This window comes from Gymnoscopelus microlampas (genome assembly GCF_963454915.1).
Source record: "Gymnoscopelus microlampas genome assembly, chromosome: 21".
In the NCBI taxonomy this organism is placed as follows: Eukaryota; Metazoa; Chordata; class Actinopteri; order Myctophiformes; family Myctophidae; genus Gymnoscopelus; species Gymnoscopelus microlampas.
Genome location: NC_139958.1, coordinates 37462791 through 37566946, shown reverse-complemented (window position 1 = coordinate 37566946; position 104156 = coordinate 37462791). Strand labels below are relative to the sequence as shown.

General features: G+C 42.2%; 8 protein-coding genes across 13 annotated transcripts in view; 1 reads left to right on the top strand and 7 right to left on the bottom strand.

Annotated features, from left to right (window-relative positions):
* Positions 1–5888: 5888 nt before the first annotated feature.
* On the bottom strand, positions 5889–16998 carry rilpl1 (Rab interacting lysosomal protein-like 1). 4 transcript variants are annotated; one of them, XM_084047486.1, is made up of 9 exons: positions 16289–16998; positions 14447–14594; positions 13238–13356; positions 12632–12880; positions 11777–11929; positions 10810–10860; positions 10569–10726; positions 10062–10160; positions 5889–7033 (listed from the first exon to the last, which is right to left on the bottom strand). In XM_084047486.1, exons 1-9 carry the CDS (start codon positions 16580–16582, stop codon positions 6901–6903), a joined length of 1404 nt encoding a protein of 467 aa, XP_083903612.1. In that variant the 5' UTR covers positions 16583–16998; the 3' UTR covers positions 5889–6900. The 4 variants fall into 4 exon arrangements, with proteins under 4 accessions (XP_083903612.1, XP_083903613.1, XP_083903614.1 ...); XM_084047487.1 differs by lacking the exon at positions 10810–10860 and having other exon boundaries at positions 16289–16997; XM_084047488.1 differs by lacking the exons at positions 10810–10860; positions 11777–11929 and having other exon boundaries at positions 5890–7033; positions 16289–16995.
* A 1067-nt stretch (positions 16999–18065) lies between these two features.
* Positions 18066–38600, bottom strand: hip1r (huntingtin interacting protein 1 related). 2 transcript variants are annotated; one of them, XM_084047418.1, is made up of 33 exons: positions 38465–38600; positions 37893–37956; positions 37086–37228; positions 36450–36506; positions 36219–36299; positions 36028–36104; positions 35761–35822; positions 35175–35315; positions 35018–35075; positions 34397–34472; positions 33853–33978; positions 33280–33402; positions 32525–32708; positions 32353–32441; positions 31997–32113; positions 31783–31884; positions 31088–31282; positions 30675–30785; positions 30194–30388; positions 29361–29508; positions 28597–28683; positions 28349–28456; positions 27240–27376; positions 26365–26475; positions 25220–25278; positions 25089–25119; positions 24603–24665; positions 24198–24298; positions 23453–23558; positions 22434–22557; positions 20292–20353; positions 19241–20173; positions 18066–18472 (listed from the first exon to the last, which is right to left on the bottom strand). In XM_084047418.1, exons 1-33 carry the CDS (start codon positions 38543–38545, stop codon positions 18437–18439), a joined length of 4188 nt encoding a protein of 1395 aa, XP_083903544.1. In that variant the 5' UTR covers positions 38546–38600; the 3' UTR covers positions 18066–18436. The 2 variants fall into 2 exon arrangements, with proteins under 2 accessions (XP_083903544.1, XP_083903545.1); XM_084047419.1 differs by having other exon boundaries at positions 22458–22557.
* Positions 38601–40165: 1565 nt separating this feature from the next.
* Positions 40166–49125, bottom strand: ccdc62 (coiled-coil domain containing 62). The gene is made up of 11 exons (XM_084046690.1): positions 48837–49125; positions 46962–47154; positions 46258–46424; positions 45465–45566; positions 44646–44817; positions 43953–44054; positions 43338–43426; positions 42653–42753; positions 41834–41990; positions 41273–41493; positions 40166–40981 (listed from the first exon to the last, which is right to left on the bottom strand). Exons 2-11 carry the CDS (start codon positions 47137–47139, stop codon positions 40942–40944), a joined length of 1329 nt encoding a protein of 442 aa, XP_083902816.1. The 5' UTR covers positions 47140–47154; positions 48837–49125; the 3' UTR covers positions 40166–40941.
* A 15097-nt stretch (positions 49126–64222) lies between these two features.
* LOC311037103 (threonine--tRNA ligase 1, cytoplasmic-like) lies at positions 64223–66673 on the bottom strand. Its single transcript, XM_084046187.1, has one exon. It carries the CDS (start codon positions 66632–66634, stop codon positions 64463–64465), a length of 2172 nt encoding a protein of 723 aa, XP_083902313.1. The 5' UTR covers positions 66635–66673; the 3' UTR covers positions 64223–64462.
* Positions 66674–67166: 493 nt separating this feature from the next.
* Positions 67167–68078, top strand: LOC311037280 (uncharacterized protein; the record flags this gene model as incomplete). The annotated part of the gene is made up of 1 exon (XM_084046402.1): positions 67167–68078. The coding sequence occupies one exon, from the start codon at positions 67167–67169 to the stop codon at positions 68076–68078; it is 912 nt and encodes a 303-aa protein (XP_083902528.1).
* A 4576-nt stretch (positions 68079–72654) lies between these two features.
* Positions 72655–74735, bottom strand: LOC311037279 (proteinase-activated receptor 2-like; the record flags this gene model as incomplete). The annotated part of the gene is made up of 3 exons (XM_084046401.1): positions 72655–73763; positions 74157–74159; positions 74726–74735. 3 exons carry the CDS (start codon positions 74733–74735, stop codon positions 72655–72657), a joined length of 1122 nt encoding a protein of 373 aa, XP_083902527.1.
* A 5594-nt stretch (positions 74736–80329) lies between these two features.
* On the bottom strand, positions 80330–86094 carry LOC311037278 (proteinase-activated receptor 2-like; the record flags this gene model as incomplete). Its single annotated transcript, XM_084046400.1, has 2 exons — positions 80330–81579; positions 86067–86094. 2 exons carry the CDS (start codon positions 86092–86094, stop codon positions 80408–80410), a joined length of 1200 nt encoding a protein of 399 aa, XP_083902526.1. The 3' UTR covers positions 80330–80407.
* A 12240-nt stretch (positions 86095–98334) lies between these two features.
* The window catches only part of LOC311038435 (proteinase-activated receptor 2-like), a 7092-nt gene continuing 1270 nt past the window's right edge, over positions 98335–104156 (bottom strand). Inside the window, exons 2-3 of one of the 2 annotated variants that reach the window (XM_084047961.1) lie at positions 100214–100329; positions 98335–100120 (exon numbers count right to left, since the gene is read on the bottom strand). In XM_084047961.1, coding sequence (XP_083904087.1) covers positions 99065–100120; positions 100214–100329 — 1172 coding nt within the window. In that variant the 3' untranslated portion in view covers positions 98335–99064. Of the gene's footprint in view, positions 100330–104156 lie in introns of both variants that reach the window. The other variant, XM_084047960.1, reaches the window with a different exon arrangement.

The window sequence follows — 104156 nt, the reverse complement described above, 5'->3', positions numbered from 1 at the left end:
TAATATAATTATTTATGCAGGTGAAAATCCCATTGAGATCAAGATCTCTTTTAACAGGCAGCCCTGTTCAAAGGGGTGCGAGTGGTTCAGGGGCAGTAGCTAGGCAACTTCAGGCTGCCTTCAAGCTGTTAAAATCAGCTCAACCTTTCAGAGCAGCACTGTACTTATCGATGTCACTTTAAATGAACGAGTGATTGAGTTTTTAACTTGCTCAGTGTCAAAAACCAATCTGTCTTTGTGACATATGTTCCACAGACATTACCACAAAAAGCCTACTTTATCAGAATACATAAATAACTCACTCAACTCACATGGAGTTGGCATGGATAGAGAAGCATTTTATCCAGCACCACCGAGTAGTTTTTGTTTTGTTTGATTTTATTTTTAAAGGGGGGAGGGGTTTGCTCGAACACCACTCCCTAACAAAGCTATATTTTGTTTTTTTAATTTCAGATAGGTCAGTGTAGAAAGAGATGAGACAAGGCCTAGTAAGGTCCTAGCACTCATAAGGAGCATGTGGTCTGTGCACTAACTGGCTGAGCAACCAGGCACCCTTGTGATTCTTCAAGCTCTTATTCATTAACCTCCCCTGTTGGTGCTTTTTAGTGACTGTTGTAGCATTGATTGTATGGGTGGAGGAAATGTGGATTAAACATGTATTATGCAAATAACAAATCTGTCAATCTACTTCACTTTGGTTGTATGTCTACCCAACAGAGGTAACAATGCCTGTAGCCCAGAAGCATAATATCGCCCTTAACCAGGGAGGATTCCCCAGGTCGGTCAGTAGATCTACAAGCTCTCTACATGAGCTTGTAGATCTGTAATTTTTTTTAAATAGTGAACATTTGTGCAAATCTTTGAATATAGGCTATGTATTTTTAAGCAAATTTGTAACTCAAATCTTTGCTTCTAAATCCTAATTGTTTTTCTCAAAAAACCTATGTTTCTATGTATAAGTGGTTCTCAAACCTTTTCATGTCAAGGACCCCCCAAATGATATGTATTTGGCCACGGACCCCCATTTCAAAATATTTAGTTCCAGGGACCCCCATGAAGCAAAGATTGGAGTTAAAAATGTTCGCTTTTAAAAATATATATATTCAAAGATTTGCACAAATGTTCACGATTTCTCAAAAATAGCAAATCATCAAGCTTGTAGATCTGCTATTTTTGAATAGCCCAAAGAAATCTAAGAAATCTGGAAAACAGATGCTTTCCCGGTCTCAATGGGTTAAAACAAACGTTAAAAACGTTAAGGCTCTGCTCTAGTCTATATTCTGACAGTAATCATTGTGTGTGTTTAGTAACGGGTCTGTTTCTCCAGCTCTTGATAAACAGTAAATGCATTGTCAGGTGGATTGCCAGTGTCATCCAATCATGCAGGAGAGAGAACACAGTTATTATCAGCATCAGTTTGTGTTCCAGTTCCAATTCTGTCTGCCAATAGTTTTGTTTCACTTGTTTATCCTGTGTCCAGTATGACACATAGGCTCTATTCACAGCAGCCATATTATGAAGAAATTCACAGGTGTTACCAATGATACTAATGAAGGCTCTGGTCCATTCTGGTCAAACAGAGTCAGGGTGCTGATGTTGTGCATGTTGGCTCAATGGAAACACTCTGTTACACCAGTTGTTCTAAAGTTGGGGTCCAGGGACCCTCATGGGCTTCCAAATGGCCCCTTACGGGTGTGTAACTCTGAGAGTGTACAAATGGAACCAAATGGACCGGGTCCATTTGGTTCCATTTGTACACTCAGAGTTATGGGGGTCGTGGAAACCACTGTGCTACACTAAATGGAACAGAGCCTTCATTAGTAGCATTGGTAACACCTGTGAAGGAAGTGATAATAATAAGGCTGCTGTGCATAGAGCCTATCCTGATTGGATTGAAATTGGTATCTTAACCTGAAAATATATTTTCTGATTACTAAAGAGACAGGGAGAGCCTTATTAGTACATGTGGTTAAGAGTGTCTGCCCTGAGACTGGGAGGTCGGGCGTTCGGTTCCCCTACAGGGTCATACCAAAGACTGTAGAAATGGGGCCCAATGCCTCCGTGCTTGGCACTCAGGATCAAGGGTTGGATTAGTCCCAGCAACATACAGTGCTAGCATCATGTCCAGGGCTGTACTTGTACATCAAGATGGGCTCCTGCCCTATGGGCCATATGACTCAGCAAGGCTTACTTTGTGGTTGGAGGTGGTCTCCCTACTATTGAGCAGTGGTGGAAAAAGTATGTGGTAATGTATAAATACTGTTACAACTAACTACAAGTCCCAAATGGCCAGGGCTGTATGCATATACAATGTATATAGGGCTGAAGAGGCTGTATGTTTTGTAATAATAATCTAAATCTATAAAGTAATTAGTAACTAAAGTTTTCAAATAATCGTAGTACAATATTTGCCTCTGAGACATCTCGGAGTCTGAGATGTAGTGGAGTAGAAGTAAAAGTACTGAAAATTGGAGTAAAGGAAAAAAAAAACTAAAATTGTACTTAAGTACAGTACTTTCCACCACTGCTATTGAGACATTGGGACCTATGTTCCCCGGGTCCTATGTTCCCCGCTTTCCTAGGGAGAGCGGGGAACATAGGACCTAACCTAAACCTAACCCTAACCCTAACCTTAGAGGGGAACATAGAACCCGGGGAAGATAGGGATGACCCCGAGACATTTAGACCTTGGTTGACAAGTAATGGCTGCCCGAAGCTTATATGCTCTCCTAGACAAGCGGGGATCCAGTCTTGGAAGAGCAGCAGTAGAAGCTTATTCTTTGAATCATTATAAATGAGTTCAAGAGAATGTCATGAAGATATTTAGAGAATCAATCTGATGAATTGTCTACAAAAACTGACAAACACCTGGAAAAATTGTTGATATTTTATTATTGAGCAGACATGTTTTAATAAAAGGCAACAAGCTGTCTTAATTAAAAACAATCAATTGCATTCCTTATACCTTTTCAACAGTAATTTAATTTAGGCTCATGAAAGATTCTTATGGACCTATAAGCCAGGTGGTGGGGGGGTATCACTGAATATGGGAATTGAGGGAATGGGTTTTGTTATTCTGATCGATCTAGTCCCACAGTGCCTATCCTGAAATAGAACTTAAAAGCTGCAATCCGGAATTTGAATGAATATACGGTTATTTGAACCAATTGAGAGAATGTTAGTACAATAACTAGCACCTGTGCAGTGTTTGGACGTGGTCTCCCTCCTCTTCCATTGAGACATTTAGACCCCCCGGTGTAAGGTAGGACACCTACTGGTGGTCGACGTGTAGTACTGCCTGAAGCTAAGAAGCACAATACTGTATCTCCCCCCGGTCAAGCAGGGATTGCATCTTGGCACAGCGGTAGAAACGTGGTCTCTCATGCATGAGACCAGGGTTGTACTGTGTAGGTCATGAAAGTAGCAGATTGCAGCTATGAAGTTCTACATTACATTTCCCTTTATTATGCTTAATACACTGTAGGCTGCCATTAGATTTTCATCACATTATTCATCCCTCACCCACAAATGGCACCATCTTTTAAATAAGATGTAATTTTGTGAATGAAATTGTGTAACTGCTCTCTTGATAGCCTTGGATGATGCAGTATCTACAGTATGTGGTTATTTATCATCCATCATTATACAGGTGGCAACCTCCTTTAGCGTTGCCATTTCATTGACACTGAAATAATGGGACCGTCTTTCTTGGCAATTCCTATGTCTGTTGGCGTTTTACATTCATCTATGTCACCTCATCAGCTCAGCATAAACAACACTAAGGTGCAGCTACTAATAAAATGCACCCCAATATGCCACGGCTATACTGCAGTGGTTTTCAAACGTTTTGTGCCCGAGCCACACCAATAGGCAACGGCAAGTCAAAATGTCAAGGCACACCTGCATTCATAGAATAAAAGAAGAACAATAAAAGAACAGCAACATTTTAATGTGCAAACACGTACAACGTTTTCGACCAGCATGTGATCTTCCTGAGGACTAGTTTGCACATTAAAATGTATTTGGAGCAGCAGCTGTTGTCCGGACATCTTTTATTCTTTGATGTTTTTTTTTGTGCTGCACCAGCGACCAACGTGGATGTGCATAACAATTCCTTTTGAAACACCTGTATTCACTTCAGTGCAGAAAAGCCTCTCTAAGGTCTTGTCACTCTCATCACTCTGTAAACGGTTATTTTAATTTTACTAAAGCCAAATAAAATGTTCAACCACTACTTAAGCCCTATTTCACACATTAATGTTTTTTTCTTCTCCAAAATAGCAAACATACCGCAAGCAGGTCAGCTATTTTCACTATTTTTGAAAATGTGTAAAACAAATTGAATGTAAAAATAATAATAATAATTAAAATTTAAACCTTTCAGCTATAATGACATGCCCAGTTTGAAATTGGCCTCTGTATTGGGAAATGAGTGTGCACAAAGTACTGATATAGTAAATTAATGAAAATAATTCATTACTTTAGTTGCATATATTGCAATAATAATGTGTGCTTGTCACAAAACCTCAAGGCACACCTGTGTGCCTCGGCACACCATTTGGGAACCACTACCTTACTGGCCAGGCCATTATGTCTCACACAAGTCTTTCTTGTGAACAGCCAATAGTAAGTGAGAAGGCACACGATGCCCAGAAAGCACAAACAGCATCAATATGTAAGCATTTAAATAAACTCATAACACCAATACACCCTTGATCTTCAGTTTGACAAACTGTGTTTCTACAGTCATTCCTGAAGTCAGCCTATATCTTATGACACTGTCATAATATCCAGTAGGCTTCTCAACAGGTGCCATTACACAATCTGACAACTGTCATGTAACCACATTGCACAATCTTCTATACCGGGCTGTTTTCATCTGATAAGATACAGCCTTGTGTTAAAAACACATGGTAAATGTGTAATCTGTAATTTGTAGAGCTGCATGATTTGAATCATTTGTAAATTGCTGGTGACTTGGGGAAACAGTTGAAAGATCAATAGGACAAAATGTTGTCATTTTGAAAATAAAAAGATTATAACAAGGTTCATGTATAACCATGTAAAAAGAATAAAGCATTATATTATTTAATCATTTATTATAAAACATTTTATATGCTGTTTGCTTTGTAACAGCTTTGCTTTGTTGTCTTTAATGGCATCATAACACAAAACTGCCAAAGGACAATTTATTTAGCAATGCATTGACCAAAAAGTCACTGAATGCCTTGAAGCTTTGGATCTGAACTTTTTGTGCGGTTATGAAGGGGTTGGGGATGACAACATATTTTTGTGTCCTATGCTTTCGACGTTACAAGTTGGTGTCAAATTTATTTAAAAAAAAAAGTAAACCCAATATATTTCTTTAAAAACTTAGTAGTTATTGCTGGACATACATTCTCATGAACTTTTTCTTCTTTCTATTATCTCTGACTGCAACTTTCCTTTTCCATCCAACATCCAAACTATACCCTCTGCGGAGTATCTCACTCAAACGCGATCCTTTTAAACATACATGTGCATGCAATTTGCCTGCCTTTCCTAAGTCGTATAGAGTTTGCATGTGCCATTACGTCTGACTAGGTAAACTTTTGGGACCTTTTGTTAATTTCCTATTAAGTTTTTTCGTTTCATCCTTTTCCCCCAATTTAGATGTTCTGTCAATAGGCTCTATGCACAGCAGCCATATTGGAAAGAAATTGGGCCTCTTTTTACTTCCTTCACAGGTGTTACCAATGATACTAATGAAGGCTCTGTTCCATTCTGGTCAGGGTGCTGATATTGTGCATGTTGGCTCACTAGAAACACTCCATTTTGGTTCCCAAATGGCCCCTTATGGTGAGTATGTAACTCTGAGAGTGTACAAATGGAACCAAATGGACCATTTAGTTCCATTTGTACACTCTCAGAGTTATGGGGGTCCTTGAAAATAACCACCACTGTGCTAAACTAAATGGAACAGAGCCTTAATTAGTATTATTGGTAACACCCGTGAAGGAAGTAAGGAAGAGGCCCAATGTCTTTCCAATATGGTGTCTGTGCATAGAGCCTAATACTGCTTCTTGTATTGTAGTCCGTTGTCGCTGCTGACCCCTACTGGTTGGTCTTAGGGATGGTGTGGGCGAGCAACGCGTCACCCCTGCCGGTCCAGTGCAGAGGAACATGCTATTCTTCCCAGTTCCAAACCCCATCGAACAGCCACCCTGACCAACCTGTAGGAGTCGCTGGTGCAGCAACAGAGATGGCCCTGCCGGCCCGGCTATCCCTCACAAACACAGCCAATTGTGTTCGTATGGATGCTTGGCCAAGCCAGATGCGCTGGAGCTGTGATCCTCAACCTTTTGAATTCCAAGAACCCCCAGTTTGGTGTACATTAGCGCCACAGAACCCCAGAACTCTGAGTGTGTACGAATGGAACCAAATGTGGTTCCATTTGTACCCTCTTGGAGTTACAGACCGCTTGGTTCCTATTACTATCAATAATTTAGCTGGGGACCTCCCTGGTACCCCCTCAGGGACCCCTGCGGGTCCCCGGACCCCACTTTGAGAACCACTGCACTGGCGGATTCGAACCCCTAGCCTCCGCTATGGTGGGCAGGAACTTTAACCCCTGTTCCCCCACCCGAGTGCCCCGTAATTTCCTTTCCTAAACTGGAGTGTCAACTCAACGTGCTACAGTGTGCTCAGGCTGTACTTGTCGTGCTGTCAGTCCGTTCCTTTTTTGAAGCAGGTAATGTTTCAGTTGCACTATGAGTCCCTATAGGTGGATTTGATGTGCAGTTTGGGGGGGGGCGGTGGCTGCTCACAGGTCTGACCACAAGAACGCCATTTAAGTGACAGACGTGAAGTGTTAAACGTTTGGCATGTTTTCGAGAAACCTTGTCAAGTGCTGTCCAGCGACTACATGTGCTGCAAGGCCTCCTGGGCCTGTTCCGTGTACACGTCCTCTTTTCCCGCCCACAGGCCAAAGCTGTCGTCAAACGGCGACCCCCGCTGGGCGTTCCTCTGCTTGTCCCGCGAGAAGAAACTAAACCTGAGTGGAGAGAAGAGAGAGGACACGTACTGTATCGTTGCTGGCTCCATATTTGAACTGTTTTGCGCAAATCAAGGCCCTACTTGATCATACTACAGCGTCACACAAAGTAGCAGATCCACAAGCTCGAAGCTCGAAGTGCGAATCGGCACGTTTAGAGGTTGTCGATCTGCTACTTTTGCTATTTTTGAATTTGAATCCTGCAAAGTAACAGTTTTCCACCCGACAGAGACCATATGCTTAATTTGTAAGCCGTGTCATGCGGTGGTGTCCCGCACCGGAAATACCCGATCTTGAAGAACGGCTATTTTTGGTGAGCGACACAGTCTACGTATAAATTGGGCTTTAGTGCTTTAGTATCTGGCAATCAATCATAAGCACATGAGATTAAATGATTATGCAAAACTTATGTAATTAAGTCATAGTCAAAAAAATACAATTTCAGCGCATATTAGCATGTAATTTATCCTATGTTAACAGATCAATGCAATAGGAAAAAAACAGCATGAGTATAATCCATCTACTCTACCCTTGCATCTACTTTCATCTCTAAAAAACTTCTCTGATCTTGCAGCACAGACGCGGGGATGAAAATGAGTTAATTCTGGTCAGTGAAGGAACAGAAGAAACGTGACAGGAAGGAGCTACATGTCTCTATTCTGACTGGCTGATTCTACTGATCTTCCCATTGGACAGCGATTCAGAGAGCCCCACAAATCAGCCAATCAGAATACTACATAAGACTCAAACGGTCAACACATGCAGGGGAGTGACAGGTGTTAGCTAACGAGCCAAACGGATGGGGATCATACAAAAGAGAGGCGACTGATTGGCTGTAATGTGGGGTCATCTCGAATCAAACCAGCCGCCACCATCGGCATGATGGTTGTGAAGATCCTGTTACACACACATGTATAGACACAAACATACGTACACACACACACACAGGGACAGACATGTAGAAAGGGACCACAATCAACCACAATTGAACAAAGAAGTTCACATACAACTGTAACATAAAAGGAATCAAAGTCGTGCCATAAGCCTGGTTTATATGTCGTGATGGCGTCGCGTGCCGAAGGTAGTCGAGCTTGAAGATTGGCCATTTCCGACACACGACCCCGGTGCACAACGCATACTATAAATTAAGCATTAGTTGCTTTCCGACAAAACAAAGTTGTGGTTAAGCGCAACACAGGCCCTGATTCATAAGGGTTCGTGCTGCATAGTAATGTGACGTATCTATAAATTAGGTTCCCATGCTGTGCACTGATCACATGCAGAAAGAGGAGCATACCCAAAAAAATAAACTAAAAGAGAAAAACACAGTCACAGGGTTCCCATTCTAGTCAGACAGAAGCAATTGAAATTAGCTCTCTGTTCATTAGTCATATTAGTGGTCCTCATTATTGACCTGAAAATTGGCAAGTCAGAAGACTTGAATTTCGCTATTGAGAATGGCTGCTAAACTTGGTACTGACAAATACCCTCCCTGGCGTCCCTATTCTGGCCATGTCATTACGGGCGGAAATTGTAAGAAAAACGAAGGCCTATATGCTTCATTTATAGTCTGTCGTACACCTGCGTCGTGCGGTGAAAACAGACGATCTTCAGTATATCAGCTATCTTCACTGTGCAAGACTGTCATATGACGAAATATAACTCAGGCTTAAGCGGTTTAAGCAATTAAGGGAGAGGGCCTTACATCTGTTTCTATTCTCTACTTCTCTCTGACAGTAAAACCAGGTTATCGTGAATCAAACCGGCTCTATTCCAAACTTTTAGAATTGATTGCTCTTGTGCCATATTATGTTGTTACCAGTGGCGCCGGAGCCTGTTTAATTAAAGGACACTGTGTCCCCCCACTATTCAGTCCAGCCAAAAAAATAAATAAATAATAATAATAATATTATTTTTTTAATAAATAATAAAATCAGTCCAGTCCCCCGCACCTCGCGACCACCGCGAGCACGTGGCGAACCGAATTAACCGAAATAACCGCATTATCCCCCCCAAAAATCAACAAACCCATCCGAAATAACCGCAAAATTTAACCGAAATAACCGCATTATCCCCCCCAAAAATCAACAAACCCACCCGAAATAACCGCAAAATTTTCGCGCGTGCGGGTCCCCCCACGTCATATTCCGTTCCGGCGCCCCTGGTTGTTACATCGCGTGGCATGCAATGTCTTTGTTTACCAGAATCAATAAGGCCATCATTATATTTTTCTCATTTTTTACTTTGTCTATTTTAATATAATAAATGTGTCCACCTTAATGACCAACATAATGGCAATACATTTTCTAATGGAATCAAATGTTGAGTTGAGTGGCGACTTAAATTGAGTCCATAAAATGCTGCTATAATGTTTATCCCATAATTTTTACTCATTGGTAAAACAAATCATTGTTTTGTTATGTAAACACAGGGTAAAGTTACATACTATGCCTTTAACATTCTCAGTGTTATTACACATGAATTATTACTCTTCATAAGAAAGACATCTTGTGAACCATTTGTGCATAAATTAGTCAATTTTGAATGCCTGCGTGCTGCGTACCATTGTTGGATGACTCGGTATTAGTCTAGTCCACCTGTACCAGCACTGGAACAGGTGCGTGTGTGTGTGTGCGCGTGTGCGTGTGCGTGTGTGTGTGTTTATCCATTTGTAACTCTGTGAGCGTACAAATGGAACCAAATTGTACACTCTCAGAGTCAGATGAACACTGAGGATTTGACAGTATATAGAGGATTGAGTGGCTGTAATCCCTCTGATCCTCGGAGATATTTAGCTCATCGCTTACACTGTTAAATGATGCAACAGGGTGGGCACGTTGAGCCCCCCAAGGTCAAACCTTTCAAGACAGCCTGTGTGTGTGTGTGTGTGTGTGTGTGTGTGTGTGTGTGTGTGTGTGTGTGTGTGTGTGTGTGTGTGTGTGTGTGTGTGTGTGTGTGTGTGTGTGTGTGTGTGTGTGTGTGTGTGTGTGTGTGTGTGCGTGACTGTGTGTGCATTGTGTTAACCTACAGGCGTTTTATTCCAGACTCAGGCTGGGTAGTGGTACGGGAGCGAGCCCTCAGCTCAGGGGAAGGACTCGGGCTGACGATCTCATCTTCTGCCTCCTCGCTGCAAAGAAACATCATCCTCATCATGTTGTCATGAACCACTTTCAACCTGGAAACCACTTTTTTGGCTATGTCATTATAGGTGAAAATTTGAAAACATAAAAAAAAGGAAGATTGGGTGATCTACAAGCCTCTCAACGTGTAAAATCACAACACAGTGTGAGCTTGTAGATTGGCGTGGAGTGTACAACAAAGTATATAGGGCTACACAATCATTTTCCCAGACAGACCTTTATAATTAATCCCACGGGGGAAATTTTGTTTCAGCTTCAGCCAGCTGACAGCTGCTCAGATGGTCCTGTTTCGTGCTTGTCGATCTGCTACTTTTGAATGTGAATCCTAAAAAGTAACAGTTTTGGACATATGAGGTTTCCACCCGACATAGACGATATAATACTATTATGTATACCTTTTGTAGTAGGCAATCTCCTCCTGCAGCAAGAAGACCTTCGCTTTGAGCTCGTTCCTCTCATGCAGAACATCTCTTAGCTCCTGTAAAGTGAACCGGGGCCGGTTGGGGTCCTTCGGGTCCAAAGAACCTACCATCTCCTCCTCACACAGCGCCTCCTGGTGGGTAAACAACACATATCACCCCAAAGGAAGCAGGAACAGAAGAGACGGAAGGCAAGGAGGGAAGGAAATAAGGATACCTTTGTAAAATATTGGAACACAGCAGGCATGTCCTCATCGCACATCGCCTCCTGGTGGCAAATAAAGGCGGACTCTGAGTCAAGATTGTTAACGGCCTTGTTCCAATACCTCTGAAATGCGTTGCCCTTGCCTCCTCCCTTCCAAGCCAAGCACCTTTTTCTATTAGCACAAACCTAAGTTGATCAAATGCTTGAACAAAGAACTCACAGCATGCAACCCCAAAAAGTCACCACAATGCACCAAGCAGCAAAAGTCAAGGCTCTTCAAAAACAGACCAGGCAATAAACTTGAATTCCTGCAATTATGAATTGCTATTACTCATTACACCACACACAGCGACAAATTTATTAGTCTGTTTTTTTCACAGTCAGTATAAAGTTAGGGACTTTTCCGTGTGCTATTATAGGTTGAGTTATCAAAGTGATATCTATATTTAGTCGTGACAGTGATGATTCAAAATTGTGTCACCCACTTGGCAGAACGGTACACAGGCTCACAGACAGGCGCTGTCTGTGAGCTCTTGACACACCCATGCCAAGCACACCACTTTAAATCTCTCCATGGCCAGTACACAAGCACAAACAAACAAGAGTTCTCTGTGAGTCACTTTTGTCTTCAACATCCCGGGTTTAGTAGAACACAATTTCAAACATACACATTAGTTTAGCCATATTTCACCTTTGTGCTCTAGGCATGCCACCAACTGTGAAATTATTCTTCTCTAGGAGCGTTGCATGTCCAGAGTTAAGTCAGATTTATACTCAGTTGTACGCCGGTGACGTGTGCCAACGATAGCGATCTGCAAGCTCATAAGCTTGTAGATCTGCTATCGTCGGTGCACAACTAAATATAAATTAAGCGTTAGAGGCAGGTCAAACACACACCACCCTGTGTTGCTAACTATCTGGCTCCTACAGCATCACCCATTACAGCAACACTGCATTGCCCATAGCAACACTGCATTACCCATAGCAACACTGCTTCCTCATCACCATCCTCATCCTCACATCCCTCAGGGCTGAGGGAGAGGGACGAGGGGACAAGGTCATCCCCTCCCAAGCTGTGTCTCTCTGACCATCCTGAACCCTGAGCCACCTCCATCACTGCAGTTTTACCACGCTGGGGGAGGAAGTGACATTGTTTTTTATCCACTGAACAATGTAGGTTATTCAAAACGTACCCATGTGAGGATCTAACTGTAACACAAAGCTGCTCGAGACGTCTTTCTCTTATTAAGAAGACTCTAAGGTCATACTGTGTAACTTTCATTTTTGTAGTCTTCCTGGCGACACCTCTGGTAGCATCGGGGTCCGTAAGTCATCCGTTCAAACTGCAATACTAAGATGTCTCTTCAAAACCGAAGTAATCTCGCCTGGACGCAAAGCCCCAAATCCAATAAATCATGGTCTGGGAGCTGAGAATAATTTTGGAAAGCAGCAACAATGAAACGGTATGGATTTATTTGCGCAACACTGATTTAAATACATTTCAGGCTCCAAAGCACTTCCTCCGAGTGCCTGACCCGCATCACTCTGACACAAGTTTCGGGGACAGACACTCGCGACGAAAAAATGTATTTAGATAAGTGGTCACATACAACACATTTATTTATTTTACTAAAATATATGCCAGTGAAAAACCATGTAAAAAATAACTTGTTTCATTAAAGATGTTAAACCGTATGACTTTAATGCTAATCTTCCCTTATCATAACTGAATGAAGCGGTAGTTACCGTTATACTTGACTATAATGACCGTAACAGTCACGTTTGTCTGTGTCCTGTCCTGTCCTGTCCTGTCCTGTCCTGTGTCCTGCGTTACCTGTGCGGGTGAGGGGGGGTGGGGTGGCCGCTCCTCGCTGTCCTGGGTTGGCAGTAGATCTCCCTTCAAGCGCTCCCTTAAGCGTGCCACTTCCTGGCGGAGGGCGCCGACCTCCTGCCCCTGTGCCTGTGCGCTCGCTTCCAGCTCCACCTTCTGCTCGATGAGGGCTTTCCCCTGGGCGTCCACCACCGAGATCTTATGGCGCAGGTCGTGGTTTATCTTCATGAGACGGCTCTGCTGCTGCTGGAGCTACGAGGGAAAAGAATCCTCAGCGGTCATTTCATTCCGAGGAAGCACAAGCGGAACCAAATGGGCCTGCAACTCTGAGAGCGTACAAAATGGAACCAAATGGACCCGCAACTCTGTATGCTGCACCTTAACCAGAATGTCAAAGATTGCTTCCAGGAGGAAAATGGAATGCAAAAATAACTAACATGACGTGAGTTAAATGTATATAAGGTACTGTGTGGTGTGTACTGTATTTTGTCGGAGTGCTGCTTGTATTCCCACAGGCCGGCCTGACAATAAACTGAGCACAGAGGAGGACTTCTGAGTCCTGTCTATGTGTTTTATCATGGCTAACCATCAAAACGTAGTAACACTTACTGCTTCTATGTCGTCGTTCTTCAGTGCAAGCTCGCGGTCTTTGGCCCGGATCTCGTCTCTCTGCTTGTCCACCACTTCCTTCAGCTTCTTCATCACCTGTCGCTCCCTCTCCGACATTCCTGGAAAGGCCAGACAGGAAACGACTAAACAATTGGACAGGAACAGGCTTATAACTATATCATGACGAAGGAAGCTGTTTGACAGCCTTAATTCAGTTGCAAGTTTTCTTAATGTGAATAGTCTGTTTGCGTCTCTATGTCACCTGGTCATAATGAAGACAGGCAGATTATTTTTAATATGTTAGGAAATATTTTTTTTGCGCCATAGTCATCAGAGACATAACATAGTAATAGATGGAATTTAAGGAACTATATACATCTAACACGTTCACCATACACGGACATATACAACAGAAACGACATTTACACAACTCGTATGCACTTGGTCTTACAGTTTGTGTGTGTGCATGCGCGCGCGCGTGTGTGTGTGTGTGTGTGTGTGTGTGTGTGTGTGTGTGTGTGTGCGTGTGCGTGTGTGTGTGTGCGTGTGTGTGCACGCCCAGCAGGTGTGTTTGAGGACTGACGGTGGTCTATCCTTGTTCTGCTGTGCCTCAGTGAAACAGTGTTAAGGGGAACTGTAGCGCCTCTGTGACATCATGACACATCCACTGATGCAGGGACACGTTTGGCTTCTCCTCACAAGACAGAGAATGCTTCCTTTGTGTGCATGTCCGTCTGTGTCCGTGTGTGTGTGTGTGTGTGTGTGTGTGTGTGTGTGTGTGTGTGTGTGTGTGTGTGTGTTTGAGACACACACACACACACACACACACACACACACACACACACACACACACACACACACACATTGACCGATAGGGTTCTCATTTAATTCCCCTCATTCGTGAGCATCGACGGGGATGGCTAAACAATAAAGCACCAATCTCGACTCATTTATCTCAAAAGAAACTAGCCTGGTTCCAGACAAATCTGCCATTGCAAAAGAAATTGCCCTCAGCAGATTAGGTCTGGCCCCTCTCATTAGAAATTGGATTTCTTTCCCTCCGAAGCTGTGAGGGACCAATCAGGACCCAGTATGCAAATATAGAGCGGGTTTTTACGAGGGGATTTTTTTTTATTTACCCCTCGGAAATGCAGGTTCCACACAGAGAGAGAGTGTGTTTTGTGTGTATGTGTGTGCACACACTCTCACCCTCATGCCTCTGTAGGTCCTCCTCGCTCATGGGGTCTTTGATGGACATGTTGGTGAGGAGAGTCTTGTTCTCTTCCTGTAGCTGTGCAATCTGAGAGAGCAGGTCCTGGGCCTCACCTCTCCACACGTCTTCTACTAGCTCCAGCTCCTACACACACACACACACACACACACATGTACGCACACAAACACACAAGTACGCACAGGACACACACACACAAGTACGTACGCACACACACACACACACACACAAACAGGACATCGATTTCATGAATGCCCTTTCTTTTTTTTTGGGTTGTTTTTATCCATGAGCCTAAAGCCGAAAAATACTGATGTATTATCTTGTGTCCTTGCTTACTGTAAATCGCTCTGGATTAAGAGCGTCTGCTAAATGCCTAAAATGTAAACTGTAAACTGTACAACTGTACAACTATATTCTGACAAGTCACAAGTGCCGGAAAAGACTGTGATTGGGCCAGTAGTCACTTTGATTGGCAGTTGGGGCAAATGCTCACCCCAAAACATGATTTACGATTCTGTGCCTATCGGTACATAACTCGGGCAGCACTGAGTCGTCTCAAGCGAACTTCGCAACGTTCGGCACGGTGACTCGTTCGCTTTAGCTCGCTCAGCGGTGCCTCTCGTGGCTCAAGTTTGCTTGAGACCCAAAACTATACTTTATCGGCAAAAAGTCTGCGGTTGTCGGAAAAAGAGTTCAGGCAGCGGGATTCGGTCACGGGAGGTTGGGGTCGGCAGTCCAATGCTCAGCAAGGCTCGCCACCAGACAGGTGAAATTTTTGGGTGTTGGGCGGAGTCCCCCCTCTGGGGGCGGAGTCCTTGTTTTTTCGTTTTTGCATTCAGCCAATCGCAAGGCAGGCAGGGCTTGGTAGAATCTAGTTACCATTAAATAATACATGCTTACACCCCTGTTTATGGGTACATGGAATCCATTGTTAGAGAGACCATAAGTCAATCCCACCACGGACGTGGGTCAAATTGCAATTTCCCCCCCACTATAACCATTTATTTGACCCTACCCCTCCCGAACACAAGGTCGCACAGACTTAGCGAGCTGCAGGCACACTTAAAATTTCAAATAAATTGTGTCTCTAGTGAATGGCATTTGTCTGCCACTGTACAAAATCACAACAACTCCATATATCCAGCCAGTGTCACGGGACAGACTAATCAGTCAACCAATGACAGCCGGTGCATTCTAGCCTCGTCACTGTCACGAGAACCTGGGCCACCATGCACACACACTTCCATGTCAACAGTGTCACTCGCTGAACGTTAAAGCACCTCACATCACCATAGTGTCAAGTGCGGAAAGGTCCGCAATCTCGCCACTTGAATTAACCAGGGTAGAGGTCTTTATACGTTACATTTTCAGGTATCTTTGATTATGTTAGGGTTATAGCCAAAGAAATAAGAATATATAGTCCTATAGGTACAGTAGGCTATCTGGTGCATTATTTTGGGGGACAGACTATGCCAGCACAATAAACTTAATAAAATAACTTCAGAATAGGCCTGTTAATATTCTAAAAGGCCCAAATATAGGCTACATTATAATTCTTCCATAAAACAAAACTATTTTTATTTATTTTTTTAATTGTTTTTAACAACACAATGTTTAATTAAGACCTGGAACGCATCTGTGTCACTTCATATTTCTTTGGCTGTTCAAAAATAGCAGATATACAAGCTCTATGAGCTTGTAGATCTGCTATTTTTGAAAAATCTTTAAAAAATATATTTATAGATTTTTTTCCAAAAAATGTTTTGGGATTTGGAAAACATTTTTAAGAATCGCCTCAGGTCTTAATGGGTTTTAAAGACCTTCTTGTGTTTCTTCTCCTTCTCCATGCGGTCCATCCTCTCCAGGCGCAGCTTGTCCAGCTCCAGCCGCAGCTCCTCGGTCTCGGGGCTGATGCTGTTGCGGCTCACCATCACCTCCAGGATCTCCAGCACGCGCACCACCCGGGGCATCAGCCTGGACAGCGCCTCGCAGCCATGCTGGTCGATGATCCGCTCGAACTCCTGGCCCACCACCGCCGCGATGTCGTACACGTCCATGACCGTGAGGTCCGCGACGTTCTTCTCCAGCGCCGAGCCGTACTGGTCTTGATCCATGTTGTCTGCGTTTATTTGCCTGTGTTTTTGTGATAGAGAGATCCCTCTCTGGGGTTTGTTAGAGATCCCCTCTCTCTCGCTCACTTTGTCCGCTTTCCAAAAACAGTCCCCTCCCGGCCGTTCCCTTCCCTTGCCTGGTTTCCTATTATAACCTCAACAAACTTCCTTCCTTCGGAAAAAAAAGACAGACCGTTAAATCCAGAGACTTGATCACATATTCAAGTACATTTTAAGGCAGCTCAAATAGTTCCAGCGTAATCCATATCGCTGTAACGCATCCCCGTTTCGCCGGCTATTACGTAGTATGTGTATATTTGTGTGTAATAAATAAATGTCGGCTGCGTCCCATTGCGGCCCTAGTACAGCAGGCAGCGCACTCACTGACTGCTTTCTGTACTTCTTCATACGACGGTGTCCCGCGTCGAAAGTCGCCGATCTGCAAGCTCACGCCGCGTCGCGGGCCGCCGCGTTGTGAGCTTGTAGATCGGCTACATTCGTACGACGAAGCATAAATCCGGGCTTTTCCTGTCTGCTGTGGTCACTTTATAAGTTGTATTGCGCATGACAGGGATATCGGACACAGGAGGTCGCTGAAAGTCCATTCATGCGATCCAAAGCACAGTGCTGAAATAACACAACAGGTTGTCAAGTGATGACATCTTCGCAGGGTTGTGCAGTTGGCTTAAATCCAAAGCATAACTCACCCTGATCTTCCTTTTAATGAAGGACTTAAGACAACCACACCTTCTTCTAGAGTAAACAATAATAGGCCTGTCAGCTGACAAGTTTCAGCAAGCTGTTGAAATAATTATCTGACAGGCTAGTGAACTATTTTTTAGGAGTTAACTATCCTGCTCCCTCTCTCTGCTGCTGCTTCTGATTATCAATGTTTTTTTTTAAAAACACTTTTCATATCAAGGTCCATTATTAATTCTGTATTTGAGCCACCCACCATTTGATGAGATAGACTCTCAAGTCTTAGAATATTTTGTAATATTTTGTTGTCGTTGGAGAAGATATTGTCCACAATTCCATGCTGTATTGATGTTGGTACCATAGGAGAGACAACAGGCAAATGTTGATCAAAATAACAATTCTTTAATTAAGTAATGCAGATGTTTAACAATAATTTAACTCTTGACAGTGTAAAATGAAATTACGGGTCCATTTGGTCTAATTTTACACTCTCAAGAGTTAAAGATCTATAAGGGTCTATCTGGTTACCCGCTCTGGACCCTTATGGAACCCTCTCAAGGACCACTGGTGGTCCCCAGACCACTGGTTGAGAACCAATGGTGTAAATGAATTGAACATCCAATGCCAGCAGACAGACAGATTGTGGTTTGAGCAGCTGTGAGACATTTGGCACATAATAGTACATGTGGAAAAACAGGTAAAACTATTCCAGGTCTAGACAGAGCAGGAATCAAATCAGTTGGTGTAAACATTAAACTGACATCTGACTGCAACAGGTAATTTAAACGATTTTAAAATCATATTTAATGTATCAATTCTTTGAAGACAACAGTACATACGTATATTCAGCAAAATAATAACGTTATTAACTTTAAAATGTTATTAAAGTTATTATTAAAGTTAGTTAAAGTCTTATAATCTGAAGTCAAAACAATAATAGTCTAATATGATTACAAAACATTTCTGACATAATCCAAGTTACAAATCACAAATATATTGAATGATTTTTACCTTACACAGTGTGCCTTTAAACTCCCATAACTACTGAATAAAACTGATTAAGGCTTCAGGCTCTGATTAGTTTCATTTCATATATATTTAGATGAATTGATTGCAATCATAAAATCAAAGGCAATGTTCTTCTCAACCAGCCTCGACTCAGGATTCTCCTGTTCCAGTCTCACCTCGTCTGAACTGCAAGTGAAAGAGAATAATCAGAATATACACCATCACATGCACTTTTTTTATGTCTGCATGTTATTATACACTACAGCATTTCCATTGCACATCACACTATGTGAATAATGTCATATATATACACGCATATTGTAATTTAGCAGACTAGACTGGTGCCCTACTCGGGAACCATGCAAGTCGGAAACGATGCAAATAGGGAATGCAACGCGTTATACGCGTTATACCCGTTGTCAGAGTACCAGTTGTAACCGTCTGTCTGTGTCCCTATTGTGCACTTATACAGAGATCTCTATATCTGTCTGTCCTTGTCCCTTTTATGCCCATATATGGAGATCCCTGAAGTTATCAGTATATGGCCATATATGGGTATGCCCATACATGGGCACTCCGTTGGGGGGGGGGGGGGGGGTCATGCAGAGGTAAATGCACAGTTTGCACTGACTGGAAAGTGGACTGACTAAGTAATCAAATGGCAGGTGTGGGGAATTCGACAGGTGTGGGGAATTTGCCAAGTCAAGCTTAGGCTGGGGTTGCCATGGCAATCAATTGGTTCAGTCGGGCCAATTTCTGGCGATTCTGGACAACCGCCCATCCTACCGAGTCGACGACAGGCACGGCACTCCCTCGGGTCGGCGGCGACTCGTGTGCCGAGTTTGAAGTCGGACGGTTCTTGAGATACGTCGATTACAGCTGTACATACATACATACGTGTGTACAGAGATTCTTTGCATTTATTGTAAGACGAAGATGAGTGGCAGCACTTACAGCATTCTTGAATAGATTTCCAGATTTCGCAAAGATACTGGGCTTCCTCGTAGAAGGCTGTGGCGATCTGGGTGGCTGAGAAGGGGGCTGAGATGGCGAAAGGTTATTGGTATGTGAAGAGGACTGCAAGTAATCTTGGTGTTGGATGTAAGGCTGAGTTTGTGAGTGAGGTTGAGACTGAAGGTGGGACTGAGATGGTGTGTAGGATTGAGACGATGTGAAGGGTTGAGACGATGTGTAGGATTGAGACGGTGTGTAGGACTGAGACGTGTAGGCTTGAGACAATGTGTTGGATTGAGAGGGTGTGTAGGATTGAGACGATGTGTAGGATTGAGACGGTGTGTAGACCTGAGACGATGACGTGTAGGATTGAGGTGGTGTGGTGGACTGAGCCATTGTGTAGGATTGAGTCGGCGCGTAGGATTGAGAAGGTGTGTAGGTTTGAGGGGATGTGTAGGATGGAGAAGTTGTGGTGGATTGAGCAATCGTGTAGGATTGAGGTGGTGTGGTGGATTGAGAAGGTGTGTAGGCTTGAGACGATGTGTAGGCTTGAGAATGTGTGGTGGTTTGAGCCATCGTGTAGGATTGAGAAGGTGTGTGGGACTGGGCCTGCGAGTAGGCTTGTGCTGGTGTATAAGGCTGAGATTGTGAGAAAGACTGAGTCTGAGGTTGTAAGAATGGGTTGCTTGAATTGCTTGGTTTGAGGCTGTCAGTGTTTAGGTAGGGCTGCGTTTGCGAGTAGGACTGGGGTATTAGGGTGGATGCAAGCACAGAGGGTGGCGGTGGCGGTGGAAAGCTCTCAGATCCGTCCTTCTCCGTCACATCGGTCTCAGGGCCAGTTTCAGAGCTTCCAAGCTCATAGTGTCTCTTCCTTATCTCCCCCAGATGAACCCGTGCCTGCTCCAATTGGTTTTCTAGCTCCAGGACCTTCACCTGAGTAAGTAAGTCAAAACGTCTGTTGGCAGTAATATTTATACACTGTGTATGACTACCATGTCTCCATCATGCCTCCATCTCACAGAGATTCAAGAAGCATTATTGAATGACATACCTGAGTCTCCATCTCCTCCTTTTTCAGCTTGATTGGTGACAGTCCTAAGAAGTCTGTTGGGGCTGTGGAGACAGCAGAAGATAAATCAATTATAACACACGCCAATCTACATTGATGGCGTTGAAGAGAGGAAACCTCAACTTCCTCACACTGGCCATGAGGTGAAGAAGAACAAGACACAGCAACGCCTCTGTCACCCCAGGCAACTGAAGGGGTTTGGCACATGGCCCAAGGTCAAACAAACAGGAGACGGGTGCACACCATTATTGATGAGGTGCTGCTGACCTTGGTAAAGAAGTCTAAAAGTGAAGAAAAGGTAGCACACTCATAGCCACGATGCAGGATAATGTATTGAATACCAACGTTTTGACCTGGAAAGGTCTTCTTCAAGGATTGAAACAGCAACAAATGTACCTCACATTTATAGGGGAGCCTTTTCTTCACTTTTAGACATGGCCCACGGTCACAACGGGTCACCATTTAGAGCATCATGACCGGTTCAGGGGCAGCGTAGTCTCGCATAGCCAGACTCTCCACAGCTCTGTCTACTTTCCTCAAGTGGAGTGGGCGGAGCTATGAAAGGTCTGGCTATGCGAGACTAGGGGCGACGGAACAATGTTTGAAATGTGCACCTTAACGTCAATAAGTATATCATGCACAGTATACATACATTGCTGCTATGCTCAGGCACCTTAGTCTGTCTCTTATCTCAGGTACTTTGTAAATATGTAGATAACTTGTTTTTGGCTTCTATTGTTCTCTTGTTTGATCTCCTTCCCACTTGCCCCCCTACCCCTCTTCTTCTCTCTCTCCCCACTCTTCTTTCTACGGAATTTAACGTTGCGATGGGAATGATGTACAAAAACAAATTTCACCCACTTTTTTACCTTGTAAACCTGTGATGTGACAATAAACCTGATTCTGATTCTGATGTGTGTGTAATGTTTACCATTATATTAGTTTTTAAAGAAAGAGTCTGCAAAGATCAACACATCTGTGCTCTGTCCAACTCTTTCCCTCTTTCTTTATATCACACACACACACACAAAAAAATGTGCTTGCAATGATATAACTACATTATCTTAACATGCTGCTTCAGACTTGTAGCCTATAGCCTGTTATGGCTACTCAAAGCATGTGTCAGAAAGAGCAGTGCTATCAAAGCATAACTACTGGATGGAACAAAAATGACTCTCAGAGACGTGAATTCACCCAGACATGGGAGTGCGGCAGTGCGCAGCCTATTTGATAGGCTTACTGATTGGACGCAGACTTGGCTCTGCTGCTGCAAGGCCACTACAATACCTCCTTCCCCCAGACCATCATGTTTTTCAACGAGACCAGGAGGAAGGAAAATAAGCTCCAGAAAAATGCGAGCCACTCACAGCCCCTCACAACACTTTGACCACCAGCACCTGACCATTTGCATATTAGGACTGTACACACAACATATGCACACAGACTATCACTGTACACACACAAGCTGACACGATCTCATGAAGAACATGGTCCAGGTGCAGGACAAATAGCAGTATTACAAGAAGAAATAAAGTCAGCATCAGGACTTAAAGGGATATTTCACTTTCAAAAAAACTATTGGTCATTTTATCATCTACTTAGGCCTATGTGAACCCCACAGACAGTTTTTAAGTTGCTCGATTCATTATTTAGATATTTGATATTCATTTTATTCATTTTTTTTATTGTATTTTATTTTTTTCATTTTCCAAAATATTAAAAATAAATTAAAAAAGTAATTGAAAAACCACGGCCCCCTCACGCATTAGGAGGGCAGGGTGAGTCACCAGAACCAAGGACGGGTGTTTTTGATGAATCTAACATGGTTAAAATGAAGTTTGAAGTTACAATGGGTTTGTATAGGAAGGGGGGCGTGTCTGATAAAATTAATATTAAATATCTAAATAATGAATCAAGCAACTTAAAAACGGTCTGGGGGGCTCACAAAGGCCTGAGTAGATGATAAAATGACCAAAAGTTTTTTTGAAAGTGAAATATCCCTTTAACATAAGTCTTGATGAAGATCACTGATCGAAACGTTGCCAGCAATAAAAAATACAGCGAAGCTTTGGCAGCATTACCAGTGTGCAGACTTTATTTCTTCTTGTGATCTCCCCCTCTCACCTTTGTTAGTAATTTGCTGCTGACCATGCTTGGTGGAGGAGACTACTATAGCAGCCATTTCATTGACATGACGTGATGCCTGCTGCAATGTGTGGAGCTTCCGGTTACTTCGGTCAGACTTCACCTGAAAACACAATAAAACACTGTCATTTTCTTATTACAAACTTGTAGAATGTTTAACCACGCAATCATTTTCAAAGAGAGCAAAATTAGCCCATCTACAAGCTCACAACGGGTCACATGATGCATTGTGATGCGCTGTGACGCGCTGCAAGCTTGTAGAGCTGATATTTTGCTATTGCTGAAAAATCGAAAGATGTTTAACATTTTTGAAAAATGGAGAATAAAACCGTTGGTAACCTTAAAAGGTTGGGTCTATAATGAATTATAGTCACATTTATAATGAATTATAATGCACTTAAAAGGCTTTATAACACTCGTTATAAATGTTTATAATCATGCATTACAACTTATAATAAAGTTTATAGCGTACAGTATTAGTGCTGGTGCATTATCAGCTCAGTGGAACAGTACATTACAGCTACCTTAACTTAGTTATAAAGTGTCTTTGTTATACGTTGTTATGCATAATTATAAACATTTATAACAAAGCATTATAAGTGCAATATAAATGTATAAAGCATTATAGACCTGACCTTTAAGTATAGTGTTACCTGGTAGTAATGTGCTGTTCCACTGAGTTAATAATACATTATGACCAGCACTTATAACAAGGTTTATTTAGTATTACAACTTATAATAATTACATTTATAAGTTATTATGCATAATTATAAACATTTATAACAAGTGTCATAATGCCTTATAAGTACATTATAATAAAAAATAAATTATAACGCATTATAGACCCGACATCAGTATAAAGTCTTACCAAAACGTTCACCTTAATGACATGCCCAAAAGTGACACCAGGTAAAAAGTGGTTATTGAGACAACTCATGAATAAGGAACACGTAAAATGAATGCATGGAATGAAATCAATGAATGAATAAGTTTGTACCTTTGAGGAAGCAACTAGCTGGGCAGTGCTAGCAGCAATCTCATGTGAACAGGCAATGAGCTCCTCATATTTACCGTTGTCAGTCACAACACGATCAGCTGAATCTCTGACAACACAGATATAGACAATAATCACATCATCATCCTCATGACTCTCGTTAGTCAGCACAAAACATCTTGTGCACACTGCCAGTATGCAACGGAAGTACAGCACCTCCCCTCCTTCGTTTTAACATAAAATATTTAACTACTATAATAGCAGTGACTTTCTATAATGGATGGAAGTTAAACTACAAATCCCGAACCTCTATCCATCTATATCTTATTTTTCTCTGACTGGAACAGCTAGAGTCGAGGTGATGCAGAAAGCCATGTGTGTTTTTTTTTTAAATGCATGATTTCAGAGAACTTGAATACAGGAACCATGTGTGTCAAATGCATTTAAGCAGCAATAATACGCACTAATGATGATGACTTTACGGTCTGATATAGCACCATTATTGACATCTAAACCAGGCAATAAATTATGCCTATGCTTGAGGTTAACCTTAGTGACATGGTCGGCTACAGTTAAGACTCTGAAAGAGATGAATAAACTCCATAAAGGTTCCGAGTCAGTTTGGTAATTGGCTGGGTCCTACATCTGTGAATGTCTGTAATCACGGTTGACCTGATTAATTTGTCATACAGAACGCATCTCAAAAATGTGGAAGAACAATACAATGATATCCGGATAGCATACTTACACCATCTGTGTGGCACCCCAGCCCACAGCCTTAGAGGCAGAGATAAGTCCCTCTGTCCAACATGAATTCTTGGCATAGAATTCTTGTACAGACGCAATCCCCTATAAAAAGGAAAGACAAGTTCTTTTTAAAGCATCCTGGTATTAACTCTGATCATTATGACCATCTGAACTGTCTGAACTGTACAACTATGGGAGGTATGGTGACAGTAATGCTGATATGCTTTGAAGGGAAATTCTACATACAGTATCTGAACTAATAAGAATAGTGAAAAGGAAATGTTGTGGGGCAAGACCTCAGCAGCAGAGTGCAGAGGTCTGGCCCCTTGATAAAAAAAACAATAACTCAAGGTGGAACGTGACAGATTTCCCCATCACGTGGTAAAATTAAGTAACACAGTCTCACCCTGCCTCCTTCGACAATATCTTTTTGCAGGTCGGTAGAAGCAGTCACCAGCATGTGAACAGCCTGCAGAGGAGACAAAGGATGTGTTTTTTGGGCCAGAAGTGCATTAGTTCACATAGAATAAAAATAGAGGGCCACCGGTTACATTTCAGATATGCTGGAGCTGCATGAGCCGGTGCGCAGCCTTAGATCCTCGGGCAGGGCTCTCTTGATTGTTCCCATTACTCGCCTTGTCACCATAGGTGACCAGGCTTTCTCGGTCCGGGCACCTAGGCTCTGGAATGCCCTGCCCGAGGCTCTAAGACTAGCTAGCACAGTGTCTTTTAAATCACAGCTGAAAACTCACCTTTATACCTTTATATATTCTCTTAGACTCATTTATGTATTATTTTTTACCTGTTGTTTTAATTAACCGTTTTACCTTGCTGCACTGTATTTTATTGTTTTGAAAAGAGATTTATAAATAAAGTTTATTATTAATCTTACCTTCATCAAGTCAGAGCAGGTTCCAAGAATACTGTTTAGAGAAACCAAAAACCCCAAGACAGCAGGTCAGAGATTGAAAGAGCAGACCCAAGACAGTATAATGTAAGATATACTGTATATATGCGACTCACCCCTGGTTGACCTCCAACTTTACACCAGAAGTCTCTCTTCTGGCCTGGTTCATTATCGCCTGGGAAAGACAAGAAAACAATACAGGGTTGAGGATGTAGTTCCCGTGTGGATCTCAGACGTCACATGGCCAGTCTGTGATGTCAGTCATCTATGATGTATGACTCCATGAGTGAGTGAGCGCCAAGTACGTCCCGATCCATAAAGCCATGGTCACACATCTGCGTCAGACACGTCGTAGCCAACGCATCTGAAGTGTAGTACGTTTGACGTGCGTTGGGAGTGTTGGCTCACTGAGAGAACTACAAACAAAATGGCCACCAAGTGGGGTCAACGCACGGTGCTAGTGTTGCATTGGTTGGCACCAGGTTAAGGTTTACCAATGTTGAACCCGGTTCAGCACCTACAACGTGCCTACACGTACACTCCACCTCCGTTCTGCCATATAATGGAAGTAAATGGGGAAGCTGACACGTGTGACGCAATAAGGCCATAACCCCAAACCTTCGCCGACTTAATTGATCAAATGCTTCAGTGTGGGAGGGACAGTCTGCAGAAATGCTGACTTATGGAAAGGGTGCAATTTGACAGGGGAACAGCCTAACCCATAGATATTCAACTGGCGGCCCGCGGGCCACGTGCGGCCCGCGAGGAGCTTCCTTGTGGCCCCTGGCCATATTCCAAAACATTTTTTTTTGTTTTTTTTTTGTTTTTTTTAATTTTCATAATTATTATTTATTTTAACTTTGATTTATGTTATCAAAGTTAAAACAGTACAAATTATGTATCCTTCATTAGTTCTTGAAAGGCCATCTTTCATTGGAACTTAACTTAGAACCTTAAATAGAACCGAATTAGACCGAATTAGACCCGAAAAAAGGTTGATTTATATTGGTCAAATAGAACCGAATTAGACCCGAATTAGACCGAATTAGACCCGAAAAATTTTGCGCGCGTGCGCGAATTGTGTGCGCACGCGTGCGTGCATTTGCGCGCACTGTGTGGCCCCCAACTCCAAATTATTTTACAGTTGTGGCCCCCTGCCTAATCTAGTTGAATACCCCTGGCCTAACCCCTCATGGACAAGGTAACACATGAGTCTGTAAGGGTGGACATTGGGATTGGTTGTGTGTACTTGTGTCCTTACATCCATGCGCAGCACTGCCTCCTCAATTGCAGTAGCCGTAGCAATCATCTCTTTATCCACCATGTCTCCCAGCTCTTCTTTACGGACATCCTGTCCTTTTGGACGCAATTCCTAAACATGAAACCAAATTAATACATTTATAAAACTTTAAATATCACAATTTTCCTGGAATAAGTGTCCCATTTTGCAAAGCCTCACGATGACCTAATGATGAGGGTTATACTGTATCCTCTAATCAGTGATGTGGTGTTAACTCCACTTGTACACTCTCAAGAGTTACCAGTCATTTAGCTGGGGACCCCCTGGAACTCCCTCAAGGAGCCCACCCCACCTTGAGACACACTGCTCTGGCTTATGACAGATACCAGGAAATTGACCATATTATTCGCAAGGCAGCTATTTTGTTATTATTACTTGCAACACCATCTGTCCAGGCTGGCTTGGAATAGGCGTTTACATCACCTCACAGTTGTTTTATTGACATCATTAACCTATCTTCCGGTCATACATTTCCAGCCCTGGATATATGTAAATTAAAAGAGCCAACTTTAAACCCTACAGTATATAATTCAGGGTCCCCCAGGGGTCTATACCTGGCCTCTTTTATTTCTCTACACCAATTGTCTTCACTGAAAATAGACTATCTACAGTACCAGCTCACATTCTGCAACACGTTGTGAGCTTGTAGATTATTTTTGCCAAATGTTCACCCCAGAATAGGGATGCTAGGGTTCATGTGAATTCCACATGCATCCATATTGTATTTATATACATATATATATATAGATGTAATCGTCTATGCAGCAACAGATTTTTATTTATTTATTCACATAATTCATTTCTGGCCATAGCATTTAAATGTTTCTTTCCCTAACCTGTGCCAAGGTGAACAGACGCTGAACAGTGTAGCGTGTGGCAGAGGGATCTGCTCTCTGTAAGGTGGCTTGAAGTTTCAAGTCCTTCAGGAATTGCAGACAGTTGCTGGCACAGTCTCTACAACCATCCGTCAAACCTAGAAAAGTGAAAAATAAAAAACAAAAATGATGGGTGTGTGTGATTATTCTAAACAGGTCATCGAATTGAGCTCGACCCACTTTCAACCTAGCGTCCATAATTTTGGCCATGCTATTATTGGTGAACATTTTCAAATCAATAAAACAAAAATAGGGACAATAGCAGATCTACTGTACAAGCTCGTCACAACACATTGCATTATGTGAATTTGTAGATGGGTCATACAACAAAGTATAAAATAGGGCTTAAGTGGTTTATCTCTGTGTATTATGCCAGTGGTTCCCAAACGTTTTAGCTCAAGGCCCAAAAGAGAAATTAGTTTACCTCAAAAAGAAAAAGAAAATAGACCATTTCTGCATCAAAAGTAATCAACAAACTATACTATAAAACTGGTCAAACAGTAGCCAAATTGTCAAATAATATAAGCCGATCTACAAGCTCACAACACGGCGCAAAGCGACACGTTGTGCGCTTGTAGATCTGCTATTTTCACTACTGCTTAAACACTTTATCAACGGAAATTATTTTGTTATTTTATTTTAGTTATGAACTACTTTTGAAAAATGTTGTTTAAACTCTTTTGAAATAATATGTATAGACCAATTATTTGTTTACTAACATTGAGACTGGACGCACAGGTGATTGTTTCACGCAATCAATTCCCAACCTGTTGTTTTGGGGTGCGCTGGTTTCAGCACACCCCAACCCCCTCTTGTGTGTTGGCTAGTGAGGCGCGTCCTAGCGAGACCTGATAGAATGGGTTTCTTGCACGCATACTGGTTGCACGCATACTGGTTCTTATCAGTGTGACGTTGTCTGTTAAGGGGTCTATATATATATTTTAGGAAAAAAAGGGGATGTTTACTCACAACCCATAAAAATTGGTCCACGACCCAGACATGGGTCCCGAGTCACTGTTTGGGAAACAGTGTATTAAGCATCTGAAGATGTATGCGTGTGTGTGTCTTACGGTCAGCCTGGTCAGTAGGGGCAGAGTGTGAGGTTGCTGCTCCATTAACAATAGTGTCAGCAGCGAGGTGGGAGAACTGAGTCACGGCTCTCAGCAAACCACTGGCATCTGGAGAGAATGACAAAACCTCTGAAAACACCTCACATACAAACACAAATCATACACACACACACACACACACACACACCAAACTACTGTATCTACACAGACACAGAACAGCGTGTAAAAACACATGACATTTTACGCACCATTCCTGTTTCCCAGGTAGACCATTTGACTCTGTTGCATTTTATCAATGGAGCTCAGAGTGATCTCAGCTCGGTTGATGAGGTAGTCTGGAGGACAGAGTTGAGAATAGGGTTACAACAGTTAAATGAATCAATTCAATAGATTTTAAAATGTTTTTAACTTTTTAATAATGTATTTTCAAATATGGTTAAATAGCAGATCTAAAAGCTCACAACACATAGAAATGCAACGTATTGAGAGTTTGTAGACCAGCAGTTTTCTATGTTTTTGCACGGTACGTTGTATGACAAAGTATTAGATAGGGCATAAGCGGTTAATCAGACATTGATTTAGTCCAGTGGTTCTGAAAGTGGGGTCCGGGAACCCCCAGCGGTTCCTTGAGGGGGTTCCAGGTGGCCCCCAGCTAAATGACTTAGTTATGATCCAAATGGACCCTTACTCTGAAAGTTATGGGGGTCTGTGGCATAATACATACCAAACTGGGGGTCCTTCAAAAAGTCTGAGAACCACTGATTTAGTCGATCATAAAAATATATAAGTAATTCAAATTTTCTATCGTTGATACATATTTAAAAAAAAAAAAAGCATGCTTCAAGATTAATCAAAAAAGTTATCGATAGAATAATCACTAAGAAAACAATACAGTAGCTGCATCTCCTATGGTTTACACTGTACAAATCTCTTCAATTACAATAAATGTAGATAGCTTTGTTGTGGCGACACCGGTTGGAAAACTGAATGAATGAGTGATAGCATGATTTACCAGGGGAGCTGGTGCAGCGGACATGTATGGGGTCATCAATTTTGGCCACAGCGTCCAGTATGATGCCCTCGGCCTCGACCACGGCACACTGGAGCAGACAGAACTGTTCTTCCTGCAGCTTCTGCGTCAGCTCGCCTTCGCGACACACCTGTGATGATAAACTTATGCTTACAGCTGCAATCTGAAAACATTTATACTGCCGCTGTCGGACAGAAACCTATCCATATTTTAACTTTGTATGTTTTTTTGTAAATTAATACCCTACTTCGTCATACTACAGTCACACATAAGTAGCAAAAATAGCAGATATTCAAGCTCAAAACGCGATGTGATGCGTTTTGAGCTGCTTTTTGGGGATTTTAACTCTGAAAAGTAACAGTTTTGGACATATGAAGTTTCCACCCAACAGCAACAATATCCTCCCTGGGATTCGAACCTGGACCTGCTGCATGAGAGACCACATTTTTACCACTCTTCCGAGACAGAATCCCTTCTTGTCCAGGGGAGATATTGTGCTTATGAACTTCAAGCAGTACTACTCGTCAACCAGTAGGTGTCCTACCCAACACCACGGTCCAAATATCTCAATGGAAGAGTAGGGACCTCTAACCACTGCAAAAGTACTAGTTAAATTGAATTCTCCACCATACAGATAGTTAAAATAATGTAATAAGTTCCGGATTGCAGCTTCAATTTCTACCATTTTTGGCACACAACACGTTGATATATAAATCGGGCTACAAGTACAGGGTAAGGCATCCGAAGACTGTCTGAATATTGTGAAATGTAGTTTCAGACACGCATACTACACAGTATAGACAGTTAGACAGTACCTGTTGCTGAAGTTGGGCCTGTAGGCTTCCCAGCTCTCTGTTGCTTCTCTGCCTCTCCTGGTCCAAGGTGCTCATCTGGAGCTGTGTTTGCTGCCTCAGGGAGGAGAGCTCTGCCTCCTGCTCCCTCGCAGAGCGCACAAGAACATCCTTCTCTGCCTGCAGTCCTGCTACGGTACTGCTCAGCTGAGAGCCACTCTGAAGAACAGAGATATCAAACGTAATCATCAGGCGGCTCTCTAGCCCATTGAGTCTCAAACCTTTTCATTTCAAGGACCCCCAGTTTACTATATGTCCATTTGGTTCCACATGTACACTCTCAAGAGTTAGCAGTTATTTAGCTGGGGACCCCACGGAAATCCCTCAAGGACCCCACCCCATTTTGAGAACCCCTGCTCTAGCCTATGACAGAGAACAGGAAATGGACCATAATTCACAAAGCGGCTATTATGTTATTATTACTCATACTTGAGATGGGAATTACCATTTCTCTGCTTTGCAGGGCACCGTTTGCATGATTTAACTCCATTCGAGTCTGATCCAATTCTCTTCTCAATCGTTCAATCTCCAGTTTCTGCTCTGCATTGATGGCAAGCTGTAAAGCACACATAATACAAATGAGAGTCCATTGAATCGACTGTCCGTAGACTGATCCAAAAACTGAAATATCTGGCCACTTCATGCGCATTTAAGCCTTGTTCACACTGTCTGGCACTTTCCAGACTGGAATCGTTTTTTTTTTTACCTGAACAGCAAAAAAACAAAAGGAAACTAAGATCAGCAAATCAGGTTTGAATCACATTCTGGATAGGTAATCAGATTTGGGCTGCCAGTCTGAACAAGACCTTAATTTGTGCACCAGTGTTTGGATCCTCTTTGGACCATCAGTCCATATACCTGCTGCTGAAGCTGAGCCCTCAAGGCCTCCAGCTCTCTATTATTCCGGTCTCTCTCCATGTCCAGGGAGCCCTGCTGGTGTTGTGCTTGCTGTCTGAGGGAACAAAGCTCTGCGTCCCTTTCCCTGGCTGAGCGCAGCAGCACATCCCTCTCTGCCTGCAGTCCTGCAAGAGTATTACTTAACTGAGATCCCTCCTGAATGACAAATGAGGAAGAGAAATAAGTTCACAACCTTTTCGCTTGACAAATTATTTTCAAGAGAATGCAACTGCAGATTTAACACTTAGATTTTTCACTTGAAAATACATAATTATGTCAATTTATTATCATGTCAATTCATAATGGTCAAAGGGCTCTTTAATTTACACCTAAATCAAGCCTACGCAACAGAAGAAACATGATTAACTAGAAAAAGTGCTCCTCGGAGCACAGGTCTCCGCCAGGTCAGAAATCGGCCTCATGGTGGCGCTATGTGAAGAATTTGGGGCAGAGGTTCGGAATTTGCATCCAGGGAGTGTGTGTGCAAAGTTTCATTGCGATCAGGCCAACGGTGCCGGAGATTAGCTGTTCACAGACAGAAAGACGGACGGACAGCGGGTAAAACATACTCTCTCGCCAAGCCTTCGGCCTGGCGGGGACAATTATTGGATAAAATACGTTTGTATGTGTTCCACTCATCTCTGCATGAGTCTTACCATATCTTTATTTCCTAGAGCATTGTGCATGTGAGCCAACTCCGCTCTCTGTTCCATCAACTCTTTGTTCAGTCGATCGATCTCTTGATGCTGCTGATCCGTCTGATGAGGGGAAATTCATGGGAGAATATTTAACTCACAGCAAGGAAACATTTCTAGTAGTATAATTTGGGAATATTCTGTATTAAGGGATAATGACTTAATGAGTCCCCACCTTCATTCTGGTCCCCTGTCGGAGGAGGTCCAACTCACTGGCCAGCTGCTCTTTGGCCCTGAGGAGGTCGTCTTGGCTTTGTTTTGTAGTATTCAGAAACTTCACCGTTTCTGTATTCTGCGCACACACATGCACGCACACACAATCAAGTCACCACAAATTAGAAACAGGTTGGAACGATGGTCCCATAACACAAAGATCACAAGTTCAACGTAGCAGCTCTTTGTCCTGTGAATGTGTCCCCGGCAAGTCGCTAAATGCAAATTCATTGTTAGCCGTTCAGGGGAGGAACAAACAAAGAAACAAACAAAAACACATCAGTTAAATCACTAAATGGAAAAAAAGAGCAACTGTACCTTTTTCATTAGATCAGCATGACCAGTAACCAGCTCTGCGTGTCTCTCTTTGAGTTTAGAAAAACGAAGTTCTGCTGCCTGAGCTCTAACTGAGATGAGAAGACAAGATTGTCAGCGAATGCAGTGATTCATCCATGTTTGTACCGTTGCAGCCATCTCCGTCTGTACTCACCATCAGCCTCCTTGTATCCAATCTGAGCCCCTGCATTAGCAACAGTGGCAGAGCGCAAAGCGCCCACTTCCATCCGCAGGTGCTCATTGTCCACCAAGGCCATCTGTTTATGGGTGCGCTGGTCCTCCAACTCAGCTTCTAAACGGTTCACTTGAGACTTCAACTCAGTCACACACCTCTGGGCCTGAAAAAAAAGAGGCAAGATGGAGAGAGCATTTACTTATGGCTCTTTTCAACTACGATGGGTAAACCAGAACCTTCCACAACTTTGAACTTTTCAGAACCCATGAAGTTCTGTGATTTTTTGTTTGTTTTAAGTTTCCAATATACAGTAACCAGAACTACCCCTGAAGGGGAGGTACATCATTAAAATAAACTGCCCATTATCAGTTTTTCAGAGTTTGGTATTTGCCACGTTGGAGCCTTGCATGTGGAGCCCAAGATTTTAAGATCTAATGACATTTCTTCTGGGACATAGCAGTGGGTCATTGTTGTGGAAATTAAATGTTGCATGATTGACTTTTGGAGCACTTTTTCCTACAAAGAAATTGTGAACACACACTTGCACACAAACAGACTTGCATGACAAGGTGGTGCACGCACATCCACTAAGTGCCCAGGTGCAGGACAAACAACAGTTCATCTTAAAGAAAGTCTGCACACTGTGTTGAATAAGCTCCGCTGTTTTTATTGTGCTCAACGGTCAACAGGATCTGTGGATCGAAACGCTGAGTGCAAACAGCGGGTAGACATACCTCACTCCTGAGGAGGTGCATTTCAGGTTTGAGGGCCTCCAACTCCCTCCTTAGACTTTCATTCTCTGTCTCCTTCTGCTCCATCCCAGCATCTTGATCTCCCATTTGGCTGAGCATGTAGTACTGTGAAAACACCACAATGTTTTTTTAAAACGCCACACAAAGAAATTGAACCATTGACAGCCGTTTTATCTATTGACTTAAGGGGCAACATGTGAAAATCTGACAAAAATACTACAGCAGAACCCATCGCATTTTTTGTCTCAAGAGCTCGCTCTTAAAGACACCTGGATGACACGTTTTACATAGGCTAGCAGAGTTTTCGAGTGTTCTCACAATAGAATGATAGGATTCAGGAGAAATGTGACAAAGTTGCCCCTAATGCTTAATGATTAATATAGCTGGTATACGATACAACCTATATCGTACCTATTTTGGGGACCATTTTGGGGTAAAAATGCTTTTTATGATAAAAAGTATCCAACGAACTGATACTTTTATTCCATATCTTTCTAAAAGACCTGATGTATTATTTACAGCATATAGGGTGTAAGTGGTTAAGTGTCACTGTACCTGTGGCGTTTCTCTCTCAGGTTGCTGTTCCAACTCCTCGTCATCATGATGCTCCTCATTGGGCACAACGATCACTGGCTTTTTGTATTCTGCCAGAGCCGCCGCACGGAGGAAGTTTGGAGGAGACTTCAGACATTTGACAGAAACAATACAGGCATGATTAATATGCAATTATGCACCAATACAAGGGAGGATGCAAAGTGTTTATCTATTAATCGTTTTAATTATAAGGACCCCCAGTTTTATATGCATGATTGATAATACGATATTATTTTTATCTCTGGGACCATTCCAAGCTAAAACTCCTCAGTGTTAATGTAACTGTGAGAGTGAAAGATGGTTCCATTTGTATACTCTCTTAATTACAGACCCATAAGGGTCCATTTGGTTCCCAACTATCAATCATTTAGCTATGGGGGATCGCCTGGAACCCCCCTGAAGGATCCTTGGGGGTACCCGGACGCCACGTTGAGAGCCAGAGGTCTATCAGATGCACTATTACAAGAATACAAAAATGCACAGTGATAGAAAGAATATGACTTACATCTGGTAGATCAGGGATCTGGATGCGACTTTTGAAGTACTCTAGTTCTCTGGCTCTATCGAAGAACTGTGTGAGACTGAGAAAGAACAGGTAATGGTGACCAACAGTTCTGTGGAAGATTATCCCCATCCGTTACCTCAACCATTGCTAGGGCTGGGCGATTGACTTCAAATCAATATCACGGTATTTCAAACGTTTGCCTCGATGACATTGACGATTAATGAACGATAATGAAAATAGCATATCTACAAGCATTGTGACACGTTGTGAACTTGTAGATCGGCTATTTTTGCACGTCACCGTTGTACAAGTAATAATTCAGGGCTTAAGACGTTAATCAGACTGATCGGTAAAATGATATTCCGCTGTGAAAATGTTTTTTATAGACAGCCTGTGCTGAATTTTACTTGAAAGTATGTTCCCGTCCCGATCAGCAGCACTGTCCAGGCAGTGTACAGGCAGCTTCCGTGTTTTTGAAGTAGACATTCTGCACAAGCTGTCAGACAAATCTAATAAAGTTGTTTGCGCTACGTGACCAAGTCCCGAGCTACTGCTAGGGGTGTGATCACAGATGGGGCTATAGTGGAAGACATGAAAGTCTGCTTTTGACAAATGGTGTACCTGTTAAAAAGATCACGGAACCGCTCTCGATGTCCAAGCAGGGCATCGGGTGCAACACCTACAGAGCACAGTACATAGCAGGGTTTGATTATGGAGTATGTGTGTGACTGTGTGTATGTGAGTGTGTGCATACGTGTGTGTTTTTCCGAGTACTTACGGCTGTGAAGTTTGAACAACAATCTGACAGAAAAGTGATAGAGAAAGCTGCAGTCCAGTATGAGTGGTATTAGTGGTGCTAGTCGACACTGCCCAGCTGGAGTTGTAGACTTTGCTCCGTTTGCATCCATCTGACGCAGAACTGTCAGCAAGAACCAACACACAACCAAGACAAAACCAGGGGAATTTTGAGCAATTGGCATAATAAACAGAGATAGAACAGAGTAAACAAACAGACTGATCATAATGAACAGAAATAGACACACTTTAGTGCTCCCAAAGGAAACAAGTATCAATTAACAGATCAACATTATTGATCTTGGTCACAAGCAATTATCCAAAAACAATCATATCGAAGCTGTGGGGTGGAAACCTTGTATGTCCAAATTCCCAAACTGTTCCTGTACAAAATACATTTTGAAAATAGCCAATATACAAGCTCGAAACACGTCGCAATCTGCCAATTTTCACTACTTTGTGTGACACGCTTGTAGGGAATTCATTTATGAAAAATTGAAATATGGAGATGCAAGGTTTCTGCCCGACAGCAACAATATCCTAACCTAATATATCCTAATATGGCAAACCTGTTTCAGACATCTTCAGTCCAGCATCCAGGTAATCCATCAGTTCCTGTGTCATGTCTAACCTGCAGTATGACACAATCTCAGTATATGAATGATACATCAGTGGCAGTGCAGTAATATCAATGTATAATCTTAAAGAGTTTTCAGCGAGAAGTAATAATGAGTGATTTATACTTGGTTGCATGCCGTGGCCACAACACGTTAGCTTGTACATGAGCGGGACACGGCACGCAAATAATAATAAATCAGGCCTAAGGCTTAACTTACACTTTGTTTCCATCACTTCCTGATTCCTTCTCAAGCGTCTCATCACTGGCTTCTAAGTTACCTGGGATTGTCTTGTACTGTGTGAGAGTGAGGTGATCAAGTCATCAAATATATATTTGGCTAGTTGTTGTTTTAATGTCAATTCTTTTTGGGAAACTAGTCTACTAGAGAGTAGATAATAAAAATGTTACCTTTGCATGAAACCCCATTTTAAGGCAGAGGAATTTTGCAGACAAGGCAACAATATGTCCATATCGATCATGCAGGTTTCCCTAGGAGAAGAACGCAAACAGTCTAGTTATAATTCATTCACATAAATAAAAAATAGAATTACGATTCAAGACTAGATATCTGTATTTACTAAAGGTCTTGAGTGCATTTTCCATGTTTACAATGTAGCAGCAATTCATGATAATACTCACCCAGAGAATGCCCATATCTTTGACATTGCGGCAATATCTATGGGAGTCTCTCACGGCCTGTAGATTAAATAATTGATACAGGTTTTTATTTACATTTTGGACATGTTGATAGGAGTGCCAGGACAAGGAAACACAGGAACGGTTAACAACATAGTGGTGATACCCAGAATAATTTGGCAGGAGTTTTGAGCAGTGGTTCTTTACAAAATGGACCCTTACAGGTCTGTAACTTTGAGAGCGCAGAAGTGGAACCAACTGCTCTCTCAGAGTTAGCTCTCAGAGTTACGGGGGCCCTTAAATAAAAAAGTTTCAGAACAATTGGTCTAGAACAGTCACAGTGGTTCTCAAACTTTTTCATGTCAACGACCCCCCAATTAATATGTATTTGGCAGCGGACCCCCATCGGAAAATATTTTGTGCCAGGGAGTGGGACCCCCAGAAGGGAAGATTTGTGCTAAAACATTCTAGCCTATTCAAGATTTCTCAAACATAGCAGATACAAGCTCACTCTGTTTGAATAGTCAACGTATAAAATATGGATAAACTCGTTAAAATGACTGTGATGCTAGATTATGAAATCCCCCCCAAAGACCCCTTTTGAGAATCACTGGTCTAGAACTTGATGTTTGCACTCACATTTGGGTGTCCATCCCTCAGCAGTTTGTGCACCATGTAGCAGAACTTCCAACTGATCAAGGCATTACTGGACAGAGGCAGGTTCAGCGTGTACGTCCAGAAGGTGGCAGCACCCTTCTCCTTATGTGTCCCCATGAGGATGTCGTCACAGTTGTCAAGGAAACTCAGTCAAAAATATTGAGAAAATGCTTGCATGGCTTGCACACACCAAACAAAACAGCATGCATGATATGTTTATCAGTGGTGGAAAGTAACTAAGTACATTTACTTACTAAGTACTGTACTTTTACTATTTTTTTTAATTTACTAAAGTAAATATTGTACTTTTAATCCACTACAATTATTTGAAAACTTGAGTTACTTTGTAGATTTAGATTATTATTACAAAACATACATTAACCACTTCAGCCCTACCGGCCATTCGAAAATAGCCAATCTACAAGCTCACAATGAGTCACGAGGAATTGTGAGCTTGTAGATCTTCTATTTTTATACATTTGAAAACGTGAAATGGGACATTCTGTATAATGAGTACTTTTACTTTTGGTACTTTAAGTACATTTTGATGCAAATACTTCTGTAATTTTACACAAGTACATTTTGAATTCCACTTATTCCAGACTTCTACTTTTCTACATTGCAGTATTGACACTTTTACTTAAGTAAAACATTTGAGTACTTTTTCCCACCACTGCCTGTATGTAGGCCCTATGAGGTAAATGTTACAAAATCACATTTCAATTGCCACCAACTCACATTCCAGGTCAAGCCCTACCATTTGAAAACAAACACAATGCAAAAGGATACGGCGTACATATCTTTCTTTGGCTGGCTTTTCATTTGATGTGAGGGTTTTGGTGATGCTGTTAAGCTATTAGGGGGAAAAGAGATAAGTTGTGGTTTACTTATAACTGCAACAACAGACACTTCAGTTGAAAATATTAAACAGGGATAAGAAAAATGAAGACATTGCTCACAGTTTGTGTTACATCACAACAGTTGCAATATCATTCAACTCCAGCTAACAGGGCTGTCCAATTGCCCCACTTTTTAAATAATAAAATAAGGCAGTGCGAGTCTGTTAATATCTAGTTAATATCCACACACAAAAGGCATAGCTGTATATTAAAAGGAGTAGTTCACCCAACAAATGACAATTACACACCACATGAAGCCTTGAATTCATGGCGATTTATTTGTTTTTGTCGCATTCCTTAGCCAATAATTTGATGAATTTGACCAAATTATTGGTTAAGGAATGCAACAAACAAAACAAAAAGTCTCCATGAATTCAAGGCTTCCTGGGGTCTGTAATTGATAGAAAATAAGTCATTTTTTGGGTGAACTACTCCTTCAAGGGATAAGGATGAATGGCTTACCTGTTGTTTGCCAAACTGTTCTTTCTCGGCAGCCAAAGCCTTTTCAGTCTTATTTTCACTTTTATTCTTCGTTTTACTCATGTTCACAGCAATAGTGGGCCTGTGACTGTCCCCAAGCTTTACTGTCACCTGTCTGTCTGGTTCAGGTTCTCTCTCTTCCTGGCCACTCCCACAGTCCATTCAGTTACATCCACACCTGTTTCCACTCCCTCATCAGTCCTGCCAATCCAGGCTGGGCACTATATATATTCATTCATATCCATATTGTGATAGGAGACATCATCTGTGCAGTGGTGGAAAAAGTACTCACATTTACTTAAGTAGGTACTGTAATCAGTGCAATATAGAAACACTCTGTTACAAGTAAGTCTGGGGTTCAAAATGTACTTGACTAAAAGTAAAGAAGTATTGGCATCAAAATGTGCTTAAAGTAGTATTATGTAGTAGTAGTAGTATTATGCAGAATGTCCCATTTCAGTGTTTCAAAAGTTCTCAAATGTATAAAAATGGTCTCAATATAGGGCTGAAGTGGTAATGTATATTTTGTAATAATAATCCAAATCTACTTATCTACTAAATCAAATAATTGTAGTGAAGTAAAAGTACAATATTTGCCTCTGAGATGTAGTGGAGAAGTAAAAGTACAGAAAATTGGAAGTACTCCAGTAAAGTAAAAATATCTGTGATATGGCATAGCCTAACTAAGTGCTGTATTTGCCTGGTTTTAATCACCTAAGCCTTATTTTATACTTTCAAACACTTTCAGAAATATATATTAAGAAAAAGCCAGATTTTGCTTCTACAAGCTCACAATACATCACAGCACGTTGTGAGCGTACATCTGGTGTTTTTGAAAATAATTGGGACAACAAAAAAGCCCTATCTCACCTCATTCCCCCTCAGATCCGGCCAACCTTGCATTGCGACACACGCAATATTTGTTTCCTCATTAATTAACTCCTGTATAATGTATAGTAGACTTACTTAATCCATTTTCTCCCTGATAGTTCCTAGAATTTGTTACTATGTGTCTCAGATTTCTGTTTGTTTTTACCCTGTTTTGTCTTCCCATGTTTGGACTGCCTACCTTACCTAAGTGTTACCCATTCCTTGTTGTTAAATAATTACTGGACTTGATCTGCCTTGCTTTCTGGATCATCACCCCTGACTGACCCACACCATGACGGTAGGATCTGACCAACAATGGATCCAGCAGAGAAAGTGACAATTTTTTGAAAAGTAGGTAAATGAGTTTGACCAGGCAGTGGCTTGTTTCATTGCCTCCAGCCTGCTAGACACCAGGAGATCTTGGTCCAGCAGAACTGGTTTAATGAGAGGCCTTGGGTCCCAGCCCTCGTTTTCAGTCCTGGCCCCAGTCTCCCTTCTCCAGAACCCTTCTCTCTGGTCCCTTGTTGTCTACTTGAATTCAAATAGCAGATCTACATGCTCCATCATGACAAGTGGGTAGATCAGTGGAATGCATATAAATAAAGTGAAATGTGCATTAATTAAGCCTCTTTAATGTGCCTTTATTCTGCGGTGCTAGCGTTTTACCTAAAAGTAGGGTAAGTGACTACAGGATTCAAAACAAAATCATGTGCCATAGTGGACATCACCAACCTTTAGCAAACTCTAAATGAACATGATGGCAGAATTATAATGAAATAACTTGGTGAAGTAGAAAACATTTTATTAGTCTCATACAAAACTTGCCATGTGGTTTTGCACATGAATATTGTACAAAGTAGAAAATTACAGATACAAAACTCAACATTCATCAAAAAATATATGTTTAGCACACCATTTCAAGTACATTTCAAGAGCTTGTCTTTGAGCAATCCAGGTTTGTAGGCAGTGAAACTGGAATAACAATAAAAAGGTCAGCCTATTCATACCACCCACTCCTGACAGAATGTTCATAAAAATGCTGGAGAAGATAATTTCCTTCTCTGATATATTTATGTAAAAAATAATAATACAATGCATAATTATAACATACATAAAGTAGCTAATCCATGAAAATAAAACCTTTAAGAAGAGTCCTTCTGATTTATTGGTGGCATAATTCATTCAACATTATGTTTTCTCATTAATTTTGGTGTTGCACTGTAATCCCAGTCATGGATTGTTTTGAACACAGGTTAATACATACATTCTTAGAGTATGATTGCAGATGGAAAACATGAAATGTTCTTAGACCTATAATCATAGACCTAAATATACCGTAAGTCTGTTTTACGCTTGTTTATCAACATTAGGAGGCAAACAAACCTATTGCAGCACCAGTCATGATCTTTTTCTACAGTGTTACTCCTATCAAGAGCTTAGTCACCTAGAGAATACACAGAATGTGTCCAGTTAGTTTTGATGGAGGGGCTAACCATTACATTCTTATCACTAATAGGGCAATTAGGCGCTGTAGAATTCTGTGTATTCTAAAATTGTGTGAACCTTGGGCTGTCTCTGTGGATCTTTGGCTATGTGCTAGGGTCAGGCTTTGGGTGGAGTTTTGCTGACCTGTTGGAAAAATAAAGCAGTGTTATGTAACGGTAACAAACAACATTAGATCAACAAGGCCAAACTATGTTTTGTCATTGAATGAAGCCTCCTTGGCAAACTGTCTTAGATCCCAAGTTGTTAATAAACTGGGAGGAGGTGTTACTTTAATTTCTGACACCAAAATGATCCTAAACTCAAGCATCGAAACATCTAACTTCTCACACACTTGTTGCCATACCCCACAAAAGGAGGTGGAAAGTGGAGCGATGACGAAAGCGGTTGGTGATGAAACATGTCCAAGTAATTTACCTTGCGTATGGACCTGGTGTAGTTGTGGGGGAACTGTTGGACATGTAGAGGTGAGAGGGCTCACTTTTCCTTCCCTCGTGGTTATCGCCGAGTCCGACAGCGATGACATTGTCCTGTGAAGAGCTTAGGCAACCCCGGGTGCTCAGATCCAAACTGGCTACCATCTCCCTCGACTCACCCAGCATTCGCTGCAGACAATACGTGGAGAAGGAATAATCACCCTGACAAAAGAAATAAGAATCCCGTTAACATGCCAATCAAAATGTGTGGTACATTATTCACTCACTTGGGTGATACTTTTGGAAAGAGATTTTCCAGTTATCTATTTAATCACACGAAGCTAGTATCCGTATTCAGCTTGTAGATCAGCTATTTTCGGCGAAGGAATTTGGTGTAGAGGGAAAAAAGGACCAGACCAAGTAGTATAGGTCTGCTCCGGTCAACTAATATCAGGTTTAAATGATTAATATAAAGAATACAATAATTTTGTACAACTGTTTCAAGTGATCCATTCCGAACACAAAGGGCTATATAACATAAGCTGCTCTATGAGTTTCTTACATCGTTTGAGGCTGCTGAGAAAACTCCGAGGTCACCACTGACTGTGTCTTGCTGATTGACTGTTGATAGAGAACCATTATCATTTACAGGCCCAGACGTCTTCATCCTCGGGGAAGGAAATGACTGGTCCAGATATCCACACATTGAATCACCTTGGCTGAGAGAGAAAAACACTTATTTAGGACCATCTCCACCCTCTCTCTTCCTCTCTCCATCACCACTTCCTCTTCATCTTCACCTATCTTTCCTCCTTGCTCTCTACTCCCTCCTCCCCTCTCTTTCCCTCGCCATCTAAGTTTGTGTCCCATCAGTGCATGTTACTAACATTGTATGCATCCATGTCCCATCAATCCATGTTACCAACCCAACGTTCGGGGACCTCTTCCCCGGAGCTTTAGTGCTTTCTCATTTCACAGGTTCCTGTGGATCATCATGACTGCAGACCCCCTGGCAGCGGATCGATGGTTTACACGGAATAGAACTGCAGTCTATTATTATAGCTGCTATTATTGTTATTGTTGTCACTATTGTCGTTGCTGTTAGTATTATTGCTGTCCATCTTTGTGTCTCCCTCACCCCTCCCAGCCTCTGTCTGTATATCTCTCTCTCTGTCTCCCTCCCTCTCTCTTCCACCCGACATCGTCAAGGCAGATGGCCGCCCACCCTAGAGACTGGTTTCTTCCCGTTAAACGGGGGGTTCCTTTCCAAATGCTTGCTCAGGGGGAAAAACATTGTGTCTCTATGTCAAGTGTCTTGAGACAACTTGTTGTGATTTGGCATCATAATAGCATTTTCAACTAATATCTTCCACATATCGACCTGCCATGCGATCCTCTTCTGTTCCTCTCCCTCAGGGCTTCACGGGTGCTGTCCAGGTTCAACTGCAACAGCTGCACGTCATTCTGCTGATTCTCACACACCTCAAACATGGAAAACACATAATTTCTAAGCCTGATTCATACTTCGTTGCACGGCGGTGTCTCACGCCAAGAATAGCCAGCCTACAAGCTCACAACACATTGCGGGTACGACGCGTTGTGAGCTTGTAGGTCGACTATTTTCGGCACGGGACAGAGCATAAATTAGGCATTACACATCAGTGTTTTGTGAGAAACAAACTGTTACATTCTAATACCTAAAACTTCTAAGTCTTGTCCAAAACGCTGTGCTGTGCTTTTGTAATTATTGAACAGCTCAGGCCACAGAGCCAAAGCTGAGGAATTCATTTCACTGCACACCTTAGGTATGCAGTGAAACCAGATTGGTACCTCTGACATCAGACAACACTGTGAAGTGAAGGGGAAGAACAAGGAAACAAGTATCTCATACACTGTGATATAGAGGCTGGAGAGCTGTTTAACTAAATACTTACAGTAAGTGCATTTGTTAGTGGGTGATTGTTTTGTTTTCTAGCCTCTTTTCAAAGTTATAAAGCTGAAGACTGCATGTTGGAGATGAGGTTTGTTTAATTTAGTAACATATTATGATGATGAGGACTGAGTACCTGTCTCAAGCAGTTCAGCTCAGACTCTGTGCGTTCCTGTTTAGAGCGAGCAAGTAGTAGCAGCTCATCCTTCCAGCTATCGCCCTCTCCTGGTAGAAAATAAACCATCATTAAGCATTGACATGACTAATCAATCACTGCTCCACAAGCAAGGAGAACTAGCTCATCTTGTTTACGGTAACAATGGCCTGACATTCTGACAGGTTACATGAACCACCCAATGATCACAATCAAGAAAAACAAAGATAGTAAAGACACAATGAACCATTATGTCATTCATGATGATGGCTTGGATTCAAGGTTATGTATGGAACGCTCAGATCAGTCACATTTTAAGCATTCTTAACCCCACTGGGAGGCAAACTGCAGATGAAAGGAAATAACGTGTGATACAGTATGTCTTATTTTCCTGAACTGCGTTCATTCAATGCATTCCATCAAACTTTTGGCTACAGTTTGCTTCTCACTGCAGTTTACAATGCTTAGAATGTGTTCTGTTACCTCTCCTTTAAAATAGCCCTTGCTATCTAGATCTGGATCTAGATAGATAGATAGATGTACTCACTGGGGGCACCTAAAATAAAATGTGTATGCTTGGCACAGTGTGATGGTTACCTGACAAGGCCAGCTCCCTACGCAGGAGTTGTGCCTCCTGTTTGAGACGAATCATCTCCTCTCTCTGGGCACTGCTTTGTGTTACATGCTGCTGTAGCTCTTCTAAAACCAAAAACAACAGTTTTTGGTTTTAGACAAAAACAATATCATCTAGCCTCATTTGTTAATGGTAAGAGCAATAAGTCATCAAATAATATACCCTGGCACATCCCTCCCTCACTCTTTAAAATGTACTCACACCCTCCCATAACCTTGCTTCCCACTATCATGTCCAACTGCATTTAAGCTGAAAGGCCATTACAGTTCGCTATATCCATGCATAAAGTAATAACCTAATAAATTGACAGATACATTTAAACTACCTTTCTCTTTACTTGGCATAATGAAACAAAATAAAACTGCTTCTTTACACATTTGACACTGTTGCTAAAGAAAAAACATATAATGCCGTCTGCTCTTGCACATTTTGCTGCTAAAAGATATTGAACCAGTCTTTAGAGGCTTATCATAGCTTAGGTAGATGGGTAGAGAAACTTCTATGTGTCGAAGCAAGACACTTAACCCCTAACTGCTCTCCGTAGCGCCTACTGCTCCTGGTTAAATGCAGATAACACATTTCACTGAGTATGCAGTGAAATGTGACAAATACCGCAAAGGAGTGCAGACTATATTATGGCATGTAATGTATTGTACCTTTCAGATGCGTGTTCTCACCCCTGGCCTCTCTGTGGCAGCGTGTCTTCTCCTCCAGGTCTTTCAGAAGCCTGCTGTCCTGTGTCTGCCTCTCCTTCAGTGCCATCTCCACATCACGCAGGCGCTTTGTGAGGTCAACAATGTGAACGGTGGCCTCTATTACATCTTTGTCCTGTTGGGAAAAAACAATTTCCTAATCTAATCATACCTCACACAAATGATGTCGAGTGCCTGAATGACTAGCACCTTGTTGCACCCATTAAGACCTGGAACTTTGTCATTTTTAGATTTGAGCTAAAAAGCATTATTTTACACTTTGGGCTATTCAAAAATAGCAGATATACAAGCTCATAGCGCGGCACCGAGTGCCGCGCTACGAGCTTGTAGATCTGCTATTTTTGAAAAATCGTGAAAATGTGTGCAAATCTTTGAATATATATATTTTTAAAGCGAACATTTTTAACTCAAATCTTTGCTTCTGGGGGTCCCTGGAACAAAATATTTTGATGAGGGTCCGCGGCCAAATACATATAATTTTGAGGGTCCTTGACATGAAAAAGATTGAGCACCACTGATATAGAAACATACGTTTTTCATAAAACTGTTGGGATTTAGGAGACATATATTGAGGAGGATCTAAGTACCAGAGCGATGTTTGCAACACCGTGACCAGCTGTAACCTTGAATAGTGCTCAATCCTATTTCTCTTATTACCTGTATCTTTTGCATAGATACCAGGTATCAGACCAAAATATTATACAAAAAAAGAAAAAAGAAGAAAAGCGTTCTTAGAAATCAATAAGTAGTCAAATGATGTACCTTGAGTTTGAGCATTGCGCTGAGTTCCTCCTCCCTGACCTGCAGGGAGCCAACTTGAGAGGATAAAGCCATTACCGTAGTGCTGAGGCTTTGGTTTCTTTGCTGGCACGGAGAAGAGACAAAGTAGCATTATTTCAGTTAGCCACTTCAGCTCAGGATTAACCATTTACCATTTATTGCAATGATATTGCATTCAGTTTGGCGGTGTGACTCTGCTCCTGTGATATTACAAATTACCTGAGCAAGACACAGAATCTGAGATCACAAACCCCCCCGGAGCAGTGCATAAGATACAGTTATTACACGAACATAACAGTGAACCTTCAATTGCATGATTAAAGACACAACATATCATAGTACAATCCACAGAATCATCCTCAACAGGGAGGAGGCCGGGGAGGTGGAGGGAATTTGAACGCTGACAGCTGTACAACCAGCTGTGACAGCTAAGCACGTAGAATGAACAGTGAACAGAGGACTGCTTAAAAGGACCGCCTGAGTTGCACCGTGGGTATGAGGGTGTGTGTGAGATAGCTTGTAGCGAATGAGAGTGAGGTTGAACGTGGAGAGACAGACTGACTTGTTGAGACAGACTGGTGGGTGTATTTATGAATTAACTTGCTAGCGAATGAATGGGGGGTTCCGGGGAGAGTGAGCTAACGATGTACACCTCCTGCCTTTCGAGCCTACCTGAACTATCCCCCTGAGTTAATAATAATACGCTGGATTATTGTCATTGCATTTGTGATGAAGAGAGACACAAAAGATGTCGGTGTTAATGTTTTCGTAGCACCTCAAGGTCTTGATATTTTTGGCTGGTGTCCTGCTGTTTGTTTCCAAGCTTCTGGAGCTGCTGCTGGGTCACTCTGAGTTCCTGTTGGATCTCCCTCTCCCTGGTTTCCACAATCTTGACACGTTTGGTGAGTACCCGGATCACCTCAGTACGCTTCTGCAGCTCATCTATAGCCCGGTTTAAAACATGAGATTAATTACTCTCCCCTCAGCGGGTTTTTCGATGCCTGAGTGGTTGGGATTTTTTCGTCATAAAAGTGTCCATCTAAGACTTATTCTAAGACGTATTAAACATTTTGTTTGTAAAACTGGATGGAAGAGATTATGTACAGTTGTACACAATATGACTGGGCAATATGTACAAAATCAAGTATCACAAAATGTTAGACCAAACACCTAGATATCAATATTGTGACAACAATATCATATTGTGATAGTGAATGAAAAAAAGGTTTCAAAAATGGTTAAAATCTATTTTCACTATTTTTGGAAAATGTAGATAAAAATGTAATGATTAATACCAGGAGAACACTTTTCCCATATCACGATATTACAATATCCAAAATCCCAGATGATATCCAGTCTCATATCACAATATCGATACAATATTGATATATTGACCAGCCTTAACTCACAATGTGTTAGTCATCATGGCTTGTTTTATACGGAAGCTTATTCTGGCATATAGACTTAATAGTTTCTCACCTTGTAATCGTGCACATCGCTGCTCTAGAGTAAGGACTCTCTGGCGGTCTTGTTCCCAGGCTTGCAGCTGTTTATGATGAGATGCAGCCATGGTATTGAGCTCTCTGTCCCGGTCCTTCAGTTCAGCAATTAGGAGCTGCAGCTCTCTCCGTTGCTTTTGGATGGTGGCACACTCCATATCGCTCACCGGACTCTAAACGAATGCATGAAAAACACATCCAATAAGACTGTCACATGGGCACTATGTATACGGTCAAACTTGCAATGCTATTATAAAGACAAAGTTATTTGTCTTTGCTTTGTCCCAATCGTTCTTCTGCAATTTTATTTTTCTTTATCTAATATTTATAGATCACAGACGTTTTTTCTGTCTTTTTTTTCCTCTGTTCATTATTGTTTTTTGTTTTTAATATTAAATAAATCAATCTATAGGTAATGTAAACTACTGTATGAGGTACTCGCATAAGCCCCCCTAGGGTTTCTTACCTCACCGGCACAACAACTAATACTGTAAACTTTCCCTTGGAAAGAGCTATTATGTTATACTTATGTTTATATAAGTACTGTTGTGCAAATATATCATAAATAAATGCATCCCATGTCTATAATGTATTATAAACATACTTGTGCCTTATATTCTGCGTATAACACTGTATCACTATAATGCAATCATCAAGCACTTATAATGCAATCATAACACATGTAGCCAGGCTTGGAATTTCGTCATTTTAGGGACAATCTTTGAGGGCACAAAGGCAGGAAGGCCATCAAATAAAACACGATTTTAGTCCATTGAAAGAATTAATTGAATCTAAGGGATAAGGATGATTTTAAATTTCATATGTACACTATCTGCAGTGAAATAAATAAAGCATCCATCCATGCATTATCCATGCTCAGCCCTGCACCAATCAAAGTCACTGGATTGGTGTAAAGATGGGGACTCAGGGCTAAGAATTCAGAATCTCAACAAAAGACACTGGTGTCTACATGACAAGAAAGAGACACTGGTATCTACATATTGACAAGAAAGAGCAGAGGAGAAAGTGATACAGTCAGCTGGGGCATTAAGGCCACTGTGGCCTCAGAGCATGCCATTGTTTTGAGGGGCACAAGGCCAAACTGAGGGGCAACGACGGGCATGGCCACGTCCTGCCCTGCGTGTAGCTATGAGCTATGTAGTCTAATTACTACATAGCTATATAGCTCACACCAATTTTTCTACGTGGGATAGAACTCAATTGCATTCTATTAAACTAATATTCTGAGAGCACCAAACAGCTTTCACCTTATTGACATGTAAGTTGTGAAAATGAGGACTTTTGTCTCTCAGAGGTTGGATGGACATTAGGCAGTCATCCACAGCTGACCCAACTTAATTCTGTTAAGTTGTAACTTTACTGTCTGTCTGTACCAATCATCAAGTACGAACACATAATATAATTACATGTAGAAATCACTTAGTTGGAAACAAACTGCAGTAGTCGTGAACATTTAACGGATACAGGATAAGTGGGCACTAGAGACATCTGGGCACCTCGATGTAAAATTGCCTATTTTGTTCAAAATGTAAAAAAAAAAAAAAAAAAGTAATGTAAAGTATACATGATGTGGACATGCACAGTACTTCATTATCAGACTTGATTTTATCCTTCAACTTCTTGTTTATGCCCCAAAATGACTGGTTTTGTAGCAATTGCAGACACATTAGACTTGTGAATTGTCGAATGTTGAAGCATGGTCACGTATACTTTGCTTGACTTATAAACATTTTTAAAATATTTCATTTTGGATTTATTTTGGAATAAATAGCCAATTTAACACTGAGGTGCCCACTTCTGCCCACCTATCATGTTACCATGTTTAACTACTAACCTCTTTTTCAGGGGTTCTGTGCCAGGAATTGTAATGTGTGCATAGATCTCTTCTTCATCTTTATGTGTCTTTTTGTTCACCATAACACACGTACACAAGACACTTGAGAGCATCCAACACCAGTGAGCAGTTGGTAAACATGCCTGTCTTCAATTTGTAAAGAGACAATGTTCTCTCCTCGGCCATCATGAACGCCATTGCAGAAACACTACTTTACTCAAATGCTCCAAACTATTCATACTTTTCAGCTGCTATAAAGCGTGATCTCCAGATACATGTTTGTTTACTACCAGTCACCTTCGGATGACGTTACGATTTACTACTGGCGCTTTCGGATGACGTCTAACAGCGTAACCTGCCCCAGTGGTGGAAGTACATTTACTCAAGTACTGTACTTGAGTATGTTGAGGTATTTTTTTTTACTTTTTTATTTCCAATTTCCAATACACTTTCACTACATCTCAGAGGCAAATGTTGTACTTTTTACTCTAAATTTACAATTATTTGAAAACTTAAGTTACTAGTTACTTTGTATACTACCTATAATAATATTATTTATTATTAAAATAATATTATTTATATAATATTAATATATAATTAATAATATTAATACAATACATTTTGGTAATTTGAAAATAGCCGATCTGCAAGCTCACGCGATGCAACGGGTTGTGAGCTTGTAGATCTGCTATTTTCAAAAGATTTATATACATTTTATCCATTTGAAAACGTATGAACTGGGACAATTTGCGTAATGAGTACTTTCTACTTTTGGTACTTTAAGTACATTTTGATACCAATACTTTTGTAGGCCTACTCATAGCCGCAGCGCCCCCTGAAAATAATTTATGAAAAAAATAAATAAAAATGCAAGTATTTTTTTTTAAATTGCATAATGTGCGTGTTGTTGTTGGTCGTTATTTGGGGGGGATTTAGTGCAATATGTGTTCTGGAACCGAATTAAAGTAACAAAACCCCCCCAAAAAAGTAACAAACCCAGGAAAAACACATTTTCACACAAAACGTGTTCCCGCGGCCCTGTTTGTACATTTACGGAATTCCAGACTTTTGAGTATTTATGCAGTATTGATACTTTTACTTAAGTAAAAAAAAAAACGAGTACTTTTTCCACCACTGGCAGCACCTGCCTCTTGTCGGTAAACGACACTGTGTGCGCATGAGCGAGCGCTCCCTTCCACCGCCTCAGCCAATCAGAAGCCGAGTTCTCGCGGCCAATCACAAGTCGAGTTTTAAAATGTCTCGCGCAGCTAACGGCTAACGCGTCGCCATGGTAACGAACCGCGAGGGCTCACGGATCGTTTCGTTGATGATTCAAACCCTGTGCTGTGATTGGCCAGTTCCAGCTTTAAAACGGCGAACGTCAATTTCAATGTATCAGTTGCACTTTGACTTTGACCAGGACAGTTCAAAGGGAGACATAGGCCTACAGAGAAAGGAACAGCAACATCTTTACTTCAAAGCTCTACAGCAGCAGCAACTTTCAAACATCAGTGACGATGCTCATTGCTCCAAGGCTACATCCTCCTCTTCATCCCACAACAGTGGTAAAGGAGACGGAGACGGCTGAGCAACTATATTATCAGCCATATCAAGACCTTGCAACAGGGCCATCCATCTTTTCACCTGTGTCTCCTACTTATTCCACCCTCAATGAGATGCAGGTGCGGGATATTGCACCCTTGCAGTATTATGACCTGCAACCCAGTAGTGACATGACTCTGCAGGCAGGAGACGATTTAGACCTGTCTATCTCTGCCATATATGGCATGCTGCTTCACCCCGACGTAAGCCTTACTCCCGGGACAATGATGGACACCACCATCACGCCCCGTCCTCAGATGTCCACCGCACACAGCCCTGGCTCAACTGGTCCCCAGATGACCACCAGTAGTTGGTGTGACACGACGCTGCCAGTTGCCACAGGACTAGACGATGAGGTAATGGCTGCATTAAATGATCTGCTTTTCCCCGGCTCAAGCCTTTCTCAGGAGACAGTGATGCTGGACATGGACACCACCACTACTGCGCACCTTCATCAGATGGCCGCCGCCACCACAGCCAGCCCTGGCTCAAGCCTTCCTCAGATGGCCACCGTCAACAGTCCTAGCTTAAGTCTTCCACAGGGGACGTTGATGGTCACCATGCCCAGCCCCAGCAGCTCAGGACTTCTTCAGGAGACGATGACGGACACTACTAGTGCGCAGTTTCCTCAGATGGTCACCGTGTACAACCTCGCCTCAGGTCTCCCTCAGGGGACAATGATGGACACAGTACAAAGCCCCCCCAGCGCAAGTCTTCCTCAGAGGGCCACCGTGAAGAAGAGGGGCCAGCAGCCTGTCATGGATGCCGAGGTCAAGCGGGAGCTCCGTCTACAGAAAAACAAGGAAGCTGCCAGAGCGCTCCGAGAGAAGAACAATGACTATGTGAAGTCTCTGGAGATCCGTCTCAAGGCGCTGGAGGGAGACAAGAAGCAGCTGCTTGAGAGGCTGCAGTACTTGGAGATTGTCTGCCATGTGCATGGCATTTCTCCTCCGTAATCAATTATAGACTCTTATATGTATTATTATGTAAGTATTGTACATTTATATTGTTTTATAATATTGCTTATTGTATTTTGGATTTGGTCAATAAACAAACCCCAAAGAAAACAAATAATATGTATTTTATCTTGTTCAAGACACTACATTTCAACCACAGCACAGCAGTATCTCAAACCTAGTGTCAATGTTCTGGGCATGTCATAATAGGTGAACATTCAGATAAAATAACAGATCTACAAGTTCACAAAGCATTGCCACACGTTTTGAGCTTGTAGATTCACTATTTTCAGCAGAGATTTGGTGTAGAGGGAAAAAATGAGTGTATTCTGTACCCCTTGGGGATGACCCCCGATCAACAAAATATATCTAGGGTTTAAGTGGCTGTCTCATCATATCGAGAATGGTGTTCTCCATTGATTACAATACAGAAATCCGGTAGGAGAAAATACAATAAAGATACAAACAATGTTCTGTAACCATAACTATCAGAAGATAGTACAAGGTAGTATCAAAACCTACTGAGGTACAGTATCTAGTAAGGAATAGACCAGGGGTCTTCAACCTTTTCAGGCCAAGGACCCCCTAGCTGAGCGAGAGATGAAGCAGGGACCCCCTCTATATTGTATAAAATTGCGTTTCAGATGAAACATTTTTTCTGTTTACTTGGTCTGCTCTTTTTCCCCTCTACACCAATACCTCTTTGCTAAAAATAGCCGATCTACAAGCTCGCCTCGCACTGCAAGGTGTTGTGAGCTTGTAGATCTGCTATTTTTGGCTAAAGTTCTCCTCAGAAAAAGGGATGCTAGAGTTCAAGTGGTTAAGGTAAAAAAAAAGAAATCACATCACACAAAGATTTGGCGGACCCCCTGTAGTAACTCTGAGGACCCCCTAGGGGTCCCGGACCCCCTGTTGAAGACCCTTGGAATAGACAATAGTTACAGCACTATTTATGGTCACAATATTTGTACACAATCAATCAAAACTAGAAATCTGGTTTTCTTTTCATCTACTGTGATGGAGTAGACAGTAGAGGAATGTGTTGTATGATGTTGGATAAAAACAGAATCAGAAGAGTTGTGATCTTTTATAATGGCTATTTTTCTCCATTTGTTGTAATATAGGGATTAAAGTGGTTTAAATGTATATTAAAATGTAGTTGTCCAAATGGAGTTGTAAAACTTTATGCAATTACCCAAGTCAATATTTCAAAAACGTAAAACATTTGAACCATGATTTGAGGGTCTTTGAGTGGTTGCAACTCAATGCAAGAATTCCATCAATCTTTAATCAATATGCCAGTAATGCCACTACTGGTGTCTACAAATGACCCCTACACACTGCTCTTCTTGATCCTTTATATATTTTAACCATATACCCTTGCATTCCTATTCTGGGATGTCGTAATAGACAAACAATTCGGCAACGAGAGCAGATCTACAACCTCACATAACACAAACGTTGATGTGTTGTGAGCTTGTATATTGGTTATTTCTGGCAGAGATTAGGTGCAGCAGGAGAAAGGCAATGGACCAAGTAGTCTACAGACTCCTGGGGGACCTTAATGAAGAACAGATCCTTCTTTAAAAAATTGAATATCGAGGACATTTTCATTTTCTTCCATAATATAATTCAAAAAGTGAAACTTATATTCTCGATTCATTGTGCATAAAGTGAAATATTGAAAACCTTTTTTAGCGGTGCCAACCGCTCTATATCTGACTGTCTGTGTGTCTGTGTGTCTGTGTGTCTGTGTGTCTGTGTGTGTGTCTGTGTGTCCGTGTGTCCGTGTGTCCGGGTGTCCGTGTGTCAAACAAATATTGATGACAACATCAATACGGGGCTCATCAAAGGCACCGCTTCCTTCACACAGGGTGTGATTTTTGTTTTAATCTTTATGATTAATGGCATACAGCTAGACCGGCGTTAAAGCAGTGGGTCCAACCTGTAGGTCGGGACCACTGATGTGACGCAAAACATGTCACAGTCACAGTGGCCCCAAATAGGCCTCGCCCATCACACTTCACAACCCGGAAGAAGGGGTGAATTCACCTCATGCACTGGGTGAGCAACTCAATGCAAGTGGATGGGAGGCGATATCCGGTGCCCTCTCTATTATTTTTTAACTCTATGGTCGGGACGCACAGGTTCCCCAGATGACAGTGAAGTGACAATTGAATTTTTTAATACCAACAAAAATAAAAAAATAAAAATACCATTACTGCTTCAAAAATAATCAACAAACTATACAATAAAAAACTGGTCAAACATTGGCCAAATTGTCAAATAATATAAGAAAGGAAAAAAAATAGCCGATTGCCAGGCGTTGTGAGCTTGTTTCACAATATTCATCTGTGGAACAAAGTCAAACTAAATGTTATCTCCTCGCCTCAATTCCTACAATGCCAAGTGCTTATCAGGGCCCCACCACTTTTATATCTGTAATATAATTACTCAATGTTTTCAGCATAATAAACATTACCGTACTGACTGAAAGCAAGGAGATTTGAATTTAGTCCTCCAATTCAAGAGTCAGACCAATACTTGTCAGGGTAATAAAACTGCTCATGTTATTACATTAAATGGATATTTACATAATACAAACTGCTGCTGAGTAATGGACAAAAAAAAGAAAATCAGTATTCAAACTCAGCGATTGTCAAGTAGTGTAGCAGCCAGGCTCCGCACAGTAGATGACTGCAGTTGCATCAGCTTGCTCCCAGAGTATTTGCTCTTGACAGCCTAATGGAGAGGGACAATTAGCATTAGCATTCATCTATAGCATCTCCATCTTACTCCAACTACCAATGCCTTCGCTTGACATCTCACTTGGAACTTTGTTTTCCCCTCATTGACGACAACTACATTCTTAGGGATGCGCTGCATGATTGGCTGTAGGTGAGCCTCATCATAATGTGGTGTAGTGCTGCTGTGTAGGATTCTGCAACACAATTAGAATCAAAAGACAAAATGTCAAGCTAGCCATCTGTACTAATAAGCCAATATATCCCCCATTGATTCTATTCAACTCACCCATGACTGGGTTATTATTGCACTCACTGCAATATTGTAGGCCAAAGAAAAACAGGTGTAATACACCACTGTTTCTCAATGTCGGGTCCGGGGGCCACGTACTCTGTAACTCTGAAAATGCACACATTTGTACACTCTCATAAGCACTGAGGATTTTACGGTGTAGATTGGGTTACCCAGAGATTAAAATATGATATGCATTGGCCCTAATGCATATCAAACTGGGGTCCTTGAAATGATAAAGGTTGAGAATCACTGTAATACACCACAATAGTTGTGTGGAATGTGACTGAATTATGACCTCAGGTTACAGGTACTTATTTCAAGACCCAACATACATGTGGATGCAATGTTTTGTGGGCTTGTAGATCTGCTGTTTTCTGCAAGCAGCACGTCGTGTGACAGTTAGGATTTGGGATTAACATGTTTATTTGATTGGTACTGTAACATTCTATAGCCTCATCCAGTAGTTTACCTATTTCACTCCAAATACCCAGGCCTGCATAAAGGCAGTTCTGTTAATAGGCTTTCTTAAATCATCAAAATCATGATGCTCTGAAAGAGGTAAATCAATCTATGGATGGGGTTAGATAAAATATTATTTTCTGACTGTCTTCTAAGCTGTCTGCAGATTGAAGGAGGTGAAAAACAATATAAGATTCCTTGCTCCTTTGGTAAACTAGCACTGTCATGTTTTATCATACAACTGAATGTACATGGTTTCATTGTACCATTGTCTTCAGATAAATCTCGGGCCTGACAAAAACATTCCAAAATCTCAAGCACACATTTTTCTAAACCTGATATTCTCAACCTTCAGTTATTGGAATGAAGAGTATCTCATAGCTTATATTTCACACAAAATCCAAAGGGAACACCTTACCATGATAACAAACATGAAACTTGATATATAAAAATGAAAAAAAGATCTCCCACCTAGAGAGAGATAGATAGATGCAGCCAGGTGTTCTCTTGACCTGCTCAGATGGGGGGCCTGTTTGCTGGTTTCTGTCCTTAATGATGGTGTGTCCTGTTCACCGTTCTGTGTGAGGACATTTTGTCATGTGTAACTTAATCTACTTTCTAATTTAATCACTATGCAACATGTTGTGAGCTTGTAAATCTCTTTTCAGCAAAGATATCTAGTGTAGTGGGGGGAAAAGGACAGGGCCTAGTATAGAGTGCTGGGAGACTCCGGTCAACTAAGTATAGGTTTTAAGTGGTTATGTCACTTAATTTCTTTATTAAGATGTACCTACTACCTACTTGAAGGTGCTTGGCTGATGGTGTGAGTCCTTGGCAGGGTCCAGGTTGTCCTGCTTGGATGGATGACCTCTGTACTGGTTTCTCTCCTGGATGAAGGCTCAACGGGTCAGCCATGGGCGCTCTCTTCATGGTGGCAAACTGCCATGGGGAACATAATAGGAAACACCAGTAGTAGAAAAAGCACTCCGATTTCGGACTGAAGTAAAAGTAGCATACTTACCTACTTAAGTCAAGGTAAAAAACATATTAGCATCAAAATATATACTTAGTTACATTACACCTCTGGGGAACACAAGTGTTCATTATCATTCATGGCAACATCATCATCATCACTAAGACATGGAACCCAGCTCACCTGCTTGGGTGCTTCTCCACATGAGGTATCTTGAGCTTGAACCCTCCCCAGGGCCACCCATGGTGTCAGTGGGTTGTTGGGGTTCTGGTTCAGGCTAAAGTAAAGTAAAGGTGTCATTTTCCATATTTTGTCATACCTCTACTTGCACCTTACAAGCACACAGCGATTATATATATATATATATATATATATATATATATATATAATAAATAAAGAAATACATCACATGGATGCAACTGGGACGCATCATCAGTGTTGTAGCCTGGGGTCATAGGGTGTTTCGGGTCTCGCAACATACAACATACACCCTCGCCCAGGTGACCCAGCCAGGGTTGATCAAGCCCCGACTTACGTCCCAGTAGCACCCACGGTCAGTCCTATAGGGAAAGACAGGGCCACTCAGTCCGCTTCTCCGGAAGTACTCTGCCGGGATTCGGGGAGGCTCTGGCACGTGGAGGGACTAGGCACTGTGGGTTGTCTCCTGGCCGGGCTCCTCCTTCGTCTCACCAGGTCCAGGACCTGAGCGCTGCGCCAGATCAGATGCACCGCCCCGATCCAAACATTTCCTTCTGGCGTGATGGTTCCTTGGGCCGATACCACTAGATTGGGCCGTCTAATGGTATTAGCTCCGCTTGCGGTACGCTGGAATGGAATGGCCCTCCTAAAGGCCTCACAGCGGGTTTTTTGGGCTTCTTCCTCACGGAAGACACAGCATGGGGCGCTAACCCATACTGCTCCCGGGATGCCGTCTACATTCCGGCTGTCAACAGTCTCTCCTGTGGTCACCAAACTATTCCTGGTTGTCACGTAGTCTATAAATTCCTATGAGCCACTATAAATAGAATAACTAATAAAGAAATACATCACATGGATGCAACTGGGACGCATCATCAGTGTTGTAGCCTGGGGTCATAGGGTGTTTCGGGTCTCGCAACATACAACATACACCCTCGCCCAGGTGACCCAGCCAGGGTTGATCAAGCCCCGACTTACGTCCCAGTAGCACCCACGGTCAGTCCTATAGGGAAAGACAGGGCCACTCAGTCCGCTTCTCCGGAAGTACTCTGCCGGGATTCGGGGAGGCTCTGGCACGTGGAGGGACTAGGCACTGTGGGTTGTCTCCTGGCCGGGCTCCTCCTTCGTCTCACCAGGTCCAGGACCTGAGCGCTGCGCCAGATCAGATGCACCGCCCCGATCCAAACATTTCCTTCTGGCGTGATGGTTCCTTGGGCCGGACCTGAGCGCTGCGCCAGATCAGATGCACCGCCCCGATCCAAACATTTCCTTCTGGCGTGATGGTTCCTTGGGCCGATACCACTAGATTGGGCCGTCTAATGGTATTAGCTCCGCTTGCGGTACGCTGGAATGGAATGGCCCTCCTAAAGGCCTCACCGCGGGTTTTTTGGGCTTCTTCCTCACGGAAGACACAGCATGGGGCGCTAACCCATACTGCTCCCGGGATGCCGTCTACATTCCGGCTGTCAACAGTCTCTCCTGTGGTCACCAAACTATTCCTGGTTGTCACGTAGTCTATAAATTCCTATGAGCCACTATAAATAGAATAACTAATAAAGAAATACATCACATGGATGCAACTGGGACGCATCATCAGTGTTGTAGCCTGGGGTCATAGGGTGTTTCGGGTCTCGCAACATACAACATACACCCTCGCCCAGGTGACCCAGCCAGGGTTGATCAAGCCCCGACTTACGTCCCAGTAGCACCCACGGTCAGTCCTATAGGGAAAGACAGGGCCACTCAGTCCGCTTCTCCGGAAGTACTCTATATATGTACTCTATATATATATATATATATATATATACACACACACACACACACACACACACACACACACACACACACACACACACACACACACACACACACACACACACACACACACACACACACACACACACACACACACACACACACACACACACACACACACACACACACACACACATACATACACACATACACATACATATATATATATACATATAATATATATACACTTGTGATTGGGTTAGTCTGCTCAGAGGTCGGCAGGGTGTCTCAGTGTCTCCATCTTGTGGCCAAAAGAAACACTGGCGCAAGTTGGTGAAAAGTTCATTGATTGATTGATGTACTTTATTTAGTAAGACATGAGAACAGTACATGACAGTACATAACAGTACATGGAAGTACAAATTCGCAATACAAGGTCTACTAAACTGGATAGCTCATTAAGCACTTAGCTTGTGTAAGATGAGATCCCCACGCACACAAATCATGATGACATATAAGAGACAGACAGATATACACACTACTATACAGAATGTCATACAATCAGTTTACAGGTTACTGGTATGAAGGGTGAAAAATATGTACAAAAAAAGAAAGAGAGAGGGGGGGGGGGGTAGGTTAGGTTAGGACATGGGGTAGGTTAGGACCATTTTTGAATTGCAGCCTCCTGAAGGTGTATCTTTAGGGCATTTTTGAAAGTGAGTAGGGTTTTACACTCCTTTACTCCTTTTGGTAGGGCATTCCACATTTTAGATGAATAGCATGAGAAAGAGTTCATTCCCTTTGTTGTGCCAAATCTGGGTTGAACATGGTTTGTGGAGCTGCCTCTGGTGTTATGATCATGGAATTGATTAACATTTTGGAAGTATTTTGACAAATACAGGGGGATCCCAATGTTGTGGTGTATCTTGAAGACCAGGCCCATAGCAAGTTGCTGTACTCTGTCCTCAACCCTAAGCCATCCAATCCTAGCAAAATGGGCATGGGTTAGATGGGTTTTGTAATTGAGGCCAAGAAGTAGCCTTACAAGTTTGTTTTGGGATGTCTGGAGCCTTGTTTTTAGGGCCTTGGAGGTGTTGTGATACCATGAAGTGCATGCATAATCATAATGACCTTGTATGAGGGCCCCTACAAGAATCTTCAGAGTATTCTTACTGACTTTACGAACAAGCCTCCACATCCTCCGTGTTATTTTGTGGACCTTTTTGATCGTCTTTTCAGCGTTTTTGTCACCTGAGAGGTTTGCCTCCAAGATGGAACCCAGGTAGGTAATTTCCTCCTTTCTTGTGATAACATTTTCACCCACTTTGATCGTGAAACTCTCAGCCTTTCTAAGGTTAGGGTTGGACCCAAAGAGGATGGATTCAGTTTTACCCAGGTGTAATGAGAGTTTGTTGTCGGAGAGCCAGATGCAGATCTTGTTGAGTTCAGTGCTGAGAGTTTTCTCAACCTGCAGCCTGTCCCTGTCCGAGACCAGCAGAGCCGAGTCATCTGCGAACAGGAACAGTTTGCAGTCGCAAGCTGAAGACATATCATTCACATATATCAGGAACAGTAGTGGTCCTAGTATGCTTCCTTGAGGAACACCACAAGTCACTGGGAGGGGAGGGGACTGGGTGCCGTTTACTTCCACCACTTGCTCCCTCCCTTCCAGGTAGGATCTCATCCAGTTCACCGACGTGTCATCAAAGCCTATTGCTTTGAGCTTATTGATCATAATTGGGTGATTAACGGTGTCAAAAGCCTTCTGGAGGTCCAGCATGACCATGCCGCAATAATTGCCCTTGTCGACATCTTGTTTGATAGAGTCGTTCAAATAGAGAAGGCATGTGTCAGTGGAGTGGTTTGTTCTGAAACCAGATTGGAATTCGTAAATTAGATTTTTTTCGGCAAGGTACTTATCAACCTGTTCGTAGACTATTTTTTCCATGACTTTCGAGATGGAGCTAAGAATAGAAATAGGGCGGTAGTTGCCAGGGTCTAATTGGTTTCCTTTTTTGTACAGAGGGGTCACTCTTGCTTTTTTGAAGTCGTTAGGTTCATGGACTTGTTACTGTTGTCTATTTTAGAGACATGAGTATGGCATATTCATATTCATATTCATGTCTCTAAAATAGGCATATTCAATATGCCTAACATTTTAATACAATTTGTTCTAATAATGAACTGTATCCTATACACTTGCTATAGCCATTTACACAGTAAAATCAATTTTACTGACAAATGGACTGTTCCCGCGACGTTGAGCAATGACATAAAACATTATTATTTCATTCATGTCCTCACCTAGCCTAGACTCTCGTAGATATAAAAATGACAAAAACGATCAAATACATCTCCAAGAGTCTTAAAGGGTAAGACCACTTTGGTAGAGGTTTTGGTTGTGTAGTTACCTTGCCATAATGTAACTCCAAAGGTGGACAAGAAATCAAAAAGAATTGCTCCATTGATTAGAAATTGATAATTCAAAATATGCTCCTCATTGACTTACATTGTATGGTAAAACAGCTCTCAAAGTCACTCTTTTAGCACATAAATGAACCCAAACAAAGCTGATTCAGGCAATATAGAACATCACCAAACCCAGTACTGTTTGTTTTTTTAATAAAAATGTCAACTTCCTCAACTTTGTTGATTTTACCATTTGAAGATCTGGATCCGGATCCGCGAATCCAGTCCAGGTTTTCTACTTATTAAAAATGGTAAAATCAACAGGAAGTTGACACATTTATTTAAAAAAAAAACAGTACTGGGTTTGGTGATGTTCTATATTGTCTGAATCAGCTTTGTTTGCGTTCGTTTATGTGCTAAAAGAGTGACTTTGAGAGCTGTTTTACTGTACAATGTAAGTCAATGAGGAAAATATTTTGAATTATCAATTTCTAATCAATGGAGCAATTCTTTTTAGCGGTGCCAACCGCTCTATACGTGGCTTTTGACTTTTGTATGTCCGTCCGTCCGTCCGTCCGGCCGGCGGTTTCAGCACGGGATGAGCACGGCAAAGAAGCAAACAGCTATAACTTCAGTTTGCAGCATGCCACCAAGTCCAAATTTGGTATGTGGACTTAGACCACCAATAGGGACGAGCATGAATTGATGACGTTATCAAAAAGGGGTCCAGGGACCCCCAGCGCCCGTATGAGCACGGGATGAGCACGGGATTTTAAACAGCTATAACTCCAGTTTGCAGCATGCCACCAAATCCACATTTGGTATGTGGACTTAGACCACCAATAGGCACGAGCATGAATTGATGAAGTTATCAAAGAGGGGTCCAGGGACCCCCCGCGCCCGTATGAGCACGGGATGAGCACGGGATTTTAAACAGCTATAACTCCAGTTTGCAGCATGCCACCAAGTCCACATTTGGTATGTGGACTTAGACCACCAATAGGCACGAGCATGAATTGATGAAGTTATCAAAGAGGGGTCCAGGGACCCCCCGCGCCCGTATGAGCACGGGATGAGCACGGGATTTTAAACAGCTATAACTCCAGTTTGCAGCATGCCACCAAGTCCACATTTGGTATGTGGACTTAGACCACCAATAGGGCCCAGCATGAATTGCTGAAGCCCCGCCCCCTCTGTCTTCCCATTGGCTGGCCTTCAAACAGCCATAACTCAAGTTCGCAGCATGCTATGGAGTACAAATTTTGTACATGGACTAAAGCCAGCAATAGGGACTAACTGTCATTACTTAAGCCCCGCCCCCTCTGTCTGCCCATTGGCTGGGCTTTAAACAGCCATCATTCCAGTTTGCAGCATGCTCCCAAGTACAAATTTGGTAAGTGGACTCAGACCACCAATAGGGACGCATTGAAATGAGTTAAGGCCCGCCCCAAAGGCACCGCTTCCTTCACACAGGGTGTGATTTTTTATTTCTTGCCCACCTTTGGAGTTACATCATGGCAAGGTAACTACACAACCCAAACCTCTACCAAAATGGTCTTGCCCTTTAAGGCTAGTTCTCACCTAGCTTTTGTCTTAAGTCCATGACTCCAGGATAGCCGTAGAATACGACTCTCGTAGATGCATTTTATGATTCTGACATGAGTCTTATAGACCAATTACCAACATGTTTACCAACATTGAGACTGGATGCACAGGTGATTGTTTCATGCAATCAATTTTCAATCTATTGTTTGGGGACCCCCTCTTGTGTGTTGGCCAGTGCTCCGCGCCCTGACAAGACCTGACAGAATGGGTTTCATTTGCAACCAGTATGACGCTTGCAACCAGTGTGACGTCGTCTGTTAAGGGATCTATTCTACAGCTAGCTCCAGGAGGTAGGTCTGTTCTGCTGCAGAACCTGATTTAGTATAGCCTGGTAAACCCTCCCTCCTTAGTAGGCTAGTGCGCTAGTCGACTCTACTCCGTGGCATGACGAGTCGCTTGCCGACAAGATAGAGCAGCTGCAGGTCGATACTTCAAGCGACACTTACCGGCATCGTCGTACGATGGGACGGAGCACAATATGATACATTAAGGTTGATGTTAAAATCCAAACAGTAAAAAGCAGATTCCCCAGGTGGCAGTGACATACTATTTCAAGATGTTGCTGTCAGCATTAGCATCGTTTTGGCCGGAATGCTTCGTATTTTAAAAAGAGAGGTATACGCCTTCCGGTTAACGACGTCCAGAACTGCAAGGGCGCATGCACAAATAGGGCTGATTAAGTATCCATGGTAACGGTTTTGGTGATGGAACCGTTTGTGCTGACGTCACATCAAGTTGAATCAGTCAGTCAGTTACACTTTGATTTTGTCCAGAGACGTTGAAAGCCACATATACAGAGTGAATAACAGCATCAATCCACTGCCAGACCAAAACAAAACAGCAATACAATCTGAAACAGTTCAGTTTGTGTGTGTGTGTGTGTGTGTGTGTGTGTGTGTGTGTGTGTGTGTGTGTGTGTGTGTGTGTGTGTGTGTGTGTGTGTGTGTGTGTGTGTGTGTGTGTGTGAACAGGTGTGTGTTTCCACTCCAACAACAAAACAAAACAAGCTCCAAGGAGAGAGTGAAGTCAAGGGAAAAGGTGGCCACAGAGAAACCCCTGTTGAACTTCACAAAATGTCCCATAATAACAACAACAGAGCAGAACAGGACCGAGGGGGGTGCGGATGAAAAACCGGAGCCACAGGCCACAACCGCGGCGGAGTCGTCAAGCCTGGACGTAGTGAGGAAAGCTCTTCGGGATTCGACCAACGAATACGATTTCCGATTCGCCCACACCTATGATAGCGACCTGTCATCGCAGATGCAGTCGATCATCACGCCAGCCATGCCGCCGGCCCAGGTGTACGAACTCTTCAAGAGCATCGCGGACGTGATATTCTGTGACGGCGTCACCTCATGTCTAACCTAAATGTGTCGTCATGGCATCAGCCGCATACAAACCAGTCAGCTCTATATATGGGCACAAAAGGGAATGCCGATATGCCCATATATGGTCGTGTGCATATATGGGACCGACTGACCGACAAACTCAGTGCGTGCAGTGGCAAGGACTTGAAGGAGTGCTCTGCCCGCCATATCCAGTTGTCCAGAACCGCCGATCCAACCAATATGCCCATAAATGGGCATTCCAATATATGGGCATATACTGATGACATCAGGGATCTCTATATATGAGCATAAAAGGGTCAAGGACTAATGGATACAGATATCTCCATAATAATAGGTAGACAGACAGAAACAGATATCGCCATATATGGGCACAAAGGGGACACAGACAGATGGGTACAATGGGTATTCTGACAAACTCTGACAAACCCCCCAACACTGACTCAGAATTATTGGTCGGATCGGCAGTGCAACGTAAGTGTGAGGGCCGCGTAGCGACCCAAACCTCTAGTACAATACAGATACCAACAATGTGTGTGTGTATATAATTATCAGAAGTTAGTATGAGGTAGTAGTATGCACAATTTAGCCCAAACCCTACTGAGGTACAGTATTAATAAGGGATAGGACATCTTTTGTACAGCACATTGATATAATGAAATGTGGATTTGTTCATAAATGTCACACCGTCGATCCAACCGATATGGCCATATATAGACATATCGGTTGGATCGACGGTGATGTGCCCATATATGGGCATATCAGAGGCACCCAGGGGACACATGCGCATATCGGTGTTGTTCCTCATCATAATGGTTTTGGATGAATAATAAACGCTACATCTAATAATACATGGTTTCAGTTGTGTCTGACATCTGTGCATGTTGAAAATCTAATCTCCATATAAGTGCATTTGTTGTTGTTTTTTTTTTCAAGAATAGTCCTTTTAATTTTTTATCAAAATTGTAACCCTTGTTTAATTTCCTGGAGAGAGCACTGTGTGAAAATAAGCATTATTGAATCTGAACAACATATTTGATTGAATCATAGAGAAGTGTTCTGTGAAACACAGAGCAAAGTAAGACTACCAATATTTGTACATGTTACCAATGAGTACAAACGTCAAGATCAACTACAGTAAATGCTTTGATGTACACCTGACCAAGGATAATACCACAACTGATTAGCAGAAATAGAAAGCAAAATAAAAAAAAATGATGGCATTTGTTTTATAATTTCTTCTTCAGGAGAACATGATTTATGATATTGCTGGCATGGAACGTGTCAGAACTCCTCTTCAGCGTTCCGACTCCTGAAAGACTTCAGCTGTTGCAGACGCTCCATGCACTCCTTGACGCTGCGCTCGCCGTGAACTTTGTTGTCCCGTGTGCGCACGTTGACTGTGTCACTTGTCTTCTCCTTCTCTCCCACCACCAGGATGAAGTTGTACTGGGCCAGCTGTGCTTTTCGGATCTTTTTGTTAAGAGTGCAGCCAGAGTCCACATCCACATCTACCATGAACCCACTGCTGTGGAATTCCTGCCGGACCTTTTGGGCGTACTCTTCACACGTGGGTCCCACCGGCACAACCATCACTTGACGGGGTGAGAGCCATAGAGGCCATTTGCCTCCATAGTTTTCAGTCAGGATGGCGATCATCCTCTCCAATGAGCCCAGGATGGCTCTGTGGACGATCACTGGCCTCTTCTTGTCATCCCCTTCATGGCTGCTGACGTAGGTGAGATTGAAGCGGATGGGGAGCTGGAAGTCAAGCTGAATAGTGGCACACTGGTGGTAACGGCCAATGGCATCATGGATCTGAATGTCAATCTTTGGTCCATAGAAAGCTCCATCACCGCGGTTGAGAACCCACTTCTCTCCAAATTCATTCAGGCTGTTCTCCAGTTTCTTCTCTGCCTGGTCCCAGAGCTCAGGCTCGCCGAGGAACTTCTCTGGTCGCGTGGACAAGTTGAGTTTGAATGTGAATCCAAACACATTGTACACGGTCCGCAGGAAGTCCAGGCAGCCTTTGATCTCATCCTCAATCTGGTCCATGGAGCAGAAGATGTGGGCGTCGTCCTGCTGGAAGCGGCGAACGCGGGTCAGACCAGTCAGGGCTCCTGACAGCTCGTTCCTGTGCAAGACGCCAAAGTCGGCAAAGCGGATGGGCAACTCTCTCCAGGAGCGGGGCCGATGGTCAAACATCAGACAGTGACCGGGGCAGTTCATGGGCTTTAGGGCAAAAGTCTCCATCTCCGACTCAAAGGAGAACATGTTCTCGCTGTAGTGCTCCCAGTGGCCAGATGTCTGCCATAACTTGGCGTTGTAGATGTTAGGTGTGACCACCTCCTCGAAACCCCTCTTCCTGTATTCACTTCTGATGAACTCCACCAGGGTGTTATAAATGAAGGATCCATTAGGCAGGAAGAAGCAGCTCCCTGGGCTCAGATCATGGAAAAAGAACAGGTCCTGCTCCCGTCCCAGTTTGCGATGGTCTCTGTTCTTTGCCTCCTCTTGGAACTTCTCCCAGTCTTTGAGCATCTTGGTGTCAGGGAAAGAGATTCCATAGAGTCTCTGGAGGCTTTCCATGTCAGCCTTTCCCTCCCAATAGGTGGATGAATTCTTGTGGATCTTCAGGACCTTAATCTTTCCGGTGTGTCTCACATGAGGTCCTCTGCACAGGTCAATCAATGGACCACACCTGTAAACCGTAGTAGTAGGGGTGGTGACTTTCTCGTTCAGAATACGACACTTAAACTTGTTGTACTTGAACATTTCCAGGAGGGTCTCCTTCTTTATCTCCAGCCTCTCGAAGGGCTGCTTCTCCTTGATGATCTTCTTGCACAAGGTCTCCAGACCTGGAAAGTCATTGCTTGACACGCACTCATCCTCGAGGTGTATGTCATAGTAGAAACCGTTCTCGATGGGTGGACCGTAGCAGAGGCAGCCTCCGTACACCCGCTCCATGGCTTCACCCATGATATGGGCACTGGAGTGCCAGTATACTGCTTGGGCTTCCTCATCGTCAAACTTGAGTAGCTGCAGACTACAGTCATTCTCCAGTGGTCTATCCAAGTCCCATACACACTTGTTGTTCACTTTAGCAATCACTGTGTTGTCAGCAAGACCTTGGCTGATCCCGCACGCCACCTGGTACGGTGTGGTCTTCCAGGACTCGCCGTCCACCACCTTCCCATCAGGCAGGGTCACCTTGATGGGGCGAGCGTCGTTTGCAGCCCTCTCGGCCAACAGGGCGTCGTGTTCGGCTTTCAGCGTTGTGTAGAGAGACAGGCGTCCCTCAATATACTGAGGTGGTGGGGTCAGCTCTGTCCTGCCTGCAGAGTCTCCTGTGGCAACAACTTTGGCCTTCATCTTGCCTTCTTTACCACCTCCACCCTTTTTGCCTTCGTCCACCTGCATTTTGCTCATTTTATCCGCCACACAGTCTTCTGCCATTAGAAGAACAAGGCTCTCCCACTGGGTTGAGTTAACTCAGATGAAAAGTGCATTTGGTTTATGTTTTGTATGACATCAGTGCATGTTGATCTCCATGTATGTGTATTTGACATGACATCAGTGCATGTTGATCTCCATTATGTGCATTTGACATTTGGCGGTGGGATTTTACGTCATCTATTGTAATTCCTTACACAATGATGTGATAAAATGCTGTGTTACCAAAAAGGCGCCCATGTACGGAGCTCACAGGAAACGAGCAATTCCATATATGGGGTACAGCATGTGACATCACACCACGTCACAAATGATCTGTTAATAAGCTGCCCCCCGGGCTTACATAGACAGACTAAGACATGAGTTGAGCAATTGAATGTGTTCAATTGATTAATTGTTAGTTTGAAAGCTAATGCAATGACACACCTATAGGAAAGGCAGTGTACTAACGATTACTGTGAAAACTAACAGCCGATTGACTCAACCAACTCGACAAACCTAAGTTATTATTCAAATGGAAGGCCAATCTTATCGTATGTTCCATACTCAGAACTCTTCTGACCCCTTTGATGATGCACCCGAAGATTATGATGAAACCGAAGATTATGATGAAACCGAAGACCATGATGAAACCGAAGACCATGATGAAACCAAAGATTACGACTGCCTCCCAGCTGGAACAGAGGACTGGAATGATAGGCAGAGCACTGACTCACAGGCAGTGGGAGGCTCCACCACTACCGCCCTACCAGGGAACACCCCCCTCTACACCACTATCTATAACCCCATGACCCCCGTCACACCTGCCGCAACAGCCCCAGAGGGCTCTGGAATAGTGCCGCGGCTACACAACGTAGTATCTTCAGTCGATCTGGGCTGCAAGCTGGATCTGAAGTCCATCGTACTCAGAGCCAGGAATGCCGAGTACACCCCCAAGCGTTTTGGTGCCGTCATCATGAGAATACAAGAGCCCAGGACCACTGCTCTCATCTTTAGCTCCGGAAAGATGGTGTGCGCCGGATCCAAGAGTGAAGAGCAGTCCCGTTTAGCGGCAAGGAAGTTTGCCCGTCTCGTGCAAAAGATGGGATTCCCCGTCAAATTCGTCGGCTTTAAGGTTCAGAACATGGTGGCCAGCTGTGATGTGAAGTTCCCCATTGATATACAGAGACTGTTCCTCGGACACCAGCAGTTCAGCACCTATGAGCCAGAGATCTTTCCAGGGCTGATCTATAGAATGATAAAGCCCAGAATTGTCCTGCTCATCTTTGTGTCTGGAAGGCTCGTGTTGACAGGTGCCAAGGTGAGAGGAGACATTTATGAGGCGTTTGAAAACATCTACCCCATCCTAAAAAACGTCCGGAAAACAACAAAAAAACAAAAACAGAACCTGCCATCCCCAGCCCTCTGCACCAATTTCCCTCCCTTGCGCTTTGAATTTCATTTTTAATTTATATAATATATACGTTGGAGGAAGGCATGCCTAATGGCAGACATTTGCACTCTACTGAGTGCACCTTTCTATTTTATTCCCAAAATTAGAGGAACCCATTAAAGTAGAGAAGCCCCGTTTTCCTCATTTTTTAAGTGAGAAAAGACACTACAGTATTATATTCAGGACATCCATTTGCTTATGTTTAGAGGCACAATGGTATTAGCAAAGGTTCTATAAGATAAAGTACAGTACAACAATCCAACAGGTATACAATAGTGACCCCAACTATCAGTAATACTGCACCAACAATATTCACTGTTCAGCAATGTCCTTGTTTGTGCAGGTCTACTTTCTTTGCAGCTTTTTTTTTGTAGTGAAACTTGTTATTAAAATACTGTTTTAATTGGGATACTGTATGTCTATGATTTTCATGTTGCCATATCTGCTAGCCGTTTTATTAAGTTGTCAGGCACTCTGCTCCACCATGTCGCGCTTAACAAAAATTCAAAACATCACTGTAAGCCATGGCTTCTTGGCTTATTTCTTTATTAGAACAATCATGTGTTCGGTCAAATCAAATGTGTCTTGCCTGTTCATGATGTCACTTACAGCAGTTCTGCTTAAGTATGTCGGGCAACTGTCAAATTGTATATGCTCGACTCAAGTATTGTGACTGATTATATTCTATAGCTATTGTCATTGTTTACAAAAAACGTTACCTATTTTTTAATTTGTTCTAATTGTATTCAAACCCCCAAATCTACAATATGAATAACTGACCATTACAAACATGACTTGCCTGAATTATCAAAAAGAACAATTGCAAGTGCTTGAACAAACTACATGAATACTACATACTGCATGAGTGAGGAGCTTAAAACAAAGGTTATCTACAGAAAAAAACCTTACCACCCACGTGGGGCTAATCAGTGCGTGTCTTAAATAGTATCCACGTCAACTGCACCATGTGGTCAGTCCTCGTACATATAGATATGTAGGGCGGAGAGACAGTCTTGACATAATATGAACAATATTTATGCAATATTTAATACTTTCTGATGGTGTGTTCCACATTGGGGCTGGTGGCGTGTTCCACATTGGGGCTGGTGGCGTGTTCCACATTTGGGGCTGGTGGCGTGTTCCACATTTGGGGCTGGTGGCGTGTTCCACATTGGGGCTGGTAGTGTGTTCCACATTGGGGCTGGTGGCGTGTTTCACACTGGGGGTTTCCCTGTAGGCAAAACAGATTGGGAAGATACCAATGTTCCCAGCACAGTGTCCCACCAGCCATTCTGGAGGAAGAAGGATGAAAAGGATGAAAATAACAATGGAAGAGATGGAGGAATAAGGAAAAACAGAAAGAAAGGAAAGTGTGAGCGAGAGACAGAGAGAAAGGGCAAGACAGAAAGAGGGGGCAGACATAGAGACAGGGAGAGAGGGAGAGAGAACAGACAGACAGACAGACAGACAGACAGACAGACAGACAGACAGACAGACAGACAGACAGACAGACAGACCCCCTCAAGAGCAAGACAGGTTTGAGAGAACAACACGCACATAATTGAGGTAGGGGGACAAAGACTTCAATCAAACTGACAGACAAACCACTTATTATTCAACTGACAGAATATTCAGAGAATCACATTGCAAGTGATTGCAGGGCAGACTAAGACATGTAACATCAGCTCGGATCTAGCAATGAATGTATACTGTACAGAAAGAGTCCAGTTTAATACGCTGCAAAGCTGATTAGTGAAATGGAAACAGATGGGTTATTGTCAGGCAACTGCCAATGTGGGAGTGTAGAAATAGACAGGTGGAGAGACAGATCGTGATAGTAAGTAAGAAAATAAACTTTATTTGTAGAGCACCTTTCACAGACATTGATAGTCACAAAGTGCTTCACAAGCATATCAATAAAATAATCAAAAACAGAATAAAACAATCGCCATATAGCAAATCAACCAAAAAGAGTCAAAGAAAACAAACAAACTCAGAATAAGGGAGATGTCTCAACACACAGAGCTGTAATCACAAAGGGGCTATGTGAAAGCCTGTTTGAACAGGTGAGTCTTTAACAGTTTTCTTTTAAGATGGCCTCAGAGGCCATAGTTCTGAGGTCAAGGGGAGAGTATTCCATAGCCTAAGGGCAAAGCTCGGCTTAAAGATGTAGTGAAATGAAAAATAGGCTATAGACTATAGTCAAATACAAGACTGCACTAATTATGTTTAGAGCAAGAAACAAGCTATTGCCAGGTAACATACAAAAAATGTTCGGTGATAGAGAGGGGGGTTACAATTTAAGACGGGAGCTTAATCTCAAAATACATTATGTTAGTTCAACATTGAAAAGTATGTGCATTTCAGTTCATGGAGTGTGGAGGTAAAACAAAGTCCAAATGTGAATCACTTCAAGAAGGCATATACAAACATCATATTTAAGAGGTTTTTGGACTTCATCCTACTCCTTTTCGGATGGTTTTGTATTTTATTTGTCTTTTTTAAACAATGTTCGAAATAAAACTCATTCATTCATTCATTATAAATCATAGAGAAGGAAAGAGTCCTTAAACTATGTAGTTGCAATCAAATATACTATCAGTTAACAATACAAACTAACAATGACTTCATCTAACTCTCTCGCCACATTGTCTTAGACTTAGAGGCACTATAACTTTATTAAATGTTCTGAATCTGCCGGTATTTAAACTCACAATGTCCAGATTGGAAGTCAGATACTGATTACAGGCAAACCAAAAGAGAATGCTCGCACACTGTGGGCTCCAGTTGCACATTTATTATTGCACCACCTGGGTGCTGCTGTACTGTAGCACTCACGTGCAATAAAACATAAAACAATAAAACATTTTCGATGAATTGAATACACAGGACCCCAATGGAAACATGCCATAGTGCTTTCTTGGGTTTAATCCTTTTTAGCATCCGTTTGTATAGAACTATACTTTCTGTGTTTTTTTTTGCAAACTGCTAAATAAAGTATTCAATCAATCAATAAATTTGCTTAGCACCTGCCCAACTTTGGGTGTGGATTTGCATGTATTTTATATACAGTAGATACTGATTACACCCCATAATCTCAGGATCAGCACTGCCTCGTGCCTTCCTCTCACTCTTGCCAGTATAGCCGAGATGCATTTCTTGTACTACCTACTCTATATCTCACTGTCTTACCATTATGCCTGAGACAAAAATACCTATATTAAAATAACTGTTTCTGACTTCAGTTGTATATACAACTTTCTGATCTGCAGTATTGTGGAAAGAGGTCAACACTCTCAAACTTCATCTCTTTGAGAGAGCTACGTTTACATTTTGAAATCCCGCCGACATGATTTAAACACGTATAACTTCTGATGCAGTGCAGATGCACTACCATTGCACCCCAAGGTCTCACAAGGTTTAAGTTTTGATACAGAATTCAAATTCTAGTCCTAAAATTAGGAAGAGGCATCAGAAACATTGAAAACTGTATCTTAGCAATCAATAAAATCTCTAAGCATTAGTCATACAGGTCATACAGTCATACAGTCAAAGAACCTGAAATAAAAAGTGGAAAATGGGAAATGTTGTTTTATTGTTATGTTTACTGATAACATTTTTTTTTAAACAACTTTGTGTGAACCTGCTAATCTAAAGTCAATTAAATCAAAATATGTTTAACAATGTGAAATACTCAAACCCAGTCCTTCAGTCTAAGGAGAGAGAGAGAGAGAGAGAGAGAGAGAGAGAGAGAGAGAGAGAGAGAGAGGGGGGGGGGGGGGATCTTTGAAAGTGACTCAGGCACTCTTAGGCTTCAGGCAAAGTGTTAAGACTGTCAGGGCCATTGTGTGATAGTGGCATCTCTGGTTTCCAGTGGACATGCTTCAGCCCTCCCTTTGTTTCAAGGCATTAAAAAGGTCTTAAAAGTCCTTAAATGTCCCTTCGCTGTCATCTGGTTGTTTTTATGCTCTGATCTTTTCTTTTTCCAATAAAACTTAATAGGCTATAGTCTTCTAGTGAGCTTTATTCATATCATCATTCTTTGGACATTTAAACAAGGAGAACAAACAGTTCTGACGGGTCTGCCATCCAGGGAAGATGCATCTTCACAGTCTGTTCCAACAGAATAACACATAACCATAGCACAAAACAACATAACACCATAACACCAAGACAATACATGAAGTCCCCAAAATACACGAAAAACATAAACATCCTATCAGCGAGGCAGCTTGTTTGATGCCACAATGGCTGAAGGGACAAAACTCCTACTAAAAAGAACATTTTCACATTTCAAAGTTCTGTATCTTCATCCAGATGGCACGAGTTAGCTAGCAAACTGTTTCAAAAAGTCACAAAGTGACTGTAGCCTGTAGAATACAGTAGGTGTATTTCCACTGTCTGCCGCTCCACTCAAAGTTCAACATGAAGCCAATAGCAACAGAGGGGACACTACGTACACGCACGCACGCACGCACGCACGCACGCACGCACGCACGCACGCACGCACGCACACACACACACACACACACACACACACACACACACACACACACACACACACACACACACACACACACACACTGTTTGCTTAGCAGCTACTGCTGTCTGTATTCACAGGCACATAGGGTTTGTTCTTCCTACAGTATTTCTCCACAGACTCTATACTCGCCACAGTTCTCCTGCTCCTACAAAGCAGTGTGTTCTTCACATCCTTTCTGAAGTCATCTGACACAAAGTAATAAATAAAGGGGTCTAGACAACTGTTAAGGCTGGCCAAACACAGAGTGGTGATGTAGAAACCATATCCATTATTTATCTCCCCAATGCTCAGCAGATAGTAATGAATCACCAGCATTATGTTACTGGGGATGAAACACACCAGGAATGTCACCAGTACTGTCACCATCAACACCAACATTTTGTGACGGTTCTTTTCTACTGTTGTTCTGTCTACATTACGTACCGGCCTCTTCTCCAGATACCGGAACATAAGGACATAGGCCACAACGATCACTATGCAAGGAATAAGAAATACAACAGTGGCCATTAACATGAAGTAGTAATAAGGGTACTTGACAGAAGCGAAAGGGTCCTTTATGTCCCATATGGCACTGACATCATGGCAGGTGGTAATACTGAGGTCTATGACTCTAAATGTGTGATCATACTGGTATAGAGGAATGGTGGTGGTCCAGATGAAAACCCAGATGGTCACACAGACACCAATTGCAATTTTGTTGTTCCCTTTCTGCTCAGAAAAAGGGTCGACCACAAGCCAGCACCTCTGTACACTCAGACAGGCAATGAAGAGGATGGAGCAGTACATGTTCCCATAGAAGAACCCCACCAAGACTTTGCACAGCCCCTCTCCATAGATCCAGTTATTTCCATTAAAGTGGTAAGCGATCTTCAGGGGGATCCAGATGACAAAAAGCACGTCAGACAGAGCCAGGTTGGCCATGTAGATCGCTGATGGATGCTTCTCCTTGGTCCTGAACATAAACACCCACAAAGCCATGGTGTTGGCAGGCAGGCCCACAACAAACACTATGATGTAGAGGATGGGGAGGAAGATGGTGGTCAGATGACTCTTCAATATGTCAGCTGCTGCTTTATCCACACGAACTATAGCTGTTTCATTAACCAAACTGAGGTTGCGGTCCACCACAAGCTTCCCAAGGAAACCATCTGTTACATCTGTTGAGATGAAATTGAGATAGCTTAAGAACAGTAAAACTATTTTTTTTCCAAGTCATTCATTTACCGGTGCATGGTACAGAAGAGTTGTTTCAAGCATAAAAAGAATACCAGCTCTCACAGAAATCTGTGTTAGGATATTGGGTCTATGTAGATAGGTATGGGCAACATACAGGCGTTTTTCAGCACTCAGCCAAAACGCATCCGTGCTGGGGGTACTTTTTTAGCAAGCAACCCTCTTCATGTTTTTAATAACGTTACTTGATGATACATTTCATGCCTCATGCCTGGTAAGCTCTGTTAAATTAATTTTAGGTTTTATGTTCAAGTGTAGGGTTGTGAAAGAGAAATAGTCATTACTAAGATATAATGTAAAATGGGACTTTGTAATACCATCTGGAATACACAGCGTACACATATATTTATTATGTATTATTATTCATGTTATTGTTGTGGATCTTGTGGTTTAAAGCACTCATATTATATTCTTACTTAAACATATGTGTTTATTTTGAAATAGTTTCCCAAATTCCACAAACATTATGTTAAGATATATTTGTCCTACAGGTACATAAAAACTGTTCAACTACATCGAAACAACTTCCATCCTTACCTGTTGACCTCAATGCATTTGATGTAGAAATCCAGGTGAAAAATAGCACCACTGACAGTAATCGTATTGAGGCCATGATTCTTGAGGCTTGTGTGTGTCTTCTTCTCTTTTCACTAGAAAAAATGTCCTTGAGTGTTGTAAGAGTCCCACCCTGAAGTGTTGGCATCTGTTAGAGTACCTACCCCTTCTCTCCAGAGCCTGACTTACCAACAACATAGGTGGCTTTACTTATACTGTAGATGGCTTGAGCATACGTACTGTAGATGGCTTGAGCATACGTAGATGGCAGGTACAGTGTTTCGCAATGCGGTGGTTTTTGAAAGTCCATTCCTGCCTTTGCTTTACATACCACAGGCCATGCGGTGGTTTTTGAAAGACCATTCCTGTCCTTTGCTTTACATACCACAGGATGAGTGTCTGTTTCATCCTGCTTGCAGGAAGCAGCATGTGGAGGTAAGACTGTGCCCCAGGCTCTGCATGTTGTCTGTTTTTGCAATGGAATGCCAGGCGGAAGTGAATGTCACAGACATTGCCTGTCTTGTCAAGGTCTTGTATTTATTGCGACCGTAGGTCGCACTTACTACAGAAAGCTGCTCCAGGTGTCCGTCCGTCACTCCGTCACTCCGTCACACACGTCACACTTTTGCCCTGCTCATATCTCCGCACCCATTGCCCCGATCCATGCCACATTTCACACACACTCCTTACCTGCCAAACTGCACCCTCCAAGGACCCCCGGAGCTCCAGGGACCCCCAGCTGCCTCGGGGACCCCCAAGTGTAAAAAATGAGCACATGTGGACAAATTACCAAATGACCACCCCAACGGGGCTGCTCACGGGGCATTCCCGGGGACCACCCACTCCTGGTGCTCCAGAACGGATGCAAAAGTGGTGGCGCCCCCAGTGGAGGACCCCCTGCCACTGCAGCTCACATAAAATGCCGTAACTCGGGGGCTTGCCCCCCACAAACAATCCCTCCTTTCCCCTATAAACACACTCTCTCTCCCACACCACACACACACACACCAACAGCTCTATCCATTGCCCACACAACTAGGAACCAATCGCCGTTACAGCCCTCTTCTGTATACATGTGACCTACGGTCGCTTATCTCCCGATTAGGGAGTCTTACTGGTATGTTATGTTCCTTTTAAGTGTTCATGTCTTCCCCAGCTGTTTCTCATGTCATGTGTAAGCAGTCCTCATGTAACCTCGGTCCCAGCCTCACTCATCTGCGAAGAGAAGAGCCTGGTCACGACCTAAAGCAGCGAGTGTCTAGGAAGTCCTGAGTGGACAGGATTTCCGTTTCCCCCGGAAACAATATTTTTTGACCAATCACAACACTCGTTTCATTCACGGAGAATGTTAACAGATTTGTAAAGCATCAACGTCACTGTTAGTTTATGGCTGTCTCTAAACATGTAGCCCAACCTGTACGGCAGCTGGGATCTGCTCTTCTGTGTTGGTCCTTCCCAGCCCGGGGCCCCGGCAACACAAAGGTTAAGGTGCCTTAACTTGTGAGAATGGATATTAATATGTTTTTGAGACATGTGGGGGGGTGGGGGGGGGGGTGCTTTTGGGAGGCTTGAGAGAAGAACACAGGGAGAGAGAGGACGCATGAGCCTAGCCTTGCTAGGCTATAGCTCTGATCTACTCTGACCCTTTTAAAATGTCCTCTGCCAAAGAAGAAATTGTTCACCTGCTTCATTGAGAGCATCACAATTCATTTCACACAGCTTGTTGAAGATGTAGTTTCAGAACTGTTTCAGCACCTCGGACAGTGACCTTGTGGTGATTGCCTCATTAGAGGGATTCAGCACACCCACGTTTAGTTAAGCAGACCAAGACACCTTCATGAGTTCATGAGTCATAGTTAAAAGTGTTTATTGTTAGTTTGTGATGACCTACAGCCACGGTTTATTTATGAACTGCCATGTTATGACAGGTCCTCCTAAGTGTTTCATCATGCTGTGTTTTTTGAATGACCCTTTTCGTCATTGCTTTACATACCATAGGATGAGTAACAGGTGACAGGGGAAGGTTAAACACTTAAACCCTATATACTTGAGCTCAATATTGTTTTGTGTCTTAACCACATTTTCAATTGTGAATGGGACACTATAATTACATATTGTATAGTACATATACAGTAAATCAAGTCATTTTCTGTTTTGCTGAAAGATATTTCACTTTCAAACATGTTTGGGGTCATTTTATCTACTCTAGCTTTTGTGAGGACCACAGACAGTTTTTAAGTTGCTTGATTCAGTATTTAGATATTTGATATTATTTTTTATCAGACACACCCCCTTCCTTTACAAATCCATTGCAACTTCAATCTCCATCTTCTTAACCATGTTAGATTCATTGAAAACACACGTCCTTGGTTCTGGTGATTGACGTTGTCCTTCTAATATGTGAGGGGACTGTGTTACTTTTTTTCGTTTATTTTATTATTATTATTTTTTTCCCCAAAAGATGCTTGAATCAAAATTATATTGAATGAGGGCAGAACAACTGATTTTCTCATTGTAGATTTAACATGTACTGTAGAGGCAATTAGTACTGTACTTATAAAATGATATAATGAAATTGAATAGCTCAGATGGTGATGAGCTACTGCAATATACAATTAGTCTATAACCTTATACTGCATGTAGGTTCCCAACACACAGACCCATAATAATATATCTCCTACTCTAGCTTCATATCCATGTTTTTATCTCTTGATAACATAAAGGTGGAATTGTGACATACTCATGGTGGGCTGGAACTGAAGGCAAGATACCTTATAGCCTATCCTAGTGCACTGGTTCTCAATGTCGGAGCTTTTAGATTCTTGACACATTTTTTAAACAGAATGTGCAGTAACTGATCTCTGTTTTTGTTAAAGAAAAAATAAAACGTTAAAATAGCTATACAGTCTGATAGCAATCATTGCTAGAGTGAAAATGCATGTTCAGGTCAGGATACCAATGTTAATCCAACCAGGAAAGCGAACTCATGCAGGATACAGGATAAACAAGACAAATTAGAAGTGATGACACAAAGTGAGCAGACAAAATTGGAAGTGCTCAAAAATGTAAGTGGGCAGGGCACTTTGGGCATCAGGGGCAATCAGGCCCCCTCAGCGTCCCCCTCTGTACTTGCCTGTTGCTGACAGCAGCATGAAACCATAACAAAGCCTTTCTTTTCTTCTGGCCATTCTTTACTCCATAGCAATTGGATCTGCATTAGTGTTGACTTTGCCAGGCCGAAGTTGTGCCCGAGACTATGTTTACGCCCCTGTCAACTAAGTGTGTGTACTTTCGTCTGTCCGTCAACAATTTTTGGATATTACTCCTACAGATTTTGTCCAAACATCACGCAAATCGGTTCGGTACACATTATCTTTATAGTCATTTGATCAAGACGGCTCTGTCAGTTTTTTCATATTCCATCCTGATTGGCTAAGATTGGCATCTAAAGTTTGCAGGAGTGGCTCGTTTTGAACAAAATGCCTCACATCATAAACACAGCGTTCAATTGCCATGAAAGTTCACACAAGCCTGTTTTAGCACTTTTATTATGTTCACCATCCACAATAAAATACAACAAACAAAAAACAACATACAATACATTTGCACCAAAACATCCACAAACTGTACATATCAATCCCCACCTAAAGTCCATCTATAATACACATATGCTTTAGACGATAATGAATATTATATACATATATATACTTGCTGTATGTTAATTAAATGGCAAATGGTGCATTTATATAGCGCTTTTATCCAAAGCGCTTTACATTGATTGTGCCATTCACCCATTTACACACCGATGGTGGAGGAAACCATGCAAGGCACCAACCTGCTCATTGGGAGCAATTAGGGGGTCAGCGTCTTGCTCAAGGACACTTCAACACTAACTCTGGGGGAGCGCCCCAGCCCGGGATGGAACTGGGAACCTTGCGGTTTCCAGTTCACTCTACCCGGCCACTCTACCCCTGAGCCACTGCCTCCCCCATCGATATTTCTATATGTGTCATATAGATAATATCCTCCTAATATATCACTACTGTATACTACTCATACTATCATTTATACACAATCCCTGCGTCCTAGTGACACCAAGTGTCAAAAAATGTATAAAGCCAATACAATCAACACACCCCTTCTTCCACTTTATAACAGCTAAGAATGTATTTTTATACATCCTCTTAAACTGTACAATATTTGTGCTTTGTTTGAGTTCCATATCCAGACCATTCCATAAATTTACCCCACAGATTGTGATAAACTGACTTTTCATAGTGGTGTGTACAAAATGTTAAAAAGGAGTGTAGAGCCAACATAAGTGACAATTTAAGGACTTTTAAGACCTTTTTAATACCTACAAAAAAATAAAAGACCATTACTGCATCAAAAGTAATCAACAAACTATACTATAAAAACTGGTTAAACATTGGCCAAATATTGTGAAAATAACTGATCTACAAGCTCACGTTGGGAGGCGTTGTTCGTGTTGTGCATTTTCACAATATTTATCTGTGGAACCAAGTCAAATTAAATGTATCACATCAAATCACACCACACACATACACAGATTATAGGGCAGGTATAAAGAAACCTTGACCATTTTGGCCTACAAATATATAAACTTGGGTCAGTTCAATGAATGGAGGAGTTTGATTTCACCGTCCCAGAGTAAAACTTATTTGGTACTAAACCCAATATACTTAATATCTGATAATAATATCTAATAGTCTGATCCTGATAGCATTATTGCGAATGCATGCGCGGTTGCCAACTACAGACGAACACCAAAACAGTCACCCCGGGACAAATCCGGCTGTATTCGGTATTCCTAAACGTAACCTCATTAAACTATGCCTAAACCTAACCTTATTCCTAAACGTAACCTCAGTAAAACTAATATGGCTAACCCTAAACTTATTTCTAACCTTATCGGATAAGGTTAGAAAATGAAAATGGGGGAGAGCATGTTTTGGGGAGAGCATGTTTTGGGGCGAGGTGGGCCGGTTATATTATATTGACGGCACCGCGGCTTGTGAGAGATGATGAGATCCTCTCGGCCGTCACTCCGTAGAGTAATTAAATACCACAAACAACACGGTTGTATGTTGACACGAACACACTTGAGCGATTTAGAAGCACCTTATAAGAACACTTATGTTGTTTTAACGTTAGTAGCCTACATGGGTTTTATTGTTGGACATGCGTTCATGGCAGATTATAATATGGGCATTTGACAGCCCCTCTTCTTCCTGGTACGGTGGACTGGCTCTGAATATTTTAACAAGTTTCATTTGTTGTAGTACTGACTGAGTGCACTGCCAAAGCATACTCCCTGTGCCCTTTTTATACAGTACTGCCAGGTACATATTTGCATTTCTATGGGTGATGGTCGCTGACTACCTTCACTGAATGGACTCAGGCGTGGCTGTGTGTCCCTGAGACGGACGATGGCCGTATGCCCGTATCTATTGACGGACGATAGCGCTATTGTTCCCGGGGTGTTGGGTTCACACCTTTGCACGGCCTCGCAGTACACCTAGCATTACGTCGCGGCACAATAATGGTCCGCCTGCCGAGGTTGGGAAACACTGCGTATAGAGGACCTAGGCGGCCGCCTAGGGCGCCATCTAGAGGGGGGCACCGATATAGGGCAAAAAAATTCTAATACACGTTTGCAAGTCGCATCATTGTGTGCATGGGTGAATTAACCTTGTGAGAATTTGGCTAGATCCGGGCCTGAGAGCCAAGGTAAGTTAAGCCGGTACTGTGCAGTGGAAATATGATCGTTTCTCTTTTGCAGAAGTTATCTATTGCTGTACCTCGTTTCATCCCACGTTCTCAGAAAATGTAGCGTGACCAATCACACTATCTATTGTTATGAAGAGTCCTATTTATTCTTCCCCACTGTCACAAGGTGAACATAAGTATTGGTGGGTCAGGATAGAAAGTACAGGCAGTGCACAGTCGACAGTATGCCATATCGTACACCAGTGTCTTCCCAGAGTCCTCCTCACTCTCCTCTACTGCTGTCTGTATCCCCAGGCACATAGGAGTTGTTATTCCTACAGTATTTCTCCACATACTCTATTCTCTCCACAGTCCTTCTGCTCCTACAACGCAGTGTGTTCTTCACATGTTTTCTGAAGTCATCTGACACAAAGTAATAAATACAGGGGTCTAGACAACTGTTAAGGCTGGCCAAACACAGAGTGATGCTATAGTTGCCATATCCAGTATTAGTCTCCCCATTGCGCAGCAGAGAGTAATGAATCACCAGCATTATGTTACTGGGGATGAAACACACCGCGAATGCTACTGTCGCAATTATCACCAAAGCTCTGTGACGGTTCTTTTCTGCTGTTCTGTTTACGTTACGTACTGTCTTCTTCTCCAGGTGCCATAACATAACGACATAGGCCACAACAATCAATATGACAATGAAAAACACAACTGTGGCGGTTATCGTGAAGTAGTAATAAGGGTACTTGACAGAAGCGAAAGGGTTGTTTATGTCCCATATGGCACTGACATCATGGCAGGTGGTAATATTGAGGTCTATGACCCTAACTGTATGATCATACTGGTATAGAGGAATGATAGTGGTCCAGATGAAAACCCAGATGGACACACAGACACCAATTGCCATTTTGTTGTTCTGCTCAGAAAAAGGGTAGACCACAACCCAGCACCTCTGTACACTGAGACAGGCAATGAAGAGGATGGAGCAGTACATGTTCCCATAGAAGAACACCACCAAGACTTTGCACAGCCTCTCTCCATAGATCCAGTCATTTCCATTAAAGTGGTAAGCGATCTTTAGGGGGATCCAGATGACAAAAAGCACGTCAGACAGAGCCAGGTTGGCCATGTAGATCGCTGATGGACGCTTCTCCTTGGTCCTGAACAGAAACACCCACAAAGCCATGAGGTTGGCAAACAGGCTCACAACAAACATTATGCTGTAGAGCACAGGGAGGAATTTGGTGGTCCAATAGCTCTTCAGTATGTAGGCTGTTGCAATAGCTGTTTTATTATCCACAGGTAGGTTCACACTATTGTTCTTCCCAACCCCAGCGTAACCTTTGTAGACTGGCATTGGTCCGTCATCTGTTGCTTTATCCACACTAACTATGCGCTGTTCCTGGTGGTCCGCATGATCAATGGAACCATGACCTTTGTTTCCTTTAAGAAAGCAGACATACACAAAAGTTAGTTTTACGATAGTAGATATTTTACTGGTGGTCTTGTATGTTATTGTCTGCAAAAAGAAAAGAAAAATAACTTGAAAAAGTGCTCCGCCAGGTCAGGTAGTTTATTGTGGGCCAGCAATGTTACGAATTCGCCAATCAGGATGGAATATGAAAAATTGGACGGAACCGCCTTGATCACTTGACTGTAGAGATAATATGTACTGATTTGCATGATGTTTGGACAAAATGTGTAGGAGTATTAAAAAAATCACACCCTGTGTGAAGGAAGCGGTGCCTTTGGGGCGGGGCGTAACTCATTTCAGTTCGTCCCTATTGGTGGTCTGAGTCCACTTACCAAATTTGTACTTGGTAGCATGCTGCAAACTGGAATAATGGCTGTTTAAAGCCCAGCCAATGGGCAGACAGAGGGGGCGGGGCTTAAGTAATTACAGTTTGTCCCTATTGGTGGTTTTAGTCCATGCACAAAATTTGTACTCCGTAGCATGCTGCGAACGTGAGTTATGGCTGTGTAAAGGCCAGCCAATGGGAAGACAGAGGGGGCGGGGCTTCAGCAATTCATGCTGGTCCCTATTGGTGGTCTAAGTCCACATACCAAATGTGGACTTGGTGGCATGCTGCAAACTGGAGTTATAGCTGTTTTAAATCCCGTGCCCTAAACGGGCGGACGGACATTACATACGCGGGGGGTCCCTGGACCCCGCTTTGATAACTTCAGCAATTCATGCTCGTCCCTATTGGTGGTGTAAGTCCACATACCAAATGTGGACTTGGTGGCATGCTGCAAACTGGAGTTATAGCTGTTTTAAATCCTGTGCCCTAAACGGGCGGACGGACAGAACATACGCGGGGGGTCCCTGGACCCCGCTGTGATAACTTCAGAAATTCATGCTGGTCCCTATTGGTGGTGTAAGTCCACATACCAAATTAGGACTTGGTGGCAGGCTTCAACCTGGAGTTATAGCTGTTTTAAATCCCGTGCCCTAAACGGGCGGACGGACAGAACATCCGCGGGGGGTCCCTGGACCCCGCTGTGATAACTTCAGCAATTCATGCTCGTCCCTATTGGTGGTCTAAGTCCACATACCATATTTGGACTTGGTGGCATGCTGCAAACTGGAGTTATAGCTGTTTTAAATCCTGTGCCCTAAACGGGCGGACGGACAGAACATACGCGGGGGGTCCCTGGACCCCGCTGTGATAACTTCAGAAATTCATGCTGGTCCCTATTGGTGGTGTAAGTCCACATACCAAATTAGGACTTGGTGGCAGGCTTCAACCTGGAGTTATAGCTGTTTTAAATCCCGTGCCCTAAACGGGCGGACGGACAGAACATCCGCGGGGGGTCCCTGGACCCCGCTGTGATAACTTCAGCAATTCATGCTCGTCCCTATTGGTGGTCTAAGTCCACATACCATATTTGGACTTGGTGGCATGCTGCAAACTGGAGTTATAGCTGTGTAAAATCCCGTGCTCATCATCCCGTGCTGATACGGACGGACGGACATACGGACAAAGTCAAGCTTAGAGCGGTTGGCACCGCTAAAAAAAGAAGTTTAGCAAAATTCGGCCTCCTGGTGGCTCTGTAGTAGGGCAATGTTAAACGGGTGGCATTTGTTCCTCAACATAGTGCGAATGTGCGTGCAAAGTTTCACTGCAATCGGACGCTGTGTTCATGATTTGCAGCATTTTGTTCAAAACAGGCCACTCCTGCAAACTTTAGACAATCTTAGCCAATCAGGATGGAATATGAAACATCTAACAGATCCGTCTTGATCACATGAGAGATCATGTGTACCGATTTGTGTGACAAAGTTTTACACAGATCGGTGCAGTTATATGTAAAAACACGAATCAGCCTGTTACAGCGCCACCATGAGGCTGATTTTAACATTTTCAGGTGGCATTTCTTCCTTGGCCTAGTGGGAATGTGCGTGCAAAATTTCACGGAAATTACACGCTCTGTTCATGATTTGAGGCATTTTGTTCAAAACGGAGCACTCCTGCAAACTTTGGAAGCCAATTTAAGCCAATCAGGATGGAACATGAAAAATCTGAAAGACAGTTGCGTTTAATGACTATAGAGATACTGTGTACCGATTTGCGGGATTTTTGGAAAAAATCTGTACTGTCCAAAAAATAGTTTTGCACAAATCGGACTACTGGTGGTGCTATAAAAGGAAACAATAATATGCTACACAGCATGGTAACCCCAGCTTGACTTGAACAGAGAGAATATTGTTTTCACCTCCTTTCCTTTCTCTTCTCGTCCTGTCTCTTCTACTCCTCCCCTTTGTTGTGTGTGTTCGTGTCCCATCGGTGCAATTGTAATTAACACTGTCACTGTACGCCGTACAGTGTTAATTACAATTGCAGACAGTACAGTGTACGGACTCACGCTCCAGTAAGGCCTGCCACTAACTCCACATCCCCTCACTTGCATTTCAAATCGTATTCTTTGATCTGCAGGTGATATAACTATACTAGGTATTTAAACATACTTGGGTGGATTACGGATACATTTGAATTAAATCTTGATCAGGGACTTGCGCTGTGCACTATGTTGCACTGTTGAGGATTTCTCTGTGTCTGTCGGTCTGTCAAACATCTGGTGCGCTCCGAGTTCGCTCCTACTGTATCTTTTTACAAACCCGCTCCCCGCTATGTTAACAATCGTTCCGCTACAGCTCCGCTCGTGTGACAAAGTTTTACACAGATCGGTGCAGTTATATGTAAAAACACGAATCAGCCTGTTACAGCGCCACCATGAGGCTGATTTTAACATTTTCAGGTGGCATTTCTTCCTTGGCCTAGTGGGAATGTGCGTGCAAAATTTCACGGAAATTACACGCTCTGTTCATGATTTGAGGCATTTTGTTCAAAACGGAGCACTCCTGCAAACTTTGGAAGCCAATTTAAGCCAATCAGGATGGAACATGAAAAATCTGAAAGACAGTTGCGTTTAATGACTATAGAGATACTGTGTACCGATTTGCGGGATTTTTGGAAAAAATCTGTACTGTCCAAAAAATAGTTTTGCACAAATCGGACTACTGGTGGTGCTATAAAAGGAAACAATAATATGCTACACAGCATGGTAACCCCAGCTTGACTTGAACAGAGAGAATATTGTTTTCACCTCCTTTCCTTTCTCTTCTCGTCCTGTCTCTTCTACTCCTCCCCTTTGTTGTGTGTGTTCGTGTCCCATCGGTGCAATTGTAATTAACACTGTCACTGTACGCCGTACAGTGTTAATTACAATTGCAGACAGTACAGTGTACGGACTCACGCTCCAGTAAGGCCTGCCACTAACTCCACATCCCCTCACTTGCATTTCAAATCGTATTCTTTGATCTGCAGGTGATATAACTATACTAGGTATTTAAACATACTTGGGTGGATTACGGATACATTTGAATTAAATCTTGATCAGGGACTTGCGCTGTGCACTATGTTGCACTGTTGAGGATTTCTCTGTGTCTGTCGGTCTGTCAAACATCTGGTGCGCTCCGAGTTCGCTCCTACTGTATCTTTTTACAAACCCGCTCCCCGCTATGTTAACAATCGTTCCGCTACAGCTCCGCTCCACTCACATGCTCTGGTGCTGTGCTGGTACAAGCTATGCTTGATTTGATAGGCAATTAAATGTCACTGTCAAATATTTTGTCCCAGTCCAGCCTTGCTGAATGAAACACAGTCAGCCCCTGACAACACTGGCCACCATTTCTTTTAGATGTATTTCTTTTTGCTTTTACATTTAATTTCATATGTACATTTCCTTTACAAATGAAGGGCTAAATACATACTTGTTGCTGTCCGGCAGAAACCAGATAACTACATTTTTCCGCTTGTGCATTTCCCCCCCCCATAAATCAGTGCTATTGAACACCCTCTACGTCTGTGTGTTGATTGCTTCGGACAAAACCAGCTAACTCCATTGGATCCTCAAACTTTCTGCTAAACCAGCTAACTCCACCAAAGGGGGGTGGAGTTAGCTGGTTTTGCTGACTCCAGGCTCCACCCCCTTTTGACCTCAAATCTCATTGTGAGCTTGGAGGTCCATTTACAGTAACTGTTTTTATCAATGATGAACAAAACCTTCTAACTCCTTACAGTACATTTAAGGTCCAATATTTCCACACATCTTCCTATATTAAAATTGGCTCATGTCACCATGATCAGGGAGACTGGGGACAAAAGTAACAGGGGGCAAAAGTAACACAGTCAATAATTCTAATTAGAAATAAGCTAGGGGGGTGAGACTCCCCAGTTTGTCACAGTCTCTGTCTGTGTCTTTGTGTCTGTCCTTGTGTGTGTGTGTGTGTGTGTGTGTGTGTGTGTGTGTGTGTGTGTGTGTGTGTGTGTGTGTGTGTGTGTGTGTGTGTGTGTGTGTGTGTGTGTGTGTGTGTGTCTTTATGAGTGGGCGTCTGTTTTGGGCGTAGGCTTGGCTCCAGCTCCCACCTTGGCACACCTGTTCCTTCATCTCCATCACCTCCAGTCTATAAAGCCATGGTCTTCTCTCCACGTGATGGCAGATCGTTTCACAAACTTCCGGTGTGTGGTAACGCTTTTTGCCAGCTAACTCAGTCCTAGTTATTTCCTAGTTATTTTCCTTGTTATTTTCCAGTTAGTGTTCTTGAACCTTGTTCCGGGTTTATTTTCCATGTTATTTTCCAGTTAGTGTTCTTGAACCTTTTTCCGGGTTTATTTTCCATGTTATTTTCCAGTTAGTGTTCTTGAACCTTGTTCCGGGTTTATTTTCCATGTTATTTTCCAGTTAGTGTTCTTGAACCTTGTTCCGGGTTTATTTTCCATGTTATTTTCCAGTTAGTGTTCTTGAACCTTTTTCCGGGTTTATTTTCCATGTTATTTTCCAGTTAGTGTTCTTGAACCTTGTTCCGGGTTTATTTTCCATGTTATTTTCCAGTTAGCGTTCTTGAACCTTGTTCCGGGTACGCCTGCCAGCTCCCTTCGACCAACACCACCAGCCTCTCCACTCCTTTGTTTGAATAAACACCCTTGGACTTTGACTTTGTCTCGTTTCTGCATTTGGGTCCGCCAGTTATACTAATCGTGACACAGTTCAAATATGATTATTTTCGGCAGTCGCATGCTGGAAAGGTTGAGAACCACTGGTCTAGGGCATTGGTAGAGGTAGCCTTGTTAGGCTATAGCTCTGATCTGCTCTGATCCTTTTACTTTTCCTCAGCCAAAGAATTAAGTGTTCACCCGTTGCATTGAGAGCGTCACAATTCATTTCACACATCTTGTTGAAGACACTGACGCTGAGGAGGATACTGGAAGGAGTAAGGGAAGCGGAACCTGATCACCTCCATTGACTTCCAAAAGGCTTTAGACACCAAAAAACTCATGAACATTCTCTGGGCCTACGGAGTTCCTGAGAAGATGGTTCAGGTGATAGAGACAAGCTACAGCCACGGTTCAAACCCATGTTGTTTTTTATTGTTGATTAGTCACCTTTACAATGAGGTACAGCTGGTAAGGATTTTGCAATCGTGGAATGAGCAACACAGCGAAATGTGTAGGTAGCGCCCCCAATAAATGTGCCCAAATCCCCCAATATGCTTCTGTTGATACTCGCTCTTGTTTTGAGTGACCTGCCAGTCACTCAGGTGCCAGTCATGCTCCAAGCTGCACACTGCCCCCATGGAAAGATGCCACGTTTGTCGTGCAAACATTGCAATAGGGCAAGCGGAAGCTGGTGTTCCATTACAGATTGGCAGCATTATTTGGTGTCAGCCCTGGTTTGATACTGTAGATTGATTTATTGACAATTTGCACATAACAAAACAATGTACACAGGGAATAGTCAAAAGGATAAACACAAGAAAGCCAGGAGCTTATTTCCATCGTGGTCCTGTTGATCTTTGTGTGGTACCATCTCCAAACAGGAGTTCGGTGAGACTGAAGTCAGGCAGACAGCACCCCAAGAAGACCGGTTCCTCAACCTTGCTTCACTGAGGAACCATTGGCTTTCTTCCAGGGATTTACAGGCAAGGTTTGCACAACGTTACCAAAGGCAGATGTCAAAGTTCAGAACCCATGCTCAGGTGCCAGTCACAGACCTGTGACTGGCACACACCTCTCAGCAGGTCGCTATACCAATTGGCATTATTGAAGGGGAGAAATAATCGACCGAAGTTAAGTTTCAGAACTTTTTGTGGCAGATTATCTCAACCTTAAGCACGGGTGCCGCCATTGGCAAAAGGAGAGGGTAATCACTGGCACACTGGCATAAGTGTGAGAGAGAGGATTTCTTGAGGAAAATGTGAAAGAAAATGCAGTCAATTAATTTAAATCCTCTCAAATATGTACGCAAATGACCTCCTGTGTTTAATCCTTCCTCCTATTCACGCAGTCTATGCTATTTAGTTCTGTGTCCAGCATGTTGGAGCATGTACCCTACGGCACACGCCAGCTCACAATGTTATGATGACACTGCGGCAGTTCTGGCTCAGAGATGGCAAAAAAAGGAGAGAAAGAAGGTTCAAATAGACAGGCATTCCAGCCCTTGTGGATAAATATGGTTTTGTTGAAGCGCATGTCTTGAAAATGTTGTTTGCCAAACATTCAGTGTTAAGCGTCACTTTGAGACTAAACATGAGGTAACGTCGAGTCGCGTCACCACCAGGCTTTCCACCGAGGACGAAAGCCTGGTATTCGTTCCAAACTGGCCTGTGTGATCCGGTTTAGAAGAAAGGAAAACAACTATCGTGTTCCGGTGGTTGGTTCCGGTTGGCGTCGCATTGTTTTTGTAGGTTTTTGTTTTTTATAAAAGATTGGACAACGATTATTACACCAAAAAAAGAAAACCATTATACCAAACTAAAATAATAACGCAAGGCGTTGTGAGATCGGCTATTTTCACAATATTTATCTGTGGAACCGAGTCAAACTAAATCTAATGCCGCAACTCCTACAGTTCCATGTGCTTGTCAGGGTGGGGGTTGCCCAGTTCAAATATGATTATTCTGGGGGGTCAAGGCCTGAAAAGGTTGAGAACCACGGGTCTAGGAGATTGGTGGGGGTAGCCTTGCTCTGACCCTTTTACATTTCATCAGCCAAAGAAGTAAGTGTTCACCTGTTGCGTTGAGAGCATCACATTTAATATCACACATCTTGTTGAAGAAAGATGCAGGGGGAAAAGAACAGCATCTCGGACAGTGAGCTGGTGAATCCCTCATTAGGGGGATTGAGCCTTAAACTTTAGTATTCTAAAAGTATAGGCAATAAAATCTTTTTAATTGCAAAGTAAATGTTGTTCGCACCACTACACAACCTGCTTGAGTCCTTGCTGCCTTAAAAGTGTTTAGGATTAGTCTATGAGGAAGTAAGCTAAAGCAACAACTAACAAATACAAAAAAACATAAATACACCAGGGCATTTATATAAATGTACCTACATAATACTTTAAAGTAAAAAAGTAAAAGTTTCAGCTACTGTATGTGCTACAATATGCTTGGGTATATCATTACAATAATGTAAGCTTTGTTGCTGGACATTTGATAAAACAATGTCCATGAACCACCTCTGAAGCGCAATGAGTTCATGTGAAACCCTGGTGATGGTCTTCATTATAAAATAAATAAATATGAAAAACAGCAAGAAGCAGTCGACTGTATTAGGGAAGTTAAGGGTTTTTATTAATGCGTTTATAGAAGAGACAACTAGAAATACACCATGTTATTGAAGTGTTCCAGAGAAAAGAGACAGACTCCAGAGCTAACACTGTTAACCCATTACAATCTATCCCTGATGTGGAAGAACTCATAATGTGATTTTTTAAAACATTCTTATAACATCATGTGAATGCGTTAAAATGGCTTTGTACATTTCTTGCACTGAATGACATAAAGCACAAAACAATGGTGTTACGACCCTTATATGAAGGTCGCAACATAAACGAAAAGGACCACCAACTAAGTGCATATGAATATGTATTACAAAAAAGTTTTAAAAAGATGTGATTAAAAAATATTTATACAAACGGACCTTGACCTAAATAACAAACTTAAAGGTAGGGTAAGTGATTTACTTTGGTTAAAATAAGTGTTAAATAGCTTTATGTTCTGATAGCACTCATTGCTATAGAGTGTTTGTTCAGTAAAAGGAGTCTCCCATGTCTCTCCAGATCTTTATTAAACAGAAAATGCCTTTTCAGTGCTCTCTCCTGATTGGCTTAAAATTTGCCTTTAACTATAGAGCATCGCAGTTGCACAGAATCCGGGTGCCGGAAGTAAATACTCAATGCATTTTTCCCATTGACTTTTCCAAAAATATTTATATCAATGAATTTAAGCCTAGAATCAAGCCATCCAGGATGCTGGTGAATCATGACCATAAAACCTTTTTTTCTGTGATTTTTTAAAATTTTATATTTAATGATATGATATACTATGTTTAATAAATACCCTTTGTTTTGCCGTTTTCAAAAAAGTTTTTTCACAGAATCAAACGTTTTATGGTCATGATTCACCAGCATCCTGGATAGCTTGATTCTTGGCTTAAATTAATTTATATAAATATTTTCGGAAAAGTCAATGGGAAAAATGCATTGAGTATTTACTTCCGGCAACTGGAAGTGGGCGGGAACTGCGACGCTCTATAAACTGAATCTAACAACACAATAAACACAAACCCACAGTTAACTATCAAAAGAACAAATTAAGCCTGAAACAAAGGGTTGGTTTGGTTTACTTTGGTTTGAAAGGACGCAGGAATTCGATTCCCTGCTGCTGATGCTAAACAGTCCTCTCAACAATCTACTTCATGAGTGTCCTTTATTCACCTGTTTCCTAGGCTTTTCACTTCCTGTGTGTGTTCCACTTCCTGTCGATTTGATCCAATGAAATCCAATGAAACTGGTCAGATGACTAATGATATCCAATGAAATCCGACAGGAAGTGGAAAACACACAGCCTAGGAAACAGGTGGATAGTAGATTGGGTATGGCATACCTACCCAATCTACTGCTGGTGTCACAGGGCTCATCAGAGCTGGCCAATCCATGGAGGGAACCAATTCCCTGCAGGCAGGCGGCTAACAGTCTCAGGTGATCAACATTCGAACATGAATTTGCCACAGGCAAGTGTCAGTCAATTTGACAAACAGGCCTCAGTCTCCACCTCAGAATACAACAGAAACACAAAATACAAGCAGCAGTACAAAATATCAAATTCTACAAGTAATATAACCAACAGATAATTATGCAATACAAGATAAAAAAATACGGCTGGCCGTAACAACAGTTACAAACAATACTTTGCCCATTATTCTATATATTGTTGCAAACGCTAACAGTGTCACCTTGAAACATTGATGGGGGAACTACTGAAAAAGTACCAGGTTTGGAAAATCTAAAAGGAGGGTACAGCCAAGGTGAGTTAAGCTGGTATTGTGCGAGTGACTACCTGTCACAGTGCACACGGATGGGGGTGATGGTTCCTCTTTTGCAGAAGTAATCTATTGCTGTACCTCGTTTCATCCCACGTTTTCAGCAAATGTAGTGTGACTAATCACACCGTATCTATTGTTATGAAGAGTCCTATTTATTCTTCCCCACTTTCACAAGGTGAACATAACAGTATTGGTGGGTCAGGAACAGAAAAGGAAGAACAGGCAGTGCACAGTCGACAGTATCCCATATCGTGCACCATGTGTCTTCCCAGAGTCCTCACTCTCCTCTGTTTGATAAGCAGCCACTGCTGTCTGTATTCCCAGGCACATAGGGTTTGTTATTCCTACAGTATTTCTCCACAGACTCTATGCTCTCCGCAGTTCTCCTGCTCCAACAAAGCAGTGTGTTCACATGTTTTCTGAAGTCATCTGACACAAAGTAATAAATAAAGGGGTCTAGACAACTGTTAAGGCTGGCCAAACACAGAGTGGTGATGTAGAAACCATATCCATTATTAGTCTCCCCAATGCTCAGCAGATAGTAATGAATCACCAGCATTATGTTACTGGGGATGAAACACACCAGGAATGTCACCAGTACCGTCACAATCAACACCAAAGCTTTGTGACGGTGAAGAAAAAAGAAAAAGAAAAAACCTCTACACTTCATGGAGTACATTTTTTTAACCAAATTAACCAAATTAAAGTAAATTGTGATGCGCACGCACACACTGGGAACGCTCATGCGTCCCCTTCGGTTCTAAAATGCCCTCTGTGTCCCTGTGGCAGCCTGTCCACACTTGTTAAACCCAATGTGAAACACCTTGGTGAGATGTTTGATTCTGCCTTTAAGTTTAACAAGCAGGTAAAAGCAGTAGAAAAAAATCCGGTATTTTTTTCTAGCTTTGAATCGTTTCCAAAATCAAGCCATTTTTCTCTAACATAGACCTTGAGAAAATCCTCCAGTCCATTTCTTGGACTGGGGCCTATTTAGTTTTAATTTAATTAAGGGTCCGGCTCTGGAACAGTGGGTATCAGTCGGCCCATTTTTCTAGAGGCCCCCCTGGGCCCGTTCGGGATCCACCACTGCCAAGAGCCAGAGCCTCTGCATGATGTCACAGTTATTAACTTTGCATTTCTTGTCACATATAAAGAGCTTAGTAATGCATGTCAATAACAGCCCCAAAAGTCATACTGAAGGAATAGCCTAAACATTCACACAAGATGTGACAAGAAAGAAGCGATCATCATACCTTTGATACCTGAGTGTTTATCCCCTTAGAAAGAAGCGATCATCATACCTTTGAAATGAGTGTTTATCCCTTTAGTTTACCGTCACGGAGGACAAATATTCCATGCAATAAACTCTGTGGGGAGAAATTATGACAGATAAATTTGTGTAAGTCATCACTTGTTTATGTGTTTTTACCAAAGGTGTCTCATTGAGGTGTTATGAAGCCTGGAGGCATGAGCTTTATCTCATCTATTTCCGTGTTGTGTTTGCTCCGTTGCGTAGGTCGTGGAATAAAAAATGTTTTTCCCCTGGATTCCTTGGGTCATGACGCAACTCCCCATATAGGCCACGTCCATTTGCGTCTGGATAGATTTTCCGCCATTTTGAACTTCAAAACACACTTTTAGCTCCTCCTCCCACAAATCGGTACACTTGATCTCTGAACCCATGCGATAAACATATCCAAGCAGCAATTTGATAGCCCTTATCGTTCTTCCGTAATTGGCTTCCAAATTTAGTGGGAGGGGCTTGTTTTACAAAAAAATGCTATAAATCATGAACGAAACGTCCGGTCAATCCCAAATTTGAATCACATGTCAAGGGGGGGTTTACTCAACAAATCCCCAAAAGCATTTCCACTTTGATCTATAGGGGCACCACAAATGCCCAAGATGTAACCGCTTCATGCAAAAACAAGATTTTTGGAGTGATCAATCCTCTCAAAATGAAATGCAAGAGATCTCAGGTGTGACGTGACATTATAATTGTCCCGTTACATTTATGGGAGGGACCTATTTTTTTAGGGAGAGGGTCCCATTTCCTAAAATCAAAACGGTACGTATCACAAATGCAGGATCCGATCGGCACCATCGAATCGCACGTCGCGCGGCCTCCGACTGTATTCCTCCCGGCGTATTCCTTGCGTCCCGGCGGCTGCGACCCGCGACTGGCTTCGGCACAACCACACTTTGCAATTTCCCAGAATTGCGAATATTCTAGTTGGACAATGTAATCCGTTTCATTATAATCATATTTATAGTCCACCACAACCCCAGGGTAACTATAGTCCCATGGTCCTTCAGTGTAATCCGTTTCATTATTGACATCATCATATCAATTGTCCACCACAACCCAAGGGTAACTGGGGTATATTGTTCCATCAATGTCATCCATTTCATTATCCACATTAACTTCATCATCTCCATTAACTCCACTATTGAGGTTGTGGTCCACCACAAGCTCAGGAAAACCATGTTTTGGTCCTTCGTTGTCATCTGTTGCTTTATCCACACTAACTATGCGCTGGTCATGTTGGTCCACATGACCTTTGTTTCCTTTAAGAAAGCAGACATTCACAAACGTTAGTTTTACGGTGGTAGATATTTTACTGGTTTAATGTATTGTATGTATATTTTTGTATATTGTGTGCTTATTGTCTTCAAAAAGAAAAGAAAAATAATAATATGCTACACAGGTAACCCCAGCTTGACATGAACAGAGAGAACATTGTTTTCATAGTAACGAGGCAGACAGCCTGTATGTGGGAGTGTCCAAAGATGAAGTGTCTGTCAGAAATCTTTAAAACTACAGTTCCTTTAAGTGCTAAACTCTGTGTACTTTGTACAAACAACAAACCAGACCAAAATCTTGGACTTTGGACTTCTTCAAGCCAGGAGAGTTGTTGCGCTATGTTGGAAAACACGGATGCCCCGCAACATTAAGGATGTGGCACAGGCAACCTATGAACTGTATCGGTCTGGAAAGACTAATAGTTACTAGGGTAAGCAGAACGATTTTGTCCAGCTTTGGGAAACATACATGGATGCTTTGGAGATCATTACCTAAGAGAAAAGGAAATTGAGAACTATATTTCATATGGTAAAGAAAGTGTAAACAATGTGATTTATTTATTTAATTTATTTATCATTATCATTATTATTATTTATTTATTTATTTGATAATAATGCAAGTGCAAGCTTGTGTGTGATAGTGTATGTATTGTATGTTACAAAAAGTCAATTAAAATATTATTTAAAAAAAAAAACAAGGCAGACAGTTACATACTGCTATGTGGGGGATCCAAATGGCCTTATATGCTCTACATCACATGTTTCTACCACTGATATGCAGATATGCACATAGTGTGTGAATTATATTATGAGGACAAATTAGCTTACCGCAGTTCAAATTATTTCTTTCAATTAATCTTCTTCACAAATAAATTAATTAATAAATACTGACTTAAAAACAATGTCTCAATTATGGTCTCTCTTGTGGTTTAAAGCTCTCATATTCTTAAACATACGTATGTATTTATTTTTTAAATAATTCCCCAAATTCCACAAACATTATGTTCAGATACATTTGTCCTACAGGTACACAAAAACTGTTCAACTACATCGAAACAACTTCCAGCCTTACCTTACCTGTCGACATCAATGCATTTGATGTAGAAATCCAGGTGACAAATAGCATGACTGACAGTAATCGTATCGAGGCTGTCAGGGACCCGGATGTTTTGCGACCCATATGCATTACTCAACATCAAAGTATACTGAGGAGCCCAAGGTTGACAATAAACGACGACTTTACTTAAATCATAATGCAAACAAACATACAGTATACACCTCAGACAGAGGAAATTACATTAACGGGGAAACACGGGGACCAGGAAACAAGCCCCACAACAATACAATGATCCAGCACAGAGACAGACAGTGTTAAATAGTCTCAGAGGCTCGTTAGCCAACTAGGCACGGCTGCCACCCGCAGCTGAGTCCATTCTAGGCAATCAGAGACCAAAGAGGAGCAGGGAGGGGATGGGGCCAGACCCAGGGCGTGACAGAGGCCATGATTATTGAGGCTTGTGTGTGTCTTCCTCTCTTTTACTAGAAATATTAACCTTGATTATACAACAGGTCGTTCCGACCAAGCAATCTGATTGGTTGAAATAGCTTTCTAGCCGTGCTTCAAACCAGCATCATAGCACGGGCCTAATCACATTAATAAATCACTCCGCAGTGCAGTCCAGTCCGCACCTGATTAGACCATTATATGGCACAGCTGTGCTGTGAAGTCACTCTGTCCCACGGTAGGAAAACAAACAGACAGTAGCCTGACCCACCGCCGCCACCGGAGAACAAACAGCTATGCAAAATGGACTATGTTGTTAATTTGGTGGATTTACGGTTGATCAATGGTTAGAAGGTTATAAATATCCTCCTGTGTAAAGTATATGACTCCCATTTCGTTAACAGTCCAGTAGGCTATATGCTCCGTCGTACGACCGTGTCACGCGGCCAAAATAGCCGATCTACAAGTTCACAACGCGTCGCCATCGCGACGCGTTGTCAGCTTGTAGATCAGTTATTTTGGCCGCGTGACACGGTCGTACGACGGAGCATATAGCCTACTGGAATTCATTCCACTGCGCAAGCATTGATAGCTCAGCTGTGTTGATGAGACGGTGCCTCAAACTCAAAGCACTGCTACAGGGACTATTTAATGCAGGGGTATTCAACTAGATTAGGCAGGGGGCCACAACTGCAAAATAATTTGGAGTTGGGGGCCACACAGTGCGCGCAAATGCACGCGCGCGCATGCGCGCAAAAATTTTCGGGTCTAATTCGGGTCTAATTCGGTTCTATTTGACCAATATAAATCAACCTTTTTTCGGGTCTAATTTAAGGTTCTATTTAAGGTTCTAAGTTAAGTTCCAATGAAAGATGGCCTTTAAAGAACTAATGAAGGATAAATAATTTGTACTGTTTTAACTTTGATAACATAAATCAAAGTTAATATAAATAATAATTATGAAAAAAAAAAAAAAAACTTTTTTTTTTTTTTTTTTTTTTTTTTTTTGAATATGGCCAGGGGCCACAAGGAAGCTCCTCGCGGGCCGCACGTGGCCCGCGGGCCGCCAGTTGAATATCTATGATTTAATGTCTCTCAGTCAAAAACTCTTCTCTTTACAGGGAAACGGACAATAGCGAAACATTTTTATTATTAATTGCCCCACAATATGAATACATTTGGATGTGTTTTGTTGGTAACTGTTGTATAATCGCAATATTACACTCGAGGGTGTGCTTTACCTTACATTATTGGCACTTCAGTGACGCTGGCGGAACTCGGCTGGCGCCTCGTTCCTGACCGCATCACTGTCGTGCCAATAATGACGGTAAAGCACACCCTCTCGTGTAATATTGCTTAAGTATTGCATGTAAGAGTCCCACCCTGAATGTCAGGAGAAATGTAAGTATTGTCATCTGTGAGAGTACCTCCCCTTCTCTCCAGAGAGGGACTTATTCAACAAGCATAGATGGCTTTACTCTTCCAGTTTCTTATCTATCTCATTCTCAACCTTAGGCACAGGTGCCACCATTGGCAAAAGGAGAGAGTAATCACTGGCACGCTGGCAAAAGTGTGAGAGAGAGGATTTTTTCTTTTAAAATAAATTATGAAAGAAAATGTAGTCAATCAATTTAAGTCCTCTCTCGAATATGTATGCAAACAAATGACCTCCTGTGTTTAATCCTTCCTCCTATTCACACAGTCTATGCTATTTAGTTCTGTGTACACCTTGGAGCATGCACCCTACGTCACACGGCAGCTCACAATGTTTACGATGACACTGCTGCAGTTCTGTCTCAGAGAACAATAGCCAAAAAAGGCAAAGCCATAAAATATGGTTTTGTTAATGCGCATGTCTTGAAAATGTTGTTTGTCAAACATCCAGTGTTAAGCGTCACTTTGAGACTAAACATGAGGGGTCTTTTAAAGATCACGCTGACAAGGCAATATCAGTCAAATATGTCCAGGTATGCTACCTCTGAACTCTGATTGATCAATAAGATGGGGTGGGAGTCACTGTCTAGGACAGTGGTTCTCAATCTGTAGGTCGGGACCCCCAAGGGGTCCCCACATGATTTTTGGGGGGTCCCCAGATGACAGTAAAGTGACAATTTAAGGACGTTTAAGACCTTTTTAATACCCCCCCCAAAAAAGACATTACTGTATCAAAAGTAACTAACAAACTATACTATAAAAACTGGTCAGACATTGGCCAAATTGTCAAATAATATAAGAAATAGACAAAAATTGTGTAAATAGCTGTTGCGAGGCATTATGAGCTTGTAGATCGTAAAGAGTTTGAAGAGCAGCCTATAGTCATGTCAAAAGGTTTTGCACAGAGAGGCTATAAAGCAAAGACTGTCCAGGATGCTTATAAAAAAAGCCCAGCCTGCCTCTAGTCTAGATCAAAACTTTTTAATAAAAAGACAAGAGAATCCTCAGGACGACAGGTGTATTTTGTTACTACATACAGCTCTGTAGCAAGTCTTATAAAAAGGATTGGGATCTCATTAGCAGTGACCCTATTCTTAGGGAGGTTTTTCCTGCCCCACCTATGGTCAGTTTTAACCCCACATTACGGGACAGGCTGGTGTCAAGCCACCTCCCATACCCTGAAGAAGGGCCCTATACGCGTGGGTTATCCCAGCTTTTAACAAATTACATTATGACATAGCCACATCAATAAAGGCTTTTAACTTTTTTCACCAGAAGAGTGCCTTGGTTTTTATCCTTTATTGCACGTTTTCAGACCCCTAACAATAACAATGAGTACCTTCACTACACTTTTTTGAACTTCCGAGCACCCAGACCCTTTCTTTTTTTTTTTTTTTTACATTCTTATAACATCATGTGATATGCTTTAAAATGGTTTTGTACATTTCTTTTACGTTTCTTGCTCTGAATGACATTGAGTACAAAACAATGGTGTTACGACCCTTATAGCTAGGGGTGTAAAGGTCGCAACATAAACGAAAAGAACCACCACTAAGTGCATATAAATATTTATTACAAAAAAGTATAAAATGGTTACAAAGATGTGATTTAAAAATATATAGAAACGAAGGACCTTGATCTAAATAACAAACTTAACTACAAACAAAATCTAAAACAACACAATAAACACAAACCCACAGAAGTTAATAATCAAAAGAACAAAGCCTGAAACACAGGTTTGGTTTGGTGTCGTCACTGTCGTGTGAGAGGACGGGTGGACCATTTCCCCGCTGTGTCACTAGGGCTCATCAGAGCTGGCTAATCCATGGAGGGAACCATTTCCCTGCAGGCAGGCGGCTAACAGTCTCAGGTGATCAACATTCTAACATGAATTTGCCACAGGCAAGTGTCAGTCAATTTGACAAACAGGCCTCAGTCTCCAGACTCTCCACCTCAGAATACAACAGAAACACAAAATACAAGCAGCAGTACAAAATATCAAATTCTAGTACAAGTAATATAACCACCAAATAATTATGCAACACAAGATAAAAATAAGGCTGGCCGTAACAAATGGACAGACGTTATTGAAGTTAAACAGTTTTTGGATACAATTCTTTGCCCATTATTCTATATATTGTTGTGTCACCTTTGGTATCACCTCAGCCAACTTGAAATATTGATGGGGGAACTAACGAAAAAGTACCAGGTTTGGAAAATCAAAAACGAGGGTACAGCAAGTAACGGTGAGTTAAGCTGGTATTGTGTAGCGGAAAAGTGACTGTCACAGTGCACACGGATGGGGGTGATGGTTCCTCTTTTGCAGAAGTTATCTATTGCTGTACCTGGTTTCATCCAATGTTTTCACACTGTATCTATTGTTATGAAGAGTGCTATTTATTCTTCCCCACTGTAACAAGGTGAACATAACAGTATTGGTGGGTCAGGAACAGAATAGGAAGAACAGGCAGTGCACAGACGACAGTATCCCATATCGTATACCAGTGTCTTCCCAGAGTCCTCACTCTCCTCTGTTTGATAAGCAGCTACTGCTGTCTGTATTCCCAGGCACATAGGGTTTGTTATTCCTGGAGTATTTCTCCACAGACTCTATACTCTCCGCAGTTCTCCTGCTCCTACAAAGCAGTGTGTTCTTCACATCCTTTCTGAAGTCATCTGACACAAAGTAATAAATAAAGGGGTCTAGACAACTGTTAAGGCTGGCCAAACACAGAGTGGTGATGTAGAAACCATATCCATTATTTATCTTGTCAATGCTCAGCAGATAGTAATGAATCACCAGCATTATGTTACTGGGGATGAAACACACTAGGAATGTCACCAGTACTGTCACCATCAACATCAAAGTTTTGTGACGGTTCTTTACTGCTGTTCTGTCTACGTTACGTACCATCTTCTTCTCCAAGTACCGGAACAGAAGGACATAGGCCACAACAATCACTATGCAAGGAATAAGAAACACAACGGTGGCCATTAACATGAAGTAGTAATAAGGGTACTTGACAGAAGCGAATGGGTTGGTTATGTTCCATATGGCACTGACATCATGGCAGGTGGTAATATTGAGGTCTGTGACTCTAACTGTGTGATCATACTGGTATAGAGGAATGGTGGTGGTCCAGATGAAAACCCAGATGGTCACACAGACACCAATTGCCACTTTGTTATTCCCTTTCTGCTCACAAAGTGCTTGAGTGCACCTCTGTACACTCAGACAGGCAATGAAAAGGATGGAGCAGTACATGTTCCCATAGAAGAACCCCACCAAGACTTTACACAGCCCCTCTCCATAGATCCAGTCATTTCCATTAAAGTGGTAAGCGATCTTCAGGGGGATCCAGATGACAAAAAGCACGTCAGACAGAGCCAGGTTGGCCATGTAGATCGCTGATGGATGCTTCTCCTTGGTCCTAAAAAGAAACACCCACAAAGCCATGGTGTTGGCAGGCAGGCCCACAACAAACACTATGATGTAGAGGATGGGGAGGAAGATGGTGGTCAGATGGCTCGTCAGTGTGTCAATTGTTGCTTTATCCACACAAACTAGGACCTGATCCTGGGGGTTTACAACAACAGGAGTGAGACCACAAGTGTGGTTTCCTTTAAAAGCTGTTGCATTATCCACACTAACTTCTTCATCTCCATTAACTCTACTAACAATAATGTTGTAGTTCAACACAACCCCTCTATGACCACGTTGTATTGGTCCTCCAATGTCATCTGTTTCATTATCCACATGCTTAATGGAACTGTGACCTTTTTTTCCTATAAGAAAGCAGACATACACAAAAAGTAAACTTTACAGTTTAAATTAACAGAGATAACTTAAAAGGATATTTCACTTTCACTTTTTTTGTTTGGGGTCATTTTAACGTCTACTCGGGCTTTTGTGAGCACCCCAGACAGTTTCTAAGTTGCTTGATTCAGTATTTAGACATTTGATATTCATTTTGCCTATATAAACCCATTGTAACTTCAAACTCCATTTTAACCATGTTAGTCTCATTGAAAACACATGTCCTTCGTTCTGGTGATTGATATTGGCCTTGTAACGAGGGGGGGGGCGTGTTTTTTCAAATACTTTTTTTTAATGAAAAACAAAAAGATACAATAAGAAATAACATAAAATGAATACGTGAGGGCCCCTCACGTATTAGAAGGACAATACCAGTCACCAGAACCAAGGACAGTGTTTTCGATGAATCTATCATGGTTAAAATGAATTAGTTTATAAAGGAAAGGGGCTAATAATATAAATATCAAATATCTAAATACTGAATTAGTTAAAAAGTTGTCTGGGGTACACACAAAAGCCTGAACAGACGTTAAAATTACCCCAAATATGTTTGAAAGTGAAGTACTTCAAGAGCAGTACGACTCAAATTTCTTCAAGTCATCTATTTACCGATGCATGGTTCTTTTCTCTAGATAGCAATACAAAAGTTTTTCAACACATAGGAAAAAGGCATCTGTGCTGGTGGTACTTTTCATAATTGAACAGCAACCCTCTTCATTATATTTCTAGTAACGTTATATGACAATACATTTCATGCTTGAAGATACATTTCATGCTTGAAGATATTCTCATGCCTCATGCCTGATAGGCTATGCAAAAATAAATGTAGGTTTTGTCTTCATGTGTGGGGTTGTTGTCAAAGGAAAATAGTCATACGTTGTAATACCATCTGGAATACACAGCATACACATCTATTTAGGTGATGTTTTATGTTTGTCTTCTCTTTGTCTTATTATTAAGGTGTCGAGGCCAATAGGCTCGAAGCCTTATTACATCTGTAGGAATTCATGATCTTCCGCCGGTTTTGCCAGTTCTGGCCTAACCGCGTGGTCACTTCTTATGAAATTCGGCAATATGGTAGAGGGCTATGCCAAACGGCGAAAACCCGAAACTCACAACCATTGGCCAAAGGGTGGCGCTGTAGCACTCAATTGAAAATGCCAACTTTGAACAGGTACAGCTCATGCCCTGTTCGACCTACAGCCATGAAACTTCGATACACACATGCGTCTCCTCATGCCTAACAACTTTCACTGTTTGACTTTTGACCTCTGACCTTTAGATCTCCCACCATTTCGAATTCTATGAAAAGCAGTAAAAAGCAGTAAAAGTCCATAGCTTTCTGGGATCTTTGAGCAATCTGTACGAAACTGTCTACACATGAACTTTGGACCAATGCCGACAAACGTGAGCAAGCGGATTTTCCATAAGTGAAAACGTTAAGCTTTTATAAGCCAATGAAAATTGCAGCTTTTATGACAATTATTCATCTGCCCCTAACACATACATGCAGACTCACATTTGTTTGACACTTTGCAATATTGTAGAGGGTCCTTCCAAGTATCACTGAAACCAATCTTACTCCAATTGGTCAAAGGGGGGCGCTATAACAATTTTTTGAAAATGCAAACTTTAAACAGGCAAAAGTCATTCCTCGTTTGGCCGACAGCCGTTAAACCTGCTTACACATGTGCCTTGACTCATGAGGAACACATGTATCACTTTGACCAGTAAGCTCTGCCCTTAGATTGTCTGCAATTTTGAGCAGTTTGAAAAACATTTAAGTCCAGGATTTCTGAGCAATTTGCGTGAAACTGTGTCAAATACATGTTTGAGGCCCTTTTTCACAGGCTCAGGTGTGTTGGTTCAATAGCTTGATCGCTTAATCATCTGCCATGAAACCATAGGGTAGCCGGTTCGAATCACACCTCAGGTAGACTTCATTATAATTGCATTGCACACAACATGACTATATCAATGAATACATGTGCAATTGTTAAAGATGACGAGAAATGCATACTTGAAAGTAGTTATTTTCAATGTATGACGTACTTCATTCGCCCTTTTGTTTTGTTTTCTTGGATTCTCCCTTTTCACTGTCCAAGGCTGTGTATTGGATAGCTCCACCAGTAGAGTGTGAGTCTCATGTGCCGAAGGTCCCTGGTTCGAATCCCACTTATTACAGTTCACATTTAAATTACATTGTACAAAACATGACCCTGTTAATTCAGACATGTGCAATGTTTAGACAATAACACAAAATGCTTTTGAGAGTAGTTGTTTTTTATGTATGACATACTTTCTTGTGAAAATAGCCGATCTACAATCTCACACCTTTTTAGATAGCAACGCGTTCCGAAATATATTGAGCAGTTTGAAAAACATTTAAAACAAGGATTTCTGAGCAATTTGTGTGAAAGTGTGTCATGTGTGTGAACTCCCTTTTCACTAGTACAGGTCTGTTGGCCCAATGGCTTAATCATCTGCCTTGATACCGCAGAGTCGCCGGTTCAAATCCCACGTCATGCAGACTTCAACTCAATTGCATTGCACACAACATGATTGTATCAATGAATAAACATGCAATTGATAAATGAAATGCTTATTGAGAGTAGTTATTTTCAATGTATGACGTACTTCATTCCCTCTTTTGTTTTGTTTTGTTGGATTCTCCTTTTTCACTGACTAAGGCTGTGCATTGAATAGCTTGATCAATACACTGTTAGTCTCATGTGCCAGAGGTCCATGGTTCAAACCCCACTCGTCACAGTTTACATTTAAATTGCATTGTACAAAACATGACCCTGTTAATTCAGACATGTGCAATTTTTAAACAATAACATGAAATGCTTTTGAGAGTAGTTGTTTTTTATGTATGACATACTTTCTTGTGAAAATAGCTGATCTACAATCTCACACCGGAAGAACCTATAGGACGGAAAAACCTATAGATATCAACAGACACCATCAGGGAGGCCATATCTTTAGCTCAATGAGAAGAGAGGCAGCCTGTGAATCCATAGGTCGCTGGCTCGATCCCTGTCCCCAACAATGCGTTGAGGTGATCATCATTTGGAATTCCCCCTATTCCCATGGATTGGATCCACCCCTCTCACCTGCTCTCACTCATCACCAATCACACCTGCCACATGCACAGTACAATTTTTAGGTACTTTTACTTTACTACTCTACTCTACTACAATTACAGCAGATGACAGCTTTAGTTACTTGTTACTTTGCAGATGTAATTATTAATACAACACCTACAGTAACCACATACAGCCGATCTACAATGTGACGCGTTATGAGCTTGTATGTATATAATAAGCAACCCATGCTGTATGATAACTTACCACATATGAAATCCAATTCTGTCTATCCAATGGCTCAGTCTGTACTGTGGCCATAGCTGAGTGGTTAGTGAGCCCACCTAGGGAGCCAGAGGCCCTGGTTGCCCCAGGTACGATTCCAGGCCAGGCCAGCAAATGTGTCGATGAAATGAAATTTGTCCCTGAGCAAGACTCTTAACCCCTAATTGCTCACAGGCCCTCATTGGAAACAAGACCGCAAGGACTTTCATGAACGGACCTGGAATTATCCTTATCCTTTACACTGTCTACCCACAAGTCTATAGGTCCCTGGTTCAAACCCCAATTTAACCGGTCCAAATATAATTTACTGAACAAAAATCATGACTTTGTTAATTAATGCATGTTCACTTCTTCTCTCTCGCTCTCTCTCTTACTGCCTCTCTTTCTCTCTCTCTCTCTCTCTCTCTCTCTCTCTCTCTCTCTCT

What these genes read in the sequence shown, in the direction of transcription:
- rilpl1 (XM_084047486.1), bottom strand. Translation starts at nt 16,582, where the DNA reads ATGGATCAAGACCAGTACGGCTCGGCGCTGGAGAAGAACGTCGCGGAC. An exon ending in AGAACGACGACATAGAAGCA is followed by an intron (nt 12,881 to 13,237) that starts GTAAGTGTTACT and finishes TTTCCCTCGTAG; the next exon opens with CTCCAGCAGCAGCAGAGCCG. An exon ending in GAGTCTGGAATAAAACGCCT is followed by an intron (nt 7,034 to 10,061) that starts GTAGGTTAACAC and finishes CTCTCCACTCAG; the next exon opens with GTTTAGTTTCTTCTCGCGGG.
- hip1r (XM_084047418.1), bottom strand. Translation starts at nt 38,545, where the DNA reads ATGAGTAAAACGAAGAATAAAAGTGAAAATAAGACTGAAAAGGCTTTG. An exon ending in CCGCTGCACCAGCTCCCCTG is followed by an intron (nt 28,684 to 29,360) that starts GTAAATCATGCT and finishes TCTGTCCTCCAG; the next exon opens with ACTACCTCATCAACCGAGCT. An exon ending in AGGAGGAGATGGAGACTCAG is followed by an intron (nt 20,174 to 20,291) that starts GTATGTCATTCA and finishes TTACTTACTCAG; the next exon opens with GTGAAGGTCCTGGAGCTAGA.
- ccdc62 (XM_084046690.1), bottom strand. Translation starts at nt 47,139, where the DNA reads ATGGAGTGTGCCACCATCCAAAAGCAACGGAGAGAGCTGCAGCTCCTA. An exon ending in AGAAGAGGATCGCATGGCAG is followed by an intron (nt 41,991 to 42,652) that starts GTCGATATGTGG and finishes TTTCTCTCTCAG; the next exon opens with CCAAGGTGATTCAATGTGTG. An exon ending in ACACCAGGTCCATACGCAAG is followed by an intron (nt 40,982 to 41,272) that starts GTAAATTACTTG and finishes TTTTTCCAACAG; the next exon opens with GTCAGCAAAACTCCACCCAA.
- LOC311037103 (XM_084046187.1), bottom strand. Translation starts at nt 66,634, where the DNA reads ATGGCAGAAGACTGTGTGGCGGATAAAATGAGCAAAATGCAGGTGGAC.